The sequence below is a fragment of the Lutra lutra genome, chromosome 3, assembly GCF_902655055.1.
Source record: "Lutra lutra chromosome 3, mLutLut1.2, whole genome shotgun sequence".
Lineage (NCBI taxonomy): Eukaryota > Metazoa > Chordata > Mammalia > Carnivora > Mustelidae > Lutra > Lutra lutra.
This window is the reverse complement of record NC_062280.1, coordinates 26,969,835-27,113,474: the sequence shown is the minus strand read 5'-3', so window position 1 is coordinate 27,113,474 and position 143,640 is coordinate 26,969,835. Positions and strand designations below refer to the sequence as shown.

The 143,640-nt window shown below is 46.4% G+C and overlaps 2 protein-coding genes and 1 long non-coding RNA gene across 9 annotated transcripts; all 3 read right to left on the bottom strand.

Annotated features, from left to right (window-relative positions):
* Nucleotides 1–19,883: 19,883 nt before the first annotated feature.
* LOC125095074 (uncharacterized) lies at nt 19,884–27,588 on the bottom strand. Its single transcript, XR_007125777.1, has 3 exons — nt 24,642–27,588; nt 20,227–20,303; nt 19,884–20,020 (listed from the first exon to the last, which is right to left on the bottom strand). It is a non-coding gene; the product is annotated as an uncharacterized LOC125095074 (long non-coding RNA).
* Nucleotides 27,589–33,011: 5,423 nt separating this feature from the next.
* RPL37A (ribosomal protein L37a) lies at nt 33,012–74,735 on the bottom strand. Of its 2 annotated transcripts, none has more exons than XM_047721008.1 (4): nt 74,635–74,735; nt 74,119–74,247; nt 73,196–73,278; nt 33,012–33,122 (listed from the first exon to the last, which is right to left on the bottom strand). In XM_047721008.1, exons 1-4 carry the CDS (start codon nt 74,635–74,637, stop codon nt 33,017–33,019), a joined length of 321 nt encoding a protein of 106 aa, XP_047576964.1. In that variant the 5' UTR covers nt 74,638–74,735; the 3' UTR covers nt 33,012–33,016. The 2 variants fall into 2 exon arrangements, with proteins under 2 accessions (XP_047576964.1, XP_047576965.1); XM_047721009.1 differs by lacking the exon at nt 33,012–33,122 and adding an exon at nt 71,772–71,913.
* Nucleotides 74,736–83,467: 8,732 nt separating this feature from the next.
* SMARCAL1 (SWI/SNF related, matrix associated, actin dependent regulator of chromatin, subfamily a like 1) lies at nt 83,468–143,361 on the bottom strand. Of its 6 annotated transcripts, none has more exons than XM_047721002.1 (18): nt 143,170–143,361; nt 141,896–141,930; nt 140,583–141,466; nt 139,752–139,802; nt 136,046–136,279; nt 133,611–133,661; nt 128,877–129,063; nt 125,428–125,578; nt 122,956–123,114; nt 118,999–119,064; nt 110,964–111,104; nt 106,774–106,992; nt 100,413–100,483; nt 96,970–97,072; nt 89,484–89,666; nt 88,307–88,407; nt 87,263–87,359; nt 83,468–84,609 (listed from the first exon to the last, which is right to left on the bottom strand). In XM_047721002.1, the coding sequence occupies exons 3-18, from the start codon at nt 141,406–141,408 to the stop codon at nt 84,370–84,372; spliced, it is 2,880 nt and encodes a 959-aa protein (XP_047576958.1). In that variant the 5' UTR covers nt 141,409–141,466; nt 141,896–141,930; nt 143,170–143,361; the 3' UTR covers nt 83,468–84,369. The 6 variants fall into 6 exon arrangements, with proteins under 6 accessions (XP_047576958.1, XP_047576961.1, XP_047576960.1 ...); XM_047721005.1 differs by lacking the exon at nt 141,896–141,930 and adding an exon at nt 141,983–142,160 and having other exon boundaries at nt 143,170–143,353; XM_047721004.1 differs by having other exon boundaries at nt 143,251–143,351.
* Between the last annotated feature and the right edge of the window lie 279 nt (nt 143,362–143,640).

Sequence of the window (143,640 nt, the reverse complement as noted above, 5' to 3'; positions counted from 1 at the left end):
TTCATGAACAGTTACACAGATTTTCAGTTGTCACATTCTATCAGTACCGTTATTGGCCCAATTTTTTTTTAATTTAAATCTCTCTACTTTCTTACACTTCCAATTTTATTTTATAGGGTAACTTCATTTTACTGTCATATGTGGAAGACCAATATTGCTCATCTTAAATAGAAGGCAATCAGAAAAATAAATTCATGGCAAATGACAACAGTATGAAAATCTAGCCAGATACCTTTGCTTACTGAACCTTTGCTTACCCTAACTTGCGAAAGAGGGAAATTAGCAAGTATTAGAGACTCAGCACTACCCTGAGATTTCTCTTGGACTTAACTTACAAGGAATAATTTTGTTACTATTCCATTCCATATCATGCTGTGTCTGGCTGGTCCCTGTACAAGTTATCATGAACTCTTTTGCATTGCTTTGCCTGCTACACATTGAGAAATCTTAAACACTAGGTTAGGAAGTAGTGGAGCTAAGATTCCCAAGAAATGCAGTCTGAATGTGAAAAACTAAAAACCTGCACAAAGCAATTCCAAATGTTTTTCATGGACACATGGACTGAAAGAATTCACATCAGGGCCCTAACTAGGAGCAAGAGAAGAGAAAAGGGTTGTTGGCAAAGGGACTTTAACCATATCAGAACATTTTAATTATTTTATCAAAAATGTTTGAGGGGCGCCTGGGTGGCTCAGTGGGTTAAGCCGCTGCCTTCGGCTCAGGTCATGATCTCAGAGTCCTGGGATCGAGCCCCGCATCGGGCTCTCTGCTCAGCAGGGAGCCTGCTTCCTCCTCTCTCTCTGCCTGCCTCTCTGCCTGCTTGTGATCTCTCTGTCAAATAAATAAATAAAATCTTAAAAAAAAATGTTTGAAATAGAGAACTACATTACAGTTGCTAATTCTGTATAATGAAGGCGTGATTATTTGGTGTTCTTCAGACTTTCACGTGTTTTTTAATTTTCTTAAAATTTAAAAGAAAAAAAAAAGAGGAAAGGAAGTAAAAAAAAAAAGTTTAATCAGGCAAAATGCTCCCAGAGAAGGTTGCAGGGAAAGATCAAAATGCTTTGGTAACTAAGGGACTGTATTAGTCTGCTAGGGCTCCTATAACAAAAATCACCAACTGGGTAGCTTAACCAACAGAAATGCATTGTCTCATAGTTTCAGAGGCTTTGAAAGTCCAAGATCAAGGTGCCAGCAGATTTGGATTCCTCTGAGGCTTGCAGATGGCTGCCACCTCCCCGTGTCTGCACGTGGTCTTCCTCTGTGCGTGCCTGTGTCTTAATTTCCTCTCCTTATGAGGACACCAGTCAGACTGGACCAGGGCCTACCCAAATGACCTCATACCCTAACTACCTCTTTTAAAGACCCTATTCCCAAATATAATCACATTCTGAAGTAATAGGGCTTCAACATAATGAATTTGAGGGACACAGTTCAGCCTGTAACAAGGACCATAACTGATGACTCCCACTGATCCAGGAGTTTCTTGTCGCCTCTCTTTTTTTTTTTTTTTTTAAAGATTTTATTTATTTATTTGACAGAGAGATCACAAGCAGGCAGAGAGGCAGGCAGAGAGAGAGGAGGAAGCAGGCTCCCTGCTGAGCAGAGAGCCCGATGCGGGGCTCGATCCCAGGACTCTGAGATCATGACCTGAGCCGAAGGCAGCGGCTTAACCCACTGAGCCACCCAGGCGCCCCTCTTGTCGCCTCTCTTTACTGACTCTACTGCCCTCCCTCTTCTTTCGCATGTCCTAGACATCCAGGCCAGTTTTCCTGAGTGCCCCACAGCCCCACCCTGGCAGCAACTCCTGCTTCCTCCAGCCAGCCTACTAAGTTCCACCTGTCCTCCTCACCCCTATGTAGTCCTGCCCACTCTCCTTGAGTCCACTCCTGTCTCTGGATCCTCCACGCAGGAGCCCAGGGACACAACCTCCACCCAAGCTGAAGCTTTGCAGCTTCATGAGCCCAAACTCCCTACTCACTGACAACACATGCCAGACATTTCTTTCATCGCAGATCTAGGCACTAAATGTCTCTGCTCCTCTATCCCGTCTCCCTTCCCAAGATGTCTGCAATGGAGGGGGAGGGAGCAGGGTGTCTATGGCATCCCCTCGTCCATTCTCCCTGTGGTTCTTAAAATTTTCAGATCACAGACTGTATCAGTCCGCATCCAATTGAGAGAAAGGGAACCTCTTACAACACTGAGCCATCTTGGCAGTATATTCTAGGGAATTGTTTACACGGCAGATGGGACAGATGAGAAGTTGGGCAGGGCACAGTGAGGGACATGAACCTGGTGGCTCCTGGGAACAAGGGCAACACCGTAGTGAGGATGGAGCTGCAAGACAGAAGGAACCGGATCCCGCCACTCTATGGAGCTGCCCACGGGCTCTGCACTGTGTGAGCCCAAGCTAGGAAGTGGAAGAGAATAACGTTCCATTATATTAAAGCTTGGAGTCTCTGTTAGAGCAGCCCAGCTCAGATCTAGCAAATGCCTCTTTTTATATTGCCTGTTTGGGAGTGATCTGCAGAGACAGGCCCTCTCCCTTCCCAGAGGAGACAGAGCTGTGGCCTGAGTCTTGCCACCTGAAACAACTTGAGGGACACCCGTGAGACTCAAACAAATGCTACAGCGTGGGGGACCAGCTGTCTCTGTTCGCCCAAGACTAAGGGGTTTCGTGGAGGTAGAATGGGGAGAGTCCCCGGCAAAGCAGCGTGAGCTGGTCCCCCTCCCTTCTTGTGTTCGTAGCAAGCATCTGCTTCCTCAGACAGAAAAGCACCTGCCAGAGGCCCGACCCCATCCTCTCTTCCCATATCCGGGGCCAAACCGCAGCTGTGGCTGCCATTCTCAGGGAGTCTGACTGCCTCCTAGCACCTCTTTGAACAAGACATGGCAAGTTCTTCCGTGACCACTGCTTCATTCCTGAAGAGAATAAACACCGTGTCCAGCCTCGACCTGCCGAACGGAATCACCACAGAGTTTCTCCAGCAGCCACAGCCCTTTGCACTCGAGACGTTTTCCAGTCAATGTAGTTTCTCTGGATCTGAGGCTCATATCAGATTCCTTACTTCTAGGAATCTGCCTGCCCACAAGCATGCGCCTCTGGTCTCCTCCAAATTGAGGACAGCGGGGCTCTCCCACCACACTGTCCTCGCAGAGCTGCTGTGCTCATCTTCTTCAAAGGAGAGCCTCTCGCGGAGGGAACTCTCCTCAGCAGGTCTCTTCTCTCATCCTGCTTTTGTCTGGGGCACAGCTTGCTGCACTGGAAGGAGCCGTGGATTGAGTTCAGACCCCAGTGTTTGGAAACATGCCTCTCTGCCTTGGTTCTCTCTATAATGTCGGGCAAGCCGCTTCACCTTGCAAAGCCTCAGTTTTCCCGTGTGTATGATGGAGTGGTATGGTAGGCTGAAAATGGCCCCCAGATCGTGTCATCATCCCAATCCCTGGAATTTTCAGTGGCCTTTTCTCCTGCCATGGCCACTCCTCGCCTGCGTGGACAGGAAAGACTGGAATTCTCAAAAGCCTGGTGAGAGAGGTCTAGATGCAACAAGATTATGGAAATTGCAAAGGGCTGTGGACACACCAGACATTATTGCTCTCCCAACTTACAGAAGAGAAAACTGAGGTCTGGAGGTATTAAACACTTGCCCAAAGCCACAGAAAACTGGGTGACATTTTTGACTTCTCCTCGGTCCTCTTTCCAACCTATGAAGTCCGTCCAAAATTGCCCCAGTCTAGAAGAGAGAAGATGGGGCTTGGAGCCTGGTTTCAAGCCTTACCAACTGTGCGCTGCTAGGTACATTATGTAAATTCCCTGAGCCTCAGTCCCTTGGTCCACACAATGGAGACAAGATATTCACTTGCCGCCATTACAGTTCGTGCTGCTGGCCACAGAAATACCTAGCCAGGCTCTCCTGGGCCTAGACCTCGGACAGACCCTGGCAGGGGCCCTTGATTCCAGAGCTACACACTTCAGTCACCGGCCAGTCCAGGCCTTGATCTGTCTCACCCCACAGTCCAGGCCCCTCTGGAGAACAGGCTAGTGTCCTATTAATAACAGGGAAGGAACTCAAAACCCTTGATTCTGCTGCATTCACCTCCAGATCAGAATCAGAAAAATGAAGGAAAAATAGCCGCTCACCTGAACGATCCCATCCGTGAGTAAGCTCATAACATCTCTTTGGAGTCAGGAAAATATTTACCTTCTTCAGTTGTCCCTCCTTTGTGATGAAAGCTTGATCACTATGGAAAATAATCTCTTCTAAACTATGTATTTCATAACATAGCCCATACCAGAAGTGTGCTCCCATGTCTCTTTTCTTCTTCTAAATATTTTAAAACACATTTGAATGAAAAACAACAACAACAACAACAATAATGCCTTAAATAGAAATCTGCAATACTGTTTTCACTGGATGTAGAACAGGCCAGCCCTGATGTCATCATCGTAAACTCCCCGAGCAGGGTTTCTCAACAGCAGCTCTATTGACATTTGGATCAGATAATTCTTTGTTGTGGGGACTGTCCTGTGTTTCGTGGCGCATTTAACAGCAACCCCGGCTACTGCCCAGTAGATGCCAATAGATCTCTCCTCCATCATGGCAACACAAAATGCTATAGACATTGACAACTGTCCCCAGGCAGGGGCGGGGAACAAAATCATCCCCAGTGGAGAACCACTGTCCGAGAGAAAGAGACCCAGTCTGGGAGACTCTAAATTTAAGTACTTTACAAAAATGCTTTTGACAACTCTAATGAATTAATGTAAAGGTGGGGGTGAACAGGGAAGAAAATGTATATTATTATACACCTTGAATATACAAAATGCACTATGCACTATGAAGAAATAGTAATTGACCAGGAGTCACGCCACAGTCGTAAATGTCGGCACTCTGTCCTGCTGTCTGTTGGACTAAAGACAGGCCACCAGTTGATGAACAACTCAGAAAGTCTTCATGGTCTTTATCTCTTTCCTTGTGTTGGTCCTTAGGCAGTAAGATGTGTTAGAACAATTATATTCCAAGCTTTTTTGAACAGAAATTAGAGATGAAATAGAGAAGAAGAAAAGGGAAGCAAAAACAAAAAACAAAAAAACACCAGTAGTGAAGGACCCAGGGCTTAGTGACGATGGGGAAGCGGTGATACACTATGAGGGCTTGGGGAGGGAATGCTGTTGCCAGAGCCCAGGCAGAGCCTGGAGGACCAGAGGGAGTCTGTCTGGCAAGAGCTATAGCCAGAGAGGATTGCAAGGCAGAGATAGCGCAAGGCAATAAACGTTCCCACTTCTCTCTCTCTTTTCCTGCTGTCTAATCTTTAGTCAGTGCCTCCATGGGTTAAACCCAAAGAGAAGGCCAGGGCAGAGGAGTCTGGATGACGTCATGCATAGAGGTCAGCCTCCCATGGCATGGAACAGAACAGGAAGTGCAATGATGCCTCTGTCGAGTGGTGAGGGCAAATGGAGGTTAATCAGCCACACAAGATATCTAGAGAAGAGTTCATCAGTGTGGACTCTAGCCAAGAAGGCTTTCCCACTGCCCAAACCCAGAAGTTGCTCTGAGTCTCAGTACTCCTGACTCTGAAAGGGCAGTGCCTGTGTCATGAGGTGGTGATGAGGATTCTAGAGTATGCCACATGGAAGGGCCAAGCTCAGGGTCTGGTACTCTTTGGAGGCTCCATGGACATCAGTTTCTTGCACCTTTCTTGCACGTGCCTAAATGGCCCATTTACCAGATTACCTTTCCTGGCCTGGTTCTCCAAGCAAACTGATAGGCTGCGTATCTCTGTCTCCTTCCCCACCTCAATTCATTCATCCATTCGTTTATTCAGTAAGTATATATTCACTGAGCATCAGATGTGATCACTGTAGACACCAGAGTGGGCAAAGCAGATGGGGTCCTTGCCTCTATTCCTCCTTTCCTCACAGACCCAAACCAAGGAGCTGGGATTCCCCAGCTCCTTGGTTTGGGTCTCTGTTTTCTCATTCCTCATTCTCATTAATTTTATTTCTGTAGCCTCTCCCTACTGCATACCTCTGCCAGAATCACGAGAACTGCCGTAGGAAGAAAGCACCCTTGTTTTTTTACCTGAGGAAGCTGCTTAACTTTTCCAGGGACACTGAGCCCAACAAGCACAAGAAGACAGAAAAGTGGCTGGCTTTATTCTGCCCATGAATCCCTGCCAGAACCAGTTACACAACCAGGCATGCCAGAGAGATGGGTCCACCAAGAGACTTGACAGAGATGGAAAGACACTGAGAGAGCCCAGAGACTTCCTGAACTGTCATGAGAATGCCACAGGCTTGGGGGCCTGGAGGTGTCCAGAGATCACCCCACCCTGAGAAACTCTGGCCTTCTTCTCATTCTCAGCCCTGCATGTGCTGCTTATCACCTCGCAGTTCCAATAATCTGTGGTTCTAGCCAAAGTTTCATCTTCTCTCTAAGACTCAGTGTTCTGATCTAGAACATAAAGAAATTGGAGCCTTTGCCTTCTAAGTTCCCAGAGAAGAGTCTAGCTCTAATATTTTGAGTCCATATAATCAATGGGAAGGCTATAAGATTTCATGGTTTTGGATATCCTGGCAACTTCAATAATTTTCAAGAAGGTTAAGGATTCTGGGATCTGGACAAGTTTCCTTCTGAGCTGCCACCTAGTCTATTCTTCTTCTTCTTCTTTTCTTCTTCTTCTTCTTCTTCTTCTTCTTCTTCTTCTTCTTCTTCTTCTTCTTCTTCTTCTTCTTTTTTAAGATTTTATTTATTTGTTTGAGAGAGAGACAGAGAGCAACAGAGAGAGAGAGAGAGAGAACGCGCAAGCAAGCACGAGCATGAATGGGGGAAAGGGCAGAGGGAGAGGGAGAAACAGGCTCCCTGCTCACAGCTCACCAATGCAGAACTCCATCCCAGCTCAATCCCAGGACCCTGGGATCACAACCTGAGCTGAAGGCAGATGCTTAACCAAATGAGCCACCTAGGCTTCACCCCCAGACCCCCAGGCTATTGAAAAGAGCCGCATCAGGATCTTTTTCTACCAGGGGGCTTCAAGTTGGCCTCCAGATGTTCAAACAATGCAGAGGGGGTGTGAATCAGAGGGCAAGAGCTGATCCATGCCTTGGAGCCTGAGCCAACGACTGGGCTTGGGTGTGTGACACCAACGGGTGTGACTGAACTTGAAGGTTTAGTCACTTCAGCTATCAAAAGAATTATATCGAACTTGAGAAGCTGAACGTGGAGAATATTAATAAGTAATCACAATAGTGATAACTCTTTTTTGAATGCTTACAATATGTCAGATGCTATGCCAAGCACTCAACAGGAATGTCATTTAATTTTTGCAACCCTCTGAAGTATGTATTATTATTCCCAAGATACAGCAGGAAAGCTGAAGTTTAAAGGCATAAGAAACTTGGCCCAAATCCCTCAGCTATTAAGTGAAGGATCTGGATTGGATCTGGGATTGAAACCCAGGGCTGTCTGACTCTGAGATCACTGAGTAACTACCCACTACCCTCTCAGGGCTCCAGTGGACTTTGGAAAAGCTTTAGTTCTTATGTCTGCCTCTGAGGGACTGCTTGGTAGGATCACAATGTTCCCGATTTAAAGACCTTTGGGATAAACTTTGCAGATTTTCTGTATTCATTACCCCATCTCTGACCACGTTGATATCTCAGCCAGGGCCCCTCCTCCTCTGTCCCCAGAGGACCATGTTAATATGTCTGGTATACAAACTTGCTGGCTTCACATTCTCTAGCTGTTTTCATCCAGTGTCCTGTCTGAATTCTTTAGCAGGCTGCAGGAAGACAGCAAGGTGGGCAGAAGGGCAAAGACCAAGCAGAGGGATATCAAAGTATGTGATACAAAAGCTCTTCACGCTACCCACGGGATCTTTCAAAGTTTATTCTACTGCCCTTGGTCATCTTGATCTAGAGATTATGACCTTGGGCTTTGGAGTCAGCTAGAGCTGGGTTCTATTGGTAGTTCCAAAGCCTCCTCTAAGTAGACTTTCTCTCTCTGAGCCTCAACTCCGTAATGAAGAGGGAGTCCATTCAAAGTTGTTGTTAGCACTGCTGGAGGTCATACATCCCCAGATTTCAGCATCTTACCTATCACACAGTAAATACTCCAAACTAGTAGCTGCCATTTGTACTATGCTCTCACTGGCCGCCAGCTTAGTTCCTTCTCACTTACGCCCTGCTGAGTAAAGTAGCGCCATGTCCTTTCTGATAGGTTCAGAGGGTTGCCTGCCTCCAGAACTCACTTCTGATGCTGTTCCTCTTCCCATTTTGTGAACAGAAATAGGTCCAATGGGGCACTTGGCTGGCTCAGTTGGTGGAGCACATGACTTCTGATCTCAGGGTTGTGAGTTCAAGCCCCATGTTGGGTGGAGAGATTACTTTAAAAAAAAAAAGAAAGAAAGAAAGAAAGAAAGAAAGAAATAGGTCCAACGGCCTTGAGAAGACCCCTGATTGACTCAGCACTATTATCCAAGCACCAGCTGCATACCAAACACCAACCGAAGCATGGAAGAACTGTCTTCTAATGGAATAGAGCCTCTAGTTGGAGGGAGATGACCAATACTCATGAAAGAACTGGACTTTAAGAATACAGGACTATGCATAACTCAGTGCTTTGCTGGTGCAGAGATCCAACACTAAAATTGGCCAAGACTCAGGTGATGGCTCGTCCAAATCCCTGACAGATCTCTTTCAGAGGATTTAGGGACTTCAGAAACCTCATACTCCATTATAAACCCAAAGAACCTGCAAGAGTCAGGATCATATTGCTGGCACTCTGTACGGGTGCCCTTGCACGGGCAGCGGCAATGATTTGTGTGTGGGCTGCTGTTCCCATTCCCAGAGGGCAGAGCTCATGTTTGGGCTGGTAGGGTGTTTCCTACTCAATAAACAAAAAGTGGTCACAACAGGATTGGGGCAAAACAATGAGGGGAAAGAGCACTGAACTAGAGGTCAGGGGACCTGGGTCCTAATTCCATCATGACCGCTGACTTCTTGAATGACTTTGAACAAGCCCCTTGCCCTTCTGTTTATAAAATGAAGAAGGCATCCCTGATAAAGATTTTTGAATTGTGTTCCATGGTACCCTGAGGTTTCTAGAAACTCTGCAGTTTCAAGGGCGCTGGTGGGGCAAGGGGACAGGGGAGTGGTAGTTTGAGTCTCTAGGTTATCCCTCTCCCATCTTTCTCCACATTTGATCAGAGCTGCTCCACTTACATCTTTTTACATACTGAGGTTCTTTGGTGGCTTTCTTGGAAAATCACCTAACTTGTTGCTGTCCATCATGTTCCTTTTACACACAGGTCAGCTGAGTCCCAGAGAGGTGAAACAACTTGGTTAAGGTCATCCAGTGAGTGACAGAAATGGTGTTAAAGCCTCTTTTCTACTGATGACAATTATGTGGTTGTTCAGGGGGAAATGTCACTCTCCATCTCCTGGAGATTTGGAACTGATGTGGCTCCTAGATGCTAAAAAGGGGCAAGCTGAAGGCAGAGCAAAGAGGAGGGGCTGAGCATCCATGAGCAAATCACATTTGAGGACCAGCTCTGACAAAGTCCACCTGAGAGGTCCAAGCAAGAGCTAAAGGAGAAGCTGTCATGAAAGTAGGTCCTTGAAGACTCCACTCCCTGTTAACAAAGGGGACCCAAGCCAAGGCAAAGAGGCCCACTGGTCATTCTGAGGCCTCCCTAGAGTGGTCACATTATCCACCCTCTGGTATCTTAACGGCTCTCCCCTTCTATCATCTGCCTGATGTTCAAACCAGGACACTGCACATCATTCTACATCTTTTCTGTTCCTCAAAATCCACATTTAGTACCAATCCCTGTTAATTCTCCTTCAGAGCAACTCTAATCCTCACCCTTCCCATCTCCACTCTGCATCTGGTTCAGCTGCCTGAGATTCCCTGAATCCCTCTCTCTCTTCTACCGGAATCCCCAGACAACAGTTTTGTTTTTTTCTTTTCTTTTATTTTTCTTTCTTTTTTCCTTTCTTTCCTTCTTTCTTTCTTTCTAAGATGAAAATCTAATCAGGTTACTTTCCTGCATTAAATCCTCTGATGGCTCCCAGGGTCCTCAGGATCAAGGCTTATTCTGACCCTGGCTGACAGACTCCTTCTAGGGACACCTGCCTGCCTTTCTAGGAATATTTCTCACAGTTCATTTCCATTTTTTCTTTCAAGTAGACTCCACACCCAGCATGGAGCCTAACACAGGGCTTGAACTCATGACCCTGAGATCAAGACCTGAGCTGAGATCAAGGTTGGACACTTAAACGACTGAGCCAGCCAGGTACCCCTCGCCTCTCATTTCTGATGCTCCAGAAAAGTAGAACAATGTGACCTTCTTTGCATGTCTGCAGCTCTTTCCTTCCCTCAGCTACTCCTGTTCCTCTCAAGCTTTAGTTCTAAGTGTCCCCGCTGCCATGTCTCCCACCTCCCTCATACGACATTCTCAAAGCACATCAGAGCTACTTACCTGTATCTCTCACTAGACTCTAAGCTCTGAGAGAGAAAGGTTTTTGTCTGGATCACTGTGGTGTCCCCAACCACTGCGTGCAGTGACTGTCACATAATCATCACTCCATAAAAATGTGTCAAAAGAGCAAATTTTCCTGGGGACAGCTGTGTCTTCACGTCACAGGCCAGCATGAGGAATGCTCCTGAGTGGGTGATGGGGTGAGTTGAGTGGTACCCAGACCCTCTCCTCATTCCCCTGGGCTCAGCCTTCTCTAATCCATTCACACTCCTTGGCTCGTTGTGCACAATTCTTTAAGGGGGTTTCCTGGGCAAATGCCTAGCAATTTTGCATGTATCAACAACAACCCAGGACACTGGAGGCCACAGAGAGTTACCAATTTGGATGTGAAATTAGGGTTTTCAGGGACATCCCCTCTGCCCAGAGCATATACCCTTTTTTGGCCAAGGCAGAGTTTTTCCAAGCAGGGTCCATCCAATTTAATCAAGCTATAAAGAGGGGAAAGGAAAAAGGGTAATGTATGTCATTTCCATCAGAAATTGTCAGGATACCTGTGTGGCTCACTCAGTTAAGCATCCACTTTCTCTTCAGGCCATAACCCCTGCTTCAGGCTCCACACTCAGCAAAGAGCCTGCTTCTCCTCTCCTTCTGCCCCTGCCACCACTCATGCTCACTCTCTCTCTCTCTCTCTCTCTCTCAAATAAATAAATAAATAAAATCTTAAAGAAAGAAAGAAAAGAGAATGTCGAAACTGAACCCAGAATTGTTAATCCTGAGTGAAACAACAAGGTTTCCTCTAGGTACCTCTCTGTGCTATTAAAAAGAAGAAGGAGGAGGAGGAGGAGGAGGAGGAGGAGGAGGAGGCGTGGGAGGAAGAGGAGGAGAAGAAGAAGAAGAAAAAAAAAAGAAAGAAAAAACAAAATAAAAAAACAACAGTTTGGATTTGGGAACAAAGAGTCCCAGAATAGTTTCAGTTCCACACACAGTCACTGCAAAACAATCCTCTGGAAAATGCTTTTTAGTTAACAAGATATTTACATGTCTCATCAGCTCCTCACATCTTTTGATAGCAAATGCAAGTCCTTTTCCTGCTTTTGAAGTCATCCTTGATCCCAGCCCTTGCCTTGGCCCCCCACCCCTTTTTCCACATTCAGAGTTCCCACATGATGGGGTCTCTGCTCCTAGGACACGGGTCCCAGGAACACTGACACTCACAAGGTCTGCACAGCTTCTCCCATGGAATTCTCAACTCGAATGGGTCTTGGTCTTGACTCTGGTTTCTTTCACAGAGTCTCTCTGTCTTTGATGTTCTACAGTTTCGCTGTGGTGTATCTAAGAGAATACTGGGTTTTACTTCTCTGGTTTGGGGTTCATTATAATTTCTAAATCTAAACATTCTCATCTCTCATCAATTCTCAGGGACTTTGCCTTCATCTCATTCTCTTTCCTTTTCTGGAACTTCTGTTGGACCCATGTTAGACAGTTTCATCTTACCCTCCTTGTCTCCTGCTATCTCTTCACAGTTTCCATCCCTGGACTCTCTTTGGATAATTTCTTCGATTTACCTCCAAGTTCAAGAATTCTTTTTTCAGCTGTGTCTCATCAACTACACAGTCTGTTCATTGAGTTTTAAATTTTAATGAGTATTTTTTTTTTTAATTTCTAAGAAAAAGTACAACAGATGGTCCCTGACTTACAATGGTTCGGCTTATGCTTTTTTGACTTTACAAAAGCAGTACACATTCAGTCAAAACCACATTTCTAATTTTGATTTTGGATCTATTTCCTAGCAATATGTGGTGCCACAGTCTCTCCTGGTGCTGGGCAGCAGCAGAACGTGCAGCTCCCACTCAGCCACACAATCACAAGAGCGAACAGCCCACACGTTTACAACCATTCTGGTTTTCACTGTCAGCATTCAATAAATTACATGAGATAGTCAACACTTTATTATAAAATAGGCTCTATGTTGAATTTCTTCCCCGTACTGTTGGCTAACATAAGTGTTCTGAGCATGTTTAAGGTGGGCTAGGCTAAGCTGAGATGTTCAGTAGGTTAGGTGTATTAAATGTATTTTTGAGTTCTATTTTCCACTTAAAATGGGTTTATTGTAATCGTAAATTGAGGAAATTTTTAAAAAGATATTATTTATTTATTTGAGAGAGAGAGAAAGAGAGAGAGAACACACAAGTGGGGGGAAGGACAGAAGGAGAGAGAGAAGCAGACTCCCTGCTAATCAATGAGCCCGAGGCAGGACTCAATCCCAGGACTGCAGGCTTAGGACCTGAGCCAAGGGCAGACACTTAACCAACTGAGCCACCAGGTGACCCTCTTTTTTTTTTTTTTTTTAATTTGCCTGATTATGTTTACTTTCTACTTACCATGTTTTTGAAGCTTTATTTTATGCTAGTAGTCATTTTAACACACTGTTTTTGGTCTCCTGTATGGTTCTATAATCTAAGGTTCTGGGAAATCTAGTCGTGTGGTTTTTTGGATCTGTGGACCCTTACTCATGTTTGTGTGTGTGTCTGTGTGTGTGTGTTGTGTGATTTCAGATTGTAAGCTCATCTGTAACAGGCCTTTAACCTGGTGAAGCCAGTACAGTCAAAGTGTTTCCTTCTAACAGATGATCACTGGCCCAAACCAAATTTTATGTTATTTCTCAGCCTAGGGGTTTCTAGGTTGTTCAGGAACTATTTATTCAAACCCTGAAGCCACTAAAGGCTCATGCCAGTGGTTTTGAATTTCTCAAGGGAGACATTTTTCCCTCCTGACCTAGAGCTCAGTTTAAGATAAACAAGATTTCTCCCCATTTCTTGTGCTAGAGATTGACTATTTCTGGGCCACAATTTTTTAAAGGATGTTGTCCTTCCAGGGTTGCCACAGAATTCCTTAGTGCCAACACTCCACCTCCCAGGGACTGAACCTCTTATTTCTTATCCCCGAAGAATATTAAAAACCCAAAGCCCTGTGTAAATCAGGACAGCTCTAACATCGTTACCCCTTGTGCACCCCCGCGGTAACTGCAGAGGGCAGCCCCTGAAATTACTTTTCCAGTTTTCAGTTCCCTGTGGGGTTTCTGACTCCTGGAGAATTTTTTGCAAACTCAGCTTTGTCAATAACAAGTAGCATTTCTTGTTCATAAACCCCTGGCACTATGCTAAATTCTTCTCCCAATTATCTCATTTAACTTCTGTAACAGCCTTGAAATGCTGAGGTATTACTGCCAGTCTCATGTCAGATAAGGAAATGGAGGTGCAGGTAGATAAAGTCACTTGCTCCAAGGTCTAGCGGCTGCTAAGGAAAGAAGCTTCGATTTGAGGGTTTGCAAACTGGCTTGTGTTCTTAATACTCTATGGTGCTTTCTTTTTATTTTCTTAAAGATTTATTCCTTCATTTTGGGGGGGGGGTGCAGAGGGAGAGAGAGAATCCCAAGCAGACTCCCCGCTAAGCACGGAGCATGGAGCCCAACATGGAGCCAACTCAGGGCCCTGACGCAGGGCCCAAAACCCAGGGTCCTGAGATCAGACCCTGAGCCCAAATCGAGAGTCAGTGCCTAACCAGCTGAGCACCCCCCCAGGTGCCCCTATGCTGTTCTCATACTTAGCGTATCTAGGTGGTTTTATGGAGGGAACTGATTAGACTCCATACTGTATTTTCACACTGTTTCTCCCAAAACATCTAAATCAAGGTGATGCTGAGTGAAATAAGTCAATCGGAGAAAGACAACTATCATATGATCTCCCTGATATGAGGAAGTGGAGATGCAACGTGGGGGGTTAGGGGGTAGGAGAAGCGTAAATGAAACAAGATGGGATTGGGAGGGAGACAAACCATAAGTGATTCTTAATCTCACAAAACAAACTGAGGGTTGCTGGGGAGAGGGGGGTCTGGAGAGGGTGGTGGGGTTATGGACATTGGGGAGGGTATGTGCTATGGTGAGTGCTGTGAAGTGTATAAACCTGGCGATTCACAGACCTGTACCCCTGGGGATAAAAATATATTATACGTTTATAAAAAAATAAAAATTTAAAATTAAAAAAAAAAGAAGAACTATGTAAATAGACATGCTTATCAAACAGACAACTTGGCAATTGTGACTGGCGGGTATCGTGGAGAAAAGGTCAAGCTTGTGCCTCAGAGGAGCCCAAATGGCAGGCTGCATCACAGACACTCGTACTTGCTCGGGTTACATACATGACAGTTTGGGGAAAGTTTGGTTCCCCCATCAGGGACTCTAAATAAAGTCTTTTAGGGAGTGGCCTATGGGTCATCTGCATCAGAATCAACCCAAGTCCCTTCCTAAAAATGAAGATGAAGAGGCCCTACCCCAATCCTACTGAACCAGGATTCCTCAGTTTGGGCCCAAGAAACGACTTATTAAAAGAAGCTCCCATCAGGTTCTAATGCAGATGTACACAGGAGTTTGAGAACCACCCCTCAGCATTTGCTTTAAGTCCAACACAAGTTCCTCCTCAACGTATGGCCAGGGCAGGCACATCCAAATCCCCTTTACTTCCTTTTGTGATCTGGTACCACACACCTAATGCCCGGCTGAGGAAGCGCGCCTGCAGGAGGGGGCCCTCTGCTGGGGTCCCGTCGCACAGGGGTCTCTCCCGGTATCCCAGGTACTACCCTGGGGTGTACGTAATTGTCTTGACTGCTTGTTTATTTCCTCCTATTGTCTATATTGTCTGCAGAGACCGAAAATACTCTGTAGCCCCAGGGTGCAACCTGGTACCTGACACAGAGTAATCTCTCAATGTTTGTTGAATGAATGGATACATCGATTTGATTGCTTGAGAGCCGCTGCCAATCAGGGATGCTGTGAGGGCCTGAGCGGGTTTGAATTCCTCCAAGGAGCCTTAAGAACTCCGATCCTGCCAATCCAGCAGTCACTTTTCCCACACTCATCTGGAGGCAGAGAGCATTTCCTTCTTTGCCAAAAGGACGTCTGAGGCATGGAAAAACAACTCGTTCCTTCTCACCCCTGCATCCATTCCACTGTGACACAGGGATTGCTCTCCAGCTGCCTTACTGGGAGGGAGAGAAAGCAGACCAGGGCAGATCATGTAGAAGCACTGATGTGGGAATCATTTGGAAGTGCTCTCATTTGGCAGGGACCGAAAAGGTCCAGCAACCTCCAGGTGAGAAGTTCCCAACTGCTGGTCCTTAAAGGCAGGGAAGCCCGGCTGAGATGCCAATATGCTCCCAGCTGCCTTCCTCCTCCAAACCTGACCTTGGAACTTGCAGGCTTGCCCCCTTGGCCCTGCCATTCCAGTGAAGCCTGGCAAGGAGAGATCCTGTGTGAAGGGAACTAACCCTAATTCTCCATCAACATTCCCGGCAGACAGAATATTCCAGCAGACGCTCAGCCCGTACTCCCTTCCTCACACCGGGTTCGCCTGGCAGCTCCGTGCCAAGGTTAGCCCACTGGCTTGGGGTTGCTCTTCCGGAAAGAGTAGTAGTCGCTGAAGTCTTCTAGTTCATTTCTGGGTAAAACATTTTCTTCTAGGTCTTTCTATGTGCCAGGCACTGTGTGGGGTCCTCTGCAGGTTACTGAGAAGAACAGGCCCTGTCCTCTACCCGGACGGTTTGGACGGGAGACAGACATTCACACAGTCCCAAGGCAGCCACATCAGGTCCTTCTGTTGGGGAGTGGGGGGCAACAGTTTCAAGCTTGTAGGAAGGCCTCGCCTTCTCCTGCCTGAACTCTTCAGCCCTATGCTGTTGCTCTGCAGGTGCCACATCCTGAGGGGGGGGGGCGGTGTCGCTTTAATGTCCTCAGGACCACATGGCCCGCCCCATCCGTTGCCAAGAAATCCCATGCCTCCCCCAAGTAGCTCCCCTACACAGGAGTCTAGAAGCAGCTTCAGCAACTCCCTCCCCCTCCCACACACACAATCATCATTCCTGCTTTGTCTCTGCCCTGTCCCCACGGTCTCCCCTCGGACTCACCCCTCCCTCTAGGTCTAAGTTCTCACTGATCTGGAAGCCTCTGTGACACGGTTACCAGGCTGTGGTTGGCAGGAATGGTGGACTGTCAGCAGTTACCAATCGCCCTACCTCCCCCCACCCCCCACCCTCCACGAAGTCTCCAGGGGATCAAGTTAACCGGTGAGGCCCAGGACACAAGGATGCCACAGAGCAAGGGGCTTGCTTGGCTGTTCCCCAAGGTCGGTCCATGGACACTGACATCTGTTTGTTTGTTCGGATGTCTATATTTTAGACAAGGGAATGGGCAGGCTCAGGTGTAAACAGAGACTCTGGGCATGGAGCTGAGGCACAATGGAGTGACACTAATTCTCTCCCCGGTGCCTTGGTTCCTCGCCCCGCATCTCTCGGCTCTGCTAACTGCGGGTGGCATATCCATACTTGCTCTCCGCTGGGCAGCGGGACAGTCACAGCAGTCTAGGCTCCCACCCGGCCCGGTTCCAACCCAAGCGACCGACTGGCCTCGTGGGCTCTAATTGGCCTGCACTGGGGCGGATGACTATGCCCCAACCTATTCCCCACGCCAGGAAGACATGATTCACCCACTGGCTAGACCTGAGTTTCCCGATGCTCCCTCTTGGGGGTGGAGTCAGCTCCCCGGGACCAAGTGGGTTGGAAGGAAAATGGGCTATTACACAGGAACTAGAGAGAAGGAATGATAGCGACCCAAAATAACATGTGTCCGTGACAACTCAGATTTTGAGCACTGTAGACACTTCTAAGTGCATTCTTTTATTTAGCATCAACCTTGCGAGTTATAGACCCTATTATCTACATCTAACTAGCTTGTTGGTGTAAGAACACCCAACTATGACCTCAAATGGTAGAGAAGGGGTGAGATCGCAGGTCCCCCCGATTTCAGAGCCATTCTCATTCTCTTTTGCTAGAAATGCCTCCACCTGACAAACCACTTGAGTTTGACAATTCAGACTTCTTTTCCTTCTCCTTCATTCCCCACAAATAAGGGTCACCAGATCCTGCTGTTTGTACCCACCCCTCACTCCCCCAAGACTCCATTCCATCTGTCCTTTGCCCCTGACCTAGGTGGCCTTGTGACCTCTCTCCCAAACAAAGACGGTAGCTTCCTGAGCGACTCTGGAGTCCTTCCCACAGGATCCCGCAGCAATGGGCTTAGGCTGGACATAACTCAACGGGCCTGTCTTATTTCATCCGGATTTTTAAAATATTTGAGCCAACCATTTGAAATCAGAATACCCCTTAGCCCCTTAGGCACATTATTTTTTCCAGCTTATTTTGAAAAATCAGAAGCTCTGGCAATATTAAACCGACATCCTCCAACACCAATAACGGTTAAAACTTCCTACCTGCTTCTTGCCTTGAAAAAGGCATCCGTGCTTTGGGTCGCTCGTGGGTCCATAGCCCTGCTGTTGTTCCTTTCTACAGAGAAATTAAAATATTTGAAAAAGTGCTTATCCACTGCTTTAAAAGTTAGAAGGGACAAGATGGGTGACAGTGAACAGGATTTCAACTCTTATCCCTCCCTTGTAGGCTTCCAAGGATATTCTGTACACAAACAATCAAGTACACACACACACACACACACACACACACACACTTTTCCCCTTATCTTTACAAAAACATCAACAGACCAAATTCCCGGCTAGTCACCTTGCTGTTTTCTCTTAATAATGTGTCTTGGAGATTATTTCATGTCTATACAAAAAGAGCTTCCTCGTTTTGGGGGTTTTTAACCTCGGATAGAATTCCATTCTATGGATACCATCGTGTATTTAATCAATCATGTATGTATTGATGGGCTTTGGGATATTTCTGGTCATTTGCCATTCTAAACATTCCTGGAAGGAATAAGCACAGACAGGTGCCATTTCGCATGTAAATAAGAATAACTTCTAGAAGTAGAATTGCAGGGTTGAAGAGCATATGCTGAAGTGAAGGTTTTAACTGCAGGGGACGTACATGGTAGCTAAAAGATTGAAGATGGCTCTTGCTACGTGTGTTCTCCTACGGTAACCAACCCACGCTGATGTTTCAAATCTGTTTCTTCCAACAAACAGTAAGTTCCAACAAGGCAAGAAGCTGTCCATGTTATTTATCCTGGCATCCTTGGCATCCAGCCCCATGCCTAGACCATAGTGTCCACGACAGCTGTGAAAGGGAGGGAGAGAGAAAGGAAGAGTTGACTAGAGGCTGGGCCTTGGGTACAACAGTGACTCCATGGGAGCTGTGCTCTCCCAAAGGCCCTGATTCTATGACCTAATGGAATAAGAAAGATCAGGCACTCTAACAAGTCTCCAAAGGACACCAGAGGGAAAAATGAGCGTAACTCGAATCCCAAGGTCAGGCCACAGGAGAGAGAACAGGCTTCCTTCTGAGATAAGGAGCTGTACTAGGTGCCAATCTTCCACTTGGCCTGAATGAGAACAATATCATGGAAGCCAATCTCTCTCCATTCCAGGAAGGGAAAAATTGAGCCGGAGTTAGAAAGATGGTCTGTCAGGGGAAAAGATAATCAACCCTCTGGCCTTATTTCAGTTTTAACTAGATCCACATTTGCTCTCCAGCTTGACAGAATGATGCTGATGGATGCCTTTCCTTTTCATCCAAGTATTTCCCAGTTGGCTTCAGGAGTCCCTGAATGATATGTTTGGGCACAAATATACCCATGGGATCATGAAGAGGTCTTACCCCTAAGCAAATTCAATAAAACAAAGTGAACAAGTCCTTGGCACTAGCTAGAATGTTCTCCAAACCCAATATCGAGGCCTGATGCACATTCTAAGAGTGGAATCCACCCGTAGGCCCTCAGTGCTTTTTGAGTGTATGAGTGCCTGAAGACAGAGTGTGAGAAGTGTGGGAAGACTACAGCAAGAATTTGGGAGCTTCTTCCCTTCCCAAGCCAATAAAACCAACCAAGTTTGAGAGGAGGATAGAGAAGGACAAAGAGCAATGGGGCTAGGAGAGACCTGCTCCTGACTGGAGACAGGGGACTGACCCTGGAAAGGCAGCAGGAGAGTGGAGAGGCAGGAAGTTTTCTGCACTCTGGTTCAGTCAGACAGGGGGCAGGGCTGGGAAAGGAGGGAAGTGGAGGAGAGGGAGGAGAGAAGAGAGAGGGAGAGGAGAGGAGAGCTGGGGAGGCAGGAAGACCTACAAGGTTACTAGGCCGCTTCTCCCCCAGGCTCAGAGGAGAGCGTGCCTGAATCTTTCTGGATCTTCTTCATGGAAAAGGCAGGTTTTCCCAGAGGAAGACCACAGAGGTCCATGACAGGCTGCCTCCTGGGAGGTTATGGAAACAGGGGCTGTGGGCAGGCCAACTGGAGAGGCGTTTCGGCGACGGTTTGCCCTGGTATGTGAAAAATTTTTCCTGCTTAGATAGTTGGCAAACATTGTAGAGGCAAAATGGAATTTATTAACAGAAAATATTTGTCAAGGATTGTTCCTTCACTCTCCCTCTGTTCTTTTCTTCCTTTTCTTCTTTTCTCTCTTTTTTTATCTTCTTCTTCCCAGGGTAAAGGACTTCATCAACAAGGTTCCTTCATCTTTTTTGCGGTTTGGATCTTCGGGCCTGGCTTGAAAGAAGAGGGAGCAGGCGTTAGGGGAAATGCTCAGCCCTCCGCCCACAGGATAGTTTCCTTCTCTCCATGCAGGTGTCAGCTTCTGCCCCAGGAAGAGACAGGACTGATACGGAATTGTCTTTACAGAAAAATCCCTTCCATTCACATTGGTGTGGGATTGAGGCCCCACAGACTTGGGCTTGAATCCACAGCCCACCATTTATGAACGGTGTGGCTTCCATCTTTTGGGGCCTCCATTTCCTTAGGAGTGAAAGGATAGGGTGTGATCCTTACCTGAAATGAGAAAGTGTCTGGTAGAGAGTCGGGATGCTAGCTCTGTTGCTTCTGATAGAGGACAGAGGGCCTGTGCTAACCTGCCCACACAGTCACTCAACTAAGAATCAGAATGTGGCAGCTGGGGGTATCAGTTAATAGGAAACCTACCAGAGGCAGCAAAAACAGATGATGTTTATCAAGGGTTCCCTAAGGACCAAGTGTTCTAAACACTTTATCAGCATGATTGAATGCACACTACTGTCCTACCATTATTCCAAGTTAATAGTTGGAGAGCGGCGGAATCTGCATTTGAACCCAGACCATCTGGCTCCCAAGTCTACTTTGTTATCCATAATGAATGCTCCATCCCTGTGTCAATGAAAAGGAACAATGGAATAAAAGCACTCTAGAAACTGAGTGGCCCTGAGAGATGAGCTTTTCCAGGTTTGTTTTGTAGAGGAGGAAGCTTAGGCCCAGGAAAGGGAAATTCTCTCCCAGTCTCACCTGGACTCTCAGGCCAGCTGTCTTGTCCCTGCGAGAAGAGGACTAGTCCGGGCTGCTGGGAAGAGACACTGCTCTGCTGGTTGGCCACCTGCCCTGAGAACTGGGGGTCTTCACTCAAATCCTCAAATGTAGCCCACAAACCAAAGCTTTTATGGGGTGTGGGCCATGAGGGAGACATCAGGAAGTGCGTTCACCATGGGGGGACTGAAGAGGGAGGACCCCTCCTGTGTGGACCTGGGAATGGGCTTCCGGCCGTGGGAAGCTCATCTCTGATGAGCTAGAAGGAGGCAGCTGCAGGAACACAGAGCGAGAAACCAGCGTGAGGCTCTGTGTGGAGAGCTAGAGGAAGGGAGACCCCTGCTCTTTCTCCAGAGGGGTCAGGAAAGACTCAGTTATAATAATCCTAAGAAACGAGGGGCAGGCCTCCATTTCTTCGCCATCTACCCAGAGCCCAGCTACACCCGTACACACAGATACAGCCAACCAGTTCTTAAAATACTGAAAACATCGGTACTACTTGGTAAATAGCCACTGCCCTGAGCCCCGGGAGTACCCCCGGCCGCCCCGGTCTCTCCCCCGAGTCCAGCAATTGAACAGTTAACACTTGCCCCGGAAGAGGCCTCTAGTAGCTTGTTCCTGCCTTCAGAGTTGGCTGTTACCAATGGTCTAGGACCGAATCCATTCTTACTGGCTGGTTTTTGGTTTCGTTTTGTTTTGTTTTTTCTTTTTCTAAGATTTATTTATTTATTTTAGAGAGAGAGCACACAAGAGGGAGAGCGTGAGCAGGGGGTGGGGTCGAGGGACAGAGCGCCGCTCAAGCAGATGCCACACTGAGCACGGGGTCCGCAGGGCTCCCTCTCAGGACCCCGAGCTCATGACCTGAGCTGAAATCAAGAGTCCGAGGATTAACCGACTGAGCCGCCCAGGCGCCCCTCACTCTCACTGTTTTTAACGTTTGGAAGTCACCTCCAGCTGAAGCTCCCCACGTGGAATAAAGTGTCTAAACAGAGCCACATGGGGTCCATCTGGGTGGCTCCCCGGAGGACAGATCCTGCAGAGTGACTCCAAAGGGGTAAGAGATGCAATTTAGTGGCTCGGAGAGTGAGGGTTTGGACCAAAGCTCTGATTAAGGGTCCTCCCGTGGCGTCCTGGAGTTTAAACACAGGGTTCAGGCACCTCCCACATCTCTCTGCCCTCCGCTGCCCCCCTGAGCCCCTCTCCTGTGACAGACTCGGAGGGCCAGCCCGGTAGCCAGTAACCGGCAGCCACTTTAATACTCCTTGACCTTCCGTCCTCCCTCCTAGCGGTGTCCTCCCTCCCCTCGTTGCACACGCCAGGGGCTTATGCTCCTGGACAACACATGCTGGGAGAGTGAAGGCCAGAGCAGCCACAGAGCGCTCCCCAGCAACACCAAATCCTCTGCCCTGCACGGTCCTCCGGAGGCCACCCCATCAGGGTCCAAGGCAGGAGGCTTTCAGCAACGGGCAATTTGCAGGGAAGGAGGCTTGATACTTTCCCGGGGTGTCCTGTGGCTTATGACGGGGGGGAAGGGTTCCTGGTCTTCACCTCAGGCCCTCAAGTTCAAAGAGAGGAAGAGCAAAATAGGACAGGGAGAGAGGGAGGCAGAGGGGTGAGGGGACGAAGCCCGTGGCCCTTCTCCTGCATTGCTGTGTAAATATAGACGGCAGCTCATCCCGCCAGCTCTGGAGCTGGACAGCCCTTGTTCGCAATCCGGTTCTTCCTTTCACCCACTGTGTGACTCCGGACAGCTTATCTAACCTCTCAGAGTCCAGCCTCCTCATCTGTAAGATAGAAATCACCGTCACACTGAGGCCCTAGACGCATCAAATGAGGTAGCAGAGGCAAAGCATGTCCCCCTTCTCTTCCTTCATCATAGCAAGTCACACAAGGGAACAAAAACTACTTCCCCAGCAGTCTGCGTAAAGTCACTTCAGGGGTTCCTCCTGGCTGCGGCAGACTTCCTCACACGACTTCACCTGGTCTTTTCTCCCCTTGGGTTCCCCATCTCTGGTCACCCCCTCCCCGGTACCATAGCAGTAAGAGATGCCCAGTCAGGAGATGGTTCCTGAAGCCAAGCAGACATCTCAGAAGGGGTGGGGTCTGCTATTTTGAACTTTATTCATATTAGGAGCCCCCAACGTTCAGTGTTTCACCTGAAGCTTCCACTTCTAGGAAGATTAAAGGTACAAGGACTTGAGATACACACACACGTTTGACACACATATTTATTTGACATTCCAGGTATGGTATTATATATATAATATATAATAACTGAGTACAACATATATAGTATATGTTATGGTGACATAGATTATAATACAATAACATAAAATGCATATTATATATTTTATATATGATATATAATATTATAATCATATAAATACTATAGTAATAATGTGTAATATATTGACACCAGAATGTCAAATAAACAATGCCGGACAAGCTAAACAAATAATTAAATAAATAAATATCTATTCGGGACGCCTGGGTGGCTCAGTTGGTTGGACGACTGCCTTCGGCTCAGGTCATGATCCTGGAGTCCTGGGATCGAGTCCCACATCGGGCTCCCAGCTCCATGGGGAGTCTGCTTCTCCCTCTGACCTTCTCCTCGCTCATGCTCTCTCTCACTGTCTCTCTCTCAAATAAATAAATAAAAATCTTTAAAAAAAAAATCTATTCATTCTAGTATACTATCAGGCCATTTAAAAATTAGGTTTGGGAAACTAGAGAGAGTCTTAAAATATTGAATACAGTGAAAAATCAAGACACAGAACTGTATTTATGGCATGATCTCAAATATCCAACAGATGTTTGAGTACAGAGGAAAGGCTGGAAGGAAATTCACCAGAATGGGAATTCTGTTCAATTCTGAGTGTTGGAATTGGAAATGAGTTTTGTTTCCTTCATTACAAAAGTAATCCATGTCCATTGCAGAAAATTTGAAATATGCAAAATGGAATAACCAGAAAAGGTTGCCTTCATTTTAAAAAATATTTAGTAGAAAAATGTTTGGGGGGCGCCTAGGTGGCTCGGTGGGTTAAAGTCTCTGCCTTCGGCTCAGGTCATGATCCCAGGGTCCTGGGATCGAGCCCCACATCTGGCTCTCTGCTCAGTGGGGAGCCTGCTTCCCTCTCTCTCTCTCTGCCCGTGATCTTGTGATCACTTGTGATCTCTGCCTGTCAAATAAATAAATAAAATCTTAAAAAATAAAAAGAAAGAAAAGAAAAATGTTTGGTTTCCAGTGGCCTCAGCAAGAACATGGAAACGGTCAGCTCCTCTGCTAGCTGCTAGCTAGTTCAAACCTCTAGTGTTTGAACACTAGCCTCTGCGTACACCTCTCACACTCGTGTACACAGATGTTCACACACGCATGCACCTGGGCACACCCTGAGATTTTACCAAGGCATGCAATGATGTCCCCTGGGGGCCGTGCAGGAGCCCAAGGCTGGGAAGAAGGAATCTGCTGGAGGGAGGGGAACGGACTTCTGGGAATTCAATTCCTGCTAATCATCATCTTCATTCAGAGAGAAGAGCTGGGAGTCTTTGCCAGAGAAATTAGAGTCTATGGGATGGCAGGGGTGTTGCTGTTTTAAGAAAAATAGAAGTAGGGGCATCTGGGGGGCTCAGTAAGTTTAGCGTCTGCCTTCGACTCAGGTCATGATCCCAGGGTCCTGGGATCGAGCCCCGAGTCAGGCTCCCTGCTCCATGGGGAGTCTGCTTCTCCCTGTCCCTCTGCCAGCCGTTACCCCTGCTTGTGCTCTCTCCGTGTGTGTCAAATAAATAAATAAAATCTTATTTTAAAAAGGAAAGAAAAATATATAAGTGACTTACAGGCGTGGAAGGACGCGAGGGTTCTTGGTCCCCAGCACCTGCTTGGCCGGTCCTCTCTAGTCCAGTAACAGACAGCTGGTGACTTAGTGGCTTCCAAGAGCCCCACGTGTCTGTTGTGATGACGCACCTGCCAGCCGGGCAGGGCGTGCTGGGGACAGCGTGCCTCCGGTCCACGTGCTGTCAGCCGGGCCTCTGGACCGGGAGCCCCAGGATGGTTCCCTCACACGGCTGGCATGTTGGCACCGGGTGCTCGGCCATGGCCGAGGCCTGGGAGCATCGGTCCCTCTCCACATGGGTTCCTTCCCCCCACAGGCGACTTTGGCTTCTTCGCGGCATGGTCTGGGTTCCAAGAGCAAGCATCCCAAGAGACAGGCAGTGGAAGCTGCCAGCGTCTGAAGGCCGCGACCCAGATATTGGCGCAGCACCTCATGTACTCTGTTCATTTGTCAGACAGTCGCAAGGCCAGATTTAAGGGAGGGGGAGACATCCCCCCTGTCAAAGGGAAGTTGGATCAAAAAATTTGGAGGCCATGTTTTGAAACTACCACAGGGGCACAGATAAGATCTTTTCTTGGCAGCGGGGGGGGGTGTCCCTTCAGGCCAAGCTGTTTCCAACATCATGGCACTCATGCAGGATGGATGGGATGAGAAGTTTGTGGAATGAGCCACATTACAGCACATCCATAGAGAAGATGCCTGCTCTGGGGAACAGGAAGCCTGGTATCTCTCTTTTGCCCACCTCCCCGGGGACCCACAGAAGAGATCCCTCCAGCCTCTAGGCTCTTCTCCTCCTGTCCCCTCTGTCCCTAACTGCGCTGATCCACCTCCGGTCCCTGATGGTCCTCAGGGCCTGTGTGAACCAAGGGAGTGTGCTGTGACTCCTCAGAATATACTAGAAGCCAGATGGCGGGAGAATCAGGCCACTTCTCTCCAAGCAAATAATGAAGGGGACAAGGAAGCTAGCTGTGCTTGGTGCGGCCTTGTGGGATTGCCCTTCTCGTGGGACAGTGACTCCCTAAGCCACTGAGAAATGACCTCACGGTTGGAGTGCAGCCCTTCCTTCTCAGAACAAGACACTGAGGCTCAGAGCAGGAAAGAAGCCGGCCTAGAAAGAGAGGGCCTCGCACTCAGTTCTCCTGCCCCCAAGCCCAGGAGCCCCTCCACCAGCCCAGGGCACATCTGTTCCCTGCTATCTCTGGAGCTCACACTGTGATGAGGAGCTCATCTCTGATGAGAACATGTTTCTAGCCCAGAACCCCCAGCCAGGCATCTACCCATTTCCTCTAAAGAAGCCAGCAGCTTAGCAATCTGCAGAACCCGGGTTCCCTGGCCCACGTCCCACGATTAGCAGCCAACTCAGCCCCACCCAAAGCGAAGCTGCCCCCAAGTCCCCTGTGCCATTGTCTGTAAAGGCAGGGTCGGAGGTACTTTCTACAATACCACCTGACACCTGATTACAATAACGTTTTGCATAAATTCCCGCTGGGTGGAAAGGGTGCTATGGGAAGCTGTGGGCTTACAGGAGGCTTCCAGTGCCCCTCCTCTCTCACCCACAGCAGCCCCCACACCCCTCTCCAGGGTTGTGGGGAGGGGGGAAGAAGCTGCACCCCAGAATCCCAGGTCAGGTTTTGTATTCTCACTTCAGGATCAAGCCACGGGGTCTGGGGAGAAGGGGCCTCTGAGTGCAGGGTTCTGGGCCCCTGAGCTGGGAGGGTTAGAGTTCTCTCACGGCCATTCAGCATACCCCGCCAGGTCACCCACATGGCTGTGCAAGTCGGAACCTGCCTTGGGGCCCCAGAGGAAGGAGCAAGGGAAGGCTGACATTATGCATGGGGCTGACTTGCCTGGACCTGCCCTGTGGGCCACGGAGATCCCATGCCCCTCACCTTTCCCCACCTGCACTCAGAGCCCGCCCTCCGGACAGTTCTGGTGGAGGATCACTTAACAAATACTTATTGGCTATCAGGTATGTGCCTGGAACTATTACAGACCCTGGGAAGGGAGTGAAAAAACAGGCAAACCAAATGCCTGCCCCCGTGAAGCTAGTGATCTCAGGGAGGAGACAACATCTAGTTGGGGGCGGTGAGCTCTCGAGGACAGGAGAGTAGGGAAGGGCTGGAGATGGCTGGACGGGCTGCTTGCAACCACGGAATCTGGGAAGACCTTGCAGAGGTGATGTTCTGGGAGGGAGAAACCTGAGTGGAGTAAAGGAGCCACAAGGAGAGCTGGTGGCAGCAAGACCCAAGATGAAGAGGCGTGGAGCATCACCACCCTCACCCTTGGTGGGGAGGGCATGGCTGGAGGCTGGACTGGCGCTGGGATAGGGAGGAGGAATAGGAAGTGAACCTGGAGAGACCTCGAAGGGCTCCCGCTCTCCCCGTGCCGGCAGAAAGCTTAGGAAGACTGACTGTGAGTCCGGCATCTGTCCTACTCTGTCCTCAGAACCACCCTCTGGGGGCACCTGGGTGGCTCAGTGGGTTAAGCCTCTGCTTTCAGCTCAGGTCATGATCTCAGGGTCCTGGGATCGAGTCCCACATCGGGCTCTCTGCTCAGCAGGGAGCCTTCTTCCTCCTCTCTCTCTCTCTCTGCCTGCCTCTCTGCCTACTTGTGATCTCTCTCTGTCAAATAAATAAAATCTTTAAAAAAAAAAAGAAGAAGAAGAAGAAGAATCACCCTCTGTGCACACACAGAAGTCACCAGATCACAGATTGTTAATGGTGAAACTGGAATTTGAACCCAGGGCCATATGATTCCACACCCCATTCTGTCTCCACTATGGCTTGTTGCCTTCTGCAAAACAGGCTTTTTCCTTTTCAAGAACGGAAGCACTTTCATCTAAGCAGTGACTGAATGGGACCGGATAGCCTATGGTCTGGGCATTGGACAAACCATGGCAAATGATTGCCCTTTGGGATCAGCCCTGACCAGTGCAGACAACAGAGACTCGCTCTTACCTGTGCACTGATCCCTTGCCTCTGCCTTCTCCCCAAGGCGGTGTGAGTAACCATGAGGTACCCAGAGGCTGGAACAGAGAGAAATAGGACTCCTCGACAGGCCTGAACCTCCCTCCTCCAGATTTCTGGGCCCTAGAATCCCCTCTTTTGGAGCCAAAGGAGGACTGAGGAGGCAAATGAAGAGAATCACAGGGGCAGTGTCAGAGAAACAGAGAGCATGCCGCCATGTTTAGAAGCACAGAGAGCTCTGCGTCTGTTCTGTGGTAATGCTCCGGAAATGTTTGTTTTCTGTACTGAAGATCCTAGAGAATCAAGGTCAGGGAACCACAGAGTACCTGAGATGGGATTAGTCAACCATATCCTTCCTTGTGTCCCCAGGGAAGCCCAGAGGATGGTCAGGCAGAGCCCAGGCCTTGACCTATTCAGTCAGAAAGTTCCAGCGTCATGGGCAGAGAGCACAGGCTGAAGCCAAGTTGCTTTAACTCAGCCAAAATCCCAAAGCACCAGGCCTTATCTTCATTCCACTGGGATGTGGAAAAGGATTTGAAGAGGGTTGTCACTTAATACAAAAATTGTTTTCCCTTCCTATTCTAAAGAGTCAAGGTATTTTTTTCTGTTCCCTTCATAGGGAAAACCTTTCACCAAGCTTCCATCCAACGTTCTTCATCCTTCCTGTTCTTCCTTTGCTTATTTTCTTCATCCTCATCAGTGTTTGAGCACTTGCACTATCTCTTCCTCTCTCTCCCTCTCCCCCTCACCTTTTTCTCTCTCCCTTCTTTTCTCCCTCTCTTTCTCCCCCCTCCCCCTCTCTCCCTCTCTCCCTCTCTCCATCTCCCCCCCATCCCTCTCCCTCTCTCATTTCTTCACAATCTAATTCATTCAATGCAATACTTTTCTTTGGGGCTCAGGGGGGAATTTCTGACATCTAGCGATGTGGCCAAGGTGTATGTCTTTGTCTGAGCTCTATCTCAAGAATGTTTCACGACCCTGTTCCTCCACTGATACCCTAATCCCATGCAAGTGCGGGAGCACCTTCTACTGGGACACTAGCCTTGAGAGAGACAACTAGCAGCTATCAGAGCTTCCTGCCTGGGTGTTCAGTTAGAGGCCACATCACACATCCCCAGGCCCATTTCTGGCCAAGCAAAAATTTTAGAAGAACCATGTTCCGGAAAAATAAAGAGGACACTTTTAAAGACATTGATCATAAAACACGCTCTTAGCGTCTTTGGAAAAAATAAGCACTGGGGTAGATTGATCCGGGGCTCAAGTTTTCAGGTGGGGAAGAAAAGAAACACAGGTAGAATGTTCAGTGCTAGCGATGATTTTAAACACGCCTCAGCTTCCGGTGTCCCACTGTTTTTCTGATTCAGTGCATTTATGGGAGCCCTCTGCCCCACCTTAGGATAAACACAGGGAGTCATGAAAAATGCTTTGTTATCAAGCAACCCCGGTTTCAAACCCTGACTCAGCCACTCACCAGCTGTAGATGTCAAAATACTGTAGAGCTTTGGGTTTATCTACAAAACACAGACAAAAAATATCCAGCTCTTAGGGTTGAAAGGATTCAATGAGATAATGTCTTAAAGCCTTTGCTAAATGCTAATTTCCCTCACTCCCACATCCTTGCTTTGGGTGCAGCAGAGAGATCATTCAAACAGGTATCCCCACATCCTTACAATCAAGATTACAACCCTGTTGAGAGGAGCACACTTAGTAATGTATAATAAACGGCCAAATTGGTGGGATACTGGAGATAATCAACACGTAATATGTCAGATCATAAAGGGTCCATTAGGACCGCCTGCCAGAGAAGATGGGCCTCCAAGAATTGGGGGTTGGGAGCAGAGCTAAGGCTGGTGATCAGGCCCAGCTGTGGAGGGAGGAAGAGGGCAGGAAGACAGGACGAGACTGACCAGGGAGGAGAAGCCACGGAGGGGAGCCACACAAAATCCTCCCACAGGGAAGGTGCAGGGCGAGGGGTGGAGACATTGAGAAGCCGGGCAAGGCAGGTGGTCATGAGTTCATCAGAAATGAGCTTAATTGCAGAGTCTGCTATCATGAGATCAGAGTTTTATGGAATGGAATGCTGAAGGCCTCCTCCCTCCCCAGACGTGAGGCCCCGCAGGAGGAGAGAGCAAGCGGACGATCACAAACAAAGGAGGGAAGGGTGAGGTTCTCCAGGGCCTCGGATGTGGGGGACACAAGGGGAGAGGAATCACGGGTGAGCCCTGGTTTTAGTCAGGATAGAAAGGGATGTTTGCTGCCGATCCAGAGATGGAGATGTCCTCGGACAAGGGGATTGACTGAAGAACAAAGCCACATGGTCAGCGTGGGGCAGGTTTGCGGCGAGGCGGGTGGTCTGGTCCTAGGGACTGCACAACTGCTGGAGGGTGGGGCCTGCTTCCTTCCATCTACTTCACTCTACCCCTCCTCGAACTTTATTCCAGCATTTTGTTCCCTAAAACCTCAACAGACTTCCTAACTGGGTCTACCTGGACAAAGGACATTATGCAAGTGTCCAGAGGAAGCCAGAGCATGTTTCACACCTGTGTTTCCCGAGTCTTAATTGAGTCCCTGAAATAGTCCACTAGTGGGCCCATAAAGGGCTCAGACTCCCTCCCTTTTGCAGCAGAAACATAAGAGTTTCTAGAGACTCCACATCAGGGCAAGTCTCATGTTTTATGGAGAGTCAAATGCTATAGAGAATCTTAGAATCCAAAAGTAACTTGGAGATGTTCTTTTCCATGTTCTTGATAATATCCTTCATCAGTTACGTGTACTCCTGATCTCTCCACCCAGCGGGGACTCTGTCATTTCTCTTTCTGTAAGATACCCTTTGATGAGTGATCAGAGGTCCCTGGGAGGCATCCTCTTGCCTGGGCCTTCTCCCCCGGGGAAACCCACCCTTATCTGCTGCTCGACTAGCGATGCTCTGTGGGATTCTGGGCACTGGAACAGCGAGCAGGCCTAGATGCAGCTAGCATCGAGAATCAAGGAAGAGAGTTCCAGATGGAAGCAGCAGAGTGTGAAGATGCTTGACTGCAGGCCAGCCCCGGGGTGGGAGGAGAGGGGCGGGGGCTTGGAATGTCCTAAAAGGTTCCAGACCAGTGGAGAAAGGCTGCTAGGAATGGCTGAGAGCATCGGCACGCAGACCCAAAGGAACGTCTGGTATTCAGTCCCTATATTAATAAGATCTGAGGAATTATAGGCTCCCCAGGATGGAAATCACCCTCACCCTAAAATTCTCATGTCCACACTCCAGCCTCCTGCCAAGATCACCAAAGCCGTGTCCCACGATCAGAGATGGAAATCTGCCACAACTCTTCCAGGTCATTCATTCAAGACCCCTTCATATTTCCATGACTTTCTAGGCGATGTCAAAAAGAACCCAAAAAAATCAAACTTCAGGCTTTTCTGAAATAGAAGGAAACAGATAAATGCAGGGGAAGTAATGCGCATTGATGAAATGAGTAAAAATTAGAGAATAAAAAGCGCTTCTCAGGAGTCTGACAAGGTAAGACGTATAGACCCCACCCTCCAAAGGGAATCTTGATGTTCTTTCTTTGAAAAGACAATCACACTAGCCTCCTCCCCATCTGTAATATGGGGAAAGCCATTCTCCACCTTGCATCATTGCTATCACAGAGAGTAAAACCCAGTTTAGATGCTAAAGACCTTGACATGTCAAAAGGACCCTTCACCCCTAGGTCATCTTCCAGAAGCCCTAGGTGAGTAAATGGGGCCAACGCCATCTATAACGCTCGCAGACTGTCCTTATCCTTCCAGCAGCCAACACCCTTCCTGCTTTCAGATGATAGCTTATTTCCTTCACCAAAGGAACCATGACTTGACCACTCCCAGAACTGGGTGATCCCAAGTCCTCCAAGACCACTTCCTACCAGCATCCATCAGAGCTTCCAGGTAGCAGGTGCAGACTCCCCAGGAGGCAGGACCAGCCCCATGCTCAAATGGAGGTAAAGAGAGAACATGGAGGGCCGTATTAGAGCCAGAAAAGCCTGGAACATCATCTTAACTTATGTGTTAGTTTTAACTACAGCCTAGGGAACTCTGGAGTCCCGATAAGGTATTTTGATGGAGAACAGGGGTAGATCAGGATTAGTTTTGGGTTCCCTACCCTTGCCTCAACCACAGCAGTTCTGATATCACCCATCTTATCTCCTAGGGTTCCGTATATGATTTTGTTTACAAAAGGGATCCTGGGCTTCTCAAAATGTTTCTAAAACATCTGCCTGGCAATAATATATTTATAGATAAAGAAACCAGAGTTTAGAGAGGAAAAATGAATTGTACTCAAGGCTTCCTTAGAATCAAATGCCAAACCCAGTGGAGGAATTCTGTTGAGAAAAGGGCCTATGCTGTTGACCCCAAACTAATGTGATGTGCACCTAAATCCTATGTATCCTTATATTTTTGCTGAGCTCTTCCCCCTTCCAATTCCTAAGCCCTGCTAGGACAGATAGAGATGCTATTTAGAAATGTCCTCTGTGTATCCTCACTCTGGGGCACCGTAAAGCCTGCCTTCAGCTCTGTTTTGTTCATCCTCCATCATTAAGACTCTGTGTCACTGGTTGATCTGGACCGTGAACACCTTGAGGGCAGGAACCAGGTCTAATTCCATACATCTGTTCTGTCTCCACATTAAGCACAGTGCCAGTAACTCAGAAGAAGCTCAACAGATGGTTCCTGAATGAACGAATGAAGGAACGAATGAATGAATACTTACCCTGCACAGACATAACTACCCTGGCTTCTCTTCTCTAAGTTAACCTCCTCCATGGTTGTCCCCCCCCCCCCTCATTCTGGGTTACAGAGGGCTAATGCTGTAAATTCTCTCTAAGAGAAAACTGGGCAGATGTACTTGGGAACATTTAAAAAACTAGGCTGGCATTGGAGAGGAAACAGCCAATATATTTAGCTACCCATGACATGCCAAGGCCTTATTGAGACAGAAATAAGCACTGTAGGAGGAATCTCAATTAAATATTTTTCTAAGCCATCAGTTCTGGGCTTTGCTTGAACATGGCTGTGGAGCTGGGGTGAAGCAGAGGACTCTGAGTGGGGTTTCTGAATTATCTTGGAGCTCAGTTGCCCACAACAGAAAGCTGGTGACTCCAGGCATAGGGGACTGGCCCACCTTCCCTAGTCCAAGAACCAGGACACCCTATTCTCAGGTACTTTCCAGCATCTCTTACATTGGAAGGACATATCTTCTCCTCTACACCGCTTCGAAGAGGTCCCATAGATCTGAAGTATTCTTCCTGTGAGCTCCACTCAACCATCTCCAATGGTCAACACTCCCGGGGATCCTGCCTCATCGAGAAAGTATTCTAGGAGTGACCTGAGGGGAAACGATGACATTGGGGGCATCGAACTCTGCCACGCATCCCTCTTACCTTTGTTAAAATACACAGCGCTCCAATCCAGAGGCATGAGGATGACACCGCCAAGTGACTGGGGCGTGGGTCCGGGCTCTTGGGCCAGGCAGGGTGGGTGAAGGAGGGCACCTGGTGGGGGCACAGGCCAGATCCGTCTGTCATGTACACACATGTGAGTAATAACAAACATCTTCCTTTCTTCGAGATCATACTGTTTTGAAAACAGCTTTTCTCACTTAAAAATGTATCATCAACCTTTTTCCCATGTCACTGAGTGTTCTTTTACAACATGATTTTTAACATCTATATAGCATCGTGCTCTCATTTGGAAATCAGACTTTATTTAGCCAACCTCCAGCTGTTAAGCAGTTAGTGTTTCCTGTTATTATAATACTAAGTGGAACACACTCAGGGGTGCAGTGCGGTGCTCATTCCTCATCTTCTCAAGAAGTAGGATGGCCTGGTGGTTAAGATCAAGGGCCTTTCAGCTGTTCACCCCAGACCTCGATCCCTTAGCTCAAATGACATACCTCTCTTGGCCTCCTTTCCTTTGTTTGTAAAATGACGATTCGCTCATGAAAAGTATGAATACCACTTACCTTACAGGGTTGTCCTGATCACTAAATTAGTTATTAAATATAAAGGCCTGAAAACAATCCCCTCCTTGACACGGTGTCATGGGTTGAGAAGGTACTCAAGCTTTAATCGTTATGCCTTTGGGGTTATATTCCTTGAAGAAGAATTTCTGGATCAGCAATTTTATACATTTTTAAGGTCCTGGAAACATGTGCCTAATGGGCCTTCTGAAGGATTCTACCAATTTATATCCCCACCAGCAGCTTGTAAAGATGTTGGATTGTCCACGGTCTTCCAAATCTCTTCTTTTGATATACCTAAGATGTTTGCTCTCACCAACCTGGACTTCTCTGTAGCTCTAGGATTGAGCACTACTGACCACTCTTTCCTGAAGCCCTCTAGTGCCCAGTTCTGTCTCCAGGCTTGCTGGGTCTTCCTTCAAGGCCTCTGATCTGCCTCCATGTTTGTTGTTATGTGCACTCCCCTGGGACCAGGCAGTGCTGGGGGTTTCCTCAGGTCCAGGCCCCAATCCACTCTCCACATGCTCTTCCTTGGAGGTCTCATTCCCTCCACCCACGCCCTCAGCATGCTAACTGACACGTCTGTTCTCACTCATCATGAATGTCCCAATCCCACATTGCCATGTGGGTGTCCATCGTCTCAAAATCTTCAAGCCCAACACCAAATCCACCCCATCCTGCTGCCTGTCGTCCCCCTCTGCCAGGCAAGTTCTTGGTTTCCTTCTTCCTGCCTCCAAAGCTTGAAGCTTCAAAGATACCTTGGATTCCTCCTCCTCAAACACCTAACCAGCCATCAGATCAAACCATCGTTTCGTGCTCCTAGAGTGTCTCTCCCTCGCCATTTCCAACACTTTCTCTCTCATTCAAACTTTTATTATAAGGCAGGTCCTCTTGTCAACCAACTCTCTCCTCTCCACACTCCTTCCTTTGCTTTGCCTTGGAATGCATCTCTCTAGATGCCCAGCTACACCCCTGCTCAAACATCCCCTGCAGTCCTCACAGTCTGAATAAAGCCCACACTCCTCCACTTGGCGTTCAAGGACTTCAAAGATCTGACCCTACTGTATACTTCCAGCTGTGTCCTCTATACATTTTCTTTTGCAATTCTCTTTGCCTGGAATGTCCATTTGCTTTAAATCCTATCCATCCTTAAATCATTCTCGGCTTTTCCGTTCGAGCCTACAACAGTAACTCATCTTAGTCAGGACAGCTGAGCTACAGGTAATGGTTTGAGAAACACTCAAACTAGTTTCAACCACAAGGATATTTGCTGGCTCCTGTCAAAGGAAACCTATAGGAAGAGTAGCCAACAGGGTCAACGGTAACAAACACTCTTGCTAACAACAACATCTGTCTCTCCCTCTTTCCCAACAGAACTTAAATTTTGTTCAAATCCCACCTCTACTTCATACAACCATGTGCTTCAGCGAAGCTGCCCACATTCTCAACTTGAGTAAATAGTGGTTAGGGACACAAGTGCTGCTCCCTGAGTTCAAAACTTAGCTCTGCTACTTCCTAGCTATGTGGTCCCTGGGGAAACTATCTGAACTCTTTATTTCCATTTCTTCCTATCTAAAGTGAGAATATTAATAGTATCTCTTCTAGGGCATTTTGATACAGCACTTAGGAGCGTGCCTGGTACACAGTAAAAGTTATATTGTGGAGAGCTTGCTATTTTTACCCCAACTCATAAGACAGTCATGCCATTCCCAGGGCACTTGTCAAAAAGTCATGAGGGCAGTCTTCTAGGGACCTTCTGGGAGATTATGCTAACCCTTCAGAAGGACACAAAAAGTTTCTGGACTCTGATTTTCTCCAGTGTGCCATATTCAAAGTTCTGATATCTGGGATGTGCAGCCCGAGGCCAGTGGGCCTCAGTGTTGACTGAATGATGTTATCAAGGACCCAGGCTCTCTCCTCTCTTTGCTCATTCCTCTTCCATGTGCTGGCTGCTTCCAAGCAGCAACTTGGTCCCAGCCATCATGTTACAAGGCATAACAGCAACCAGAGGAATAGAAAGGCTGCCCCTTCCCGTGGTTTGTAGGAGCAAGAGAAGTTTTCCCATAGGCTCCTGGCAGACTCCCATTCCTGCCTCATGAGCTAGAGTCGTGTCACGTGACCATCCTTGAAGCCACAATGGCAAAAGAAAGAGGATTTTCTGTAGCCTGATCAGGGCAAGCGTAGAGCTGGGAGTGGAGTCATCGTCTCCTGAGACACAAGTGCAGCTTCCAGCAGTATCTCTACTGGCTCCTTTATCCACCAGAAGTGGTCCCAAAATAAAGGATTTCCATGTAGGGTTCAAAAGACCCGGGTTCTGGTCTGTACACTGCTGTTAGCTAGCTGGTGATTCTGAGCAAGTCACTGAACTTCTCTGGGCCAGTGTGCTCATCTTTAAATTGGAAATAGTTACCCTGCCTTGTTGTAAGAATCCAATGAGAATCTGTGAGAGAGAGCACTTCGTGAGCTTGAAGTTGCTCTAGCAATGGGAAGTGAGTGAATTCCAGAGGGCTGTTGTCCTCTTTGACGAATCCACACTCTGAGGCGTGGATTCAGCAGCCAACTCGGGAAGTGAGTCAGGAATCGGTCTCCATCCACACAGCTGCTCTGTTGGGCTCCCTTGTCTCATTCCTCCCTCTTGCTCCTGGATCAGTAGCCCCACTGGGGGCCCTCTGTCCATCTTTACCTTCGTAGTGGCAGGGCTCTTTGAGGAGTCTTTGTTTTAGTTCTCTTTCTTTTTGGAAGACATGTTTGAGTATCGTGGACACATGGTGACACAATAGTTTTGGGGTACAACAATGTGATTCAGCAAGCCTGTATGTTATGCTGCACTCATGTGTCACCACACAGCACTCTTAATTTTTAATTTTTTTAAAATTTTTAAAAGATTTTATTTATTTATTTGACAGACAGAGATCACAAGTAGGCAGAGAGGCAGGCAGAGAGAGAGAGAGGAGGAAGCAGGCTCCCTGTTGAGCAGAGAGCCCGATGTGGGGCTCAATCCCAGGACACTGGGATCATGACCTGAGCTGAAAGCAGAGGCTTTAACCCACTGAGCCACCCAGGCACCCCACACAGCACTCTTAGACCATTGACTGTGCTCCCCATGCTCAACCTTGTATTCCCATGACTCGCTCATTCCATAACTGGAAGCCTCGGTCTACCACTCCTCTTCACCCATTTTGCCCATCCCCGACTCCCTTCCCCCTCTAGCAACCATCCATTTTCCCTTTGTATTATAGGTCTGATGTAGCTTTTTATCTGTTGATTTGTTTATTCATTTGTTTTGTTTTTTAAACTCCACATGTAAGTGAACTCACATGAAATCTGTCTTTTCTGACTTATATCACTTAGCATGATACCCTCTAGGTCCATCCATGTTGTTGCAAATGGCAAGGTCTCATCCTCTTTATGGCTGCATAATATTCCATTTGGACTAGGGTGTCTTTAGGAAAGACTCCTTCAGATGCCCACGTGTATCCACCTCAAATTTCACTGTCAGGAGGGCTGTGATGTTGCATTTTCATCTAGAAGATCTAGGCTAGCTTTCCTTTGACCCAGTCTCTTGGGATCTGTCAGAGTTGGGCGGGGAAGGTTTTAGAGAGTAGCTGTTAAAAGCACACCCTCCAGAATCAGGCAGTCTCTGGGTTAAAACCTGGACTTCGATGCTCAGTAGCTGGTTAATCTAGGCAAATCCCTTGGCCTCTACACCTAGATTCCCCATCTTTAAAATGGAGCTAATGAATGTCTGTCAGGCTGCTCTGATCAAACATGGGACCCAATTAGGACAATGCCTGGCAGGTAACAAGAGCTCGCCAGGCAGAATCGAGACTTTCTAGTCTATATGTAACAATTATTAGGGAAAACCTGAAGAACCTAATCCAACTCCTCACCAGCCCTTGAGCAGGTGGGAGTCTTGGAAAGAGAAGGAGGAGATCTGGGTCCCAGTCCTAGCGCTTCTACCCTAAACTGTGTACTCTCAGTCATCCCATTCCTCTCTGAGCTTCCGTTTCCTGATCCATACGGCAATGGGGCTGTGCTCTGAAGCCCCTTCTCATGCAGATGTTCGTGAGCTTCTTTGGGGGGGCTCCCAAGTTCTTCCATGAGAAGACTTTCCGTCTCCTCCTATCTATCTGATTTTCAAAATAGGCTCCTGGGACAGTTCGGGCGTCCACACATTTGCTCCAGGGGGGTCCTCCCTGTTTCGGGGCATGGACACTCCCATCTCCAGATGGGTGCTGCTGCCACCCCTTCCTTCGCTGCCATCTAGGGCTCTCCCTGGGTTTCCTGGAATGCTGTCCCTCCCTTGCCCCCACCCCCCCAGATCTCTGTGTCCTCTTACTTTTTATCTCCTGCCAAAATTCCTGGCTCCTTCAGTCAGGTAGAAAAGCGGTTTAGTTCGACCCTATCTGGCACTTTCTTAGAACCTCCCCGGTCTCTGGCACATTCCTTGTGTTTGGGCAGGACCCAGAGAGCTGAAGAATTCCTCTCCCTCCTTAGCGTGGGTCCTCGTGTTGGCATGCCAACAGCCCCAAATATTTAAAGCAATCATGAAAATGAGCTCAGAGTCCCATGCCAGCTCCTTGAAAGGAATTAGGCTAAAAACAGGACAAAGGAAGAGGTGAGGCCAAACGGAAAATGCCACGAAAGGCCCTGCCCAGCACTGCCAGGGTTCAGAGCCCTCCTCGCAGGCTCCATTCATCGCATCCAGGCACTGTGCTGGGCACTGGGGCTGCAGAGTCCAATAAATTGTCATGCCTGCCCTCGTGGAGCTGCCGGTCCAGCTGAGGAGGCTACCCAAACAGCCCATCCCAGTACAGGATGGCAAGTATGGCCAAGAAGCCACAAGAGGTCCAGTGGAGCCACCTGGGATGGGGCCTCGGCTCTGCTGGGGAAGGTCAGCGATGCATCTCCAAAGCCTTGGCCTGGGCCTGACTGAAGACAGGCAGCCACCAGGGTACGAGGCAGAGGACGTGCTTCCAGGCAGAGGGGAACCAGCAGAAACTAAAGCACAGGAGCCAGAAGCAGGGTGGAGAGAGGAACAAGTGCTCACGCGTGACTGCTCTGTAAACTGGGGAGACCCTGCCTCCCTAACCAGCATGTCCATGCATGCGTGATACCTTGGACAGAGAATGAAATGAGACCCAGCCCTACAATTCAAGATTTAAAAAAAATATTGAGAGAGATGGACGCTTGGAGGCATGTAAACAGAGAGTCTTGAGCAGAAAGCCTTTCTGAGCAGGGGCTGGGAGTGCAAGCCAAGCCTCGAGTGTGTAAGGGAGGGCGGTGGGCCCGCATCCTCACACGGGAGCACCTTTCCTGGGATTGCTCTTGCTGGATTGCTGGAGGGGAGCTGGGATTTCCCAGGTCACTTGAGTGATGGAAGAGAGTCAGCTTGTCAGGCTGGGAGAGCTGGCAGGCCCCCAGGCACCTGGCACAGCTCAGGGGAAGGTGCCAAGGTCAAAAACAGACGCCGGAGTGAGTTGTGGTGAAGGGAGCCCCAGGGCCTCCAGGTTACCAGGAAGAGATGGGAGAGCTGGGGCAGGCCTGGTGCCTCCTCCTGCTGGAACACTTCAAGGTCCTCACAGTAGGAGTGCAGAGTGCCTTGGACCTGAACTTGGGGAGCTGGGCAGCCACCGGGCAGCCTCTTTTGAAAAGAAATGAGCAAAATAGGGGCCCCTGGGTGGTTCAGTTGGCTAATCAACTGACTCTTGGTTTTGGCTCAGGTTGGGATCTCAAGGTCATGAGATTGAGCCCCAGGTAGGGCTCCGTGCTCGGGAGGGAGTCTGCTTCTCTCCCTCTCCCTCTGCCTCTCCTCCTGCTTGAGTGTTCTCTCTCTCTCTCAAACAAATAAATAAATCTTTAAAAAAAGAAAAGAAAAAAGAAAAAGAAATGAGCGAAATGAGAGTGACCCCTGCCCCCCCACCCCCAGCAAAAATGATTGTAAGGTGCTATAAGAAAGGAAATCTGTTCCAATCAAGACATCCACTAACAACAGTGGCGGTATTAGCGTCACCATCACACCCGCGTTTCTAAGCACCTACTGTCTTCCAGCCTCCGGTAAGCCTCCTAGGCACCTAATCTTCATAAGAACTTCAAGATATCAGTATCCTTACTGATCTTTACAGAGGAGGAAATGTTTTTTCAGGAGCCTAAATGAAGGTCCAAGAGGCCCTAAAACCAGGCAGTGGGTATTTAAAAATGGAAAGTGTTAGGGGCTGAATTATGTCCCCCAGATTCGTAAGCTGAAGTTCTAACCCCGGATAGCTCGGAACGTGGCCGTATTTGGAGACAGAGTCTGTAAAGAGGGGATTAAGTTACAATGAGGTCATTCGGGTGGGCTTAATCCAACATTCCTGGGACCTAATAAGAGAAAAATTGGTTGCAGACAGGTGCAGAAGGAGAACCATAGAAAGACTCAGGGAGAAACCCAGGCAAGAATCTTCAAAAGAAGCCAACGCTTTAAACTTGGGGTTCCAGCTTCTGGAACTGAAAGCCAGGGATTTCTGTTGCTTGAGCCCCCAAGAGCTATGGCACTATTATGATGGCCCGGAGGGACTGACTTGGGGAGCAGTGGCCCAGAAGCGCCTCCGAGAAGCTAGGAGAAGCAAGTCGGGGACAGCCATGTGGTGTGCTCACATAGAGGAGCTCACCACTGTTGCCTCATCCTTGGCTGTGGGGAACCTGAGGATCCTTCAGCCTTCCCGGCTCTGGGGGTGACACGGCCCAGATGGTTTGGAGCTGTGCAGAGCAGGGCAGTTGATGGCTTCTCCCTTCCCAAGATGAGGGCTTGGCATCAATAGTACCCAAAATGGGGGTTTAAAGAGATTAAAATAAAACATGAAACCTATAACAAAGCAAAGCCATCATAATCTTTCCACTCTAGAGGCCTTTATACAGCAAACCTCTGTGAGATGTGGGGTCAAGGAGGTAGATCAGTACTTCGACTGGGGTTGAGAAGGAAAACTGGTGCCCAAAACATGAAATATGCTGGAGCCTGAAGGATGGACCTCATGAGAGACATCTTTAGGATGGGTCAGTAACTAGGTCAGTCGTCAATACATCCGGGCTCCTGGGTTCCTCAAAGCAAGTTCATCCTTAAAGGAAAAGGCAATGGGGCACCTGGCAGGCTCAGTCAGTGGAGCATGTGACCCTTGATCTCAGGGTTGTGGGTTTGAGCCTCATGTTGAGGGTAGAAATTCCTTTTAAAAAAATCTTTAGGGATGCCTGGGTGGCTCAGTTGGTTAAGCAGCTGCCTTCGGTTCAGGTTATGGTCCCAGCGTCCTGGGATCGAATCCCACATAGGGCTCCTTGCTCGGCAGGGAGCCTGCTTCTCCCTCTGCCTCAGCCTGCCACTCTGTCTGCCTGTGCTTGCTTTCGCTCGCTCTCTCTCTGACAAATGAATAAATAAAAGCTTTAAAAAAAAATCTTTAGGGTGCCTGGGTGGCTCAGTGGGTTAAGCCTCTGTCTTCAGCTCAGGTCATGATCTCAGGGTCCTGGGATCAAGTCCCACATCGGGCTCTCTGCTCAGCAGGGAGTTTTCTTCCCCCTCTTTCTCTGCCTGCCTCTCTGCCTACTGGTGATCTCTCTCTGTGTGTCAAGTAAATAAATAAAATCTTTAAAAAAGACTTTAAAGGAAAAGGCAAAAATGGAGTCTGAAGTTGTGGGCAATCAAAACTGGTCTTGTCAGAATTTGGAAGGGAAAGAGGGTTTCGAGAGTTCTGGTCGGCCCCTGATGTGGGTCCTATGGAGACCCAAGTCACCCCTAGAATCTGCAGTCCACATGGAAATCACCAGAAGTACAGAGGAGTGTGGGCTCCAGGTTGCCAACAGTGGGGTCTGGAAACGGGGGCACGCAGAGGAGGCATCCTAAAACTTTAAGAAAGTTGGACTTCTGTGTGGAGAGTAGACTTTGAAATAGGTTCAGGCAACAGGAACAAAGAGAAGGCTAACCAAAGGCCAAAGACAGGGGTCTGAGACTCTCTGAAGGAGGTGCTGCATAAGCTAGGCCCTGAAGGGGGAAGGAGATGGACCCCAAAGGAGCGAGGAAGCTGCTTTTCCCCATGAAAAGTGTAAGAGAGAAACTCCAGAAGGTTCAGTGGACAGCAGGCAGGAAGTCTTCAATGAAAACTTTAAAGCTGGGAGGGGAGCCCCAGTGGCACAGGAGTGGGGTGTGTGTTCGTATGCACACCTGCGGGGATCATGGGACTTGCATGAAGGGGTTACCTCACCAGATTATCTGTGAGGAGTAGGGCTAATGAAGCCAGAGCTAACAACAGCGGGATTTGGGGAGATCTGGGGCTGGGGGTGTCCCCTGCAAGCACCGGCCATGGGAAGGGGGAGCAGGGACAAAGGGTCGGGAGAGAGGCCTGCTGGATTTTCGATCAGACCTATAGTGTCAAGTTTCAGTTCCAGCGACATCCACATGTCTCGTGTTTCTATTTTTATCATTTCCACACTTAGTTCCAGTAAGCGGAGCACACCATCTGCCCAGCATCGGACCAGAGAAAGAAGACCTGAGAGGAAGTTGCTCTGTGGCGCAGCAGGATTGGTCTGATATGCCTGGGATAAGAGCTGAGACGTGTGTCTTCACTCACCTAAGTATTAACATCCTGACCAGTCCCAGGCTGGAGATTTCCCTTTTGCTCTGGCCGAGAGGCAGCTCCAATGTGAACCAATCTCCTGGAGCCTCTCCCCCTCTCCCCCACCCCCGACCCCCTCCGGCTCCTAAATCACATTTACCCCCCAGTCACTGCAAATGATTCTCAGGTGTTGACAGGTTGTACAGTTCAAGACAAGACAGCAGCAGGAGTCCAGGTCTGAGCAAAGAACCACACCGTGTAGAGGGAGGCACCCTGAGATGGGTGTTCAGGGAGAGGGGCAGGAGGTGACCTGCCCGCCCTTCCCTGCCGTCTCTTTCTCAGCCCCGCTGACGTGTCCTCTGCTGCCCTGGGGGGCAGAAGCCCATCTTGGGCAAGTCAGGTCCTCTTTAGACCTTGGTTCCTTCCTAGGGAAAGTAGACTCAGTAATGCCTCCCTTGTAGGGCTGTAGGGAAGGTGAACATGTCACAGAGGAAAAGCTCTTAACACCCTGCCTGGAACACAATATCCACTCAAGAGATGGTTTAAATAATAATACGAAGAATAGTGTCACCTGGCCGGCTCCGACGGTGGAGCACGCAACGCTCCATCTCAGGGTTGTGAGTTCAAGCCCCATATTGGGCGTAGCGCTTAGTTAAAATAATAATGATGATCATGAACACGTAAAGGTTGCCAGGTTGATTTTCAGCACCTCGTATGGATGACTAATTTAATCCTTCACCGCCCCGTAAGGCAAATTCCACAATTTTCTTCACAGAGGAGGACACTAAGGCACAGGGAGGTTTTGTAACGCACCCCTGGTCCGGGAGCTGGCAGATCTGGGATTCCAACTCCGGCTCCAGAGGCTAGTTGTGAATAAATGAACTAATTAAAAAGCTGATGTACTGGTGGACAGATGGATGAAGGACAGGGATATGGAAAGCTCCAGAAGTCCAGAAGGAGTGACATGAATTCAGTAGGGGTGGGTTAACTAAGCGGCACAGGGACAACACAAAGGCTGGGAGTGCTCCCTCTTGCCCAGGGAGCAGCTGCTGTCAGTCATCTCACGTTGCCCCCCAAAACCCCACCTACACCATCCCAGCCCCCAAAGCTCCCTCCCTTACTGGTGCAGGGATACTGTGCTGTAATGTGGAAGGTTAGAACTGGAAAGGACCTAGAGATCACCTAACCCCTAATGTCATGTTTGAAGGAACTGAGACAGGAGCAGGCTTGTGACCACCCCCCCAGGGTCACATGGCATCCGCTGAGACACCTGTGTCCAGGCCAGTGCTGGAGTCCCTATGCCCTGTGGCCTCTTCTTCACCCCAGGATAGTTATGTCTGGACGGGGGCAGGGGAACGATGGGTGAAAAAACAAGTGTGAAGAACTGAATACATTGCATGGCAGATGTTTCACCGTGGGAAGGTCTTCCTTTGTTGCAAGGAAGTTCCTATTCCCTGAACCCAGGGCAGGCCGCGGGCCTTGCCCCTCCCCCAGCACCGCTTGAAGGCACAGAGAGATCCATGAGGGGACAGGACCCTGTACGGAATGCTCTCCCCAGGTTCAACAGGCCACTTGCTGTTCCCCAAACATGCCTAGAGCATTCCACAGTCCCGGCAATGGACATTTGCTCTGTTGTTCTCTCTGCCTGAATCCTTCCCCATCCCCGCCCTTGCTCCCCAGTCAACACCTGGAGAAACCTTCCCAGCTTCTCTCTGTGAAGCGACCTGACCATCACAGCCAGAAGGGCTGTCTGGGCTCCCACAGATAAGCCCCGGCTCCCACACCAGTCAGCCTGGCTATAAATCTCCACAGGAGTACCTTAATGGTCTCCCTGTCACCATTCTCCCACTTATCGAATGAGGTTCATCATCACCCTCTCCTTTTGGGGTTATATAAATGAGATTAACATATGGACATTAAGAATTTAGCATAGCACCTGGCACTCCATAAATGGGAGCCCTGATCGATTCCCTGGGAAGGCTTCTTCTGCATGCTGTTTCGATTTGTGGTTATTTGGGTTTGTATCTTACCGCCCCTCCAAAGGAGGTACCTATCTTGTTGGCAGGAACTGGGCCATGTTCATCTTTCCACATCCCTGCACCCTAAGCCCCGCACGAAGTAGGCGCCTCGTGAGCGTGTGTTCAGTTGAAGCAAACTGGACACAAACGGGATTTTGATGCAAGCAGGAGAAGAGGGTTACAGCCTTTGTAAAAGGCCTGTGGTGACTGCCTTTCCCAGCAGATCTCAGAGGCTCGGAGTAGAAATAGAGCGCAAGGAATCACTGTCGGCCCCATTACAAGTTCTCCCACCACTGACCAAAGCAGCACGAGCCACCTCCATCTCTCAAGGACTTCACATCGCACATCAGGTTCTTCCTCTCGCAGTCTCATTTGATGCCTACGAAAACCCTATGAGGTAGACACTGTTATCCCTATTTACAAATGGGGGCACTGAGGCTCAGAGAGCCTGTCACCCGGCAGAGAGCAGATGTCAAGTGTGCCACTGAGCTGGGCTTCAGACCTCAGGCTGACTGACTCCCAAGTCCGCAGACTCTGAAAACTCCCTCACCGTTTGCCCAGGTGCCTGTTTCTGTACGGGCCATCAAGCTAAGAAGGGTTTTTACACTCTTAAATAGTTGGGGGGAAACCATCAAAGGGAAACTATAGTTTGTGATGTGCAAAAATTAAGACAAAACTCAAAATTTCAGCATCTATAAATAAAGCTTTACTGGAAGGCAGCTACATCTGTTCATGTGTGTCTTGTCTGGCTGTGTTTGCACTGTAACAGAAGAGTTGCAATATTTGCAGGAGGGATTGTGTGGCCCTCAAAGCCTAAGATATTTACTACCCGGCTCTTTACAGAAGAAGTTTGCCGAGCCCTGCTCAATGCCACGCTGCCTCTTACAGATAAACTTCCTGCAAAGGAAATGCCCCTTTCGTAAGAGTTGTGCTCCAGAAAGGCACCCATCCCTGCAACAGTCCAGCTTGGTCTCGGATTCTGACTCCCCTGTGCACGCTGAGCCAGCCGTGGGGTCTCACAGCCATCGCCTGGCTTGGGGTGCGATTTGCAAGGCAGCGCTGAGGAAGCCTCCAGACTCCACCAGGCAAGGACAGGTCAGAGCAAGCTTGAAGGAGAGGGAAAGGGATTTAGACCCAGAAGTCAGCTCGACGTCATTAATGCCTTCACACACACCCCCTCCCCTTGATTCATGGTTTCCTGCCACATCTTGTTTGGCGATGAACATGCCCGGGCCCCAAGCAGGGACAGGCAAGCAGGAACGCATGAAAGCAAAAGGGCCCCATTCCCCACGATGCTTCATCAGGCTTCCCGCCTGGCCAGCCGTTAGACGCCCATCGGTAGAGCCCTCCCGGGGGGCCTCACGCAATTCCCTCCTGCCCTGGACCTCAGTCTCCACACCTGTAAAATGACCAGGTATCTGGGCTGCTCTCTTTCCCACCTGCCCCACACACCTGCAGGAAGCAGGCCCTCCCCTTCAGAATGCATAAACACTCCAGAAAATTCTGCGACACCATTTGTCCTTCCGTTTTCCCGAGGGATGAGTTCCAAAGAGCAGATTTTGCTCTCTATGACATTCCTTCATTCAGCAAGAATTTTTGAGCATTGTGTGTCCAGTTCTGTAGGGCATAGAGGAAGTAAAGGTAACAGAGAAGCTTTCCATTTGTTTCAGGATACAAAATGTATTAGATGGGAAGGTACAGAAGAGTCCAGCAAATTCAGACACCTTGGGCAAATGCTGAGTGCCCGTTATCTCTTTGGCATGTTCTAGGTGCTTTGGTACCCATGCTTTTACTTACACACTCCTGTGGACCAAGCATCCTTAGACGAATTTTCCAGTTAAGGAAACCGAGAGTCTGAGAGGAGGCCTGAGATTAAGCAGCTGTTAAGAGGTGAGGTCAGGCTTTCAGCGCAGGTCTTACTGGTTCCAAAACCTGAGTAGCTTCAAGGAACTGGGCTGCCCGCCTCCACCAGAGGGCAGTTGGCGGTCTCAATGGATGCGGGATGGAGATATTAGGATGTTAGGACATAATTCTTAGAGAACAAAAATCTTCTCTAGCGGGGAAAGGAAAGGGAAAGCGGGGGGTGGGGAGGTGGGGGGGTAGGGATACAGAACCAGAGACAGGTTCCACGCCCAGCACAGAGCCTGACACAGGACTCGATCTCACGACCCTGAGATCATGACCTGAGCTGAAACCAAGAGTCAGAAGCTTTACCAACTGAGCCACCCAGCCACCCCATGAAGAAAAATCTTGACTGAGCCCATACACAACAACAGGAAGGTCATTGGACCAGTGATCAAAAATTCTTCTAGACACAGCTCTGCCTTTTAATGAGCTTTATAGCCCTGGGTGAGATTTTTTCCTCCCTGAGTCTGTTTCCCTGTCTTCCCTGGAGAAGCTGGAGGAAGTGATCTCGAAGCCCCGCTTACCTTCACTGCTTTGGCACCAGTGCTGCACTAGGCATGAGATTCACGGCTCAGCTCAGCCTCTGAATCACAAAATTCAACCCTGATGCCTGTATCAGAACCTCAGAAAGGCAGAGAAACCCAAATAAAGCATAGACAGTTGAACTATATGGGTACAAACCACAAAACTAAGGTAAACCTGCCTGGGTTCCATGGAATTTGCTTTCCAAGAGTAATTTGGGCTTCTGTTGAATTTGAGTTTTCCAAGCCTCCTGCAACAGGAAACAAGACAGGCATGTCGGAAAGGAAGCTGGAGTGGCCAAGGGAGGACTAAGGCATGAAGGATGGGAAGGATTTAGGCAAAGCGTGGGTCACAATTCAAATGAAGAAAGAGGTCCTCCTGGCTGGCTCAGTTAGTAGAGCGTGTGATTCTCGATCTTGGGCTGGTGAGCTTAAGCCACACGTTGGGTGTAGAGATTACTTAAAAGTAAATGCTTGGGGTACCTGGGTGGCTCAGTGGGTTAAGCCTCTGCCTTCAGTTCAGGTCATGATCTCAGGGTCCTGGGATCAAGTCCTGCATTGGGCTCTCTACTCGGCAGGGAGCCTGCTTCCTCCTCTCTCTCTCTCTGCTTGCCTCTCTGCCTACTTGTGATCTCTCTCTGTCAAATAAATAAAATCTTTAAAGAAAAAAATTCTTTAAAAATAAATAAATGAAGAAAGAAAGGGAGAAAAGGAGGAAGGAAAAGAGGGAAGGAAGAGGGAGGAGGAGTCCCCAAGATCTTTCGAGGAAACTGTGAGGTCACCAGTTGTCTTTGATGGGCATTATCAGGGGTTAAGAGGAAGAGAATGAAAATATAGGTGTCCTGAATGCTTTCAGTGAATTAAAAGTGCTTCTTGACACACTAGTGGCCACAAGCACACCTAACACCTAGATCTTGATTTCTAATATCATTCTCCAACACAAGGAACCAGGGCTCCTTGGATAACTGGCTAATTCTAGGACTGCAGAAATACACACACACACACACACACACACACACACACACACACACACATTATGAACCTGAAACATCTTATAAGGCCAAAAAGTAAGGAAGTATTAAAAATATATTTCTAAAATATTTTTTAAAACCTGCATTAATAGGGGTATGTCAAAGGGACACAGGAACCAACTAAAAGAGCTCCCCCAATGGACAAAGCTGGAAAAATCTGAGCCATGAAGTAAAGCAGTAATGATTTTTACTCCAAAATGTAAAATCGCCATGAATCCACACAGATATAAATATATATGATATAAATATATGAATAAATACATAAATGGGGAAGAAGAGAAAAATCTCTCTTAAAGAATTCCAAGTGAGGGCGCCTGGGTGGCTCAGTGGGTTAAGCCGCTGCCTTCGGCTCAGGTCATGATCTCGGGGTCCTGGGATCGAGTCCCGCATCGGGCTCTCTGCTCAGCAGGGAACCTGCTTCCTCCTGTCTCTCTGCCTGCTTGTGATCTCTCTCTGTCAAATAAATAAATAAAATCTTTAAAAAAAAAAAAAAAAAAAAAGAATTCCAAGTGATTTATAGAGACAATCCTCTCTCAAAAAGAGGGGAACATAACCCCCCCACCACTCTCTAAGTATTGGCTATGCATAGTGACTTCCTTCCAAAGAGCGCAGCAACGCAAATAGGGGAAAAGAGTAACTTGAAAGGGACGCCTGGGTGGCTCAGTGGGTTAAAGCCTCTGCCTTCAGCTCAGGTCATGATCTCAGGGTCCTGGCATAGAGCCCCGTATCCGGCTTTCTGCTCAGCGGGGAGCCTGCTTCCTCCTCTCTCTGTCTCTGCCTGCCTCTCTGCCTACTTGTCTGACAAATAAATAAATAAAATCTTAAAAAAAAAAGACTACATTAAAGAAAAAAAAAGAGTAACTTGATAGTGGAGAAGCTGACAAAGATGGCTGCCTCATCCCCATGTCCTCGCACGTCTCTTCCTCTTCTTCTAAGGGCACTTGCTCTGCGGGATCAGGGTACCATCTCAGTTAACCTCTGTCACCTCCTCACAGGCCCTGTCTCCAACATTTGAACTCTGAGGCCACACAAGCATCCAGTCCGTAACACTTCCGTACAAACCCAACAACATATGTTCAATCTTGTGGGCTGAAAGTAAAGTGATACCGGAAGAAAAAACAGCAAGATATTCACAGATTTTTAGTTAGAAATATATTCACGAGGACACTATTGTGATAGCAAAGGATTGGAATAAAACCAAAGATTCATCAATAGGATGTTTGGTTTAAATAAATTCTGGTAAATGCCTACAGTGAAAATTCTTCGCAGCTGTTACCAAGCAGGAATGAGGATGCTCTCTGTGTATTGCTGGGGAAATACCGCCACGGAATATGGCTAAGTAAAACGAGTAGGTGTGTATCTATTTAACTTGCAAAACTTTTGTTTAAAAAACATGGGGGGAGTAAGTATATTTGTATGTTGTCATATGCGCACAAAATATCTTGGGAAGGTTATACAAGAAACCAACTGGTTGTGGGCAACGAGAAGTGAGTGGAAATGGGGTGATGGGAGCAGGGCAGGGGGAGGAATTCCGTTTTCTGTTTCTGTTGCTTTACTTGTGAAACATGTGAATGTTGTACTTATTCAAAAAATAAATTGGAGAAAAAAACAGAATGGGATGATTTGTGGGAAATTATTGACTTGAATAATAGCAAGGTGCTATGTGACTATGATAAAAGTCATAAAGGTCCTGGGCAAATAATTAGTGTAGGAAAACATTGCCAGCCTCATCCAACTGCCTTCCTGCAGTGGAGCCCTAGTCGGGTTCCTATTGTTGATTGATTATTCATCACCCTTTAAATCTTATGGGCTGAAAAATAAACTAATAAGAGAGGAAAAAACAGTAGAACTATTCACAGATTTTTTTTACATCGAGAAGACACTGAGGGAGCTTCTCACTGGGGGACCTCACCAAGCAAAAAGAAAGAGTCAGGGACGAAAAGTGACTGGTCCAGGCTTGTTGGCAGAGTGGCCTGAGAGCTCATAGGCCCTGGGCATCTGGACTTTGGGGGGCTCTCCATCACATCTGGCAGGTCCAAATGCACCTGCACTGCAGAAACTTTGTCCACACAATCTCTAAAGCATATTTCTAATTTTGCTTTTGAGGTGGTTTGACTACTCGGAACTTACTAAATTTATGGTTGCTTGTGATCCCAGGGTATTTTGATAGTTGTGTTTCCTGGGATTCCTGCAAAGTCCAAAACCTCAACTAAAAAAATGTTTTCACAGGAAATTTGTAAATGTTATATTTAATAGCTAATGAAGGTGACATAAGAAGTTTTCATTGAACATGTATTAATTTTGATCTTGCAGTTTCATTTTACTATCATTTCTTTCCCAAGACTTAGAAGTTTCCTAACTCCCGCAAAGCTCATAAGCAACAGGCATGGCGAGCTAGTGCACAGGAGGTAGAAACCCACACTCTCCTCCTCCCAAATCAATGCACCCCATGACCACAGGTCTCCCCTACTCCAACACCCCCCCACCCTCCCAAGCAGTGCTGCTGTCAGACAGAGGGGTGGTCTCCTGCCCACTTCCACCCAACACAGATGCTGCTCATTGGTGGAGGTGATGGGAGCCCAGAGAGTCCAGCCCCCCTCCACCAAGCCCCACCCCAGCACCCCTGAAATAATCTGCCTCTTTCAGTGCCTTCCATCAAGCCTCCCATTGACTCTGTAAATCACCAAGACCCCACAAACCCCCCTTCCAAGGTTTCCCAGAAAGAATCACTGTTAAGTGAAACCAATGGGCAAGGGTGGTGCTCCCGAGGGGCTGATCCAGGCACAAGCAGAAGGAAATTGAGACTGCGAGCTAGGGACGAGGGCGGCTGCCATCCAGGCCTTTGTTTTCAGTAACAGCACCACCAGCTCTCCTGCAGCCTCATTTTCATTTCCACTTGAGGTTGGGGGTTGAAGGGGGAGCACCTTGGAGGGGGGTTCAGTGCTGCAGTATACTTGCAGACGAAGGTGCGGGCGTGGCTGGAAGATTTTGAAAAGGCTCCCAGACACAGTGTCACAACTTCTTTTTCCCTTTAGGGACCCACGGGAAGACTGCAAGGCAAGACAAAGGGTCGGATTCTGTGTGTTACACAGGGTGGGGCAGTGCAGGGACTGCCATGTGACCACTTTTCATCCGAGAGCACATAGGAGACAGAGCACCCAAGCAGATAGACACTGACCCGGTCCTTGGTACAGACAAGTGCCGATGCATTATTCATTTACTGCATCCGGTGTCCACTTAGTTAATTTCTGCACTTGCTCGTTGCTTAGCCCACAGCTCTCAGAAAGCGCTGGTCTTAGCTCACCCCCTGGTCAAATGTAACAGAAATGTTACCAGCTAACACTTTTGTTTTCTCTCTTGTGCTGGGTACTTTGCTAAGCATTCCACTCTTGTCTCACTTAAATTTCTGAGCAACTCACTGATATGGGGATCATTATTCTATCCATTTCACACACTGGGAAACTGAGGCCAGAGAAGTTAAATATCTCCCCAGCATCACACAGCTGGGAGAGCCAGAACCATTAAAAACCCAGGTAGTGGGGCTGAAGCCCATCCTCTGAACCAGTCCCATCTACTGCCTTTTAACAGACTTCTAATTGTTTTCACAGGTTAGCTAATGACCTGTGTTCCTGCCCTTTATAGGATAAGAGAAGAATCCTCCAGTGGACTCAGAGTGGTCATTCATAAACACTTGTCCTCAGGGATGCCCCATCTCCATTCTCACTCGACCCCACTACCCCGTGCAGCTGGCATTAACTTATTTTGTACATCCTCTCCTTCGAGTCTCGTGGCCACCCTATAAGGACAGCAGGGCAGGCCTTTCCATCCTCACTCAACACACAGGGGAGTTGAGCATAACAGGGGATAAGAGACTTGCCAAAGGTCACTTTGAGCATTGGTGGCTTTGGAATTCTAGCCCAGTTTTCTTAAGCCAAAGCCATCAGCTCTTACTGCTATGTTGAGGTCGTAATGAGGTGGGGAAGGAGACCCTCCAGGGTCCTGGGTTCTATGGCTGGTCCTTCTCTTACCAGAGGTCAGAAAAACAGTTCTCTGGGATTCTCCATAATGACCGAGGGCAGCCATTCCTTCCCAGCTGAGACTCTCGTTAATCATCTGCTTCTTCCGGTCTTGCAGTTCCCACTGTTGGCCTAAGGCTCAAAGCACAAACATGCCCCTGGGGAGAGTCACATCTCAGCCCCCTAATTCTTCCATCTGGAGAAAATTCAGTCTCTTTGGGACAGAAAGTGGACCACTGACAGGGTTTAGGGAGACAGCTGAGGGGAGCAGAGGGGTCTACAGGCCATATAAAACTTCTTTATAGTTTTGCCAAGCTTGGTCCAGCATGCTATAGACAGGGTCCTGAATTCAGGCAGTGGGAGAAGGGGGCCTCCATCTTCTGACATTTTCTTTGATCTTCTCTTCTGCTTTCTGTCCCTCACACTAACCTGGGCTACCTCATTCTTATTGATCTAGCAGTGTGAGAGGACGCCAGGACTCAAGAGGGGGAATCACATGGTCAGGATGGGCTACATGGGGCTTTCTTGATGGAGCGAGTTCTCTGTTAGCGGCAGTCCAGCGGCAAATGAGGCAAACTCTTCACCCAGATCCTTAGAGTCAAAGGAATAATCCCCGAGGCTAAAATCTCAAAGAAGTCCATCAAATTTCGACACAGCTACCTAATGTGAGCTCGGGCAAGTTATCTATCCTCTTCAAATTCAGTATCTTCAACTATGAGAGACCTACATCCACAGTATTGGGTGGAGATCCAATGAGATGATCTAAGTTCTTTGTGAACTCCAAGCCAACAGAGAGATGTCATTGTTTTTCAGTCATTTATCGCCTGCACCCCTGATCGGCTGTTATGCACAAAATGAATATCAGATTCTGCCATTAAATTGTTTTACCCGAAGAGAGAAAAAGGCAATGCAAACTTAAAAAACAAAACCAAACATTAGCATAGGAGAGCTGCCTTGGAGAGCCAGTGGGTGCACTGAAGCCAGGAGCTGTCTTGACAAAGAAATGTCAAAATCCCTAACCTTTGCACCCCACTTCAAAGGGCATTGGCCCCTGAACCAAGGGTAACACAAATATTTTTTACTTCAATGTATTTCTTAGTTCAATACTCTTTTCCCATTTTCCCTGGGTCCTCTCCACATTTATCAATATTATGGCTGCCCTTTCAGCAGCAGCCCTCAAAGTTGGGGTGTGATAAAAATATCATAGGAATTTGTTTAAAATGCCAGTTTCTCGGATCTATGCCTAGAGACTCTGGCATGGGCCCCACAACTCTGCACCTGTGGGTGACCCTGACCCATTCCTTCAGAACCCCACCTTCGGGTTCGTTGAGTCTCCAAGAGCACAGCCTGTGTCACTTAACTGCCCTCTGTATGCCCACCAATGGCCAACACGCAGAAGATAGTTGTTAATAAATGAGAAATACCGGTAAGGCTGAACAATTACTTCTTGAAGGACAGAATACGTTGTCCCCAATATCATTGCACAACTTCAACCTGTTGCAATACCTCTGCCCTTGCTTAAGAATAAAATTCCCGCAATATCAACCTTCCCATATTGAGTTTTTCTGACACCCCCAGGCTAGGGTAAGTGACCTCTCTTTATGGTTCAACCACTCACAGACCATACGAGCCCTTATCTTATATTCTATTTGTTGGCTTTACTGCTAGTCTTTACCGATTTGGAGGAAGTTCGTCCCTTTCCTTGAGGACAAGGGCTGTGTCCCCCCTCATTTTTGTTTCCATCATCTGGATCAGTGATCATCACTAAATCAGTGGTGGTTAATGAATGAACCATAAAGGGTATGCAGTGGGATGGGGTGGGTGGCAAACAATTTGTGGCAGGAGAGGATGTGAACCCTCTGTGATACCCTATTACAATCTCCCTCTCATTCTAGGATGAGCTACATCACATGTGTGGTTGGTTTTCCAAGGAATGGAGACTTTTTTAAAAGACATTTATTTATTTATTTATTTATTTATTTATTTATTTATTTATTTATTTTAGATGGGGGGAAGGGGCAGAAGGAGAGAGAGAATCTCAAGTAGACTCCCTCCCGAGCACAGAGTCCCACACAGGGCTCGATCTCAAGACCCTGAGATCATGACCTGAGCCGAAACCAAGAGTTGGATGCTTAACTGACTGAGCCACGCAGGTACCCCAAGGAATGGAGATTTTTATCTTGGCCATGGTTTGGGGGTTTTGAGAAATTATTTCAAGGATTAGGCATCAACAGATGTTCCTTTTAATGCTATGTAAAGGGTCTTTTCATTTTTCGTAACAATTTTGACATCTTAGGGCAGGTGTTTCAACGGGCTCATGTCAGATGATCACTTACACTAAGATTATATTTGTTTATGTAGCAGATCATTATAAATTGTATTATTCTACCCCATATCTAGTTACCTCCTATAAGAGGATCATGCTTCCCCACATTGCTGAACTGCCATATGGCTTGCATTGGCCAGAAAAAAACTATGGGCAGAAATTATCAGAGTCACTTCCAGATGGATGCCATAAGAGTAGGCTTGTGCTCCCAATGCCCAGGTCCAGAACAAGGATGATGATAGGAGCAGAGCCCACAGCCAACCCACAGTGGACAAAATGTCTGAGCAGGACGTGAACATTTCTACTGTAAAGCCAGAATGTGGGATTTGTTACTGCATATAACCTGGCCTTGCTTGGCTCAAGTCCAGATGCCCACATGTCCCCCTTTTTAAAAATCAATGAAAATGTACACAGACCACTAAGCTGGTTTTGTGATTTTTAAGACAAGAAAATCTATTTCTTAAAATATGCTTCTGTGGACCGCAGTTTCTATAAAGTGAGGGGAGGAAATGATATAATAATAACAATATAAAAGGTTAATTGAATGCTTATCATGTGTCAGGCTGAGCACTTTAGGAAAAGTATCTCATTTTATCCTACAACAAATCTAAGACGAAGGTATTGGAATGATTATTGTCCTCATTTATGGGCAAGGAAACAGAGCTCTGGAGAGATTAGGAAGCTGCCCAGGGGAGTAAGGATACTAAGAATAATTAGTGATGTCATGCAGATGGTCTAACATAACAGCCCAGTCTCTTGACCTCTGTGCCACATCTGTGGGGTCATTTCTAAGATCCTGTCCATCTGGACCTGCTAAGAGTCTGTGACATCGCCTTATGGGAACAATTGCTCCCCACCCAGGTCTTTGATTTTGAAACCAAGACCCATTTTCACTACTGCCCAAATCTTGTAGGGTTAAGAAAATCATCTGTGCTGTGCTCTGAACATCTTAGAGGCACTGGAAAAATGGAGCGGGTGCCCCCGTCCATAGAAGAAGATGAACCTCCCCCTAGAAGCAGAAGGTCCATTTCAGACACCCTCCTATCTGACGCTGCTGCCTAGCTGTGGGAGAAGAGTTCCACCAAAGCACAAAGTAGAGAGATGAAAATCAGAGAAGTGGTGGCTGTGGGCAGGGTCTCTCTTGGGGAGGCCGGCGTGGGGTGGGCTGGCCTCATCCTGTGACTCTGGACTTGGGTTTGCAGCCTCTCATCCTAGGGAATTTTCCAGATGGATTCGTTCTACCCTACTAATCCTCACAACAGGCACTGCTCAGCCCCCTAGCAAGGGTGCAAGAGATAAGAATTTTCCAAAGAATAGAAACCCTAATATTTTCAGGGTGCCTGGGTGGCTCAGTGGGTTAAAGCCTCTACCTTCGGCTCAGGTCATGCTCTCAGGGTCCTGGGATGGAGCCCCGCATTGGGCTCTCTGCTCAGTGGGGAGCCTGCTCCCCCCCTCCCCCGCCTGCCTCTCTGCCTACTTGTGAGCTCTGTCAAATAAATAAATAAATCTTAAAAACAAAACAAAACAAAAAAAAAGAAACCCTACTATTTTCATAGAATGGCATTGGTAGAACACATACGGACTTCCCATATCTTGAGCCCAGATCCTCTTCCTGTATGATCTCCCTTCTTGTGTTAGGAAAAAAAGAGACTCTTTTGAGAAGACATTTTTTACTCTTCATGGCCCCTTCTCCTGATGACCTTACTTTTGAGAATGAAAAAATTTCAAGAGCCCAAGCAACCATTCAGATTGGTCTGTTCAAGACACTAGCTCCTTCAGAGGAACAGAAATGTCAAACAAAGGGCCTCTAGAGTCTCTCAGCCCCTGAGCAGTAATCAATCTCTCATCCACAAATCTGTGTCCAAGGCAATGCTGAACTCCGCCAAGTCCTATTACAGATCTGATCCTGGGTTCTTGTCATGGAAAGAGCTTGGAATTAGGCTTTTAGCATTGTCATTGTCATCTGGCTATATGACTGTGACAGGTCACTTCCCTTCTCTGGATCTGCATCTCTTACTCTTTAAAGTGATGGAGTTGGAGGAGATGGCCTCTAAGTTCGCGCCCAGGAATGTGATTCCAGGCTACCCTGGAATCTGTGGTTCTGGGGACATTGGTATAACTGTCATGCCTGAACAAGCAAGAATAGCATCATTGGTTCACCTCTTCCCCTCCACTTGCTCCTCCCTAAGTGTTATTGGAAGGCTGATGTCTCTTTAATTTCTGTCCCTCTACTTAGCCACATCCAACTATCCTCCTGCCCCCACTACCAGTGTATGGGACCTATCTATGGAAGAGGCGGTACGCAAGGGTGCCACCAAATGTCATCAGCAACTCTGTGTTGACCCTCAGCAGCCCTGACAATAAGAAATGGCTGAATTGCCACTGCACTGTATCTGAGAATTTCACTTGTCTGCTTTTTCCTCATCTTCCATTGGCTGAGAGTTTGGTTCCATTCTGGCATCTCTAAAAGAGTAAAAAAGCAAGAGTGACAAGACTGGGAATTTTTAGGGGTCTAAGCACTATGATTTCGGTGACCTGTGTTTTTCTATGAGAAAGCGATCTGCCGACAGCTGATGGTCAGTGACATTAACAGGTCAGCTCCCTGCCCAGGCTCCTCTGACCACAACCCAGTGGCCTCCATTCACATGCTCCTTGTGATGCCTTCCTTTGGGCCACTAAATTCGTATTCCCTTCCCAGTGTCCTGCAGTGCTCCCTAGTACCCCCAGCTGATCTTGGCCCTGACTCATTGGTGCTGACTCAACAAAGAAAAGCAGACCCCTCAGGCAGCCGGATGGTGGCCCTGGGCCAGAGCCTGCAGGAGTGGGCGGGAGGGCAAGCAGAGGCGGGAAACCCATCCATCAGCCTGTCACCAAGTCTTTGCTGAGCCCCCCCACCCACCCCAGGACTTGGTCCCATGCCAACCTGCACGGTGGGGTCCCAGAAGAGGAAGGGGAGAAGACAGGAGTCTTTATTCTGTTGCAACTGAAGATGCAAAGTTGGAGCTCTTTCCTTTTGGGGGTACCCAAGTAGGCAACCCACCATTGCTCCCAGGAGCAGGGTTTGAGGACAGCCAGCAGAGGCTGCCACAGTGGAGTGTTGGGGAAGGCTGGAAGGGAGCAGCCAGGGTAGGGCTTTGAAGCTGTGTTTGCAAAGCTTTGGATGTAAGCTTAAGATAATGTCAGTTGTTGAGGAGAGAGAGAGAGAGGAAGTAAATGGAAATAATGGGGGGATTTTAAAGCCCCCAAATCCACACCCTTGGAACGGCTGTCGCCACATGCCCACATTTCTCTCCTGTTGGGTGTGGGGCAACTCAAGTTAAAACATTGTTTTTAAACTGTCCCTGCTAAATTGAACCGACTCTATTCTGAGGGACTCTTGAACTCCATTTGTGCCCCAGATGGCATTTACAGAGTGGGGACACAGGCCCATGAGGGAATGAGGGGCACGGAAGAACAACGGTGGAGGAGGCTGCACTTTTGAGTCCCAGAGCCCTATGACCTGGAATCCTGCCTCAACAGCTTACCAGTTGTGTAACTGAACTGGGAGCAGTGATTCAATCCCTCTGGGGCTGGTCTCCTCCTCTAGCCCAGAGGGATAAGACGGCCCCTCCCCAGGCCTTGCTAGCACTTTACAGGTACTTCCATTAGGGAAATGTTCTGTGGCCATTGAGTGGAGACTAGGAAGGGAAGAAACAAGTTCCTGAGGACACTTTCTCGCTCTCCTGTCCCCAGACTGGAGCAAAACCCCTTCAAGGGCTCCCTCTGCTGTCTGTTCTCTACACTTGCCATCCTATAGAAAACAGGACGTGCCCAGACACCTCTCAGTCCGGGGTGCAGAATGCGCACGAGCCCTGACTTCATCAACAACATCGTCTCTCGAAAACATTCTTTCCTTTCCTTTCTGTTTTACTTCCCCAAATTGTATGCCTTTGTCTCATGCCTAGGTTGGCCGTCCTATCACCAAAATCCTTTACAGTATGCTACTCTCAAGAAAACCTGTCTCTTTATCTGAAAAAAAAAAAAAAAAAAAAAAAAAAGAATAAACATTCTCTGAAGTTCAAGCCAGTAAAAAACAAAGGGAAAATTGGATAACATAACTTCTGGGTCCAAAGTTCATCCTTCTTCCACATTATCATCCCTCTCTGAAGTGTGTGAACTTAGACATAATACTTAACTTCCCTAAGCTTCTTTTCCCCCATCTGTAGGATGGGAGAAACAATCGTTATTGATCCCATGAGTTTGGTGTGAGAAGGGGAGACCAGGCAAGAGGAAAGGAGAATAAAAAGAGCATGGTCAACACTAGCTAGGGTCTTAAAGTGCAGTGTATTCAAGTAACTGGAAGAAGTTCAGCATGGCTGGTGCTGAGAGAGGAAAAGGACCTCACTATCTAGATGGTTGGAAAGGTAATGAGGAGTCAAGTCCTGAGGAGCCTCGTAAAAGATGGTCCCACAGTTCTCCAGTGCAGGGCTACTGAGAGGGCTGAGCTTACAAGGGTCAAGCCCTTAGAACACAGCCAGGCTCCCAGCAAGGTCTATGATTAGGTATTCCTAATGAAACCTAAATGTTGACGAATAAATGAATAAAACCACTGTTAATCATGACTTAGAAACTAAAGCAGGGAAATTTATGTGCACAACAGCCTTGAGTTGATGAGTTAAAAAACAGGTGTTGTGTTAAAGGAGTATCGGGAGAGAGAAAATCTTCATGTCATCCATATAATACTGGCCTTTGCATCTCGGCAAATTACACCATCTCTTGTGTACGCATGCACACATGCACACGTGCGTGCACATACACAAACACACACATCTCCCCCTCCAGAGGAAGTCCCTCTCCTACTGGCTCCCTTCCAAGTCATACTTCTACCGAGCATCCCATTGGCTCTGCCCAGTGGTGGTGCCATTAGGGTGTCTCCCTGCATCAGTGTAACCTTCTGACCCACTTTTTGGGGGGCCGCGCTCTCACTTAGCTTTCCCCATTGGTTCATGTCTTCATTGCTCTGGTTACTCAATTACAAACCCCAGTGTTTTGTGACAGTGTATTTCATACTTTCCTCCTTTAAAAAGTACTGAACTTTTTAAAGGAAAAAAATTCTTGAAGACTTTGAAAATGTAGTTAGAGACCTGTATACCCCAGATTGAGAGGTGCTTGATAAATAAAATCCTATTCAATTAAACATATTTTAACGATGCATTACCAATGAAGAAATCTTGTTTTTACAACTTGTAAAAAATAATTTTTAGTATTATTAGCAAAATGAAAATACTAAAATTTTCTCTTCAAACTAACAGGCCCTAGAAAATATTCCCAAGTCCATCTTAATTATGTATTAGTGGGCTGTTTTTCCCAAACAACCTGTAATTATTAACTTCTTTTGGTCTCTCTTTTTTCTTACTTTTCTTTTAACTTTAGCTGGCTTGGTCACATTATGGCATCCTGGAAATTGAAAAGGTACTTGGTACTTACTAAGCTGAAATTTTACACAAGCTCTTAACCATTTTATACAAGCCCTCAAGTTCAATCTTCCAAACTTTGCTTACTTGTCAGGGTATGTTCCTTTCTTCTTTACATTGCATCGCCCCCTAGTGTTATATTTGATGCCTTGCAACCCACACGAGTTGACCAAATGCTCTGGGTCTGCTTCTTTGAGGGAAAATATGTTACCTGTAGATGAGTACTTTCCTGATTTACAGATTAGGTTCCCAAAGAATATATGTAAATCCACTGGCTTCTAATGCCCAAGTCCACTATGTAAACTTTCAAAAATACCTAAAGAACTATACCTGACACCTTATGAAGTCTGTTTTCCAGTCAAGACACAAAACACATAGTGAATATAGTGATACACACACCAAATGATTACTGGTTTCCCCCTGTTGACATTTGTAGGGATATTATCAGTGTTTAATACCAAACCAGAAAACAAATAGAGCAGCTAGGCTTTTAGTAACAGAGAACAAACCACAGACCAAGGGGGTGGCTCTAGTTCAGACTGATATTTTTTCTGATGATTACCATCTATTATACTTAGAGCTGCTGAAACATTTTTTAAGTTTTCACTTCATAGAAATATCTATTATTTAGAAGTTAACTAATTCATATGCTTTCTAGCTTATACTGATTCCCACTTGAGGGGTCTCCTTGGTCAATTGGCATTAACTTTGTAGAATTTATCAGTTCTCCTTAATTTTCTCTAGTCAGTGTTTCTCTAAGTTCTTCCATTAATTCTTCAATTTGTTCCTCAAGAAATTCAGAGCATCATCACCTAATTATGTAGTGTTTTTTTGTCTTCCTCAATGGCCCAGAAATGCTGAAAAATGCACACATACGTTTTTACATGTGTAGTGATACAGTAGTCTCCCCTTACCAGAAGTTTGGCTTCCTAGTTAACCATAGTCCGTGGCGGTCTGGAAAAAGATGAAACTCCTACTGCCATAGGGTTAGAAGGTCAGTAGAAGCCTAATGCTACATCACAACACCTCCATCCTTCCCCTCACTTCCTCTCGTGAGGTAGACATTTTAGCATCTCACAAGAAGGGTGAGTACAGTCACCGCATTCATCTCACATTTTTATTACAGTATACTGTTGTAATTGTTCTATTATTGTTGTTAATCTCTGTGTATAATTTAGAAATTAAACTGAATCACAGGTACATATGTGTATGGGAAGCTTACATAGGGTCGAGGACTATCCACGGTTTCAGGTACCCACTGGGGGTCTTGTAAAGTATCCCCGCGGGTAAAGGAGGACCACTGTATACATGTTCCTCTTTGTCCCTAACAATGCTTTCCTGTCTTAAGGTCCACTTTGTCAAATATTCATACAGCTTTCAGCTCATGAATTAGTGTTTGTAGGGTATATCTTTTCCCATCCTTTTACTTTAAGCCCTTCTGTATCTTTAGGTTGTGTCTGCAACCTTGTATTATGATTTCTTATTCTTTAGATGTCTTTTCCTTAATCTTGATACTTTGTGTATGTAATCCAACTTGACTAACTTTATCTTTCAAGCAGAGCATTTAGTCTATTTGTAAGTAATGCTATTAATGATATATATACAATGTAAACAAATATATGTTGTATATGTGTAAACACTTAAATCTATCCCCTTACTGTGCACTATTTGTCCTACTAGTTCTTTCTTATCCCGAATGCTTTTTAATTGTGTCCACAGTGCTGTTATACATTATTTTCTATTCTTTTAATGATTACCAGAGGTTACAACATGTATTTGATTTGTAGTTGACCCCTTCCCAAACAATACAAGAGCCTTATGTTTTTAACGCCATTTACCCTCTGTCTTGGCCTATATGCTGTTGCTTTAATACTGTTATACTTTAATACTATTACTCCCTAATTATTGTTATTATATATACACCCTACAGTCACTTGTATTTAAGGTGTTCCTTTTTGTTCACTTTCATTCCTTCCCACATCTTCAAGTCTCCTCGGTATTGATTTTCTGTCCAGTGGGTGGGTCTGCAGTAATAAAAGCTCTGGGTTTTTGTTTGTTTGACATTTTATTTTATCTTCATATTTTAAGGATGTGGATGCTGGATACAGAATTTGACGAACTTTAAAGATATAAATTGTCTTGTAGAGTCTATTGTTAAGAAGTCAACTGTCTAAGGGGCACTTGGCTGGCCCAGTTGGTGAGGCACCCAACTCTTGATCTCCGGGTTGTGGGTTCAAGTCCTACGTTGAGTGCAGAGATTTCCTTAAGAAAAAGTTGACAGCCTTAGTGCTTTTTCTCTCCTAGCTTAAGATATTCCTTTTGTCCTTGGTATTCTTAATACTGTGATATCCTTAGGTATGATTTTCTTTGTATTTATCTTGCTTAAGGCTTCTAGGAATTCTTACATCTGTGACTTTCTAATTTTTGGGGGGGTTCTGGAAAATTCTTAGCCATTATCATCTCTCCTTTCTCCTTCTGGGACTCCAGTTACACATGTATTACAACTCTTCATTGTGTCTCCTGTCTCTTATACTTACTTGTTCCTTTCCTATGTTTTTTGTGCTCCTTTCTGGATATTTTCTTTTGATTTATCTTTCTAGTCACTGATTATCTCTTAACCTGCATCTCATCTGCTGCTAAATCCATCCATGGAGTTCTAATTTTATTTATTAAATCTTTAAGTACAAGAATAGTCTTTTTTTGTGATGAAATTCTTAGTCTTGTCTTTTACTTCCTTGTCTATATTATTAAGCATTCATTTTTAAGTCCGTGTCTAACAGCTCCATTATTTGGATACCCTGTGTATCTTTCTCAGTTTTCTACTGTGTCTCTTGGTTTATTTTCTTTTTCTTTCTTTTTCTTTTTTTTTAAAGTAATCTCTACAGCCAGCATGGGGCTTGAACTCCCAACTGAGATCAAGAGCCACATGCTTTCCCGACTCAGCCAAGCCAGGCGCCTCTTTTGGTTTGTTAAATGAAACTGTCTTGTCTCCTTGGTTATTTTTACTTGGGTGCCAGACATCATATACAAAAACGTATAGAGATAACTTGAAGTTTAGGGTAACTTTATTCTCCCAGAGAGGATTTACATTTGCTTCTTGTAGGCAGCTAGGGCACTAGTTAATTCTAATTAACTAAATCCAATCATTAAGATGATTTGGAACTCATCTTCAATCCCCAAAAAGTGAGGGTCTATTTATTTCTTGTTTATTTGCCTGAGAGTGTAGGCTGCTGGGAGTCTTACTCCACAATGGGATCTCATCAAATCAAAGGAAGAGCCAATACCAAGGCAAGAACCAGGGCAACTTTAGGAAATCTTAGAGGTAGCAATTCATGATCTATTTCTTTGGATACTTCCACTAGAAGACGCAATTCCAACTAGCCACCTCTGTGTTATGCTGCACAATCTATAAATTCTCAGAAGAAATAATCCGATCAGTTATACCAGTTTGTATCATGTGATCATCCCTTTGTGGCCAAAGGAAAGGATCCTGTTATTGGTAATTCCACTCTAAACAACTGGAATGGAGGAGGTAGTTGCTCAAAAAAAGAGATTTGGGGAAACAAGAACATGTCTTATTATAGAACGTAAGGAAGAAATAATAGATGACACAGGATAGGGAACAAATTTGGGGGAGAGTATGATCTCAGCTCCAGAAATTCCAAACAGTTTATTGTGAAACATCTGATTTGGTCAGGGTCCTGGCACAAAACAGATGGGATACTCAAATGGGGTAATTGAGGGGAGCTGAATAATGGGATTAAGGTCAACAATGTGGGCAGGGTTAAGGGAAATCAATAATGGATGAAGCCCTCCAGGACCAATAACAATGGGGACCCATGACCACCTTAGGTCTGCAAGAGTAAGGGGAAAAAAGTGGGTACTAAATCTCAGAAAGAGTAGCTATAGAGAGGAAAGAGCCACCAACAGAGGTGTATTCTTTATTCTTTTAAGATTGAGAGAGAGATAGAGAGTACAAGCAGGGGTGGGGTGCGCAGAGGGAGAGGGAACAGCAGATTCCCCGTTGAACAGGGAGCCTGACACAGGGCTCAATCCCAGCACCCTGGAATCATGATCTGAGCTGAAGGTAGATACTTAATGGATTGAACTACCCAGGCACCCCAAGCTGTACATTTTAGACCATTACATTTGAAGCAACTCTGCAAGGAGCGAGGGAAATAATATCATGACTCCACTTCTTATCTGCCAAGGCTTCTGCTGGTGCCTCCTGTTTACTGAACCTAACCAGAAGTCAGAAAACAAGGGAACCATTGCTAGAGCCCACAGAGAGCAAAGAATCTTCTGGAGCACAGAGCTGGGTGGTAAAGGTGATAGATCAGGAGAGATTCCTTTCTAGCTTATTGGTTCAGTGGCATAAAGAGCCCAAGATGATCAGAAATCGGGTCACAAGATTTCAACTTAAATAGAATTAAGGTTGTGTTCCCTGTAAGAAATATTACCTCCTTAGGCACTAAGCCTTCCAAACTCAAGGTCACAAGCAAGAGAAACAAAAATGCCTTCAGTGCGTCAACTGGCATAATTCTCAATGGTGGGAGTCCCTCTCCCATCCCTTCATTTCTTGATCCATGCATCCTGATTAGGGGGGAAAGCACCATATACTGTGTCCTTTAGGACAGTATCTAGCTTCATAATGAGTTAACTCACAGATTGTTCTACGGCTAAGCTTTTGGCAAACGTAAGTCTATTTAGCAAGCCCTTTCTGGATAATGGGGCACATGGTAAAAATTATTTCCATAAGTGTGAGCCAGGTGATGTATTTTCTTCACTTCCTTCACTGTCAAGAGACTATACTACATGGGATACAGTGATGGAGAAGGCATTCTGCCAAGTCCACACATCTATCCCCAAGAAGACAAACTGCTGACTTTTGCATAATGAAAGGTATCTAATGTAATCACTTGGCTAAATGGTGCCCCTAAGGAATGGGGCCTATGAGGGCTCACCACTCGCCTTCCTCATTGCAGTCTGCCACTCCAGCTCAGGCAATAGCCAAGTCACCCTTGGTAAGGGGAGGTCCAACTTTCTGAGCTCAGACACAGGACTGACCTCTGTTACTATGATCTTGTTTCTGTGCCTCATGAACAAGCACCAAGGTAGTGGCTGAGGAAAATAAATGACAGACCTCCAAAGAATGGGTTCTCTTACTTATCTGGCCTAGTGGGAGCAACATCCATAGTGGTTATTTTCCAGTGGCATTTACATGGGGTGCAAATACTATCAACTCTATTTATTCTAAGAATTCTATCCACCTTAACATCTTGTCACCAATCCTTGATTCTTGTTCTTCCCAACTTTCTAACTAGCTGACCATTGTCCAAGCCCACAGCCTAGAGAAAGAAAAGGCTCTGGTTAAGTTGTGGTCCAAGTTGTTCTGCTACTTAGTCTCTATGATCTATCAAATCAGAAAATTCCATTTTAGAATAGAATGCTGCTGCATGCATCTGATTGCGTTACTTTATAAATGAGGTGACATCAAGTTTATAATGGGTAACTTCAGTTGCACAGAAGATCTATGATCTATGTCCATGCATTTCACCAGGGTCCAGTAGCAAACAAAGGATACTTTTCAAAAGGTTAACAGATGTCAACAGAAGTCATTATCCCTGAACCTCTAGTCTACTGATTCTTCTTTTGGAGCATCAGAGAACATCTGTCTGCCATTAACCTTTCCAGTATGTTCGAATTTGGTTAAGTCATAGACTAAATAACAAAGTGACTTGGACCACTCCAAAGTCCTTGCTTTCTCCAGTCTCCCCTCAAAATTGATAGCCTGACCCAGTAAATGGGAGAGAGAAGCACATCCAAATGTGCTGTTTTGCTTCCAAAATCCAAACTGATCCAATTTTAGGTCTCTTTCTTAACTGAGGGGTATCTAAGGTGATGAAACTTATCTATCACTTCATAAAGGATATCCCAAAGATGACCTAAACTACGGTATGCATGTCTATTAAGGCATATATAAGGTTCACAAGACATCCTAACCTCTCAGTCCAATTATGTCCTTAGGGTAATGACAGAGAATATGTGACCTGACAGCCCTAAAGTGAAACAATTAAAGTATACTGCTGTCCCGGGGTGCCTGCATGGCTCAGTCAGTTAAGCGTCTGCCTTGGGCTCAGGTCACAATCCCAGGGTCCTGGGAACGAGCCCCATGTTGGGCTCTCTGCTCAGTGGGGAGCCTACTTCTCCCTCTGCCCCTACCCCTGCTTGTGCATTCTCTCTCAAATAAAATCTTTAAAAAAAAACAGCTTTTTAAAAGATTTTATTTATTTGAGAGAGATCACAAGTAGAGAGGAAAGGCAGAGGGAGAGGGAGAAGCAGGCTCCCTGCCAAGCAGACAGCCCGATGCCAGGCTCAATCCCAGGACCCTGAGATCATGACCTGAGCCAAAGGCAGAGGCTTATTAACCCGAGCCACCCAGGTGCCCCCCCCCATTTTTTTTTTTTTAAGATTTTATTTATTTATTTGACAGAGAGAGAGATCACAAGTAGGCAGGGAGGCAGTCAGAGAAAGAGGAGGAAGCAGGCCCTCTGGGAAGCAAAGAGCCCGATGTGGGGCTCGATCCCAAGACCCTAGGATCATGACCCAAGCTGAAGGCAGAGGCTTTAACCCACTGAGCCACCCAGGCGCTCCCAAATTTTTTAAAAAATATACTGCTATCCCTGTAATGTGAAGGCAAGCGAATTTTGATTACATTGCAAATAGGGATGATGGGAAAACATTAGCTAGGTGAACAGCAGTATGTCAGGGCCAGATGTGTTGATTTCCTCTAATACAGAACTATATTCAGAACCATAACTGGGGCACCTGGATGGCTCAGTTGGCTAAGCATCTGCCTTAAGATCAGGTCATGATCCCAGAGTCCAGGGAATTGAGCCCTGGATCAAGCTCCCTGCTCAGCAAAGGGTCCGCTTCTCCCTCTGCCCCTCACCCCACTTGTGTTCTCACTCTTTCAAATAAGTCAGTAAAATCCTTAAAAAAAATCATAACTAAGATTGGTTACGATCATGAGACCATTGCTCATGACAATTCAGGTGGTACCATTAATCTGTGATTCTCCTAGGATTCCTTCTGTTTTACTATCTTGCTGTATGTGTTGGGGGGCAGAGAGAGAGCATCATTTCTAGAGGTTTGCAGCATTTGATATTTCCAATCTAACAGCCCTCCCCAACTGAAGGTACCCCACAAGTTACTATCTATCCCACACTATTTCCTGAAGAGGGGGCTAAAAACCACAGGATGGGAGCTGTCATTCTGTAACCCCCAGAGACCTGATACATCATGCTATCACCTGACTTCCATATATTCCTACTCTGACCATGGTCAGTGGCCTCAGGTTTCCATGGGGAAGAACTGGAGAACAACTTACAGGGTATACCGTGGCCATGTTGTAGTGTTCTTCCATGAGCTACAATTTGCCAGATGGTGAGAGACAAAACTCCAATGTTACTTTTAAATTAGATGTTTTAGGGTCCCTGGGTGGCTCAGTAGGTTAGGCCTCTGCCTTCAGCTCAGGTCATGATCTCAGGGTCCTGAGATTGAGTCCCGCATCAGGCTCTCTGCTTGGCAGGGAGCCTGCTTCCTCCTCTCTCTCTCTCTCTGCCTACTTGTGATCTCTCTCTGTTAAATAAATAAACTCTTTAAAAATAAATAAATAAATAAAATTAGATGGTTTAGTAAGAACACAATCCAAATGATAATTCAAGTTTTATGTTAAAGACATTTTCCTTCCTCAAATTACTGCCAATCTGATTTCCTTCTGGACATTTTTCCTCGTGTGCAGTCTTGGCGAGACGATCTACACAGGTGCCAGGGGATGGAAAGGTAGCCCTCATTAGGCCAGTGAGATACTTTCTTCAGTTTTTTCACTCCTAGTGTCAAAGACAAAACATTGATCTGATCCTCCTTCCCCCAGTGGCGATTGGTGGGGGGGAACCACTCTAAGCATCTACCAGTGATAACCAGAAAAGCCCTCCCTGGTTTATCCCCCTTACAAACTTGGGTCTTTTTCTTCCAGCCTGTGAAACACTCTATTACCTTCCAGTAAGATCTCTTCTGCTTTAATTAGCCTGAGTTGGCCTATATTGCACACGACCAAAGAACTCTAGCTGAAATAAGCTAAGAATTGGGGCAGTCCTGTGATCCAACCAGGAGAAACCCATGAGCTTTTCCTGAAGCCTAGCACCCCACCTTTGTGTAACTCTGCTCCTTTATCATTTGACTGAAATTCTCTGAAGAGAGTTGACTGGTTCCATTTACTCTTTATCAGACGTCCATCCCTTTTTCCACAGTGCTTGGGGCAATCCTTTTAGGGTTCCTGTGCAAATGTAGTTAAACCTGAACTTACTTTCCCTACAGCCTGGAGTAAAATGAAGAGAGATTAATTAGACTAAAATACCTATGTAAAGCACCTGAAAAAGTTATTGCTTGAAACAGCACATACGTGCTTCAACCTGATCCATGATGTACAGGTCTATGTGACAAGTTTGCAGACATCAACAGCACAAGCAAACTGAAGACAAGAGAGCAGAATAATAATACCCCTACAGGGAGTATCACAAGAGCCTTCAAAAATGAAATCCTAACAGTGCTCCACATTGTTAGCCCATCACGTGACCATATACACACATGGGCACGCATGCACACACACACACACACACAGTGTGACACTGGCTTCCTATTTTCAAAGGTCTTGCTTAACCCTCCTTTCTTTTCGACACAACTGTACTTTTTAGTAATTTTTTTAAAAAGATTTTTATTTATTTGCCAGAAAGCACAAGCAGGGGGAGTGGCAAACAGGAGAAGCAGACTCCCTTGCAGAGGGAGCCTGATGTGGGACTCCATCCCAGGACCACAGGATCAAGACCCCAGACAAAGGAAGATGCTCAACCGACCAAGCCACCGAGGCATCCCCCAAAATTGTACTTTATGCGATTCTTCAGCCTGAACCTCAAATCTTTTCTTCCTTCCTCAACATTACTTCTTCTACCACAGGCAGTCTCCCTCCTATCACCTGAGACCTAACACCCCCACTGAAACAGTACCAGAATCTTTATTACTTCTCCCCTCCATGATCCAGGGTTCCACTTATCCTGGGTTCCTGTACCATACGATTAATGAGTGTTCTGGAATCAAAATTATCTAATCTGTTGTTTGAAAGAAACACCATTATATCCATTTTACAGAGGAGGAAACTTAACATCAAAAAACGGGTAAACTTGTCCAAGGTCACTTACTACAAATCTAAACTACTTCTGATCCTAGTCCATGTTCTTAAATCACTAAGCTACACTGACTTTCTTCTGATCCTTTCTACTTGTTTCCAAATAAATTTTAGAAACATTCTGATGGGCTCTGAAAATTAACATATTAACTAGAATTGCCACACATGTAAGGAGGCACCCACATGTACAAATTATAGATTACTTTAAGATTTTGGCAGAGAGACAGGGAGAGAAAGAAAGACACAAGCCTCGTGCTGAGCAGAGCCTGGGATCCTGACTTGAGCCAAAGGCAGACACTTAACAACAGAGCCACCCAGGCACCCCACATCATGTTCCTTTGAAACACTTACCATAGAGTTTTCCAAACCAGGAATTTGTTAAGTGTAATGAAGCATGTTGTTTTGCCCCACTACTGAGCTAAGATTGTCAATCTTGTCCCTATTTCAGGGAGTGGTCAATGTACGCTGATCAAATGAGGTCTCTACCCTCTGACCCCTTTCATAGCTAAACCACAAAAATACCTGTGGGTCTCTGCTGTCAGCCATACCACTCACTGTCCTGAAACTACTCTCAAAGGCTCTGGCCTACAGGCTGACCATGGCACAACATCTACTTGACCCTTGACTCATTTTGCTAACTTATCCCAAACACATAATCCATTTCCCTGCCCTGTTGTTCCATTTTGGCCCAAAGTGCTAGCAACAATAAAATGGCTTTTGGTTTTCCTGAGGAAGATAATGAAAGTAAAAAAAATGTTTAACTTCATACAGACTGCTTGGTTCTGGGTGCTACATTTCAAAACTGATGCTGCAGATATATTTCCAATCTTAGCTAGGCCCCTGTAAAATCCCTTCTCAGCCCCAGATCTTTGGTTCCAGGATTTGAACTCTCGTATCTCTTAAGTAGTCCCCACCCCTCATCTCCAAGCCCAAAACAAACTTGCAGTTAGGTATGTTTTGGCTTTCTGGCTACCTGTGCATTTATGACAGCACAGACAAAAATACTTAAGATACAATGAGATAGCCTGTCTAATGAGGAACATGTGCCTTATTCACCTTTGTATCCTGACAGTCAGTTAAATGGCTTAAGAACCAAACCAAAAACCTGAAAACAAGCCAGGGGTTGCTTCATAAAAGGAGGGGATCTTTAGTCTATAAAGAGGCAAATTAAGAAGAAACATACTCTTGAGCTCATAATAAGGCAGCCTAGCAATGTGGGGAAATCATGGACTAAGGAGTCAGGAACCTAATTTTCAGCCCTCACCACCTACCATAACCTTGAGAAAGTCATTTCCTATCCACAAAATATTTACTATTTCAACAGCCTTCAAAGCAGCCTCTATGTTCCCCATCTGTTCTTTAACAATCATGAAAAACTTGTTAAAAGTAAAAAAAATTTCTAGTATTATCAATCCTGTAGCCAACAACGTACAGGTTCAAATCTCAGCTCCATCGTTTACAAGTTGTATAATTTTCTCATTTGGGTAAATGGGGATATAATCTGCACTTCATAAAGTTGTTTTGGGATTAAATGATACTCTGCGCTTAGACTACTCAGGCTGAAAAATGTTAAATACTACGTCACTGCTTACAAAATTCTAATGGTTCTCTATTACCCACACAATCACATCCGAATTCCTAAACAAAGTAACACAAAAGGCTTTCAAACAAGATTCTCAATTAGTAAACCCTAGCTCCTCATATACTCCATTCTACCACCAGGCATTGTTCCGGAAACTGAAGCACAGGCTAAGTAACCTGGACCACTTAACTATGGAGGCAGTTTGGCTAAGCTGGTACCTGCTAACCCCAGGTTCCTAATGTTTATTTAATTCCCTATGTTAATGCAAAATCTGGGGATTCTGAAGACCTGTGTCAAACATTTCCAGGAAGTCTGAAAATCCTGATTTGTCAATCCTGACTTATTCCTATTGACTCACAGAACTCACTGGTTTCACAGTTCAAAATCACACTGGTACAAAATCTACAGGTACATTTTGCCACAAAATGAGAGGCACACATTTACTCATCAAATACTTAAGGCTACTATGTGCAAGGAATTATATTACGTACTGGGGATGCATTAATGAACAAAACTGTTGGGGGTAACAATTAATACAAACGTAGAATTATAGCTACGGGTCTAATAAGGGCTTGACACAGAGCATTACCCTGAGGCAATGTTTGTGCCAGAGCCAATATGGAAGTAAAGGTAAAAAAATCTGTAAATAGATGTTATAGAGAACTTAAGAGAGCTAATAATGGGCCAAAGAGTTATGAAAGAAAAGCGCAGCCCATGAAGAGCCACAAAGGTTTTTACTCTATCCTAAGGGCAAAGGAAATCCACGTTTTCATCATATCAGATTTACATTCCTAAGGAATTAATGTTTTTGGAGTACTGACAGACATACCTGTTAGGAGGTTCCTAAGGACTCCTTACCAGAGGGTAGCTTAGACAAGGTTGAGAAAAGGCGAACCAGGAAAACAGGCAAGAGAATTAAGTGATAGACTGAATAAAGGTGAAAAAAAGTTAATCATCATTAACTATTCACAACTCAAATTCCTCCCTTGATCTTCATGTTTATTAGTATAACTGACCACCTGTATCAGGCTGAGTAATTCAGTCCTGTCCATCATTCTTTGCAAACTGAAAAATAGGAGAATGGCATAGATATTTGCAAAATTTGTCCTAAAATTCTAATTGTTTCATACTGTTTTCTCAAGATGTTAATAAAACATGTGGTCAGATAAAACACCCATTAAGTTAAGAAGCAGTATATGGCCTCCTACCTTTAGAAACAAAAATTAACCATGACCTAAAAACAAAAGTCCTCAAAATTTGAACTACTATATCCCAAAGAAGTTGAAATGGCAAGGATACACCTACAGAAAGTGAAGACACATACCCAACCTCTAAGACTTATATTCTTATGACATCTAACATTTGACTACAGGGGGGAAAAAAAGCTGTATTAGAATAACCCAATCTCAGTACGCCTTTCCAACAAAAATTAGAAGGATTTTTAATTTTCAAGTTCCCTGAGAATGTAAAATTAATGCAACATAAATTGAAAGATCTAATCAATAAATTTAACAAGCCAAAATAATTTTGTTACATAAATTAACCCATTTATTATAGGCTAGCAATGTTTCAAACGGTGGCGCTTCTACTGGTCTTTCAACTCCTTCAGTCTTCTGATGGCAGACTTTACTGTGACAGCAGAAGTGGTGCTGGAAAGAAAAAGTTGGATCCAACATAATTAGCTACACTAACATGTGAAATGGCAAATGAGTAAATCCTGCCTCTTTTTTTACATTACAATCTTAATGATGATATCTTTTAGCAAGTAAGAGTTGTCTTCAGGGTTTTGCAGAATTAGGCAATCTCATGCATTTAATCATGCAGCATTAAAAAAAAAATAAGTAACAGGGAGGAACAGGGAGGAATGAATGGTTCCAGGAGGCTGACCTAAACTCATAGAAAAGAATGGACAGAACGTCAGAAGAAACTAGTAAATTCTAAGAAGGTATTATAAATGAGAGATATCAAGAAAACAGTATCTGAAGAACAGACTCGAGTATAATTTGGGAAGAAAGCTATGAAAATGACTATAAAACATTACACCAAAAGATTCTGGAACTGTACCTGGAAAACCCATAACCATCACATAGGGTGGGTACAGGAATGCTAGTTCATTTTATCATCACAACCAAGAGAAAGCTAGGTTTCATTTGCCTTTTTGACCTCATAAACCCACACAAGACACACATAAATAAAAATGATCATTTCAACACTTCCCAATATTTTACACTGCTGCAGTTTTAAATCAACTAAAATTAAAATTTCAACTCAACCACATTAGTCTTATCATTTTATACATGGGAGGCTAGTGTACCACACCGCACACATCTAGATACTGGCTAAAGGAAGAACACTTCAGCCTTTAAGATCAGCGACGAATTCCAAAACTAGAGATCTTCAAGGTGGCTTTCATTTCCAAAAATGGATTAACTCAAGAGTCCACTCAATCAATAACCAGCACAGGTACATTTATCTCAGCACCATCATCTGGCACTTGTCAGGATCACCAAGCTGCTGAGGTCCAGCTAGTACTGTTTAGAACAGCAAAAGTATAATGGTCCAGGTGGCCTCAAGTTTCCATATACAGCAAACAAGCTAACTGACCTCATTTTTATAAAATCAGCTTGCAATACAAATCAAAGTTCAGTACAGATTCAGTCCTACTAAAGGACCTGTACGGTATCACTGTGCTCACAGTGGTGACCCTTTCAATTCTATGAAATCCTCAAGTCCTGTCACACTTTTCTATTTCAGTGGTTTTCTTTTCTTTGAACACTGAACATAAACCATATTCTCAATGAGTCATGAAAAAAACAAAAGCATTCTTGTTGTCTCAGTCTTGTTAAGAGTTAAAACTAGCCCGTCCAGCGTCAAACCTGGAATTCTGAGGTGATCCACACACTTCAAAGGTCACAAAGAAAAGGGACTCACTTGTAGGTCCAGGCGCCACCAGCGACGGTTTTCATGCAGGAGCCACAATGCCAGATCCCCACAGCTCGTCTCTTCATCTTGGTCTGCAAAAGACAATCAATTTTCCCTATGAATCAATAAAAGCCTTTACCTCAGCAACATCCAGTAGTCTAAATTGCACTAGAAAATGGGTGTATTTTGGGGGCACTTGGGTGGCTCAGGTCATGACCCCAGGGTCCTGGGATGGAGGCTCAGGATCCCGGCTCAGCAGGGGGCCTGTGTCTCCCTCTCCCCCTGCTGCTGCTCTAAAAAAGAAAAAAAGGGCGCCTGGGTGGCTCAGTGGGTTAAGCCGCTGCCTTCGGCTCAGGTCATGATCTCGGGGTCCTGGGATCGAGTCCCGCATCGGGCTCTCTGCTCAGCGGGGAGCCTGCTTCCCTTCCTCTCTCTCTCTGCCTGCCTCTCTGCCTACTTGTGATCTCTCTCTCTGTCAAATAAATAAATAAATAAATCTTTAAAAAAAATAAATAAAAAAGAAAAAAATCTTTTAAAAAAAGGAAGAAAATGGGTGTTTTATGAGGTTCTAGGTGTTCCTAGCACCCTATGTTCTCTAATGCAAAACCGGCATTCTCCACAATGCTACACTGCCAGGAATGTCAAAGACACCCCCTCCAACCGTATTCCAGCACACCACAGACCTACAAACGCTACACGGAACTCTCTAGCAACACCAGGAGACAAAACTGACAAGAGTCATCTCCCACAAAGCGGGCTTGACTTAGGCTGGGGCTCCTTGTCCAACGTGTGACCCAAGTAGTAAACGGGAAGCAGTCCACCAAATCGAGCTACCAACAACCCAGCACACTACCCACAAACTTCCCTCAGGAGCCGGCTCACGTGCCGGAAAGCCTCCCCTCCCTCTGCCCCCGCCCCCGCCCCCATCTTACTTTGCCACAGAAGGAGCAAGTGTACTTGGCGTGCTGGCTTATCTCAATCTTCTTCACCATCTTCCTGAGGGAGGCACCATAACGGGTCCCGTATTTGCCCACGATTCCGACTTTCTTGGTGCGTTTAGCCTGTTAAGAGCCAAGAGAGAAACCAGCGATACTGGGACCCGCTGACAGAGCCTCTGCCACCCACTCCCCGCCCCAAACGCCATTCCTCCAATCACCCCAGCCGCTGCCGGGTCCTAGGTCCCCCTCATTCCATCCTGGCAAAATGTGAGGCCAGAGCGGGCCCCGGGCTCCGACAGCACCGTTTCACCCGCTCGGATCGGCCAGGCGCCACCAAGCCGCCTCCGTCCTTCCGCCCCGGTCTGTGCCCGAGAGGGGCGGTCACGGCACGAAGGCCGAGGACGGCGCAGGACAGGGCCGGCGAGCAGACGCCGGGTGGGGGAAAAGATAGCAGGAAAAGGTCAGATGCGGGCGGATAGACCTCTAGGCCTCACCGCTACCAACACTCACCATGTCGCCTCAACCTAGGTCTGAGCCCCGAGAGGAAGAGACTCAGTGCGCAAGCGCAGTTTTAGGCAAACGGGCGGAAGTGGCGAATGGGAGGCCCAGCTAGGAACTGAACTCTATGGTCCGGAGGTCTCTTCCTCCCTGCCGCCTTCCGTGGGGAATGAGGTTCTTTTGTTTTCTGTATTGAAACTGTGTATTGTTTAAGCAGGCTAAATAGAAATAAAATGATTTATCACAGGCTTATTGCTAGGTATGGAAGGAGATTAGTTTGTTACTTAATTAACTGGCTTCTGGTAATATTAGACCGGTATTTCTCAAACTCCAGTCCCTCGAACATTGCATTTTCAGTTTTTGCCATACCGGGATTGACTGTTTTATCATTTATTTAAAAACTGAGTCACTTTTTAGAAAATTTAACGAAATGAAGCTTCGTCCTAAGCCAGAACTATCTATGGAATCCAGGGCGTATGTCCTATGTGAGTGTTTTTCCGAGTACACATTAAAATTGACACATAAATACTCAAACGAAAAACGTCCAGTGATGAATCTGTTGATATTAATCCCCACAGTACATTTTAAAAACATTACAGAAAATTTCAAATACAGACAAAAGCAGAAAAAGTAGTATAATAAAGGCACATCTTTTAAAACATAATAACTACATCCCTTCTTTAAAAAATGCTTCATGCACTGGGGATGCCTGGATGGCTCAGTTGGTTAAGCCGCTGCCTTTGGCTCAGGTCATAATCCCAGGGTCCTGGGATTGAGTCCCACATCGGGCTCCTTGCTCAGCAGGGAGTCTGCATCTGCCTGCCACTCTGCCTGCTTGTGTTTTCTCTCTCTCTCTCTCTCTGACAAATAAATAAATAAATAAAAATCTTTTTAAAAAATGCTTCATGTACTGACTTGGGGAGATTATTTTTTATGTTCTAATTAAATAAATACACATTTTCACCAATTAAATTATATATTGTATTCCTTGGCATTAGCATTCTTGCCTGTACATACTGAAAACATTAACCTTTCGGTAAAATCTACATCAAGAAGAATGATGCCTGGAGACACAGCAAGCACCTTGTTTTACACACCACTACAACTGTGCAAACACATCTACCCGCTAGGGAAACAAGATGTGCTCAAGATCTCCCAGTTCCACCACAGCCTCCAAGTACCCTCTGCTCCTATAGGGTGAAGAATGGCAAGGGGCGGTGGGAGTAAGTCTCTTCTCCCTCAGGAGAGAAATACAGTGCATATTGGGGATGATTTCTGGACGCCTCGCCAACCAAATTATGTCCTGCTTCTAGAAAACTACAAATAAAAGCAAAATATATTCCTACTGGTGCAAACAAATGGGATTGGTGGAAGAAGAGTTGAGAAACAAGCACTCCAATAGTCCTCCTGTTCCGGTCTGCACGTGCGGGTTGAGCAGAAGTGGGTTTCACCTGCCCTGAGTGAGTGCGTAAGCACGGCCAGCTTGCACTCTCTAAGGTGAGCCCTCCTGGGCTGGCTGCGAGCCCAGTTCAGACCATCATTTAGGAAATTGACCACCTCCTCCCCCTCCCATCTCCTGTGTACCCTCCTACATCTCTTTCCTTCAGGGGGTCTGAGAGAGAGCAAGAGAAGGTAGAATGCCTGAGTAAGAATGCAGTAGAGTGCCTGAAAATGAGACACTCCATAATAGGAGGAAATTGTTCATGCTCAGAGCAATTTTCTCAAAACTGAACAATTTTAAATAGCGAGCTTGAGGATGTGCAAATAGCACTCTCATGAAATCAGCTCTAAGTGGCTTCAGAGAACTGTGGACAAAGTCTCAATTTGTCTTATCTGTGGGCTAATAAATCCCCAACCCCATTAGAGGACCAATCAGGTGTACAGATGAACTGTAATATGTACCCATAAAATCTTAGTAAAAATCTCTGCTGAGTCACAAATTCACTTTTGCCCTTAAAAAGATAAGTTAAAAGTTGTCTCTAGAGGTGAGTTCTTTTAGCTGTTGAGCCAACCAGTTGTCTTTGGGGCATATGGAACATTTGATTCTTGAAGGAAATCTGAGGGGCAAACGTCATCCACAATTGATCTCATGCTGAAGACCAAAAGGGTTTATCCGGGAGCCCCAGGCTCCATGCTGTTCCTTCGCTTTGTGCCCAAAGAGCTCTTGCTTGTCCTTCACCCAAGGGCCTGGTGGCCAAGGGCAAGAGTGAAGTCTGCGCACAATGTTAAGAGCACTGTAGGCTGCCTCCACAAGGGGCAGTAGACTCAGCTAGGGGAGGGGGAGCCTTGCTGAGGCCAACTCCTAAACACCTAGAAATAATCAGATGTCTGAAAAGAATTCAGTATGTGGATTCATTCCTTCTTCTCTTCTCTCCACAAATTTACTTTAAATTCATCATTCTCGTCGTTTGCTTTTTCTTTTAATGGACATTTCACAGGTAATGTACCCATCAGAATGGGTGTTACTTGGTAACTCTTAAAAGAGATAAGGTAAATAAATATGAAACAATGACCAAATATATTATGTGAAATGAGCCATTTCTAATATGAAGAGTTTCATTCCATTTTCGAAGAAATAATTCTATGTATATGTATGTATTTATATGCATTGGGAATAAATTACCAATGGCTCCGTCCTAAATTATTTGTATTAGTTATTACCTGTAAGAAGCAGGGCTAGGAGTACAAGGGATGAGAATGCAGGGCTTTTATTTTTTTACTTAAACATTTTAATTTTTAAATTTTTATTATTTTGTTTTATTTATTTTATTTATTATTTCATTTTTCATTTTTATTATTGTTTTAAGATTTTATTTATTTATATATTTGAGAGAGAGCATGAGCGGGAGGAGGGGCAAAGAGAGAGGGAGCAGGACAAGGGACTCCACCCTGAGCACAGCCTGATGTGGGGCTCCATCCCACGACACTGAGATCATAACCTGAGCCAAAATCAAGAGTCAGACGTGTAACCGCTTATGGACTCTGCCACCCAGATGTTCCAATTAGTTAAATTTTACATCAAATTTATAATAGTGAAAAGAAAGCACTGCAGAGCCCTAGATGAAGGGACAGTCTTTTCAATAAGTGATGCTGAGAAATGGCATATTCACATGGGGAAAAATTAACCTTGACCTTACCTCCATGTACAAAAATAAACTGCAATTGGATTGTAGTTCTAAACATGAAGAGCAAAACAATAAAGCTTCTATAATATATATTCACAACTTTGGGGGTTATGATTTACATGACTATTTATTCTGTAATATTTTGTTAAGCTGTAAATTTGTTTTATGAATTCTTTTATGTATGATATTTCATCCTAGAAAAGGGGAGTTAAAAACAAAGAGGAGGAGAGCCTGGCACTCCATAAGTCAGACGAATGGGTTGAGGTGGGGGGTGTGTGGGCAGAGGGTGTTGCAAAATCAAATAACTGTTGGCTGTCATAATATCCCAAACACTGTGACTCACAGGCTTCTCGATGTTTTCTGCTATGATTAGGAATCCATTTCCTTCCCTGGGACCTCACAGGAAAAGACAAAACCACAACTGCAGGTGTGAGAGAGGGCTCCAACAAAATCTCTTTAAGCTTCCGTGCCATTTTTTTTTTTTTAAACCTTGTAATCCTACACGTGGTAAGAAGTGAGAGGATAGGGCAGGAAATAAGGTTGGAATTCTTTTCATCCCTTTTGCAGCTTAAATTTCACTACAAAGAGCTTCAGAAAGCATCAAGGTTCCGGGGTGGCTCAGCTGATTAAGTGTCTGCCTTCTGAGGCTCAGGACCCCAGGGTTTCCGTGCTCAGAGGGGAGTCGGCTTCTCCCTCTGCCCCTCCCCCTTGCTCGTGCTCATGCACTCTTGCTCTCTCTCTCTCTCTAATAAATAAAATCTTTAAAAAAAAGAAGAAGAGGGGCGCCTGGGTGGCTCAGTGGGTTAAGCCGCTGCCTTCGGCTCAGGTCATGATCTCAGGGTCCTGGGATCGAGTCCCGCATCGGGCTCTCTGCTCAGCAGGGAGCCTGCTTCCCTCTCTCTCTCTCTCTCTCTGCCTGCCTCTCCGTCTACTTGTGATCTCTCTCTGTCAAATAAATAAATAAAATCTTTAAAAAAAAAAAAAAGAAGAAGAAGAAAAAGAAAAGCATCAAGATTCCAGTAGACAAGAATGCAAAGATAAGGCAAAACCCAGGAGTCAGCAGTGAGGGGATGGTGCCTCCAGGTCTGTTTCTTTCCAACCTAGAAAAAGGCTTGTGGGAAGCCAAGAAGGAAAACACACCATTAATTCGAGTACAAATGGATCAAGGCTTACAGGATCACTTGCTCCCTCTAGCAGTCTTCCTGATGACAACCCCAGAGGCAGAAATTAACCAGGGTCATTCAGGGAATAATGACCTTGGTGAGGGTAGGCAGAGCCAGCTCAGGTAGGCCTGGGGGACCTTTCCTAAAACCCTTTAAGAGGCCACCTAATCGCAGGGACAGGAAGTGGGATGAGATAGGCCCAGATTTTCTTCATTAGAACTGACATTTCCAGGAAACACAGTGGATGGTGGCAGGTATGTGTCTGGACTGAGCTGTGGATGAAGTAAAGGAGGAAAAAGAATGACTGCAGAAATCCTTACTTAAACCCAAAGGCATTCACTCTCTATAAATAAGTCCAAGTGTCTTTTCTGAATCACACAGAAATGGCTGGATGGTTCTCAATAAATTCTAGAGGTACATTCAGCATGGTATAACTTAGAATATACAGTCTTCATGGTATAAATAAATATGCTTTGGGGGACCTCAAGGACATCTCAGAGATGGCGAGTCTTTCTCTAGAGCAGCTGAGACTGAGGACTAGCTAAAGACTTCGGACGGAGGCTCAACAGACCGTATTTACAGTGGAATAGTGGTTTCGCACATGGACACCAAGTTGCAAGAACCAAGGGCAAACCCTCCCAAGGGCAGGCATTGATCCAACACCTTGTGGCAGGCCCCAAGGTGAATAAAGCAGAGATTTATTCATTTAACGATGACCACCAATGCTCCCAAGCAACACTAGATATATATGTCTCAAAATCACCTGCACCTTTCACTGTATTTCTGAAGCATACCCATTGCAGACTAACCACAGCTCTAGAGTAAAGAGGAACTCCTAATAAAAATAAGGAATGAGATGTTATGATCTCATTCTCTGAGACATTAAAGAACTTGACCAAACTCCAGCAGAGCTCATGAGAAAGCTGCACCCAATCTTCTTTGAGTGAGCAGCAGACGAGTCTCTGGAGACATCCACAGACTCACAGAAGAGGGCTTCATAATGCTCCTCAAGCCATGTGATGTCAGGACAGAGAGCAGAGGCTGTGGCTAGGCTCTGGGGCAGGCGAGGAAGAAATCCTCCTTCCTGTAACTCAGCATCTAACTGTGATCCAGAATCTTTCTGCTTCCTGGGCCTTAACTCATTCCACAGACTTCTCCCTAATGAGGGGACCATGTTGTTTCCATCAATGAGCCACCAAGGCTGCAAAAAAATCACTGCAAAAACCTCGTGAGCAACGTTGAGGTAGGATGTTAGCATTTCTTCTTTGCAGATTCTGTCCCCATTGGGCCACCGCCCAGCAGGCCACCCAGGGCAGGATCATCTGCATCCTTCCCCAGATCTACACTGACGGCTGTGTCTGTGGCAGATTGATTATGGACTCCAAGGGCAGCAACCGTGAAGTGATGAAGTTGGCTTTCCAGAACACCTGCTCCTAAGGGAACTTAGGACAATCTATTTGATGACACAGCAGCCATTGCTCTTAATTACTCTTAGACAAATATTTATTTTAAGGGGCCATTTGGAACAATGTTAGAGTAAACTTTAGAGAGACCCATTACTTGTCCTTTGGAAGCTTCCAACAAGACATGTCACTAATACAAACAAACTGGTACAGCTTACAAAATTTAAAAAACAAAATAGAGAGCTGGAGGTGGTAAGATAGTGTAAGACCACTTCGGGTGGCTGAGGGGAGGGCCCAGACAAGCATTCTCTCTCAGGCCCGTGACTCTGGATTTTTTTTTTTCTAGGTAACACTGGGTCATTCTTGTTTCAGGAGGTGATAGAGGAAATGGAAGGCCTAATTATCTGTGGAGATCTGGTACCATGGCAAAGCTTCTCAGGGCAGGATAAGCTGGCAGAAAGCAGGCTCAGAGGCTAATAATCTCCACAGTCCTTTGCAGAAAGATAGGAGCAGTAATTCATGGTCCTCAGACGTAGGTGTTCAGGCTGGATTTCCTGAGGAGCTCTGACCCTGCAGAGAAGCTCCCAGCAGTAGATCAATACAGTGATTAAAACAAGTTCTATAAGCAAATGCCTGGTCCGACTGAGGGAGGCAAGAAGCCAGCCGGTTATTTGCCAAGGCCAAAGCCTCCCACAGGACATGGCCCGACAGTCCGGACTGGACAGTACTGACATGTCGGTGTGCCTGACCATCCCTGAGCATCAATTAAAGGGGGCTGGGTGGCTCTCAAGGATCTCTCTCTCCATTGGAGCTGTCTAGGAGCCCTGGAAAGGGGACTGAAAGGCACAAGAAAATGGTGCGCTCTAGGGTCTCGTTCTAGTCAGAACAGAGTTAGCTGGGAGCCTGCAAGGAGGCTGAGGCCCCTCGGGAAGACAGCGGTGCAGTCAACTGCTCCCAGACCCAGCAAAGCACTGCCGAGCCTCCTGGTGTAGGAAGTGTGCACCCTCCCTCCGGTGGGTTCTGCAGGGAGTGGCCTGGCTGGAGGTCCTGCTCTGCCACTTCCTGGCTGAGACCCCCTTGGCTTGGTTTCTGCATCTGTACCATGAAAATCAAACTACCTTCCTCCAAGGGGGGGCTCACAGTGTCAACACGGTTAAAGTGTCTGGCCTGGTGCCTGGCACACAGCAAACAGTACGAGAGTGAAAACCATCCAAGGCTAACAAACAAATGCACACACAGTCATGCTGGAACAACTTGGACATCTTGCATGGCGGCCAAGAGAACTGGGCTAACTCGGAACGTTCATTTAACCCTGGCCCACCGTCTTTTGACGATACCAAGTAAAGCAGCCAGCTCCTTCCTTTCTGAAACACATTTTTTAAAAGATTTTATTTATTTGTCAGAGAGAGCGCACACGCACAAGCAGGGGGAGAGGCAGGCAGAGCGAGAGGCAGGCTCCCTGCTGAACAAGAAGCCTGATGTGGGACGTGATCTCAGGGCCCTGGGATCATGACCTAGCTGAAGGCAGACACTTAACAGCCCGAGCCACCCAGGCACCCCTGAAACACTTTTTAAATATCCCGCTCCCGGACACCCATTTTGGTTTTCTTCCTTTTTCTTTGCCGTTTGCCCTCCTTTTTCTCTTCCCAGACCTAACTGTTGGCATGCTCTGGGATAAGTTAGATCCGCTTTTTCCCCGAAAGCCACTTTACCTGCTCATTCTCATCCAGTCCCGGACTATCAACACCATTTCTAGCTGGTAATGGTAGAATTCACAGCTTGAGGGGTGACCTTCTCCTGCTGGAGACCCAAATCCTACAGCCTACATAACCTAGCCCCTTGGATCTTGCCACAGAAACACAGAGTGTGGGGTACAAGGTGTTCATCAGAGATCAATGTCTGCAAAGGAAGAGGAGGAAGGAGGGCAGGCGAGGGAGGCAAACTGGAGCCTCAGACAGCCCAGCGGGCAGTAGGCAGCTCTGTCAGTGAATACGGTCCCGGAGAGGTTTCTCGCATCAGAGTTCAAGTGGCCCGGCCTTTGTGCCCTCCTTGTTCAGTCACTGACACAGGCTGCTCCTGGAAGGGTGCAACCACGGACAAAGTGGCTTTCCCTGGACTGCTGGTTGTGGCCTGGTGGAAGCTATATGCTATTTGTGCTGCCTGAAGCTGGACAGGAAGCTTCTTGAAGGGGAAGCTGGGTGGGGTGTCTCCATCTAATTCAACAAGTCCATAACCAAACCCTTGATTTTGCCTTGCTGCCCAACCTAGCTGTCCTTCCTCATCTTTTTTCTTTTCTTTTTTTAAAAATCTCAGTCAACGGCACTACAGCTTTGCTCAGGCCAAATCCTAGGTCTAGAGACTCCTCCATCTCAAATGCCTCTCGGTCAGTTCATCTCAAATTCGTTCAGCTCCACAATCATGATGTATCCAATCCAAGCACTTCTCACGTCCTTCCCACTGCTGCTCAGCCCCACCCCAGTGTTGCCCTGTGGTCAGCTGTAGTAGTTCACTAGCCCCTTCTCAAAACTGTTTCCCTGACCATCCTTCCCGATCTATTGTCTGTACACAAATAGGAGGGATCTATCATTCCTTAATTTATTTAAGACTTTTTTTTCTTATTTTAAAAGTGCGTGTGAGTGGGGGGAGGGGCAGAGGAAGAGGGAGAATCTCAAGCAGACTCCATACCCAGAGTAGAGCCCGATGATGGGCATGATCTCACGACCCTGACATCATGGCCTGAGATGAAACCAAGAGTCAGCCGCTTAACAGACTGAGCCACCCAGGCACCCCTGGAGAGATCTTTTAAAATATAATCAGATTGTCTCCTATCCCTGTTTAAAACCAGTCAGTGGCTTCATGTTCAAAATTAAATCTGATTCTTTACATGACCTATAATCTCACACGATACCCCACACCCCTCACTGCTCTCTAAACCTGTGCTGGCCAACACAAGAGCCACCAGCCACAAGGGCACTTGAAACAAGCATTTGACATGGGCTAGTCCACTCTGGAAGGTGCTGTTAGCATCAATTACACACCGGGTCTTGAAGATTTAGCATGAACAAAAAAAGTGAGAATATAACAGAAAGTTTCTAAGTTTTTAATAGTGATTATATGTTGAACAGACAATGTTTTGAAGATGAGTTAAAAAAAATACTACTAATTTGATCCTTTATTTTTTAAAATACTCTTAGAAAATTAAAATCACATCTGTGGCTTGTGGTGTATTTCTGCTAGATGGTGCTGCTCTAAACTAAAAGTTATCAAATCATGCTTTGCAGGCCAAGTCCTGTCCACTGCAGGCTTCTGTATGGCCCGTGGACAAAGCACAGTTTTTACATTTTTTAATGGTTGCAAATAAATCAAAAAAATAAAAATTCACAACACATGAAAATCGTATGAATTCGAATTTCAGTGTCCATTACAGAGTTTTATTGGAAAAGAGCCATAATCATTTGTTTCTGTATTACCTATGGTTGTTTCTGCCCTACAGCAGCAGAGTTGTCATTCCAACAGAGACAACCTCGCTCATGAAGCCAAATACATCTACTGTCTAACGACTGACAGAAAAGCATCTCACCTCCTGCTCCAAACCCTTACCTCCTTCACTTTACTTTTCTTTGAAGGATGTATAACTATTACCTCTCCTGTGATATAACTTCTGCAAAGGTAGGAGCTTGCTCTCTTTTGGGGAATTACTGCCGGCACCTAGAACGCTGCCTGGCACATATCAGGTGCTCTACAAATATTTGTTCAAACAGTACATTTTTTAAAAATCCAGATTTCAGGGGTTTCACAGGAAGCCCCACGTTACTTCAAGAACATGAATTCCACTACTGCAATGGGCTGTCTCTGAAAAGCTAAGGTTAAGACCCCAGCAGACCTGTACAGAAAGGCCAGAAAGGAAATGCCCCTGTTTCCTTTCCTTATCAGAAAGGGAAGGCCTGGTAACTCGCAAGGCTGGAGACAGATGCCAGCACTGCTGTAACGTCAAGGGGAGTGCAAGCTTTATTTCCATGATTTTTAAATGCCTCTTTTTTTTTTTTTTTGCCCTGCCTATAGGGGAAAGGTAAAGCTGTCAAAGTTATCAAAAAATTCAAATCTCCTTTTCTTCACGGGGCTGCCGGTCAACGTGAATTCATCCACTGTGCCTTCCGGGTCCTGAGAATCACTTCCAGGTGCACCAGATGCACTTCCGGGGTCAAAGGATTCCGCCACCTCCAGGAGCTCCAAGTCACTTCCATCTTCCTTAAAGGACTGCTGGAAGAGGTCATAGATCGTCTGCTGCTTTGGGTCCTTCATCAGAGAGAGAAAACAACAAAGTTGGAGCGCAGGCTCCAGCACCGACTCTCCCTGTGCCACTGAGGCTGGGGAGGAGACCCGGAGGTGGGGGCTGCCCATTTTATGGCATCAGGTGCCTCATGCGGCCTTACGGCCTGACACTGTTTCTTCTCTGCTGCTCGTGGAGTAAAGGAAAAGGGGGTGGTGGTGGAGAAATGGTGTGAGAGCAATAAGGAACCTGCTCTCAAACTAGAATTCATGTTGGAAATGCCTTCTTCTTTCTAGCTTTCCAAACTGGTATTGAAATAGCTCCCAAGCTCTCATTTCCTGCAGAGCCGTTCTCCAGCGAGGGCTTAGGTTGGAATTCAACTGCCAAACCCGTGTGCTCAGCCACGGCTTACACCTAATTTTTGGAGTGGTTGGCAAAACATACCCATACTAGACATACAGAGAAGTAGATTCCCGTTTTTTTGTTTCTGACTATCTAAAATCTGCCAATGATCAAAAGACCCATCAGCCATCTCTGTGCGTTGTCGGCCACGGCGCAGTGCTAAAATCATGCTCAGCGGCTGCAACCAGAGCACTCGATGGGCTCACTGTCACCCCGTTGCTGATCTCTCCCAAGTGTGAATTCCCAGCCCTGACCGTCTTTCAAGCCAGGTGTGCTTTCAATGTTTCCACTGACATCGTGGTTTCCTTAAACAAATGGGAGTTTAAAAACCAAAGTCATCTCTCCTCTCAATCCTACATCCTCAAACCAGCAACTCTCTTGGACAAAGCCTAGTTTTGATGGTCTGCCAACTTTTTTTTTTTAAACAGGAGAAAATCAATAGGCATACATACGGGGAACCCACACAGATGTGGAAATGCCAAAGATGGTCAGGCAAAATGAGGTTATACATGTCAATCTGAACTAAGCAGAAGGAGGTAGGGGTCTGGGACCTCAGAGGAAAGGAATGCATTTCACAGAGGGTCTACCAACATTGTTCTCCTCTCCCTGGCTTGCCATCACCAGGGTGTCCCGACAGCCTATCTCACACTTGAAAGGGGCAGCAAGTTTGCCTCTCCTGTCTTGTTTCCTCCGTGATGTTCCACAGGCACACTGTTTCCCCGGGCTTCAACACTTGGCACTTGCACAGATTTGCAGTGGTGCACCCCCATTTCAATCCCTGGCAGGTCTCTGCGGGGCTGATTTCTGCCCCTCACTGTCCTTTCACAGGATTTTCTCGTCATGTCTTGGAGGCCCCCTGTGTTGACCTCATCAATGCAGAAGCAGCTTCCCTGGCTTTTCAGCCCCTTTAAAATCAGGTCTCATTCCAGCTGGTCTCTACTTCTTCACTGTTCCTTAACAGAAGGCCCCCCACTCCCTTCTGCAATGGTGATGGGGGGGGCCTGAAATCTGACTGTGGGAGCAGTCCTGTGAAAACTTCAGATTACCCGATATACCTGCACCCAACACTCCCTCACCTTTCAGGATCCCAGCCTTCCCAACGAGGAGTGGTATTAAGGGTCATTAAGGTCAGCCTCCTGTGATCTGCACATCCTCCTCTAAGAACTAACCTCATCAGCCTCTGTCTGAACAACTACAAGGTTAAGGAAACACTGCCCCAAGTAAAATAAGTGTTAACCTGCACTTGAGTATGGCCTTTGATTATGGTGGTGGCAATACTGTGCTTTCAGAGCATGCCTGATTAATGGAAGCAAGGTCCAAGATCTGATCAGTATTTCACTTCCCCTCTGGGAAGGCAAGCTGTCTCAGCAAGACAACCGCTTTTGCTTTAATCTCCTCTGAAGAGGCAACATTTTCTTTTTCTAGTAGTTGATGAAATTTCCAACTCCACTTTAATAAAAAGATAGATATAATTATTAATCAAAATAAGTATTGATAAATGGCATTTATATTATCTTGTACTTGTATTTCAGGCAGAAATTCTTAACTAATTCAGAGTGAGGGTAAGGGCAGTATAAATAAATGAGTTCTAAATAAACTCATTATTGAGTTTGAGAAGGTTGAGAATCCTTTAAAAATAAGGTTCCTTGCTTTCAAAAGGGCACATAATAACCTAGGCTCTGTGAAAATATTTACCATTCAACTGAATTAGAGAGTTCTTTAAAAAGCTTAAAAATAAGGTTGTTTCACAATTAGCTTATTAACTCTTTACATCTAGGATGATAATTTATAGTCTACATTAGAAAATATGATCTCTGGGGGTGCCTGGCTCAGCTGGAGGAACCTGCAACTTTTGATCTGGGGGTCATGAGCTCAAACCCCACATTGGGTGTAAAGGTTACTTAAATAAGAACTAAAAAAAATAAAATAAAATAAAAATATGACTTCTGAGTCTTATTTATCTCAATAATTACTTCTGGAAGGAAGCATTTAGTTGCTTCCTCACTGTAAATGAAAGATCAAATCCTCGGACTCTAGTCTTCCTGTCCCTCGAAGATTTTGCTGGTTTCACTCAGACTCTGATTCTGGGCAGTTCCATGAGAAGACATTTTGGTTTCCAGACGAGCTGCAGTAAAACTGCTTTTCTGCATGAGGCTGAGTGAGATCCATAGGAATGACCCACACCACCTGTCCAGGGACCCAAGGGCTAAGCAGACAACTTAATGCTCCACCTTCCCACCCCCCAGCCAGGGGCAAGGAGCCATTTGCTGGTGTTACCTTGTAGAAGTAATTAGTAGCTTCTGTCGTTTCTGAAAAATTGGTCTCAGAAAGTCCGGCCTCACCCAGAACTTTAATCTTCTCTTGAATTAGGGGCCTGTTGAGGACAAAGGCGCCGCAGTGAATATAAGCTGCACAGAGCCAGGGGGCTGATTAAAAGGAAATCCCCCTCCCTGTGTTTATGGGGCAGAGGCATGTTGTTCCACTCCTTTGCAGCTCTCAAACCGCCAATGCCCAACCTCAAATATTTGCCTCCTCTCGGCTATAAACCAATTTAGGGTTCGAGTCAATCAGGTTCAAAATTCTTTCTACCAGAAGATGTAGAGAAAATAAATGTCTCATTACAACAAAATTCTCAACCTGGGGCCCAGTGAACAAATCCACAAATCCAAAGATTCGGGAGTAGGAAAAACCAACACATGTGGCAAAGGTAAGACCCCTTAGTCATAAAGCTGGAGATAGGCGAGTAGTGGAAACTAACGAGATAATCAAGAAACTTAGAATCAGGAAGGGGTAAATGGGATTGGGAAGGAGCATTTGGAGATCTTTTTGCTTAGGTACCAGACATGAACCCTACTGTTGAACACTGTACCCCAGGTCTGCTATGGAAGCACTACATGGCCCACAGGGAGCCACTTTCTCACAAACGTCAGCAGCAGCCCTACAGGATGGCCTTATGTACCAATACATGGCATAAAGGGGCAGAGGGGGACATCACCGTGTCTCAGCAATGCCTTCAGGGGCAGGACAGAGTGTCTTATGAGCAAACCTGCACCTATGTTTCCTCACCATCGGCTCCTCCCACCCCCTTGTCTCAGGCCAGTGGGAAAGGAGCCACATCCCCTTCATCCTCATTCACCCAGCAAGCCATGAGTGAATGCTGTGAAGGGGGCCCGGCATGCTCATGGGTGCAAGGGGAAGGGCATGACTCCGGGCTCCTCTGCACAGGGCTCTGAAGACATCAGCAAGAGCGGAAGCGGTTAGGGAGTGAAAGAAATAGATCACTGCTGTCAACCCCCGCACGACCCCCGTGGCCAGCCATACCAGAGGTAGTCGTCAGCTGTGCCTCTTGCCACAAGGTAGTGGATGCTCACGGAGCTTGACTGTCCGATTCGGTGTACCCGGTCCTCTGCCTGGAGCAGTATCTGCGGGGGCCGGGAATCAGGATGTGTACGGGCCAAGGCCTGAAAGGGCTCCAGCTAGCACAGCACACAGCCCCCTGCCCCTGAGCCCAGCACACCATCCCTCTCAGAGGACTTCACTCCATGACCCAAGGCAGCAGGTTGAGAGCCTCTACCTCCGAACAAGCTGCCACTAGACACAAGAGAGGACCAAACCAAACCAAACCCAAGTTCTGGGGGAACTAGAACCTGCAGCCAGCCAGCGGTGGGCACAGCACTAAGTGCCAGGAGGAACGAACAGCCAGCGCTGACTCTGCTAGGAGGCCATGCTGACGGCAAATAACAGAAGCCCGGCACGCCTCTGCTCTTCTCATTGGGACAGAAACCATGACCTTCTAAAGAACTGAGGGAGACGTCATGGATGATTAGGGGTCGGGTGGCTCTTTAACATGGTAAGCTCTGTAATAAATAACAAGGCCCAAGGGCATTGTTTCTACTATATCTTCCTTCAGCCTCGAAGTCCACCCATCACGAAACAATGCCCTGTGTGGCCAATGACATATCTGCTGTCACAGCTCTCCGCTCAGGAGATAAGGCCAGTGGAACCCCCAGGGCGGGCAGTTGCCCACTGGCTGCATTGGCTAAGCAGCTCACAGTGACGGTTAATACAAACCCCCAGGCTGGAAGGCCAGAGGCCTGGGCTGCGGCTGCTGCGGCCACAGGCTCCCCTTCGGGGACAGCTGTGCACTCGAACTATTATGCCCCCATTTCCTCATAGAGGGATGCCTCCTGAGATTCCTCCTGGCCTTCTAAAACTTCAGTATTCCCTTCATAAGATGGAGTCGATAATCCTACTACTTAGAAGACTGCCATGAACGTCTAATGACCAGCCAACAGATGTGCGAGTCCTCACTTCTTTGAAGACTGACCCGTGGGAAGTAGAAACACGTTTCTGAGGCCAAGCAGAAACGGATGGAAGACAAAACTGGTGCTGGGGACAGCTCCTGGAAACCCTATTTGCTCCGACTGACACCCACGCCTTCCGCCCCACAACCACGCGCCTGCGCACCTGGGGCATTCAAGTCCCCTGTGTCCCTTACCCCTGGATTCCAGAACAGCTCGGCGAACACCACCAGGTCAGCTGAGGTGAAGGTGAGGCCCATGTTGGCCGCGGTGATGGACAGCACGGCCACGGCGTGCTTCTCGAACAGCTGGAACTGCTGGCACAGGTCCTCGCGGTCAGCGGAGGAAGTGGAGCCGTCGATGCGGATGTGCGGCACGTGCTGCGGGGACAAGGAGGGAAGCGAGGTGGGCAGCACCGGGGCGGGGGACTCAGCAGGGGCGGCTCTGAGGACACAGCCACGCTGCCGTTCTGGCTCTGACCTGCCACAGCATTGAGTCCTCCCCTGACTCTGCTTTTGGAGCTGCTTGTCTTCTCATTTCGGATGGAAATTTGTGTTGAGAGACTTGCAGATTCCCATTAGTTTAAGCGAACATGCAGAGATTCCTTGCACATTGGGCCCACTTTCCCCCAGTGGTAGTATATTGTGAAACTATAGTATATCACAACCAGGAAATGGACTTTGATACGATGTACCAGTCTTATTCAGATGTCCTGTTTTACTTAAACTCATATGTGTGTATCCTACCAGTGTTATCACTCATGTGCAAGGAATCTCTGTCACAGTCAAGACATTGAAAAGTTAAGGGGCACCTGGCTGGTTCAGTCAGTAGAGAATGCGACTCCTGATCTTAGGGCTGTGAGCTCAAGCCTGGTGTTGGGCACAGAGCTTACTTAAAAAAAGAAAAGGGGTGCCTGTGTGGCTCAGTCAGTTAAGCATCTACCTTCAGCTCAGGTCATGATCCCAGGGCCCTAAGATCGAGCACTGAATTGCATTGGGCTCCCTGCTCAGCCTGCTTGTCCTTCTCTCTCTGCCTCTCTCCTTGCTCTGCTTGTGCTCATTCTGTCAAATAAATACATAAAATCTTAAAAAAAAAAAAAAAAAGAAAGAAAGAAAGAAAGAAAAGAAAAGAGACACTGAACAGTTCTAACACCAAAAGGATTCTTCTGTGGCCCTTTTACAACCTGAGTTGAAGGTAGATGCTTAACCCACTGAGCCACGCAGGCGCCCCTATCACCAATCTATTTCTGCCAGGTGCTCTCTTCTCAATGTGTGTGATAATCTTTTAAACACAAAGTTTTATATCCTGCTTTTCTCCAATAAACACTATATTGTAGGGGCGCCTGGGTGGCTCAGTGGGTTAAAGCCTCTGCCTTGGGCTCAGGTCATGATCCCAGGGTCCTGGGATAGAGCCCCATGTCCCCATGGTGAGCTGTCTGCTCAGCAGGGAGCCCGCTTCCTCCTCTCTCTCTGCCTGCTTCTCTGCCTACTTGTGAACTCTGTCTGTCAAATAAATAAATAAAATCTTTAAAAACAAAACACTATATTGGAAATAAACTAAATTATTAAGGTTTTCTAAAATATATTTATTAACGTCCATATATTTAATTATGTGGCAACAGTATAATTTATCCATTTGTGTATTTCTTCATATTTGGGAGATTTTTTTTTGTTTGTTTTTTAAAGATTTATTTATTTGAGAGAGTGAGAGAGAGAGAGAGAATATGAGTGGGGGGAAGGGCAGAAGGAGAGAATCTGAAGCAGATGTCCTGCTGATCACAGAGACTGACTGGGGGCTCGATCTCACAGCCCTGAGATCATGACCTGAGCTGAAACCAAGAGTCAGAAGCTTGACCAACTGAGCCACCCAGGTGCTTCATTTTCACTAAAAAAAGATGAGCTGGCGAACACCCATCAACAGGTGAATGGATAAAAATCATGGTATATGCATACAACAGAATATGACTCAGCAATAAGAAGGAATGAACTGATGACATGTGCAATAACAGATATGAATCTCAGAGTATGTTAAGAGAAATCAAATTTTAAAAAAAGAGTACGCACTGAATCATTCCACATTTATATAGAGCCCTAAAAATGCAAATTAGTTTAGAGTGACAGAGCAGATCTGTGATGGCCTGGAGATGGGAGGGCATGGAGAAATGGGAGGGATTTCAAAGGGCACAAGGAAACTCCTGGGGCCAACAGACACATTCACTATGGGCTTGAACTCACAAGTCTGAGATCAAGATCTGAGCTGAGATCAAGAGTCAGATGTATAACCAACTGAGCCACCCAGATGCTCCTTCACTGTCTTGATTCTTACCAAACTACACTCCACATGCAGTTCATTGCCTGCCAAGTATATCTCTATAAAGCTATTAGAATTAAAACATGTTTCTAGGATGGATTAAAATAAACGTGCTCATGGTTCTTTGCCCATATTTGGTTATTTCCTTAGACTACACTACTAAAAATCAAAGTACTTTGACAAAGGGAGACTTAATTTAAGGATCCTGATATTATCGCCAAATTGCTTTCCAATAAGTAATGTCTGAGCACGTCCAGCTTGCTGCACTGTTATCAATGGTAAGGGCTGCACATTTTTTTCCAAATCTTCTAGAAAGATTTATTTTTATTTATTTTTTATTATGTTATGTTAATCAACATATAGTATGTCATTAGTTTTTGATACAGAATTCCACGATTCATTGTTTGTTTATAACACCCAGTGCTCCATGCAATACGTGCCCTCCTTAATACCTATCACCAGGCTAATCCATCCCCCCACTCACCTCCCCTCTGAAACCCTCAGTTCGTTTCCTGGAGTCCACAGTCTCTCATGGTTCATCTCTCCCTCTGATTATTCCCACTTCATTTTTCCCTTCCTTCTCTTAATGTTCTCCATGCTATTCCTTATGTTCCACATACAAGTGAAACCATACAATAATTGTCTTTCTCTGCTTGACTTATTTCACTCAACACCCAAAAAATAGATAATCAAGTCAAAAAATGGGCAGAAGACATGAACGGACACTTCTCCAAAGAAGACATACGAATGGCTAACAGACACATGAAAAATGCTCAACATCATCAGCCATAAGGGAAATTCAAATCAAAACCACACTGAGATACCACCTTACACCAGTTAGAATGGCAAAGACTGACAAGGCAAGAAACAAATGTTGGGGAGGATGTGGAGAAAGGGGAACCCCTTACACTGTTGGTGGAAATGCAAGTTGGTGCAGCCATTTTGAAAACAGTGTTGAGGTTCCTCAAAAAGTTAAAAATAGAGCTGCTCTATGACCCAGTGATTGCACCAATGGGTATTTACCCCAAAGATACAGATGTAGTGAAAAGAAGGGCCATCTGTACCCCAATATTCATAGCAGCAATGTCCACAATAGCCAAACTGTGGAAAAAGCCGGGATGCCCTTCAACAGGTGAATGGATAAAGAAGATGTGGTCCATATATACAATGGAGTATTACTCAGCCGTCAGAAAGGATGAATACCCACCATTTGCATCAACATAGATGGAACCGGAGGGGATTATGCTAAGCGCTGCACATTTATAAAACCTCTGCTGATGTGATAGGTTAATTTTCATTTATTTGATTTTCAGTGGAGTTGAATTTTTTCATCTCAGGTTCTTAAAGGCTCCTGTGATCTTCACGAAGTTAAGAATGATGGATCTACATTATTATGTTTTATGGCTGAACAGGCTCTTATTTAACAGAATACCTATTAACAAACACTTAGGTTTATAATTATTTGCTATTATAAATAATAACATCACTAATCTTATAAATAAATCTTTGGTCTCATTATTTCCTTAGGATAAGTTCCTAGAAGAAGAGCTTGGAAAAATTTGAGTGTGCCTTAAGTTACTGCCAAATTGCCAAGAAAAGTTACCAAATGTATGAAAACCCCCCCATGGTCTAGCCACTGTGTATATGTGTGAAAGAACAGATCCATAGTTCTAGGTAATTTAAGCCAATTTTCTCCTTTGTGATTTCTTTCACTGTTTTTATGTGTAGAAAGTCTTCCCCACCCAGTGATCAGCTATATATTCATCTATAGTTTCTTCTAATGCTTTATGGTCTTAATGAGCTTTGGTTTGTCTGAGATTTAATAAATAGTGAAGCTGAGTTTCATTTAAGTATTCCACCCAATTACTTAGTCAATTACCCAAACTTTATTTGTTGAATAAATTAAGCTTAATTTTTGATGACTCCTTGATTATACTTTTTCTTAATACTACAGGACTATTCAACTAAAGAGTTATTAATACTGAAGAGGGCTGTCCATTCTATTCCACCCTTCTGACCACCATTTCTTGGACTAGCATGGCTGAGTTTTATAACAGATTTTAATATCTGGAGGCACAAGTCTATCAACATTTTTCTTGTTCTTCGAAGTTGTCTTAGATAGCTCTCCTCCTTATTTTTGAGACTCCTTTAGCATAATAATATAAGGTTCCTTCCCTTAAAATACCCAATTGACATTTTTATTTGAATTGAGTTAGACCTACAAATTCATTTGGGAAGGACCAGTATTTTACAGTGTTTGCACTGGAGCATGGCCCAAGTCCCTCCAATTCATCAGTCTCTACACTCTTTTTGGTGAGGTTACTATTAGGTGCTTTATATGTTTTTGTTGCTCTGAATTTGATCTTGTTTTCCACTGTATTTACTAATTAGTTATAGCTGGTACATTAAAAAAGCTATTTATTTTAGTATATTTATTTGGAATCTAGGTACCGTATTAAACTCCTACGCATTTTGATAGTTTTCTAATTAACTGTCTTGAGTTGCTTGAATATAGTGACAGCTCTGATTTTTCCTTTCCAGGGATCATAGCTTTTAATTCCATTGGCTGGCTTCCTGGATCACAGCATATACAAAATTCAAACCCAGGTGTATTAATGAACCACCTCTAAAATTCTCAGGAAAAAAAAAATCACAGGAGAGTATCTTTTTTTTTTTTTTTTTTAAAGATTTTATTTATTGGGGCGCCTGGGTGGCTCAGCGGGTTGAGCCGCTGCCTTCGGCTCAGGTCATGATCTCAGGGTCCTGGGATCGAGCCCCGCATCGGGCTCTCTGCTCGGCGGGGAGCCTGCTTCCTCCTCTCTCTCTGCCTGCCTCTCTGCCTGCTTGTGATCTCTCTCTGTCAAATAAATAAATAAAAATCTTTTTTTTTTTTTTAGATTTTTATTTATTTATTTGACAGAGAGAGATCACAAGCAGGCAGAGAGGCAGGCAGAGAGAGGAGGAAGCAGGCTCCCCGCCGAGCAGAGAGCCCGATGCGGGGCTCGATCCCAGGACTCGGAGATCATGACCTGAGCCGAAGGCAGCGGCTCAACCCGCTGAGCCACCCAGGCGCCCCACAGGAGAATATCTTTATGACCTTAAGTAAGGAAAGATTTCTTAACTCACTCATAAAAATTAAAAACCATATAGGAAAAACTAATAAACTTGAAATGTATTTCATTTATAACAACTAAAGCAAAAATTAAACTTTGCTCAATAAAACTTCAACAAAATGAAAAGAAAATATTGTTAATTGATAGATACCCAAAACTTATAAAGAATATTTCTTTTTTTTTTTTTTAATAAGAATATTTCTAAATCAGTAAGAGAAAGATCATCTAACAGGAAAACAGGCAGAATATTTATAGAAGACACCCTGAAATCACCACTAAACATATAAAAAGACATAACTGTGAGTGGTAGTCAGGGAAATGCAAATGAAAATAAGAATGAGCTGAGATTTCATTTCACTGGCTTGGCAAAAGTAAAAAGTCTGATAATACTAAGTGTTAGTGAGCACTCAGAACAGCAGGAATTTCCAAATGTTGCTGGTGCAATTACAAATGTGAATTACCACACCTTGCAGAGAAATCTGACAATACCCAGTAGAGCAGAAGACAAGCCTGTCCAATGGTTGTGCAACATCACGCCTGGACATGCCCACATGCATACACATGTGTGTACGTGTGCATGTACACACATGTATGTGACAGTATTCATATAATAGCAAAAACTCTAAGTAAAATTCCATGTCTCTCACCAGGAGAATGGATAAACTGTGCTACAGTTACCCAATGAGATCCTATTCCTCAGTTATGGCGGATGACCTATAGCTATAATACTACACGGAAAAATCTCAAAAATAGCATTGAGCAAAAAGGCAAATTTCAGGATACTCACACTATGCTGCCATTTACATATGTTAAATACATAGAGGAGACTATATATTAAGAATACATACTTTTGAGGGGCGCCTGGGTGGCTCAGTGGGTTAAAGCCTCTGCCTTCGGCTCAGGTCATGATCCCAGCGTTCTGGGATCGAGCCCCGCATCGGGCTCTCTGCTCGGCAGGGAGCCTGCTTCCTCCTCTCTCTCTGCCTGCCTCTCTGCCTACTTGTGATCTCTGTCTGTCAAATAAATAAATAAAATCTTTAAAAAAAAAAAAAAAGAATACATACTTTTGGAATAAAATATGACAACATGGAGAAAAGGACTAGGGACAGTGGTTACATCTGGTGGGGAGGACAGAGAATGAGTTAGAGGGCTGCAGAGGGGCCTAAGTATGTTATTACTTAACATACACACTTTGAAATAAATATAGCAAAACACTTAATTTATTAAATCTATAAAATCATAAATATTGAAATAAATATAGCAAAACAATTTATTAAATCTGGGTGGAGAATATGTAAGTGCCTGCTGTATGTTTCTCTGTACTCCTCTCTATGTTTGAAACATTACAGGGGTGCCCTTAAAAAAAAAAAAAAAGCAATTTATGGTCCTAAATTTAACCAAAAATGAAAAGGGAGGTAAAAATACAATGTGTTTAAACTGTCCTGATTTAATTCTACATGCAGAAACTGGTGAAGATCGGGCAACATTTCCATAACTATTACAACTTCACAAGTTTTGTTTATTTGATGTGTTTCGTTTTAATGAACATCCTTGGAAATCTTTCTGGATATTTTTCATTCAATGTAGTAAGGACCACAAACTCAATACTGAAGTCTGCATGTAGCCCATGTAGAATTAATGAAGCCACTTTGATGGTGCTAAGGAAGAACAAGAGGAAGAGAGGAGGGTATTCAAGCAAATACTTGTTTCCACACAAGAGAATTTCCGCTATCTCCTTTCTTGACAATCTTGTACTTATTTACAGAGTCATGAAAGAGCTCCTGGTCCCAGCGGATCCTTGTTTTGTTTTTTTTTTTTAATATTTTACTTATTTATTTGACAGACAGAGATACAAGTAGGCAGAGAGGCAGGCAGAGAGAGAAGAGGAAGCAGGCTCCCCACTGAGCAGAGAGCCCGATGTGGGGCTCGATCCCAGAACGCTGGGATCATGACCTGAGCCGAAGGCAGAGGCTTTAACCCACTGAGCCACCCAGGTGCCCTGCAGTGGATCCTTGTTCTTAAAGCAAGGCTCCAGCACTATCTGTAGAGGGCAGGAAGATGTTCAAGGACACTGCTGGGAAGTATCCTGACCCGAGTGTTGTTCTACAAGCGAGAATTCTTTGGAAAGTCTTCGGCAATGTTTCTGGAAACATCACCTCACTTCTTTGGTTCAGACCTGCCCTCAACCTGCTCAGAACAACTCAGCAGCCGACACACAAACAACAGAAGCATCCTGTGTTGAATTTCGAAGGAAGCTTACCTTTCTCTCAAGCTCTGTTGTAATTGCACTCAGGACTACCTTGTGGTGTGCGAACACTAGAAACTTCTCTCTCCCACTTTCCAGGAGGTCCAGGATGTATTCACTGCGTTGGACAATGAGAGCACAATAAATTTAATATATACTTGTCCAGCTGAAATTATTCCACTGCATCTTTACCAGACACCTTCGAGGTAGCTGCTCTCCCCTGCCCTTTCCCTCTTTCTCTGAGAGCTGACCTCTCACCCCCCTTCCCCTCAGGCCAAGTCACCTGAGTAGCAGCAGCCAAATTAGGAGCTGCTCTGTGCAGAAAGAGTTCTTCCCTGCTTTTAAGTCATCTCCCATATGCAGATAAATCAAAGTATCGTTCCTTTTTATGTGTCTCTGATATGTTACTGAAAGTTTCTTACTATCTGGGATCACAGAAGATACATACCAGTTTTCACTTTCGCTGCTACTATCAATATAATGTGTTTTCAATACAAATTGAAATGTCACCTAAGAACTGAAAATGTCTAGGCAGGGAATTAGGGGACTTTAGACAGTAATCAAATTTCTGGAAGTGTAATATTGAAACATAAATAATAATACTGAAGAGATAGTCGGGGAAAGCTCCCCAGCTCCCTCACACAGTGGATGGCAAGCTACAGGGCCACCAGCTAAATCGGTGGTAAGGGAATTTTTTTCTGAGGCAAAGGAAGATGGAGCGAAGAGCCTTATTTGCTTGCTCTTTATTCTCCCCTTGATTTACTTCTCTCCTGCATCACTGTTTTTTTCTTGACTCCCCCCCCGCACCATCTTCAGCCATGGCCTTGAAGGAGGGCAGCTATGCCAGGCCCTGGAAGGGGTGGGGATCACCCAGTCGGCAGACTCTGATGGCTTCCCTGGGATTAAGGCCCTGCAGGAGGTTCACAATCCCAGGACAGGTCACTGTTCCCACACAGGCAACGGGCAGGTAAGCCTCCTTGGACACAAACAGTAGGTCCAGGATATAGTCACTGCATTTGACAAGAAGGACTCACTTGGCCCGAGGTGATCCTCACATGTGGGTGTGTCTGGGCACAGAACAGACACTACCCTCCTTGGAGAAGGACAAAATCTCAAAGGTTTCCTGTCAGGCAGGTGGTGACCCGTCCTCTAAGCATCTAAGAGTTATTTTCAAGCAACACTATGGTCAACCAGGGAATGGATTTGAGTTCAATATGTGAATAGTTGTACTAATAGAATCTACTTTAATTAGTTTGAGAGACATAAAATTTGCCATGATATAAGCAAGAAAGTTTATTGCTACAGCATCAAAAAGTCACGAGGCCATAAAATCAAGTTGGACAGCTCATTAACAACTACAGGTCCCAGTCTTCCTAGTTCCTCTCTCCCCTCTACATCTCAGATGTAGCTTTTTATTCCTATCCTTCCCGAGTGCCTAAGTTACCAGGCTGGAAATATCTGCCTACCACAATACCACTGGCTTTTATATCAAAAGATGCCCATTAAAATGAAAACAAATGAAGACAGCAAAAAGAGGAAGAAAAACAATTAGCAAAGGAAATTGGGGTTTTAAGATTTATAATCTAATTTCCACTTAAGAGTTATGTGACTCTGAGGCCCAGAGATATACATGAAATTTACTTGGTCTCTGCATTTTTTAAAAATGGGGCCAGTTCGACTTACTTGACTGATCTCATAAAGAGGCTATAAGTGTGAAATGAGTTAGCAGATGTCACAAGTGGTTGGAAATTAGAAAGCACTATACTATTTATCACAGAATTTTGAAAAAGTATGTGCAAAGTATGTTATAGATGGAATTTTACACACGCCCCCCGCATATCTTGTTGAAATAATAACCCCAAGGTGAGGTTATTATAAGATGAGATCTTTGGGAAGGGGTTAGGTCACACAGGCAGAGCCCTCATGAATGAAATCAATGTCCTTATCAGAGACCCCTCCACAGCCCAAAGAGCACCCTCGCCCCTTCTGTCAAGGAGGACAGGGCGAAGATGGCTGTCTGCAAGCCAGGAAGAGGGTCCCCACCAGATACCACATCTGCTGCTGCCTTGACCTTGGATTTCTCAGCCTCTAGAAGCGTGAGAAAAAAATTCTGTTGCTCAAGCCACTCAGTGTATGGTATTTTTGTTACAGCAGCCTATATACACTAAAACCAGGTAGCACCCAAGTTTATTTATGAGGTGGCGGAATGGCCAGATTTAAAATTTCCAAGAGAAATGGGTGGTTCTGGGCCCAGCACTCAGTAGACCCTGAATTTTGTAGGTCATGAGCAGAGAGGGCGAGGGAAAAGGATCACACCCTTGCCATCTGTTCTTCAGCAGCTCGTGAGCAATGGGTTGGTGGGGACAATTCTGATGAGTTTTGGAGAGAGAAGTTTCCAGGTTGTAAAACCACATCTGGAGTTCATTAGTCTCCTAACTGTCTCATAAATGAAAAGGGCAGTGCCCCGAGGGTGAAGGAGAGCTGGCCAACATTCAGCAGTCTTTTTGGGGTGTGGGGATCTGAGATTTGAATCATGTGGTGAGCGCACTCTCTTACTGTATTTAGGGGTGCAGAGGGAGAGGCCGGAGAGGCTGGGGGATCTGGAGGCTGAGTGAGAGGGTGGGATAGGCTGTGTGTGTCTCAATTTATCCACATATCTTGGTCCCCACAGCCAAGCTGGCACCGCTCAACCCACGCTAAATTCATTTTCATTGTAATTAAATCACTTGGACCATTATCCTGCCAGAGTCTCACATGAATGTTAAACAATAAAAAATCAGGCAAATGCACGTCATGAGAATTGCCTCAAGTTTCTACCACAGTGAATATTTGAACATGAGTGGGTTTTTCCTTTCTTTGAGAAAGGCAGACAATTTTTCAAATCAGTGAATACATTTAAGAAGAGGAATTATGACTTCAGCCTTAGTTTAGAAGGCGGAAGGAAAACTTCAGTGTGACAACGGCCCCTTGCCCGTATCTTCTGAACAAACTTTGACAGTTGCCTTTTTATGTAGGTAAATAATGGCTGAGACATGAAGTCTTTGGAGAATACCAGAGACTCCCCATAAGGCAGCCTTCTTGGTCTTCTATGAAACTCCTCACTTGTGTCTCTAGGCAAATGACCACAGATTTCCAACTAAGGGGAAAAGCTCACTTTAGTGTTTGGCTAGCACTACCCTCCTTGTAAGTGGCGGCAGCTCTAGACTACTGGTTAAGACAGGAGCTCTCAGGGACCCCAAACTTGACTGGCAGTGCTCCCGTGACAGGCCTTGCTCTGTGGCTGAGGAGGCTATGCTGTCCTGAACTTTATACCGAAGGCAGCTAGAATTCTAGGCTCTAATCCTTTCTTGCAGAGCAGCAAAACCATTCTGGCAGACTAAGGTAATAGGTATTTCTTTTTAAAGACGAGAGAGAGACAGAGTGTGGGAGGGAGAAGTCGACACTTGGTGGCCACTTACATGACAGATGGGATTTTAGCTTCAGCTGTTCTGTTGAAGAAGAGAAGGAGGGCTTCTTTCTGCTGCCGTTTCTGTAGAAAGAGAAGTCTCGGGTTGAAAGTCTCCCAGTCTGTGAACCCTGGGATGAGCTAATGTAACTATCACCGCCTGGAGCTTTACAAATCCTAATGCCAGGTATCGGAGCTGGGAAACCCTGACTTATCCACTCAGTTGAGTCAAGCTACAGGAGCTGTAGAGACTCTAGTGTGTCACTGGAGACATGGCGATGCAAGTACTCTGTCAACTCCCAGCAACTGCTGAGAACAGCCAGTAAGACCAGCAACATGAGAGCCCTTGGGAAAGGCGTCTCAGCCACGCTCCGCCGTCCACACAGGCCCAGAGGATCAGCTGAAATGCTGTGAACCACTTCCTACAGCCGGCTGACAGCTTACGCACGACACTGGCCCAAGCTACTTTCTGCCTCCCCTTTTCTTCTGCCATGTTGTGTCCATACCCAACTGACGAAGCTTCCTTCTGTCCAAGACTTACTGAATCAGTTCCAACTGACCCCAACTAGTCTCTTCTAGTAACATCTCAAAACCATTATTCACGTGTCTTTAGGCCTGGCTCCCATGTTAGGTCATTGACCTTCCAGGAGAAGAAACCATGTTTTCTTTACAGTTGGCATCTAAATAAATACTAGTCAAGGACGCTAGCACAGGAGACAGACAGTTTCACAATATTATGAGAAAACATTTACTATCACTCTGGGCCCCCAGAGATGACAGACACCCTTACCATCACTGGTAGTGTGGCTCTCTCCTTCCACTAGCAAGTGTGGATTACAGATGCCTTTGGGGCCTGGTGAGGCCACTGACTGACACGATAGCTCCTTCATGTAACACAGAAGGGAGCCCACAGCTATAAGATCCGTGGCTCTGAAGCCAGGCTGCACCTTAAACAACAGACACCACAGGTGGTGGGACAGGCTGCTTGGTCCAAATGGCTTTCCGCCTCCCACCAGTGTCTTTCCTCGAGGACCTGACAAGAGACAAGGAAGATAACCTGCAACCACAGAAAGCTGGGGGGCCACCGCCAGGCTAGTGGGGCCATGTCATTGTTGTAGCAGTGGTGGTTGCCTTGTGACAGAGGTCCAGCTGAACTCTCCTGAGAACTCTTGTTGGAGATGCGACCCCATGACAGTGTGTCTTAAACTCTTTCTCGGCTACAGACCCAGTATAGACTCTGATGAAGCTCTGGACACACACGACTCTTCCCTTCTGCACAAAGGGCTCACAGACATTCTGAGGTGCATTCACGTCTCCTTTAAGGGTCCCTCACAGCAGGCCAGGCCCTCTAACATAATGTGCTCCCTGGTAGGATACACCAAAGGGACAGAGCCAGGTTCCCTGGCGCTGACCTCACCCGCACTGGGCATGCCTCAAGGAGAGTCGTCCCGTCTTCACACTGACTCCCGTGCCCTTCAGAGATGACCCCTGCTCCCGTGAGGTCTTTCCCTCTCACCCTCACTCGCTCCCGCCACACCTGCTAAGCAGAGAAGGAGAGGGAGGAACAAACAGATGGGCGAGCGGCATAAAGAATGCTGAGAAACCTCTCCTGTTTGAGATTCGCCACTGAGCGCGGATGAGGTGTGGGGAGCAAACCCCCTATCACACTCGGCTGCAGGGTCGGTCTGGGGGGCACCTGTGGGATGCTTCCAAGTGTGCCCAGCCCTGGGGCACAGCAACTCACTCCTTCACGTCTACCCTCACCATACAGTCCATCTTCATAAATTCCTATGGAAGCTGCCTTCTCAGTGTCTGGTTACTTCGAATAGGGAGCTGATAACCCAAATGTCCAACTCAAAATTACTGGCATAATTCTAATATGGCCATGGGAGAAAAACACATATTGTGCTTAAAAGGAACATTTAACGACACAGAGAAGTGCTCAGGATGGAGTTTTGTAAACCGTTTTCCTCCCCACCTGATAGATGTTTATAGGGTATCAATTCTGCTTTTAAAAATGTTACTTATTATACACGTAAAATTATATCTGTATCTATGTATAAGTGTATACATAAATAATGCATAGTTTAAAGCAAAATATACATACATTTTATAGAAAAACTACCCAAATGACAGATGCCAAAATTATATGATATAAAAGACAGGTGACTCTTGTTCACAGAACAGCAATAAGAAACACTTAATCAATGTTTCTTTTTTTTTTTTTTTTTTTAAAGATTTTATTTATTTGTCAGAGAGAGAGGGAGAGAGAGCGAGCACAGGCAGACAGAATGGTAGGCAGAGGCAGAGGGAGAAGCAGGCTCCCTGCTGAGCAAGGAGCCCGATGCGGGACTCGATCCCAGGACGCTGGGATCATGACCTGAGCCGAAGGCAGCTGCTTAACCAACTGAGCCACCCAGGCGTCCCTAATCAATGTTTCTTTTAAGTACTTTTCTTCACCTTTCAGATTTTATGCAATAGACAGCTATTTTAATGTAGGAGAGATCAATAGTTTTATCTTAAAAAAAAAACAAAAAAAAAAAACGCAAACCTCCCCCAAACTGAGTAGACACAATACTACTGCATTAATGATCTCACTTCTGCCAGCCATGGGCCAGGAAATTTCAAATAACCTGTGTTCTTTGTTCCTAGGCTTTTACTAAATTAGATCCACTGGGGTTTTGAATTTATTTTTTCTGCTGGAATTTGAATGCATTGTCGAACGGCAGAAGGGTGAACTGATACTGTCACCAGAAGTCTGTGTGGACTTGTTCTATTTTTCTGTTTCTGGTCTTGCCGATCAAAAAATTACTATAGACAAAAGAGGATTAGAGTCAGCTTTTCTTAGCCTGTGAAGAGATAGCTATTATTTTGGCTGAAAATAAGAAAGAGCTTTCATTGTACATTATATTTTATAAATGGGCCGCTTCACCTTGGCTTCTGTGATTAAAAGCTTTTGAAAAAATGTCTTCCTCCAGATGGGAAGGTGTGAGGGAAGGAAGAATCGCCCATTTCAGCTGCACTGGGACCACCACCAAGGGCAACTCAGCAGGGAAACTTGGGGCTACAAAGTAACTTAAAAGTGGGAGGGGCAACTTTCTGTAGATTCACAGGCTTTCCTGACTTGCCTAAAACCATAAAACCACCAACCCCTGTTTTCGCTTTTTCAACTCAGGACTTCACAGCCAGTCCCCAGTGGAAGGGGTGACACCCCACTGGAAGGGGTGTCAAGGGCTACCTGGCTGGACTTCCAGCTGGACTTCAGGGAGGGTGTTGCCTCCAATCAGATCCACAGCAGATAGATGTACTACATCAGTGGCTTTGGAGGAAGAAAGGTTCTAGCGGTCCAAAGGGCAAAGCTCCAAAATTCATTTTCTACTTGGATGTTGGATCATAAAAATGAACTGACATTAAAGAACACAAAAGGGAACCAATTTATTAAGGACTTATTGGAAAGAATGTATTATCTGTCTTCAGCGTCACACCGCAGGTTATCTGTACTGACTCAGTTTCTCTCTTTTAGGAACCAACTCCTAATTTTCCCAAGATGCCAAGAAAACAGCAACTCCCAAGAACTGGGCTGAGAAGAGCTCAAGACCCTTTCTTTGCTGGAGTCTTAAATTCCACTGCAATCGAGGTTTTTCATAATCTGCACAACAGTGTACAACTCTGGGGTGAAGAAGCAGAGAGAACAACCACCCAGCAGAAGGGACTCAGAGTGACTTATGCTGCCCTTGGGGACTTCTCCAGCGCCAGGCCTATGAGGTACATTATAGCTCCCCTTTTTAGGTTAGGAAAATATCAAAATATCCCAAAGAATTTAGGGGATTTACATAGCTACTAGAAGTTATAAAAATACCCAACATTCCTGATTTCCATGGCTTAGCCTAGTAAATTTCACATTATTGCCTATAAACTCAGCAATCAAACTCCAGGTTGCATCTGAAATCATCTTTAAAAAGAGCCCCCTAACCTAAGGGAAGGAACTATATAAACTGGCAAAAAATTTTAAAAATGCTTTCAAACCTTGCTGCACTAAGTTAAAAATTTCCACACCTTTTGAGCTACATTGCACAATTTGAAGCTGCCCCCTGGCCACTCGATACACTGTTCCTCTTCAGTTTAAATGCCCACTGACCCCTTTTTCTGTGGTCTACACTGGCTGGCCTCTGCCTAGTTTGGGAGGGAGACCAGGGATAGGTGAGGAGGTCCTCTGGGGAATTCCACAGATATCGATAGGCTTACTTCCACCACACACACAAGCAACTAAAGTATAAAATAATTATAAACATTCAGATCTTTGCACCTAAAAATATCCCACATCTGAATTTTTCCCATTAATATTATATTTGCTATACTTGTTCACTGGTTTTCCTGATGGCAGAGTTCACTCGTGGGCAACAGTTAGTAGACATAACAGATTTAAAAGAATTATAAGGAAAAGCTTAAAACTGAGAAAAAGGATTTCCATTCAGGGGTAGGGGTGGCTCAGTCGGTTGAGCGGCCAACCCTTGATTTCAGCTCAGGTCCTGATCTGAGTTGTGAGATCAAGACCCAAGCTTGGGATTCTCATTCTCCCTCCCCCTCTGTCCCTCTCCCCAGCCCTCACTCTCTAATAATAAGTAAATCTAAAAAAAAAAAAAAAAAGAATTTCCATTCATTGAATTTTTATCCCTAGAAATTAGAAAAAGATGTAACACCAGCAGTGATTTTGGCAACAGAATACCTGCTTCTCCTCGGGTTCTCCTGAAATACAGTTTGAGAACCACTGGTCCATGTCTCCACATCAGTGGTGGATGGGGAATATTGTTAGAAAACCCCACAGCAAAGAGATTATGCCTGCTCACTTCTTCCAGACTACCCAGATTATTATATATAATACACCATAAACTACATACAGCTTGACAACTTACCAGTGCATCTTCTACCCTACACTCTTGTTTCTTAAAAGTTAAAGTTACCCAGTGGTCTTGCTCATAACATGGTAAAATAACATAAAAAACCCCACGCATTCTGTCTCTTGTCATTCTTATTTATTTTGTGCTCTCCCAGAAGACTGGGATCTCATCTTGATGTAACTGTCTTTATACGGGGTAATAACAAGCCCAGATAATGCTTTATGATAATGTCAAAAAATGTCAATGACTGTTATTTTCTTGGCAATGAAAACGGCAAGGTTTTATCCCAAAAGGACAGAAATGGAGCTAGTGTAAATTACTTTACCGCACTTAGCACAGTGTGACACTAAAGACAGATACAAAAGTGTTTTGAAAAGATAAAACCACCATAGTGTTAAGACCTTAAAATGGAGGGGTAACAGGCTTGGTTACAGCCTCAGTTCTGCCATGGAGCAGCTGTAAGACTTTGAGGAAATCACATTCTCTGTGGGCCTTAGCTTCCCTTTTCTATGAAATGGGGATACCAGCTCCTTGCCAACCATAAATGACTATAATAAGGATTAAGGGCTAAGAGGATTTGAAAACCCTACTTTTGTTATATAAGTGTCGATTTGTTATTTTGATTTAAAGAAGGTTAGGGTCGCCTGGGTGGCTCAGTGGGTTAAAGCCTCTGCCTTCGGCTCAGGTCATGATGCCAGAGTCCTGGGATCGAGCACCATATCGGGCTCTCTGCTCAGCGGGGAGCCTGCTTCCCCCTCTCTCTCTGCCTGCCTCTCTGCCTACTTGTGATCTCTGTCTGTCAAATAAATAAATAAAATCTTAAAAAAAAAATGTTAAAAGAAGGTTAACATATGTAACAAATATTCCTAGAACTAATTTTTAACTGTTACTAGACTGAGTAACAGTTACTAGACTTTAAGGCATTCCCAAAAAACACCACACATAAATTCCAGTTGTCCTTGGGACATTCTGAATATACATCACCATTCTTTTTTTTTTTTTTTAAAGATTTTATTTATTTATTTGAAACAGAGAGAGAGATCACAAGTATGCAGAGAGGCAGGCATAGAGAGAGAGAGGAGAAAGCAGGCTCCCCGCTGAGCAGAGAGCCCGATGCGGGCCTCGATCCCAGGACCCTGAGATCATGACCTGAGCCGAAGGCAGAGGCTTAACCCACTGAGCCACCCAGGCGCCCTATACATCACCATTATGCAGTTGCCATGGGGTTTACTTTTATGACCATCTGTCAATAGTGATCTACACACATACAAAACCACAAACGAGGAAGAGATTTTGGAAGCAGACTAGGTCGGCTGAAAGATGACATGGGCTCACTATCCTTGCCCAGGAGCGTGGGGAAAGGCCCGGGAATGCCAAGTTCAGAGAACTCTGGGTAACCCCTGCAGACCCCCTCCCAGGAAGGAACAGCTATGGACACATGGACTTCCAAATCCCCACCTCAAGCCCCAGACTCACAGTTTTGTCCGTGGTGGTCATCTCCTTGGCCGCGGCATCCAGGGCAGCCCTGGCCCTGGTGCTGATCCGGCCGGGGGCAACGACTACCATCTTGCGCTGCTTAGGCGGGAGCTGGGCAAGGACGTCGCTCTTGAGGCGTCGTAGCATGACTGCCTCCTCCAGCAAGAGCTTCAGCTCGCCGAGGTTGGAGGAGCCTGAGTAATCCCATCCCCAGGGATGCTGTGAAGGGAGAACCAAGACACACAGCCAGTTAGGTTCTCCTAGGGCCAAGCTAACCAGGCTGCAACCGTGGCGGGCTCATGAGGACCTCTCCCTGTGGCTTTGCTCAGAGAATTTCAGGTGGCTCTAAAGGATGAATGAAACCTTATATAATACAGATGGGAATGAGGAAGAAAAAGAGAAAGTCTGGAATAAAACGAACTAAAAACATCTATCTCGGTATTCTACACGCTGAATTTTCCAGCAGCAAATTCAAGACGCTGAGAGCTCCGGTGTCCATTACATTTAAAAACAAACAAGACGCTTTGCTTGTCAGACTACTCCTGTATTCTAAATAAGGAAATCGTCTTCCCCAGGGCTTATCCTGAAGTCCACTGCATGTGGTAATAAATCATGTTTTTTCAGTAATAGCCTTCTTTGAGGAGATGTATTGAGATTTACGAAGCTGCTATTCCTCAGCACAAGCTGGCCCAGCACAACCAAGCTGAGCTTGGTTGTTCAAGTGAGATGAACACAGCGTGTTGCTGCTGGTGGTGGGGATTGAAGGGAGGAATGGCGAGCACAGGCTTTGGCTAGTCTGCCTGAGACCAGAGGTGGGTTTAAGGGTACCCAGGCAGTCCTTCATAAAAATGGTTTCTTCGCTTAGTAGCTCATGGGAGGCAATGAGCAAGAATATCTATTCCGTCACACAGCTAGAGAAGATGTTAAAATGAAAACCGTGTCTTGCGCTAACAATCTTATTCAAAATAGAACCGACATCTACAGTCCTGCAGAAAATGAGGTGATGTATATTCTGCTGCTTTATGTTTCCAGCTGTTGTCTCCCTTCCTGTCTCCACCTCCCGTGACCATAAACCGCCTCAGGTAGAAGCTAGGCTTGTTCAATTTCAATGGTCAGTGGACCTAGTCTCCAATGGTGAAGACATGGCAGGTGTCCTTTGCTAAACAGAGAACAGAAAGAGATGGTCAAAGGTGGAGAAGTAAAATGATCAAAAACTGCTTCTTCTTTAAGAAAACACTCTGAAATCAACTAGAAGTTCTCAGCAACTGTCTTCAGGCAATGGGGTCGAAAATGAGCTCAGCAGGGGGCATTCTCTTCAGTGGCTTCTCTCAATGCAAGAAGCTAGTCACAGTGAAAAAAAAAAAAAAGGCAGCCCTGCTATATGGGCTGCATTAAATAAAAATCTTACTGGGAACAAGCAGATACCATAATTAATTTGGATAGCTTGCTCCTATGTCAGCTTTTAATCTTGTAGGTTAAAACCCCATATTACCAAAGATTTAAAATTTAGAATATTCACAATCCAACAAGCTTTTACCGAAAATTTACCCTGTAGCAGGCACTGGGCTACGTGGAAGGAGAGGAAGGCACTGTCTGTGTTTGTTTTCTTGGTTGTTAGTGGTGGGGAGGGGGACGCAGTGAGACGGAGAGAAAGGATGAATTTAATAAGGGTGGCATGAAGACTGGAGGGATGGTGGGCAGAGACTGGGGACATGGGAAGGGACAGTCTGGGAGTAAAGGCAACAAATTCTGTCTTTGGCTCCTACCGTCACTAGCTGATCATTATACCATGAGCCTAGATAGCCAAGGAAGAAAAGATCTTTTCCAGAAAGTGGGTCACTTGCAAATAGGACGGAGGTACGAATCACTCATGACGAGTTTTGCGGGACCATGACAACCATGTGGAATCTAATCTGGACTGATTCACGGGGAAAGTGCATTACGGATTTTGTTAAAGAAGTGTATGGCTTTAAATACATTTAATAACAGAAATTTCCTGCCTCAATAAGTGGCTAAAAATGGTTTGCAATTAACTTTGCAAAGCACTACAATTTACATTATAAGTACTTTGTTTGAATGTAAGTGGGTATTTTTAAAGTACTTGAAAAGTTTTTTGAAAAAAGTACTTAAAAAATAAGGCAGACAATCTTATTTACATCACAAACTTGCATAGCAAGGCTTTTTCCTCAAGATGGCATGCGTCATGGGTAAGCAACAGCCATTTCTCCAAAGTGTCAGCATCTTCGATGCAAATAGCGGCTCAGTATGCTTGTCATTTGATCACAAAACAGGAATCCTGAAGGCCTGAACTAATGGGAGTCTTCAAGTCAGGTAGGAGCCTCTGCAGCAGAGGCTATGACCACAAGAAAGAAGGAAGGCATAGCTTGGGTTGTAGTGTCGAGGTTTACGAAGTTACAGCAGGACAACTGAAGAAAAGGAGAAGTGATCTACACTTGAGAGAGGGGCTGGAGTCTACCGTTCTAATTCATGGCCATATGGACCCCCGTGGGAACAGAGTTTGGGAGTTTGACCTTGCGAGATGAAGGTCAGCCGCTGGAGGATAAATTCACTGCCCTGGCCACTCTCAAAAACAGAGATGAGAAAGAAAAATCAGTGAATCCTTCCTTGGGTTTTCCAATTGTGGAAGTTCCAGAGCCTGGGTCAGAGAGAGCTACCAGGGTCCCAGGAAGCAATGCCAGCCAGCCTGGCCCACAACCCAACCGTCCTCATCTGCGAGGTCGTCAAGCAGGAGTTGGCCTTCCACCTCCCACAGCCACGCCAGACCCTGGCAGCCCAGCAAACAGATGAGCTGTATCCCACTGGCAGGTCTGGAGAGAGTGCAGAAGGCACTAGCAGCCAAGAAGGAGGAGCCCCCTCCTGAAGAGAAAGTGGCCCAGTCCCAGAAGAAAACAGCTCAGCTGAGTAAGGAAAAAAAATGAACACCTCGGCAAACAAGCAGCTGATTCTCCATGTCATCCTTTCTTGAGTTGTTTTTGGGGAAGAACACTGGAAACGTGCACAGGCTCTGGCCAAGCTGGTTATGGCTGCCTGACACTGAGAGGTACCCCCAGCTCAGGAGACACGCTGGGGCCACCATGAACACACTGCTGACATGGAGGGAGGCATGGCCACAGACAAGGAGAGAGGAAATCGTGGGGATTCTGGTGAGGAGCCTCTCTGCTGAGAAGGACAGTGTCCCATGCTCAGCTGGCTTGATCAGACTGATGAACACTGACTGACGCAATGGCCCATCAAGAGGAATGGAGAATCGGTGAACAATGTCATTTAAACATTAAAATGTTCATTTTCAGGCTTACAAAAGTAATCCACTTTGGTGTACATTATTTTCCAATCATATATGAAAGAGAGGTGCGGGGAGAAGGAGGGTTTGGGAAGGAGAGGGAGATGGAGAAAGAGAGAAGGAATGAATGAATGAATGATGGGAAAAATCTCGCATCCTACTTTTTCCCCCACTCTTGTATTTCCCCAAGTCATTAAGTACTTTTTTTCAGTTAAAAGAAATCGAGGTTTTGGAAATCAAGGGTGTGATTGCAACGGCATTCACTGTTACAAGCTCCCTCTGCCATTCTTGAAGACTGAAGCTGCGGAGACCAGAGCCCCAGAGGCACCTGCCCCATTGGCACTGTGTTCCTACAGGTAATCTGTAGGTCAGGGGCACCTGCCCTGCTGGCACTATGTTCTCACAGGTAATCTGTAGGTCCAGGGCTTCTGGCCTGTCGAGCAGGCACAATTCACTGTGATGAGTCCATGTTTTTTTTGGCTGATGAGAGCCCACTGAGGCAGCTCCAGATCACTCCCCCTCTACCTGTTTCAAGGCCTCTGCTGTGTCTTCTGTGCAGAGGGTACAGGCCCCTGCCATACCCCTAGCTCACCTCTGGGCACTTCTCAGAGCTCCAGGCACCTATAAAAAAGCCACCGGGCCCCTTATTGGGAAACACTACCCTAGAATCATAAGCGTTAAAGCTAGGAGGGACTGTTCTTATTCTCAAGGACACAGGAAGGTCAGAGTTAGGGGCAAAGCAGGACGAAAATGTGGGTCTGGCTCCCTGGCCAGTGTGCTTCTGATCAACCATGGCCAAAGAGAAGGAACAAAAGCTAAGTATCAAAATCAGGGAGAGGGACAGGGTGGTGGGGGAGAGGGGTAGAGAGGGAGAAGGAAGAATAAATACCCGCTTGGCATCACAGTAGCGAAGTCCAAAAGCATGAAACTGAGGGAAGAAAGTTGGCCTGACCCCGATGATCTGGGTGTAGAGCTCTGCGGGTCGGGACATGGCCGGTGTGCCAGACAGCAGAATCACCCTCTTCGCAACCTAGAAGACAAAGAGCCAAAGGTGCTGAGAGGGCACAGAGGAGAACCTAGGGACTATCCCAAATGCCCCACTAGGATTGGAGCTGGATGTCCCAGGAAGAACAAAATCCCCTGGAATGCAATAAGAGTACCCCTCCCTTCCCGGGCACCCTGACTGCTGGCAGTTCTGCAGTTTGCTCCTCTTGGAAACCAGGCAGATCTACATCCCAACGACTCCACAGGCTGGCCTCACTCCAGATCCTAGTGTGGCCCAAACCTGGAGACTCTAAGCAAAGGTACTGTGGCCAGAGAAGAGGAACACACATGTTCTGAGACCCTCATGGTGTGACCCATGTAAGCAGTGGGATGCTGCACCCTAGGCTGGCTTTGTCACAAGTCCCTCCATCAGGACTGAGCATGTGATATTGAATTCCAACCTTTCCATCTCCCTCACTGTGAGCGTCTTGAGATCAGGGCTGTGGTCACCTCTATCTTCTGAAACACTTAAAAATGTTTGCTGTATGCTGAGAAATATTCCGCTACCCAATGTCCCTGGGGAAGATAGATAAACTCCAAGAATCCAGCATTGGAAGAGGAAGTGGAAGTGGCGGGGAAAGGAGGTCTGACCAGCCTCCGGAGCGGATCTCTGATATCGGGGTTGAACTTCCGGTCAGATCCTGACACGGAGGAGCCAGCCTTTCTCACCGCCAGGAGGCAGAGTCGGGGTGGCCTGTGCACCAGCCTCTCCCTGATTTTCTTCGGAGGAAAAAAAGGCTGTCGCTAACTCAGCTGCACAATGCTTTGACCCCAGAGCTCCCTAATTTCACTCATTTTGCAGGTAATAAGGACTTTCAAAAGGGGGACACAGGTCCATTTACCCTAAACTCAGCCTGTGTGTGCAGCAGCCTGCTCAGCAGTGGGCAGGATGGAAATAAATGGTCGATTCCAATGATGAACTCCAGGTTCCTCACTTGGCTAGACCCCAACCTGACCTGAGGAGATCAGACCTAAATACTGCACCTCTTCCTAAGATGGGAAAGAGGGTGAGAATAAAGAAGACACCCCCCACTGTATTAGGACACAGAACAGCCAAAAATTCTTAGAAGTAAAATCCATTTCAGCCCTGTTGTCTACAAACACCTTGTTAACCACTGTAACCTTGAGTTAATGAGGAGAGTATAAGGCAATGGCAAGCAGTAAATCACCTAGGGGAGAAAATGAGGTTTTCAAATGGATATGCTGCCTCATAAAATAAATAAATAAAGGTGCAACAGAGGGAAGAAAAATGTTTCTTTATAAATATACAATATAAACAACTCCCAAGACGCACTTTTGCCCTCACAGTGACTGGCAATACCTAATTCCATTATGACAGGAGAGCTGAATTTCTCTAGCTATAATTTTCCACAGTTCAATTACCGAGGCTTCTAATTTCCTGCACCGTTTAATGCAGGCTCATTAAAATAACAATGAGCTTCTCGAATGACGTCTGTAGCATCCCTTGCCATGGCTCAAGACTGCTTCAATGAAACGGGGAAAATGAGAAGTCTTATCAATAAGAGAAAATCGGCCTATCATCCCAAACCAATTCCCCACATCGCTGCTGCTGTCTGGGGATGGAGCCTGGGTGGAGACAGCTCACCGATCAGGTGATGGAAAATAACTCCCAGGTTCTCGGCTGGTACTTACAGGACAGAGTTAATTCTGAGCCCATTCTCCCATACACTGCCCAGACTAGGGGTGATGTGACCATTGAAGACGGACATTTGCAGATGCTTAAAAAGCAGAGGCATCATTATGGAAAAAGAAAAAGGCAAGCCTTGAAAAGAAATCAGAACAGCGTCTTTTTTATTCTGGAATGATTTAGCCTGCTCCCCACGCAGCCCCAACAAGTTGGTACTGTCATTACTGTCGTCCAAACGGTCTTTAATCCTGCCCAGCTGCCCATGATTTGTGGGCACCCTCCACCTGGAGAACCTCCAATTTCGGAAAACAGAAATGCATAAAACTATGTAAGTCAACACAGAACGGAACACTTTACAGTCAATTCCCCTGGCTAACAAAAGAGCAGCACTCAGGAAACCCATCATGGAGCGATGCAAAACAGTCATTTCTGTGTGATGTCTGAGAGAAATGGTGTGATTCACAGGAGCAGACGCCACTGGGGGCAGATGACCCTCGAAGACAGGTTCAGTCTCCTCAGAGATTAAGGTCATCAGTTCAGCCCTGAGGAACAAGTTGCTAGCAGGACAAGTTAGTGGATGTAATTTGCCAAGGAGAATCTAATCCAACTCAGAGTAAATAAACTACACACAGATCTTAGATCAGCCAAGAGAATGTTCTGTTGCAAAGAAGAGCTGAAATTGTTAAGTTCATATGAGAAACAGCCTGGGAATTCTTCATCATTTTCTGTTGTTACATCTTTTTTTCCAACTTAGCCGATAACTTGCTTTACCAAATTATTCTGATTGGGTATAACACACCTCAGCAAGACTCAAGACTGGGGAAAGTCATGCTCCCCAAAGCGGCACCCCATTCTTGCCCCATGTTATTCCTAATGGTACTCTAAATGAAGTCTGGTCTATAGGTGGAGTCCCCTGTGATTCAGAAGTACCGCTTGAGAAGGCTGGGGACATCAAAGAGAAGGTCACGCCCATGCCACCCAAGTGTCCTGATACACACAAGCCCCATGTCACAGGGACGCTGGAGCTACGCTGTCATGACTTCAGCAGTCATCATAAAATCTTCAAAAACAAGGAGAATGGCAAACACAGGTTGGGGGCATGGGACCAAAAGTACACAGATCAAGAAGAAAGGCAGGATCACAGGCACGAGCCAAGAAGCAACAGAAGAGTCAACACCTGTGGTTAAATCTAAACCCTGAGAATAAGAGGGAAAACTCACTCTTCAAGAGCCATCCAGTGACTGGAATCTGGGAGAAGATCGAAGTTCTTCCCTCTCTCGGGGACATGCAAGGCCAAACCAAGACGAATGGCATCATTTACGGCCCCTGTTAACCAGAAGCCACTCCAGGGATCTGCAGAGGGCCACCTATGGCCCAATGATACCTCATAAATGGCCTTTCTGACTCCAGTTGGGTCAGCATATTTCACATAAAACGGTTCCTTCTAGGATCTAGCCTTCTCCCAAAAGGAGACAAAGCTCCAGTCACAAGTCTGAGAGCTACTGCCAGCACCAAACTGATTTGCACAGGAACTGGAGTGCTTTCAAAGCAAGCAAGCGTCATTGCTTTGACAATAGCGAAATACTGACGCTATGTAAAAGGTAACGAGTTCTGAGGGAAGAACAGAAAGAAGGATGTGACTATAAGTGTTCTGGTCCAAAAATACCAAAATGTACAAGAACACATCCAATGGCATAATTACAGCTAAGGAAAGTTACGTTGTTTCAAGGCATGCATGGGCATAGCTGTTATTAATCTAACACAGAGGCTCAAATTAAATATTAAGTACATTTTTTTCCTCTGGAAAAAACAGTCTATTTCCCTTAAGTGTGAGACTCCAGTAATTTCCTTCCTGATTCTGTGATAAAATGGAGGAAATTCACCAGAACAGCAGGACCACAAGGGACTCCTCCTGCAGCCTCGTCACACTGGGAGAGCGGACCCTGCCAATGACACCACTTTCTCTTCGGGCTGAGAGGGGCCAAGAGCATCTCTTCTAGACGCGGGGACACTGGGTTTTCTACCACGTGCTTGCATATGATGTGAAAAGATGGTCATCACAGTACTATATGTAATGGCTGAAGACTGGTTACAAACCCATAAAAAGGTAGCAGATGATATGTATTATGATATATTTACACAATACAATACTATCTGCAAGAATGAGGCTGAGTCATCTGAAATGAGGTGAGATGATTTCCAAGATACACTATTCACAGAAAAAAGGCTGGAGCAAAGCGGTGGTTGAGGAATACTATAAGGAGGGAGGAAGGAAACACGCACACACATGCTTAGCTGGGCACAGACTAAATTTTAGAAGTGAAAGTGAGACTCTGGTAATGCTGACCGCCTTCCGGGACAGAAATCAAGCAATGAGGGGCCCAGAGGTGGGAGAAAGAGTTATTTTTCACGGTACACCCTTTTGAATATATCATCTACTTAAACTCCTCTAATGAGAAAGGAGAAAAGAAAAAGCTCGTACATTTCAGGCCGCTCCTCTTGTTTCATTTCACCAATCAATAGAGATGTAAAAAGGACTCTTCCCACAAAAAGAGAAACAGCTATTTAGTAGGAAAGGACGGTGGGATTCTGAGGGCTTTTTCCTGTAGAGAAATAATCGAACACTGGCCTGGCAAGAAAAAGCGCTATAAATCAAAGAAAAACTCAAACACATACCTCACTGCTCTAAAATAAGAGACTGATAGCATTCAGGTTGCAGTCTTATGGAGAAGACTGGGTGATTCGGGCTGAGGGGGAGTGAAGATGGTTATGCCTGGTCACACTGGACTTCAGAGGCATCGATCAAAAAGTGAACTCCTGGCCCAGCAATTCTGTACATAAGAATCTGTCCCACTAGGTCAAAGTGTGCAAGCTACGAACATGCTGATGACGTTCACTTGCAGAATTATTTATAAAATAGCAAAGAGATGTCCAACACTAAGGGTTAAATTATGGGATGCATCCATCCAGCAGAAGGCTCTGGAGCCATTAACAATGATGACCTTGCCCTGCAATGGACATGGTAATGGTGGTTTCCTCTGTCAGAGGGAATTAAGGTGATTTGAATTTTGTTCCTCACAGCTTCCTGTTGCCTACTTCCACACGTGTACATAAAAAGCAGAACTACCTTGCTTAGTAGCCCGAACGAACAGTGCTGTGAGGGAAAAAGACGTCACATTCCCCAGGGGACCACGACACCAGTTTCCTACAACCTAAGCCACGTGTGCCCCACATGCACCTTTATGAGACCCCCACTTGCAGGACACAATCTGGCCTGGCTAGCTCACACTCTGTAGGATATCGCCAAGTTACCTCATCACACACATTTGCTGAACATGGCTTGAAACATTAACTCTGAGAGAACATTTCTAGGAGATGCACAAGTCAGAGGATCAAGAGGTACTAAATTAAGCCCTTATGTGGCTTTTCAAAGGCATATTTTACTTCTCCCAAGTCTCCTCTTGTTCAACACCATTTAGGTCCATGTCTTCAGAGTATCCAGATCAGTGGTTCTCAACAGAGAGGGAGAGGAGTGATCTGCCCCTCCCAGCGCATGTCTGGCAGTATCGGAAGACAATTCTGGTTGTCACCACTGGTGTGGGGGTGGCGGGGCCACTGGTGATTAGTGCGTGGAGGCCAGGCATCCTGCGAAACACCCTACGGGGCACAGGACAGCTCTGCACAGCAAAGAACGACCCAGCCCAAAGTGTCCACGTTGCCAAGCCGGAGAAACTGATCCAGATGAAAATGCAGCAGACAAATGAAAGGTCTGGTTAGCAGAATGGCTCATAATGCCTCAGCCCTGCCTCCACTCAATCCCACCAGCAGCCTGGAATCCTGTGAAGTCAACATCTCAGACGAGAGGGGCTTCGAGACACCCCCATAAACAGCAGGCTATGTTCACGGTCCTATCCTTCAGCGTGTTAACTCATCCAAGTTCTGTAGTAAGTACAGAATCATCTAAACTAGGTAACAGCTAAAAGATTGGTCTTAAATGTATCCATTTGAAATATACCCACGATATTAAAGATGTAAATGTGGCTTTAAAAGGTCTGGCCTAGAAGTGTTATGTTTCAGAAGCAAGTATGTAGTCCAGCTTGCCCAGCCAGCGACTGGTAGGCTCAGTCGGTTAAGCGTCTGCCTTCGGCTTAGGTCATGATCCCAGGATCCTGGGATCGAGCCCCATGTCGGGCCCCACATCCGGCTCTCTGCTCAGTGGACAGCCTGCTTCTCTTTCCTTCTGCCCCTCCCCCTACCTGTGCTCCCTTGATCTCTCTCTCTCTCAAATAGATAAAATCCTTTAAAGAAAAGCTTTCCTCTGCACCTGTAGTGATATACCCTACTTACTGCACAGCTGCTTCTGAGCAATCAGGGGCACAGATTTAATTCTAGGTATGGCTGTAATACTAGAACCACGGTAAGAAGATCTGTTAATGTTTTTCTTTTCTTTTTTTTTTTTTTTTTGAAGATTTTATTATTTATGTGACAGAGAGAGACCCAGGGAGAAAGGGAACCCAAGTAGGGGGAGTGGGAGTAGGAGAGGAAGAAGCAGGCTTACCAAGCAGGGAGCCTGACATCGGGCTCGATCCCAAGACCCCAGGATCACGACCTGAGCCAAAGACAGATGCCCAATGACTAAACTACCCAGGCACCCCCTTTTTCATTTTTTGAAATATTTTTAAAATTTATTAGACAGAGAGAGAGCACAAGCAGGGGGAGAGGCAGACGGAGAGGGAGAGAGAGAAGCAGACCCTCTGCTGAGCAGAGAGCCTGATGTGGGACTTGATCCCAGGATCCTAGGATCATGACCCAAGCCAAAGGCAGACACCCAACTAACTGAGCCACCCAGGCGCCCTGAACATTAACATTTTTCAAAAGGAAACATATTGAAGCCTCCTAAAAGGACCGCCACTCTGAGAAAAAACATTTCATTTCAGTGTGTCCATAAATATTTATAGGTAATGTGAGCAGAGAATCAAGGATTTTAAGTAAAGGACTTTGAAATCTGGAGCACAGAACGTAATCCTGCTTTGGAAGACGAGTCATGTTACTTGTTATTCCTAAAACAAAAGAAAACAAAGCCTGAAACGAGTAGACAGTTGTGCTTTACAGGGGAGTTGGAAAAATTAATTTTCAAATGTTAATAAGCTTCACCAACACTGAGCATATTTGTCTTCCCTAGCTGACGTACAACATAGAGCTTCTTTCAAGCAACGAAAGGTGCAGTTCAAAAGTGTGGCACACCACAAAGGCTGCTTTAGGAAAGCATACAATCGGGTGCCTGGGTGGCTCAGTTGGTTAAGCGACTGCCTTCAGCTCAGGTCATGATCCTGGAGTCCTGGGATCGAGTCCTGCATCAGGCTCCCAGCTCCACGGGGAGTCTGCTTCTCCCTCTGACCTTCTCCTCACTCATGCTCTCTCTCACTGTCTCTCTCTCTCTCTCTCTCTCAAATAAATAAATAAATAAATAAAACTTAAAAAAAAAAAAAAAAAAAGGAAAGCACACAATAAACACGGACTTTTGTTTGCTCAGTCTACATAAACCAAAGTAGATTCTCCTGAAGGCATCTGTGAGAGGTTTCTATCTGGCTCTGAGAAAAAGCGACTTTCCTAATTGTACTAGTGTTCCCTGATATTAAGAAAAAGCTCACCATAAAAAGACGGAAGGCAGTCTGGGGGCCTTCGCACTGTCTGGGGCAGGATGTGGGAAAAGAACACTCAGATACAGATGAGAAGCTACGCGAGGTCCACGCCGCTGCCTGCTCTGAAGGCTCGACCCACCGAAGCACTCAGGCCCCAACTGAGCCCACCAGAGGAAGGGCTGTGGGTGGCTGAGCCTCTCAATGACCAAACAGGCTTAGGGAGCCCCGGGAAAAGCATCAGCTTACGAGGTAGGTCTCAGCTTTGTGGGGCTTCTTTCTGCTTCCTGACGGCCTGGTTCCGAGTCTGTAGGACTCATCTCCCTTGGTTCTCAGCACCATGAGAGCTCTGCCCCCACAGAGACTGAAAAGACAGTTCCTTAGCAGGAAGTTAGGAAGAAAAACAAGTCTGGCGCTGAAGCCCGACACAGTGACGGCTGGAGTCCACGCTAAGTCACGTCCATGGCCCGCAGCCCCTCGCCTCGGATGAAAGCCTTTGCTCTCCTTGACCCCCTTGCCAGCCTGAGCAAGATACAACGAGCCCTCAATGCTGAGTGGCCTCAAGCTCCACACCTGTTCTCCACAGGACTCACCTTGAGGAGGGGCATAGCTGCACGACAGCGGGCGGTCTTAATGTTCTTGAGGAAGTGAGACTCATCCTGGAAAGAAAGGGTCACACAGGTGAACAAGGCCAAATCCTGAGTGGATGATGGAGCCGGAGCCCACATTAACCTTGACCCTGACACGGAGCCACACTGGGGACGCCTTCCTTGGTTTCTCATTCAAGGAAAGGGTTGTGGGCCTCAGTTAAGGACCTAGGTTCTGGTGCCGCTTCCCCACTTTATTCCGGGCAAGTCGCTCCATCTCTGGGGCCCCTGGCCAAGTGGGAAGCGGGGTTAGTGACTCTGCCCAGCCCACCTCACAGGCAGCACTCAACGGGAACTGCTGAGAGATGGTTTGCTGCTTAGTAAGAAACGCCTAGCGTCTGCACAGCATGACGCCAGAGCGGGCCCACTGCGTGCCTCGCCCTGGTGAGCAGCAGTGGCACCCAGCTCCTGCCCCCCGGAGCTCACCAGACGCCACAACCGAGCAGACAGCGTTGTAAGTGCCTGTCACTGAGGAAGTGTGAAAAAGTACTGTGGGAACTTGAGGAGGGGGAGGAGACACAACGCCCATCCTTAAGGCACTGTCAGGTTTATCACACAGAGCTTGATTATAAGCAAACTAGAATACAGCATTTTCTCTTTTTAAAGACTTTTTTTTTTTTAAAAGATTTACTTATTTATTTAGGAAAGAGAGAGAAAGTGCATAAGCGGAGGGGAGGGGCTATAGGAGAGGGAGAGAGAAACTCAAGGAGACACCACAGTGAGTGTGGAGCCCAATGCGGGGCTCAATCTTGGGACCCTAAGAGCAGACCTGAGCCAAAACCAAGAGTCAGGTGCTTTACCTGTGTCACCCAGATTCCCCAGATACTTTACTTTTTAGTAATCTCTACACCCAACATGGGATGCAAACTCACAATCCTGAGGTAAGACTCATGTGCTCTACTGACTAAGCCAGTCAGCCACCCCTGTCGTATTTTCCAAAGCCAAATGAGTAACTAACACATTCTTAGTATTTGGGGAAGAAATTTCTATTTTGGTACACATTCAAATTACCTGCTATGGACCTGAGCACACACAGTATACATACAGGTACATATGGACCTCTCTACGGTGCCAATTTCTCCATGGATAAAATGGTAAGACACCGCTACCTGACTTACCAGGCTGCCGTAAGTCATAAGGGCTAACACACATAAAGCCCTTAGAACAGTCCTACCACCGAGCCCAGTAAGCACTCAGAGGTATGGGCCACCCTTTGATGGGGACATAGAGGGGATCCTGGATCTATCTTGAGAGGTGATCTGCAAGAAACCTGCTGTTCCATTTCAGCTATGATGAACCAATATGGTTCTCAAAAGCACAACAGAGAGGAGCGCAAGATGAACCGCAAATATCAGAACATCTGTTCCTAGAAACCTGGGGTGTAACATTCGTACTCCTGTCTAACGACGAGCCCGCAAGACAGCCAAGAAGGAAACGGTTTATAGTGAGAAACAGCAGGAAAGACAGAGGATGGGGAAGGGAATGAACCCTTTTAACCAACGGGCTAAAATGTTGCACTATTATAACTAACCACCGGGAGTGGCTTCCATCTGAATTCTCTTCTAAGAAGTATGACATCTTCGAGCTGACACTTTATTCCTTCCTGTAACATTTCTCTGAAATCAGAAGAGGACAGGGATCTTAAATAACTGAAGACAAACTAACACGGGTGGTGAGTGGCTTGCCAAAAATCATCTGGCAGACTGAAGTGTTGAGCCAGACTCACATGATGCAGTCCGGCTCTGATCAGTGATGACCCATCTTGCTGGCCTCACGCCTGTGGGCACATCACGTGAGCGCTCTCAATGTCAGTTCCATCAGTGGTGAAAAGGACACAGTGTCTGCCTCAGGGGCCTCGGGGAAGAGGGGCAATTACGCGTCAAGTACCTGACACATAAGAACACGCAAGAAATGAAACCATTGGGGCGCCTGGGTGGCTCAGTGGGTAAAGACCCCTGCCTTCGGCTCAGGTCATGATCTCGGGGTCCTGGGATCGAGCCTCACATCGGGGGTCTCTGCTCAGCGGGAAGCCTGCTTCCTCCTCTCTCTCTCTGCCTGCCTCTCTGCCTACTTGTGATCTCTCTCTGTCAAATAAATAAATAAAGTCTTAAAAAAAAAAAAAAAAGAAATGAGGGCATGATTCTTCCTACACACTCGAGAACCATCACTGCCATCCCAGGATATTGCTTTAAAGGTCTGCATTTCATGTGTATGCGGACATACTCTCAGAGCCACACCTGAATTTATGCCAAACCAGAAACAACTTCCCTAAAGACTCATTACCTTACAGCTGTGAAAACCCACAGACATTTCAGTTTGCTTAGGCTAGGAACATAGTGTGGCTCTCATGTCCAAATGACAGCAGATCCCGGAGGACAGCAACTGTGCCTTCTTCCCTCCTCTAAGCTCCCACGAGACTTGGGCACTGAAATGTATCCTAATGCTCTGCACGCGAGTCAGTCTGTCTACTGGACTGTGGTATCTTGGAGAATGGGGCCGACTCTCCTCCCTCCACACCCTCAGTGCGAAACTGGTGCTCAGTGTTGGCCGAACCCACGGATGAACGAGCCTCCCCGACAGCCAGCCCCGTGCTGAGAAACCCACAGGCTCTACCGCAATCTTGTTGACTTTTCTGGGCCTCCTAAAAACGAATTCCTTTCCCTCCTTCTAGATAAGACATGCACTACACGTTCTGAGCCTCAGGATTTGGGAAGCCACTGTCAGCAGAGAATTCTATTTTTAAGAGAAGGAAAATACCATGGGCTTTTAAAATTCACAGGTTTGAATAAAGAAGAACCTTACATATCATCTGGAGGCAGTGGATTCCCGTTTTGCCGAGAGGAAAAACAAAGGTAAACTTCTGAAAATCCTCCACTGGGTTCTGTGGCCCAGAACGTCTGTCAACGGTTAGCTGCTCTGGAGGTGGGAGCTGCACGCCTTTTCCTCATCTTTATTTGTGAGCCCCATGAATACACGGAGTTCTGCCACGTGGCTGGCTCCAGGCCTTTCTAGACTTTCCTCAGAGAGGACTTGAGGAATGAAAAGCAGGAAAACCAGCTGACTGAAAGAGACGCAATCTCATCTGAGAGCAGAACTTGAGTAAAGCCTACTTAAGAAAAAAACAGACCAAAAACCTGTGGAAAGTTCAGCTGGCCCTTGGACAGCGCAGGGGTTAGGGCTGCTAACCCCCGCCTCCTGCAGTCGAAAGTCAGCATGTATTTCCGACTCCCCCAAAACTTAACATCTCATCCAGAAGCCTTACTGATAACATGCACAATTAGCACGTATTTTGTATGTTATATGATTACTTACTGTATTTTTCCAATAAAGCTAGAGAAAAAAATATTTTAAAATAACCTAAGAGAAAACACATTTACCGTACTATGCTGTATTTATTGAAAAAAAATTGCCTATGAGCAGACCCATGCAGTTCAAACCCATGTTGTTCAAGGGTCAGCTGTACTTTTTTTGGCGGGGGAGGGAGGGAGTATCTTTATATTGGCTGGGAAAAAACTTACTGTTTGATCTGAGACACTTGGACAAGAGAGGCCACCAGATGAAGGCAGACGCCCCTAATGTTCAGTCCGGGGCCCAGAGCCCCCAAGTTGGCCTCTATCCATGACCTCCTGGCAGGGAGATGGGCTGCAACCCCACAACTCAGGCCTAGTAAATATTTGACACTTTCAAAGAGCTCCCCAGGAGATTCTAATATGTAGCCAGGGTTGAGAACTGCTATTTGAGATGAGTAAAATGCCAGTTTCCCACAAAATAAAGACAGTGATTTCTATTCTCCTAGAAACAGAGAGAAGCTCCAGGAGAGCACAGACATGAAAGTTCTTGGAGCTTTTAAAAAGAAAGTTTCCCCAGAGTTAAAGTATTTAAAGACTCTGCCAAGTCACTTACAATGATGACAACTTTAAAGGGAGTTTTTAGCTGTTTTTCTAACTTGCTCAGAAGGTCAAAACTGACAATGTTGACCAAGCCAGCCGTCAGGCGATCCTTGCCAGTCACCACGACATTGATGCTGTCCGGGCTCAGAGACGGCAGCCACTGAAGGAAGGCCTGGGGATGACAGGGGAGAAGGAAACCTCGGGGATCTGGCCGGCAGCTGCCAGGTGGGACCCCAGCCGGGACCCCAGCCCACCCATCAGCGGCCCTTTCAGTAGACAATGTTAACGCTTCCCAAAAAAGGAACTCAGCACCTCTCTCTCCCCACGCCCCTGTATTTGCTGGAGCCCTTAGGCCCATAAATTTAACAATCACCTCCACTGCCCTCCCACTCATCCACTCCTTCACGTTCCACTAACACCACACGGCCTGCCTTTGTAAGGAAGCACTTGTTAGCAGTCACTGTGCTGTCTGCGGATTTCAGGCCTCAAATATCTAACTAGATGGCAAGTTTCTGCAGCGCAAGAATGGACTCTTTCTAGAAGGAATTTTATTTTTTTTAATTATTTTTTAATTAACATATAATGTATTATTAGCCCCGGGGATAGAAGTCTGTGAATCATCAGGCTTACACATTTCACAGCACTCACCATAGCACATACACTCCCCAATGTCCATAACCCAACCACCATATCCCTATCCCCCCGCACCCAGCAACCCTCAGTTTATTTCATGCGATTAAGAGTCTCTTATGGTTTGTCTCCCTCTCAATCCCATCTTGTTTCATTTGTTCCCTCCGTAACCCCCCATGACTCCCCCAACCCTGCCTCTCAAATTCCTCATATCAGAGAGATCACATGATAACTGTCTTTCTCTGATTGACTTATTTCACTCAGCATAATACCCTCTAGTTCCATCCACATTGCTGCAAATGACAAGATTTGTTGATGGCTGCATAATATTCCATTGTGTATATATACCACATCTTCTTTAACCACTCATCTGTTGATGGATATCTAGGCTCTTTCCATAGTTTGGCTGTTGTGGACATTGCTGCTATAAACATTCGGGTGCACGTGCCCCCTTCGGATCACTACGTTTGTATCTTTAGTGTAAATACACAGTAGTGTGATTACTGGGTTGTAGGGTGGCTCTGTTTTGAACTTTCTGAGAACCTCCATACTATCTTCCAGAGTGGCTGAGTGGCTGCACCAGCTTTAGGAGGAATTTTATAAAGGAATTTTTAGCAGATGCTGGTATATATCAAAGACACTGATAATGACAACAATATTTATCACTTGCTCTCCTGCAACCTTGCCATCCCTAGCCCAAGCCAGTGCCTGGAGACAATGGAAGGCCACCAGGTACCTGCATCTCAGTGGCTAGGTCCCTGGGCTGATACTATGGTGATGTTAAGGGCTAGTTCTTCCTCCAGTTTTGGTCCTGCTCTAAGTGACTGCCTGATTCTTTTTCTTTTTTTTTTTTTTTTTTTGAGAATTTTTGAGGGTGCTGTGGGAACCCAACCACATCAAATAAATATGTGTTGAACTATTCGTTTCTAGAGGCAGGGGTGGAATTCAGGTCACAAGGACAGAAAAAAAAGAGGTATTGCTATGATGCACATTTTTAAAGTTTTGCTTTCTCTTCAGCTGGAAGGGCGTGTCTGGCATTTGGCTGACCAGCAAGAGGCAGAGCTGCCTCTTCTCCACGAGTGGCTCACGGCGGGGAGCTTAGGAAGAAGCCAACGTGTGAGGAAGTGGACAGCTGCCATAAAGAGCAGAGAGCTGGGAAAAGCTACGGACGATGAATTAGGTCTCCTCCTTTCTCCACCAGGTTTGCTTCTCTGGGTGTTCATTTCACGGAAGCCCTCTGATCCCTGGATTCATGGAAGACAAAGCTCACAGCCGGGTGCTAACACAGTGCCCACATCAAGTTCTCCAACTCTAACGGCACCCGGCTGAGAGCGACCATCCTGCCCACGCCACCTTCTCCAGGTGCACAAAACCTAGGCCAACAGCTCAGGAGATGCCCCTTCAAGGTCCGACTACCAGTGAGCCTGCTGCTTCACCTCGGTAAGACTCAGTTTTGTCATCTATAAACGGGGTTGATACCGACTGCATGCACGCGCACACAGCTGCTATGGGATCCAGGGAGTGACGTAAAGGAAGCAGCCATTTTGAAACCTCTGTGTGGTACTGGCAGGCAGCGGGGAGCAGCAGGGACATGAGAGGTGCTCAGGAAGCATCTGTTGCCAGACGGAGGCAAGTCTGAGCTCCTAACCCCTCTGCTTTCTTCCCTAAGGGCATAACCTGATTCTAGTTCAGAAAAACAAGAGTCTGGCCTCTGAAGGCCACCTCCTCTCCCTTCCTCCTTCAGCTGACACAGGATCTTCTAAAGCTCCCCCAGGCCCTGTCCCCAAATTGTTAGTTGACTGCTTCAACACTGAGGACACTTCCTGGTTAAAATCACAACACAAGGGGGACTGACCTGCTCCCACGTGAAGCGCACAGATGACGGGACCACCACCAGGAGCGGCCACTCCTTCTGGTAAAAGGCTGCAATACAGATGGCTTGGATGGTCTTCCCCAGGCCCATGTCATCAGCCAGCAGCAGGCGGCCTCTCTTCGCTATGGCAAAACTGAAAGCAGAAGAGGGAAGGACAGGGGCATGGCGCATCTGTCACCATGTAAAGCAATAGCACTTGGTGTGGGCCACCGCAGTCCGCAGCACGGGCCCTGCTCCCCGGGAAAGGGAAGACAGGAGCCAGCAGGGGACAGCATGACAGTAAAAAAAAATTGAAGAGTCAAAATAGGAACAACGTGGAACAGCAGTCAAGAGGTAGAGAGAGGCTCTAGAGGCAAATGGGTCAAGCAAGCCAAGGGAGGGAGCTTCTGAGAGGTGGGCCCCTCAGCCCAGTGCAGGCAAGACCTGGGGGAGTGAGATAGGAGGAGATTCGGAAGCAGCCTCTAAACAGGGGCCAGGAGGGGTGGCCTTGTTCGCATGAGAGGTATGCCTAGAAAGGAAGGTGGCATCAAAAGCAGGCTTTCTCAAGGTCAGAGAGGACATTTATGCACAAAGGCAAAGGGAAGGAGCCGGCAAAGACAGAGGACACTGCAGAAGAGGATAGGCCAAGGGGAGGACAGCACCAGGGTGTCTGTCTACCAGAGAACACCAGCCTCAGCAGCTTCTCCTCCACCAGCGTGACAGCTCTTGCAGACGCTTTGTGAAGAAGGGCACCTTCTTCCACTCTCTGGGAGCCCGAGTGGCCTGGGGGGGCATCCCTGCTTCACAGCTGGGTACCTTCCCGCAGGTTACCTCAGCTCCTGGTGCCTCAGTGCCTCAGCCGTGAGATGGGAATAAAAGGGCCTGCCCCAGAGACCGTGGACAGGGTTTAACAGAGTTAATGTTTAGGACACCAACTACAGGGCCTGGCACCATCGTACATGCTGGGAAGTGTTTCTCTTCTAACTACTACCCCACAGAAAGAAAAACAATCAAGATGAACGCTAAAAAGGACTTGCTTGACTCACGAATGAATCAGTGAAAAGGGAAAAGGATCCCAAGTGCCAGATGTCTGGTCTCCTGCTCCAAACACCAGCCCTCTTCCATCTCAATTTCTGAAAAACTGATCATTCGCCCAGAAACCTGAGAATTAAGCCGGTCGATGAGTCCTTTTTCTTTCCTCCTCACACAGCCAAGGCAGCAAGTGTAGCCCCTTCTGATCAGCAGAAGCACAGTTGAGAGGAGCTGCAGGGGCCTCTCTGAGCTGTCCGCCCTCTGAAAGCCAGCGCCCGCTCAGCAGAGGCAGCAAAATGAGCAGTGTGTCTGCAGGTGGCAGGAGCCAGCCTCCTGGGCTTGGCGGATGACACCCACCACGTCACAGCGCTGCTCTGTACCCCCAGCGACCATGACGGCCCACCAGGGCAGGTAGCAGCCCCTCTGCACCCCTGGCCATGACCACCACATGCCTTCAGTGGCAAGGAAGGAAGCCCAGAGTGGGGCCACCTCGCCTATCAGATGGGCCCAGCCTCTTCTCGGCACATGTGCCTTGGTTAAATCTTCTCGACTATCTCCAAGATCAACTCGCCACACAGATGGGGGAGCAAGTGTGGAAAGATTCATTTTTTACCCCACTTTTTAGTTTATAGAACTGACGGCCAGGGCGGAGGGGGGCACCTAGGCAACACACCTGAGTACCCTCTGCTTCGGCCATTGGCCGCGTCCCTGTGGTTTGTCCATCCAGGCATTCTCAAAGCAGAACAGACCCTTTCTTTTTCCCTGCTTTGAAGTAGCCCAACTAAGAAACAAAGTAGACAGAAAAGAACAAAGGAAATGCCTACCTAACAGAGAAACAAACTGAACGCCATTTCCGACAGGGAAGTTGGAGGACCACAGGGGCTGTGCTCATCATTACCAAACATGGTTTTCAGCTCCAGTTCCACTCTTGGAAGCTCAGTGACTCTGGGCACACGACTGTCATGCTGGGTCTCACCTCACTTATTTGCTCAAAGGGACGTTTTAGACGTTACAGGAACCTGATCTAGATCTTAGAGACTTTACTACATAAATTTAAGGGTGTTTTCCTTATAGCTCTTACAAGACCAACTTGGAAGTGCCAGACCTTGTTCTTTAACACCCAAATCCTCCTCTTCAGAGGATGACAGTTAATATCTGGATTTAACTGGAAGTTTCGAAGAAAGGCTGTAAGTACCACAAGGGAAAAGACGGAAGCTGCTGGCCAGGCTCTGGTTCGGGCTCACATCAGGCCTGGGGGCTCCACATAGAGCCTCTTGGCGATGACAGCTTAACTGGCAAGGCAACACGTACCACACGGTCCCAGGATCTCTAATGGGGCCCAGAGGAGCTTGGGCACCGGATACAGAGGCTGCCCATGGGTGGGGGTGGGCAACCTCTCAAGCAAGATGAAGTTGTGCAAAGCGTGTTATCTGAGACAGATGGAATTGGGAGGGAAAACAAGGGAAAGGGTGTGAACAGAGCTGGGACCACGGGAATGCAGGTATGACTGCCCAAATCTCAGAACAAAACCCTAAGACAGTGGTCAAGATTTTACCAAAACCTCATGAGCAGGCTGCCTGTGGGCAGGCTGTCTTTGTTCACCAGGTCCACAAGGACTTGCTTTCCTTATCCTGGCTTACATCCCCAGCTACACTGCTGAATGACAGATGAAGCTCTTACCATCTCTTTCCTCTCCTTGACCTCCAGTGTTTTCACTAGAAGGCAAGTTCAAACCTGTCATTTGGCTTCTCCCAAGAAGCTCTGGAAAACAGGACAGGTCACGATGTGGGCTTATCTTCTTTTCTGTCTGTAATAAGAACACTCTGACTTTCTTTTGGAAAACCAACACCTTCCACTCTCAGTCCAAGTAACTTGGGGACTGGAGCCCTACCAGCTGGCTCCAGGGATAGGCCTGTCATCCAGTCTCACCAGTAAGACTCCCCAGTCCCCAGGCCACAGTGGCTGGTCCTGGCATGGCCACGGGATTCCAGGCCCTTCAGTGTCAGGCCATCAGGAAAGAGAGCTTCCACTGGGTTGCTGTGCCCTAGCCGCCACATCTGAGGAGCACCTGGCTGAGAACAAAGCAAACAGAGGAGAGAGCCAAACTGAGAGTGGGATAGAGAGTTCTGATGAGATCTCTGAAGACCCTTGGTTTTCTACTACGCACACTGAAAAATCTCTTTTCTTGAACCCATCTTGAGTTGGGTTTCTGCACACCTGCAATCTAGAGTCCTGATTAACTCATGGAATTTGAAATTAATGGTTGTAATCAGGCTTTGCTTACAGCACACCTGGTTGTGCAGTGCCTAGATGCTTCCAGATGTGCATGCAAGATGAGTGTTCTTAAAAGAGGGAGGAGTAGCTGAACCCAGTTTGTGTGAGTCACGAAGTCCAGGAGAGAGGAAAACCTGAGAACCTACTTGACTCCTGCTCTCTGGAAGGGCAGCAGATTGGACACGAGCTTGGGGTCCACTCCAGAAAGGTCTGCCTCAGGGATGGGTTCTGTGAGGCAGGGAGACGTCTTCTCTAGCTGCGATGCGAATGCCAGGGTGAGTGTCTTGGGCAGAGGGTCCAGCTGAACTTGCGGAAGGCAGCGCACGCTCTGGACTAGGAAGGAGGACAGAGGTGTGTGACTTGGAGGTTAATGCCCATGAGAGCGAAGGACCGTGAAGGGGCTCTGAGATAGAGCTCAGTGACTGGAATTCTGCTGTGTGTCACCTTCTGAAAACCGTAACTGGAGAGAAAACCAAGGGCTGACGGTCATACCCTGAGCAAGTACATAATCCTAGAGACCTAACGCTCCCTCTCTACTCCTAGCTCCTGCAAATAAGAGGGCAATCGCGAATGTCAGACTGATTTCCTACACTACATGGATGCTGGGAAGTATTGCAAAATGTTTCTGTGACGGATTCTTCTTTGACCTAAAGTAACTTAAAAGAAATTATATTAGTATTCCCATTCAAATAAATAAGGTCCCACATTCTTAAAAATCAGTCCTGAAAGACCCATTTAAAAAAAGGCAAGGTATAGAATGAATAAATCTTGTCTTGCTTCCATTCTCTTCATGTTTTCTTTGGGTCTTGATGTTTGAGAATATGAGAACTCGACGTTACCTGCTGCCAGTGCGCTGTGCTCTGTTCAGAGCAGCTCTTAGGTTTCCAACAAAGATCAGGAGGATAGGAGGGCTATTTACAGACAACAGTAGCAATGTCAGAGCCTACCAAGTGATAAAAATACAAGTGGCCTTGCACCCTGGTGACCCTTTCCCTAAGAGAATGCGGATCTCCCCTTGAGAGAGGGGAGTTTGAGCAGTGACATCAGCGGTGAAGCAGCTGGCAAGTCCCTTGGTCTGGAGGTAACCTGACAGCGCCCCACCTGTCCTCAAAAGCAGGTGTTGTCAAGCTAAGACCTGTGGGCCAAACTGGCCCACTGCCTGCTTTTGTAAACAAAGTGTGGCGGGAACACAGCCATGACGATTTGCTTATGGAACATCCATGGCTGCGGGCTTGCCGCAGTGGCTGACTTGAGCAGGTGGGAGACCACAGAGCCTACAAAGCCTCAAGTCTTTATTATCTTCACAGAAATAACTCACCAAGCCCTGCTAAGCTCAGAGTCTCAACTATTACTAGGAGTGATCATTACTCTTACACTTTCAATTAAAGCTTGTATTTAGGGGTTTTTACCTCCCTTCCAAGTGAGTGGTTCCAGACCCCTCTGTATAATGGTTGGCGAACTCTCTCCTTCCAGTTGGACCCATTACCTCAAGTGGGAAAAATTACTTGGGATCTCCATGAAATGAAAGCAAATTAATCTCAATGATTTTGCTTTTTGAAGGAATTTAGCCTCATCTGATTTTAAAATTAAGAAGGGAAAACAAGCCCCTTTATTTAATAGAGAAACAGAAAAGGAATAAACCAGAGATACAAATAAAACATAATTCTGGGGGTAGGAGAGAGGTAAGTTAAAAATTAAAGATGACAGGCCTAGACATCCCTAGTGGTAGAATTACTACCCATCTACTACAGCCCGCTGTCTTATGGGTGGTAGCTTTTGAGATGCCCTTCCCTTTTACCACTGTCCTTTGAAAAATCTACCTGGGAGAGTAACTACTGTCTGCAGATCTTCGACTCTCTTTATCCTTTACCTTTAAGTGGGCACCCTGGGAGTCACTGTCATCCTCCAAAGGGCTGTTTCCAGGAACTTGGTAAAAGGAACCAAGTAAGAAACTGGGTATATTTCACTCTTCCCCAATATTATTTGAAATTCTACGGTTGTTGGTTCTGTACTCCATACAGTTATGTGTGTTCCTAATATGCTCACAACATATTCCAAGTTCTCTGCCACACCATCAGCTGGCTACCATAGCAAATACTGATCTGAACATGAAGGGCTGATCCATCTACCACCACCTTAAGTCTCTTTGTATTCTCAATATATTTAAATCCACTTCCATTTTTCGCTAAACGTATATACCAGCTATTTCTGGAAATGCTTTGGGTGAACACAATCATCACGATAAGAAATTAGGTGAGGCTGGTGGCTTTCATATAAAAAAGACTTCCCATACTGATGGAGAAATACATTTTATGCCTCCGAATTCAATCTGAACATGCTGACTTCTGCACACTTCAGGAGACCGAGCGCCGCATGTGCTTTCAGAAACCATTTTCATTTTAATCCTGCTGATCGCCAGTACTTGCACACCTGATGGAAGCTTAGAAAAGGCCTGACGATCCGGCTGGTGCGAGATGTGGAGCTCAGCGAGTATTATGTTCTTCCAGCCGTTCAGGAGGAAAAAGCAACCTCCGCTCTGTCTCCCGCCAGCTACTGCCTCCCTAACCCTGTGCCGCCAGTTCAGCCACGCGGCTGTGTTTCTGAGACAGCCCCCCAGTTCACGGTTGTCCGTTCCAGGTGCTGGAAGATGACAGGAGTGTGCTGTCTGGCTTCATGAGTCATCTAGAAATCGTTTCTGTGAAACAGCTCTTTGGCAGAATGCTAGGGAGCCACACAGCAGAGAGATGCTAATGTTTTCAAATAGCAGCTGACAAGACCAGATCAGTGAGGGGGATGCAGAGCCCTTCTGGACTGTGACAGCCCGGGGAAAACAAAAGGCCGTTTGCCAATCTCACTGTGGGCAAATGGCCTCAAGTCAGTGAGAAAAGAGGGAGGAGGGAAACTCTTAGATTCGCCTTATCTGGAGGAAATAATCATCACCACGTCATTCATATGCTCAGGAGGTCTTACTGTCATTTTTTAATGAGTTTCGGATGCACACGTTCACTACTCAGGGTCAGGAACAAGACCTAGGGTGAGGGGAGGGTCGTGGGGCCCCCGAGGTTTACAGTCTGTGAGCAGTGGAATAGTGACTAGGCTGGGTCACTGGGCAGTGCCTCATCTCCTCAGCCTCTTGTTCACAGGTCTGGCTTCTATGTTTCCGAATGGGTCACATTACAAAGTCAAGATCACCCATGTGGCCTGATCTCCATCACGGACTTTATTGTGACCCTGCAATGCTCCTGGAAGGGAAAACAACAGGCTTCTCTCTCTGAGTTCAAGCTTTTCACACTCTACAAAGTGGGGAGAATCCGTCTTCTTTTCTATAAAACACTATAATGACAGGCCAACACATAAAACAACAATCTGAGCCCTAATTCTAGAACTCCTAACTCCAGACCCATGGAGTCCTTAATATAAAAGGCAAAATTTTGTGTGTGGCCATTATGTGCATATTTCTGGGTGAAGAATCCATCGTTTCCCTCAGACCTTCCAAAGTCTATGGCCCACACAAGATGTGGACCATCATTATATAACGTCATGGGAGTCGCAAACCATGGTTTTTCGTTACAATCCTCTGCTAACACTGTCCATATCCTGCTTCACATGTTGGTCCACAAAAGTCAGTCTTTATGGCTCACATATTTATATGTCTTTCTGTGGTTGAAAAACAAGGGGTCAAGAAGGAAACACTCAGGCCCACTGCTCATCAATAATTCAGCTCTGGCCAAACAGTTCGCTGCAAATCACAAGTTCCAAACAGCAGGGCCACGGGGTCTCGGCGCGTCAGGCATCATCTCTGCCTCCGCTAACCTTTGCTGATACTAAGTAAGGATCTCATCGCATTCAGTCTGAACCTTGAGTCTGCAGCATGTCTCTCTGCAAGGAGTCAAAGGCGCTTCCCTTATACTGAATTTCTGTCCGTAGGGCAGATACGGATTGGAGACCCCTTCTTTCACGGGAAGGACAAGGGAACCCAGAATGTTCAATCATCTGCCTGATTTCACCTTGTAAATCACACGAGGAGACCGAGGGAAGAAACCCAGCTCTTCCCTCTTGCTGAAAGCCCTGGCCTGCTGGGCAAGATGGGCAATGACTTGGAGCTCCTCGGCTGGAGCTTGAGTTTCCTCGCCTGACTGGGACCAGCACTGCCTGGGAGGCCCAACGAGTCCTCAGGGGGCCAAGCAGGAGGAACATAAGTTGTGCCAGCTGCAGACCCATTGTGGGCATGTGACAGCTTGGTAGATGGGTGACAGATGGGTGTTCCGGGACAGGCAGAGCCATGCCCACGTTCCCCTTTCTCAGGCACACTAGAATTTACGGCCCCGCCCGGGCAGAGCACAGAGACGAACATTGAGCCCAAACTGGCTTCTGCTTCCTATACTGACACCCGTATACACACCCCTTCCTTGGTCAGTCTCCAAAGTGCTCATTAAATACGTGTGCGCCCAGGCCTATTCCGAAGCCCATAACCACGCAGACTCTCTGACCCTCACTGGTCATCCAGTTCTAAAGTAAACCGAGAGGCTGTTCTTAGGGGGAATCTACAGTGGCTCCCATCTACACTAGCAAACTGAGTTCACGTCTGATGCCCAAGGTCCCCAACTAATACTTGTCTCACGGGCCCTAGGAATTTGATGCGCACCGCCACACTCTGATGGAAGAGGGGGTCCTGAGTCTGTGGGCGGCTGGAAAGCCACCCTCTCAGCTGCCTGGGAACATCTTCCCCCTCACTTGTCCTGCGCACAAGCATGTGAAATTACCACAGGTGTGGAGTCGGGGCCAGGGCAGGGGGTCTTCCTCTAAAATATGTTAAATTTAAGGCAGATAATGAAAGCTTAACACAGCATGATATAAAATAAGCAAGGTAGGCAACTCACTTAGTTTGTTGTGCTCTTCCAAGAGAAAGTTCCACTTCCTCGTCTTGACATCTGCAATGACAGGAAACAAGCAAGCGTGACACCCTGTGCCCTCCTGATGCGTCGTCACGTTACTCATTCATTCCCCGGTTCCAGAAATCTCCAGTAAGCTAGGACGCTGTGGCTAGTCCTGCGCCTGGCACTGGGGATACAGAAACGGAGAGTACCTTCCCTCAAGGCTGCTACAGAATTAGGGGAGAAAAGACAAGCAGACACCCCAACAATACTGTGCTGTTAAGGGAGTGACAGAGGGTCCTACGGGGACCTACAGGGATCCGTGACCAGGGATGGCCCGGAAAGTCAGAAATGCCCTCCATTTCCAAGATGGGGGTAATAATAGTAGCTTACACTTATTCAGTGCTTACTTTAAGCTAGGCATGGTGCCAAGACTCACACAGGCCATTCCTCTGCTCCTCACGACCCTAAGAGCTGGGCACCATTATTAGCTTCCTTTTACACAGAAACAAACAGCACATTGTCAGAGAGGACAAACAGCCAACATTCAAATCTCAGTTCTGCCACTTCCTAGCCATGTGACCTTGGGCAAATTATGTACCTTCTCTGGGCCTCAGTGCCCACACCTGAAAAATCAGGACGTTAGAGCCCCTGCCTCAAAATGTTTATGATGGGGGCGCCTGGGTGGCTCAGTGGGTTAAGCCTCTGCCTTTGGTTCAGGTCATGCTCTCAGGGTCCTGGGATCGAGCCCCGCATCGGGCTCTCTGCTCAGCAGGGAGCCTGCTTCCCCCCTCTCTCTGTCAGCTTCTCTGCCTGCTTGTGATCTCTCTGTGTCAAATAAATAAAATCTTAAAAAAAAAATGTTTATGATGGGGCACCTGGGTGGCTCAGTAGGTTAAGATTCTCTCTCTCCCTCTACACCTCCCCTTCAAAAAATAAACAATAACACGTTTATGAACATGTATCTGGTAAACAGTGAGCCCTCAAAAGCAAGCTGGCCATTATAAATTATTATTGTTGTTATTAGTAGGAAACCCTCTGCTGACGCGTTTCATGTACACACACTACATCCGATACTAAGACGAGCAAGCATCTCAGTCCCCAACACCGGCTAAATTCTTCTAGAGTTTTCTCACTGATCTACCTCCTGAGAAAATCATGACAACTTCCACCAGATAAAGGCCTTCTGGACAGCAGACGTTCAGTCTTCTCTGCGTGACCACTGAGAGGACAAGGGTGAGGGACCAAGCAGCACAAACACAGTGAGCTGGTGTCAGGGAAAAAAGCACGGTAGCCAGGATATAATCTGACAGGTCAAAGGCACACAGATGACTCCTGATGTGGGAACTGCATGGGAGGCTCCTCCTGACAACAGCCCGATCCTGACCCGATCCTGACCCGGGGCAGAAGAGGAAGCAGGAAAGTCTTTAAAGAGTAGCTATGGCAAAAAAAAAAAAAAAAAAAAAATCCAGTCACGGTTTCTGCATATCTGAGTTGGGGGCGGGGGGCTGGGGGTAGATATTTTAGTCATTCACATTCCCAGCACAGCAGGCCACATCAGGAGTGTGACTTCAAAGGTCCCACTTGCAGAATGCACACAGGCCATCTGCACTGGCCTGTAAGGGCGACCCCACACTGAAGCCAAAATCCCAAGGGAGCAGGGGAGGCAGAGAACGCTGGCTCTCGTGCGTGTGGCCCCTCTCATGACTCAGGCCAGGCCCCGGCCCCTCTCCCTTAAATCCTATCAGCAGGCTGCCCTTGGGAGTTAATACAAACCTAATAGCTGGCATTGCCCTCCTCCTGAAAGAGCCCCAAACCCCAAGGACAGCTCACCGAGCAAGTAATTCTAGAGAGGCTGCCCCCACAACACCGCTTGAACATGAGGTTTCCGAAACAGGAGGTGTTAAGGGTCTGCTTCCTATTTACCTAAGGAAAAGACTAAAACCACCTCAAGGATGGAAGATCAGCGATCCATACAAGCCACGTGGTTTTGTAGTGACACGGCCCAAGCTGAGGAGACCCAGCAGCTCCAAATCCCAAAACAACTTCAGATCCTGATTCTGACCGGGCACTTTCTAAAGAGTCACACAAAAAAATAAAGCAAAACTGCTCTGCTTGGGCCAGTGGTGTTCGATTCTGGCCATGTAAACGAATTCAGTCAGCATCTCTGGGTGGGCACCAGGCACCAGCCATCGGGCTGGGAGTGGCTCTCGACAATTTGCTTTAACAAGCCCTCCAGGCAGTCTGGATGCACGCTCAAATCTGACAACCATGGACTCAGTCTACTCAAGGGCATTTATTTTTATAGCGTATGCCTGTGTTTCAAGCTCTCTTAAGGGACAATAGTCATTTCCGAACATTCAAACAGAGAGAGAAATAAACTGCTCAGAGATCACAGACCATCATACAGCCTAGGAACCAGGCAAGAGCCAATTACTTGCCGTAATTTCTGGACTCCATCTGCTTAAACAGTGCGATCAGGTCTTCGGAGTAGCCGATGTCTGCCTCAAAGCGGACCCGGGAGATGAGCACACATTGCCCTTTGACAAAGGTCAGCGAGGGAGCTAAAGGCAGGCAGGTCTGGGCTACGCCAGAAGTGGAGGGTGACTCCCTGTTGTCCTCAGCCCCTTCCAAAGGCTGCAGGGTGACCGTGGGGAGGCTCTGGGCTGCTTTCACTGCAGAAGAAAAGGAGAGATGTGACAAGGTGGTTGACTTCCACACAGGGAGGGAAGAAACACGGTTCAATCAGGAAGGCCTGCAAGTGAGCTTTCGCGGGGCATCAGGAAGTCCAGTCTTTACTGAATGTAACGTCTGCTCCTCAAGTGTTCAAGTTACAAAACCTGCAACTCAGAAATGACGGGGGAAGGAGGGGCCTCACCAAGATGTGCAAACTCAATGGGTAATTGCTGCTGCTGGGTCAGAGAAGCCACTGAAGCCAACGGCCCAGGAATCAGCCCTGGAACCCAACCCCCAGGTCACCGCTGCTCTTGCTTGGAGAGCCAGGGAAAGAGACACAGAACCATCAGCCCATAAATGAAGTTTTGAGCCTGATTCTATCTGTTATGGATGCACTGTCAGATTAGCCAATTTGATGAGGTAAAACTAAACTGTCTAAACCAACAAAGAAATGGAATTGAAATGCAAAACTACCAAATCGAGACTTTTGCAAGAAATCTGAGTAGAGCCAGCACTTGAGAAAATACTAAGACCACAAAATGCAAGAAGACAGAGACGTCACGAAGAGACGTCACGAGAGAGGGGGGCAAATGAGCAACAAACACCTGGAAAAATGTTCAACTTCACAAATAATCAGAGAAATAAAAAGTCATTTTTACTCATCAAATTTGCAAGATTAAACAACAACAACAACAACAACCAGTTCTCTGCATTGCTAGCTGGGAATAAAACCTTTGAAGATAATTTGGTAATCTAGAACAAGAGTCCTAAACAGTGATCATAATGATTCCACTTCCAGGAATCTGCCCAAACTAACAACTGAAAATACAGAGATTTATGGAGAAAGTTACTCCTTGCAACTTTAATCCTACGCAAATCGGGAGCAAAGGTAAGTGAAGCAAAAAGGAAATGATTGAAGCCATTTATGACACATTTATACCATGGAATGTTACATAGCCGTTAATTTTTTTTAGCAAGAAGTTTTGGAAAAGACAAAAATACAAAAACCAATATTAGTTCAACAGTATGAAATCATTTTCTTAGGGCTCAAAGTATCCGATAGGGGATACCTGTATTGCGGTTACTTGGAATTAGCAGCTAACACTCACCATTAAAATAAAAATGCTTCTGCTGGAACACTAAGTAAAAAACGGCAAGATAAAAATCATATCATGTAGATAAAGTGTGTATATTATAACACACAGAAAAAAGGCTAGAAGGAGAAAATCAAATAATAATAGTGGTTAACTGAGTAAGGAGATTATGGGGGAATAGTCGTTCTTTGCAAGACGATATACTTTCCACATGTTCTGCAATGTATGTATAGGAGGGTTAAAAAGGCAAAATCCACAGGTATGCCAAAAGCAAAATGACAGAAAGACTGACAGTCTTTACACATCACACTGATTACATGGATAAAAAGGATAACCTACTAGGAAGGCACACCATAAACCTATTTGAAAATTAAACAAGGACAGAGGGGAGCTACCTTTGTGCTGATCACAGACCAACACAGTGTTGTGGAATCCCCATGTTGAACACCTGCAACAAATGTAACACCGTGTGTCAGCTGTACTTCAACAGAGGGGAAAAAAGAACAGGGATAAACGCAGAACCCACAACCATCACACCAGTGTTTAAGGGACATCTCTGTAGACAGCAAGTCAAGTGTGCGAAATGCTGATAAGGACACAAATGAGCTAACTAATTCATAATCAGTAGCATTCATCTGAAAGCCATACAGAGAATTTTGTGCCCAATAACCGGTTTTTAAAAAAGATGTAGGGCATTATGAAAAGCAACCACACCACAAGGAAAACCAAAATCAATCTGTAAAACCAGAAGTTATCCAAGTCCCCATGCAATGTGAGTACAGGAGTAGAAAGACGGTAATACAAACAAAAACCATAGTCGTGGAAATCACTGGTTTAAAATGAGCAAAAATGAGAAACACAGGTGTTGAAACCTGCAGCAGTCTTAATCAGGAGTACAGGCCCTCCCTCTCCCAACACCTAACACAGGGATTAAAATAACAGTGAGTGTCACCCCCCTCCCCCGCAAAAGGTCACCAGCAACTACCAAAGCAAGGGACACCACCCGATGCCACACATTTAAAGCAGTGGATGCCACAGAGAGACACAGGGAATTGTGCTGGGGGCTGCCCCTCCCCTGCCCCCAGAAGCTGTGCTGGTGACTCCAGAGAATCCCACCCAAGGCCCCACACCTGCAAAGAAGTGACCTCCCCGTCTTCACCTTTCCCCTGTCTGAACTGGGTGGGGAAAGAGAGAGGAGTGAAATGGCTGCAGGAGGAGAGGAGGAAAACGGGAGGCCAGAACACGCAGGGCTGAAGTGCTGGCAGAGGAAGAGGCTCCAGGCTCCAAGGGCTGACGGAAACCTTCGCTTAAGAGTCAACAAAATCTGGGAAGACGGAGGGGTGCCCCTCGAGAGCTCCGACGACGGACTGGGTTAAAGGGGCCCACTGGCGCCTGCCCGGGCAACCCCTTCTCCCTACCCTGCAGGTGAGCTGACCGTGCGGAGAGCTGTGAGGACGTGGCTGTCCGCTGAGCAGTACTGTCAGGGTGGTCATGGCTGGAGCCAAGAGCCCCATGGGAATGTGCGCTCTGAGGTCAGGCAGTCTGGGTCTGTATCCCAGGTGTATGCCCCACTGGCTGTGTGATCCCATTTTAGCTACCTACCCTCTCCGGACCTCCGTTTCCCCAACTGTAAAATGGGTGTTGTGAGAGGCAGAAGAGTTAGTGTATATGGCCATGCCTCGTTTTACTGCTCTGTGCCGTGTTGCGTGTTGCAGATAAAGAGTTGTCTTTACCCGCTGAAGGTCCGTGGAGACCCTGCACACGGAGCAGGGCTATTGGCGCCATCTGCCCAAAAGCATTTGCTCCCTTCCTGTCTCGATGTCACATTTTAGTAATTCTTGTGGTCTTTCAAACTCTTGCATTATTATTCCATTTGCTATGGTGATCTGGGATGAGTGATTACAACTTGCCAAAGGCTCAGGTGATGGTTGTAACATCTGAGCAACCAATTTCTAAATTAAGGTTTGTACACTGTTTTTTCAGACATAATGCTATTGCACACTTCACAGACTACAGTATAATGTAAACATAACTTTTATATGCACTGAGAAACCAAAAGTCATCTGAGTCACTCTGCTGTGCTACCTGCTTTGTTGTGGGGGTCTATAAACAAACCCACCATGTCTCCGAGGTATGCCTGTATGAGGGGCTTAGAACAACTTGGCAGAGTGGCTCCAGTAAGTGCTGGCTTTGGTTAATACAGTGACCTTCACCCAGGGAGTTGCCTCAGTAGGCTGGCCTTGAGTGAGAAAGGAGAAGGGCACTGGGGTAGTGCCCTAAACGCCATCTAAACCAGAAGCTAGACCACATCTGCTGCTCTAGGGGCCTCCCAATACCAGGATTTCCCTGCATGCAGGGCAAGGACGTGCCTACTTACTTAGGGCACCATAGTCAGTCATGCTGAAGTTCCACGTCTTGGTGGCAGGATCTGAAATGAAACAGAAGTACTTAGTTGCCCATAATCGGGTTGATGACTGTCATTCTGAGTTGTACTGAGACATTCAGTAAAAGCTTGTTTAATGAATGAATGAGTGCTCGGTTCAAAAAACAGTCAGTGGAGAGCCACTACAGATGTACAGATTCCCTGTGGGGGACAAAGGGCAAATACAAATAAGGACAGTGCTATTACTCCACATAGTGCAACTCATCAGGCCCTGGAACCTTATGGCCTCGCCTAAGGGGGCAGAGGACGGAGGTGGGACTAGAATCCAAGTTCTCTGGGACCCAGGGTAGCCAGGCACACCGAACAAAGAGCAGGCCCTCTGGGCTATTGTAGAGATAGCACAGCCTGGCTCTGCAGTTCCAACAGGAACCAACTCAAGCATCTTACTTCACCTTACTGAGCCAGCCCTATTGCCTTGAAAATGGAATTAACATTTACTTATCTCAAAAAACTGTTGTTACGCTTAAGTGCTACAACACAAACAAAGCACCCGGCAGGGGAACTGGCCTCCCAGTAAATATTCATCCCTTCTCCATCTGGCCATGTGGTGGCCCCCAAGTTTGGCAGCTGTTGGAAAGAACGTGTATTACAAAAGGAAACATGAGCTAAAACAAAAATTTCAATAACTGGACGGACAGAATGTGCCAATGCACTCTCTTCATATTTATGAGAAACTGTTAGATTAAAAGAGACTCTAAAAATAGAAAAAAGAAAAAAACAAAACAAAACAAAACCATGTGAAGAACAAGATGGAAGCCTCATTACCGTAACTTCTGCTGGGGAGACGCTTAAAAACTGTGATGAGCTCAGCATTGTACCCAATCTTCACCTGGAAACGATCTCCGCTTCTTATGCACCTTCCCTCCTGGGAGCTTCCTGCTTTGTGGTGTGAGGCCCCCAGTTTTTGTGGGTGCCTTCCTTCTGTCCCAGGTGTCACGCTCCCTGAACCACAGTTGGTGTCAGAAATGTTCTGCCCTGAGGTAGAGGGCCTCACTGCCTTGGCCTCTACTCCGGGATCCCTGGGTGGCTGTCCAAAGAAAGAAGCTAGTGTCTTCTGGAAACTCTTGGCTTTGGACAAAGGCTCCTGAGTTGTGTTAGCAACGGGTGTGGATTTGATCTCCTGTGAAGCCTGAGGATGACCTTTACCTAAAGGACCACCCAACATTTGTTGGCTGGGGCCCTCTGGAGGACTTTGTGCAGAGGGAAGAGAGATGCCAGTGTGAGTCATTTGACATGATGGGCTGTGGCTCGGGCAGGCTGTGGGCACATCTTGCCTCTTCCAGATCCCCGTTGCCTGCTCTGGAGCACTTAGATGAAAACTATGGGAATTAGGAGGCCTTTGGTCACCATTAGATGAACTGTTGAGATTCTGTTGCCTGAAAATGACACCATGGTTCGCTGGCTTAGAAGGATCCCTGGGGAAGTTTGGGAGAGGGCCCTGCTTGGACTGGGGAGAGTTGGTGGCAATGGAGGAGCCAGAGCCTGCGCTCTGATGCTTTTCTGCTAATAATTTCTCAGCTCTCCGGGCCAGAGCCTTTTGCCGGTTCTCTTCAATTTTTTTCCTCTGCTCCTCTGTAAGAGGCAGGGACATTTTAACAGGGAAATGCTTATGCAGGGACGTCAGTCTTTAATCAGAAAATTGGCAGAAGCTGAGAAAGGAAAAACAATATTGAAATAAACATTAAATGTATTTATTTTTCATGCTCCTACCTTGATTTTAAAAGGCTTTCCTCCAGGAAATGCACAATTTGTACAATCAAGGGATATGTGAAAGGTTTCTTTTATAATTGAACACAGACACACACATACCATACACAGACACACACAGGGACAGTAGGTAGCATATACTAAAACAAAGACCCTGACAAAAAGCAAAGATCAAGGTGAGATGGAATCCAAAACTAAGCAGGTATTTTAGCTGTAGTATTATTCTCTCTCTCATCCCCCAGCCAATGTGAGTGAGCAGACCCCAAGGAAGTTAGGCAGTGCCACCTCATCTATCAGATAATGAGAAGGATGACATCTGAAACCAGAAGCAGTAATGGATTAGACTGACACAGACCCAGACAGCCACATACCATAGTGAGACACTTGCTATCAGACTCCTGCCAAGCTGGAAGAAGGAAAGAAACATTAGCTTCATGTAGACTGCACACTAAACTCACCCTTTTAATTCAATCCCGTTATCACTCCTGGCAAACCAAGCTGCAGGTGGCAGGTGCAAGCCACAAAGCAGTGAGCCTGCCTTTCAAAATGCACCACTGCGAAGCAACCGTGACTTTTTGGAAAAATAAGGAAAAAAAAAAAAAAAAGTAGTGCATGCTCATTGTAGAAACTCAGATGCTACAAAAAGATGTACAGAAAAGAGTTAAATTCATCTGTAATCTCACCACCCATCAAGAACCACTGTTGGTGGTTTAATTTATTCTTTTTTTCTATTCATATCCATAGATACATGCCCCATATTTAGATGTGTATTTATCACAAAAAAGGATCATGTACATTATATGTATATTATATATGTGTATATATATAAATATAAATGTACATTATATATGTGTATGTATGCGTATATATATATATATATATATATGTATATATATATACACACACACACATATACACACATTGTTTTGTAACCTGATTTTTTTTTTTCAATTAATTTACTCCGGACATTTCTCTATGAACCATACAATCTTTTACAATATTCTAGAACCAAGGAGCTGGACCCCAATTTCTCTGGCTTGGTTCAGACTGAGCCTCCATCCAACCTACTGCCATGTAATGCTTACAGTGATGACATGGGGATGACTCCAGCAGCACTGTTGAGACCGAGAGCGTTCAAAGCTATTCTTGCTGCTGAAGACTCCCTTTGGGAAGAGCTCTAAAACATATGGGGTGTCCATGGTACCTCTCTCACTTCCTCCAACCACCCATAAGGAAGGATCTGGGAAAGGCTTTGTTCCCGGGGCAGAGCTGAAGCGCTTAGGCTCCCTGGGTAACACACTCCTAACTTCCCAACCAGGGCTCCCCTACACCCCCAAACTCCCCAGACCCAAGGCCGGATGCGCCGCCTCCAGGAGCCAGGGGAGGTGAGGCCCTGAGGACGAAGAAATCTCACCAGTCAGCCCCAAACCCTAAAGACAGCCCACCACCCAGACTCCCCGCCGCCTCTCTGCCCGCACCCCGGCTCCACCGGATTGGGCGCGCCCGCGCGCCTCGGACAGGCCAGGCCAGGCAATAAGGGAGTGCCACGCCCCACTCCCACCCCCATTATCTCCACTTGGATTCACCCGTCCCCTTGGCCCACTCCCTCTTCCTGGCTGGCATTTGGTCTCGTCCGCCTTCTCACCCACACAGGCGTGGAACTCAATCACGTTGCCGGCCACCCCGACCCCGGGAGCGTCTCCAGAGCCCTCCCCAGCTAGGTTACCCTTCCGGGTGGGCGGTTAAGGGCAGGTATTCCAGCGCCGCCAGCTCGTCCGCCTTACTGCGGCGCGTGGGCCCGGAGGGGGAGGGGCCCGGTCACCGCAGAACTACGCTTCCCAATGAGCAATATGGCCGCAATTACGCTTCGCAAAGTGGGAGTGACGGGCCGGGAGAGCGGGACCGATGCTGCAAGGTCTTCTGGGATCTGTAGTTCCGGCCAAGAGCCTGGCGATGATTAGGAATACGCAACGACGTGAGCGGGGCGGGGCGGGGCTGGGCGGAGCGGGGCTGTAGTGATGCAACCTGGGAATTGTAGTCTTTGTTTCCACAAAGGTTTGGCCAAACACCGTTATCTTGAAAGCCTGGAAAGTTGAGGTTTCCAAAGCTGAAGTCT

Coding starts and splice junctions, on each gene's coding strand:
- RPL37A (XM_047721008.1), bottom strand. Junction 73,279..74,118: donor CTTGCTCCTTCTGTGGCAAA/GTAAGATGGGGG, acceptor TGTCTTTTGCAG/ACCAAGATGAAGAGACGAGC. Junction 33,123..73,195: donor GGTGGCGCCTGGACCTACAA/GTGAGTCCCTTT, acceptor TGCCCCCACCAG/GTGCCCTCCTTCACCCACCC.
- SMARCAL1 (XM_047721002.1), bottom strand. CDS start 141,408: ATGTCCCTGCCTCTTACAGAGGAGCAGAGGAAAAAAATTGAAGAGAAC. Junction 139,803..140,582: donor TCTCCCCAGCAGAAGTTACG/GTAATGAGGCTT, acceptor GTTTCATTTCAG/ATCCTGCCACCAAGACGTGG. Junction 97,073..100,412: donor GCTAAAATCCCATCTGTCAT/GTAAGTGGCCAC, acceptor TGTCCAACGCAG/TGAATACATCCTGGACCTCC.